Raw genomic sequence first — 141543 nt, forward strand, 5'->3', positions numbered from 1 at the left:
CGGCGCTGCCCTGGCGTGGGCGTGCGATGTTTCCGCCCGAGCGTTATCAAAAATAAAACTGTATATAGACTTTTGTGGGTGTATGTACCGAAACACTTTGCTGCTGCTTTCCTTTTTTTTGGCCAGGCCAACAACTGACTGCTGCGTGGGTGTACGATGGGTGCTGGGGGATGCCACTGCCACCAATGCCACTCTGGTGGTGTGTGGCAAATTACAATATCCAAGTGGCAGGCAGGGAACGAGCGGCGAGGGACGAGGGTGTGGATGTGGCAGACACACTTTATGCAGACACCCACGCTGCAGCATACGCTCCACGTTCCATATTTGATTTACAAATTACTTGGGTCAACATAATTAACGGACCTGCCACGCACTCACACTCGCACTCACACTCGCTCACACACACGCACACACAGAAAATGCTGCAAAATTAAAAAAAAAAAGGTACAGATATTCGTACTCGTTCGAAACGGAAGTGCCCACGGAGCCACTGCTTCGAGAGATGGAGTTTCACATCCAACATTCAAGACTCAAAATTTTATTGAATCAATTGGCTGCAATTGGAGATTTTTGTTTTTGTATCAATTACAAGCGCGTCGGGTCGGTTCGGCCGGGAAAGCTCTTCTTTTTTGCTCTGAGAACTCTTCTCTCCGGCTCCCTCCGACTCACCCAATTGTCGCAATTAATTTGCCTTCAGCTTGACCCTGGAGGTCAAACACTGAGTCGCATTAACCTTCGTTAGCCCCCGTCCGAACGTCCGCCATTGAAGAAGGATGGAATGGAATGGAATGGGACGGCCGATGACAACGCGCAGTCGAGGTGGAGCGAATAAATGCTTAAAGCAGACAACATTTCTGGGCTTGAATGCTTTCTATATAGTGCAACAAAAATTCCATCTTTCAAGATGAAAGACCAAACCGAGGACTACAACATCAGTTCTGTTCCGAAAGCAAAGTGAGAGATCCGAATAGAGTGCATAAAGTACCATCATGATCATGCTTTTTAATAATTCAAGATAAATATCTTTCAAAAAACTCTTCCTCTCTTCCAAATAGAGTTGCTGTGGATAGTCGTATCTCCAGAAGTTGCATTGTCCCAAGCTAGTCCTTTATTATTGTTTAATTCTCAAGTCAATCCAATCAAATCTTCCTAAATGTTCCATACTATAGTTAAAACCAAATATTTCATTGCAGAAATAGCGACTAAAGGGTACGTCTCAATTCTCCTGCAAAAAAGGCTCTTTAAAATTCCATCTAAGCCCTAACTCATTCCACATTGAGCAAAGCCCTTCCCTTATCCCACACACCTTTCGGCTGGGACCTTATTTTAATCTCTTATTCGCCAAGCTCCCCTCGAATGACGTCAAAAGGATTTTGATTTTGGGCGTAGGTGTACCTTTTACGTATTTTATTTTATTTTCTCCTTCAAGAATACAACGTGGAGCCGGCCTACTGCTGCTGTTTCTGCTTCTGCTGCTTCTGCTGCTGGCAAAAGATGCGTCAGAGGGCAAAGGCAGCCAGAAGCAGCCCCGGTTAGGGGTAAGGTGGCATCCATTACCAACGTCATTTGGTTTTCAATTCGCTGAATAGTCAGTCATTTGGTCAGGTCCCGTACCTCCAGTTTCCAGTTTGTTTCATATCAATCGCAGGTCTCATGCGCGTGGGCGTCAAAGCTGAATGATTGTTTCGCATCTGCTGCTGCTCCCCACTCCCCACTCCCCGTCCCCCACTTCCACCTCAGCATATCTCTGCTGCTGCCTGGAACAACGTCATCCAAGTGGTCTCTGGAGAGGGAATATTTCATCGTTTCTTTTGGGATTTCGCCTGGTCAAACGTCAAACGCATGTCGATCGTCAAGACTCGTGGCGCCCACAAACATCCGCTGGCGCGTGAATCACTTCACAGAAAATCTGTTTGGGGGCTGGACACCAAAAGAATTAGTGGGAAGTGTGTGTGTGTACGCGACAATTCTGTCTCTGATCCGCAAAACGGAAACACGAATACACGATAATCGAAAGGGGCTCCGCTCCCCGTCCTAATCCCTTTCGAGTTGTTTTAGGTCAGTAAAGCGAGTCGTGTGGGAAAATGATAGGCGGTTCCAACTCAGAGATGGAATGAGGTCCATGATATACATACATATGTACATACATAAGTACATATGTATATCATATATAAATACTAATGTTCATGGTAAAATCCATTGTAAAATGAGTTCTTAGGGTTATTCATAAGGGAACTCAAAGTCATACGTTTCCCTTGAAATGCATAGATCATGGGATCGGATCGGATCGGCTCGATTGATGACCCAATTTTACCCAGAACTTGCGTCACTCTTGGGAGATCATCAATATAGGAAGTGAATGACTATACGAGTATTGCACTGAGTGCAATATACTACATATAGGAAGTATTCATCAATGACGATAATCAAAATAAATGCCGTCGTCACCTGAGACATCATGGCGAAATGGCACTCAATTCATTTTTTCGATTAAGGCTCTCAAAGATTGTACAGAGATAATGCGGCAAGTGATTCATTGACCAATGGTCCCAATAGCCCCCAGTTGGGTATTCCCTTTTCAACACAACAAATTATACTTTGACAAGTGCGCGGCACTTGGACTTTGAACTTGTGGGGCGAAGGGGGCTCGCTCCAAGGACTGACCTTGGCTTCTACCTGCGGGTGAAGGTATCAGGCAGAGGAAAAGCCAAGGCCGGGCGGGGCCCTGGGACATGCGAGGAGTTAAACCTAGACGCCACCTACAAGCTACATACAGTCGCCCCCCTAATCTCAAGGCGACCCACGCGTTACGTCCTGGGTGTCATGCACCTACCACTGCCCCATCCTTCAAATCGAAAACCCCATCGAAAATAAGCAACCCTCTGCCCCGCCCAAGTGCGTGGGTGCTGCTGTTTCTCTCCATCTCGCTCTTCCACGCTGCTTCTGTGGCACGGACTTGGGCAACGATTTTTGGATGAGAATTTCATTCATGAAAATTCTCCTCGAAAGTCGCACTTTCGTTGGCGCTGTGTGTGGGGCCGTTGTGTACATAAAGAGCACGTTGGCGTTTACCTAACGGTATATACATACATACATACATATGTACATATAATGCTGCCATTTCTGCCAGCGCAGGCGCTGAAACTTTTGTAGTGGAGAAATTTTTTCACGCGCGCTGTCCACCGCGGGGTATCCTTGAAACGGTCCTTCTATATGGATGCCCTCTGTTTTCGTGGGTGTGTGTGTGTGTGTGGGTGCTGGGTTTTGTGTGCAAATATCAGGGTCATGGTTATAAAATTAAACATTTCGTAGAGTCTCCAAAATAACGGGAGCGCTCCAGCCAAGCCTCGGTGGAGACGGGGGAGCTTTGGAGCTGAGCAAAATACTTCATTGATGATTCGCCGCTGGCTTCCCTAATTCCTTATCTCGACTGTACAATCGCAACTCTCTCAGCGGCCGCCCGCCCCTCCACCCACACCCACATGTACTCTGCCTGCCCTGCTCCATTAACTTTTGCATTCAAGTAAAGTATTTGCTTCGGCTCGGCTCTCACGCTCCAACTCGAGAGCGGGAGACAGAGAGAGTTATAGAGAGAGAGAGAACGGAAAGTCGGGCTAGTTTTGCTGGCGAAATTCAATGAATCAACATGGGGGCACACACGAACAGGAACACGCATACCAATGCACGAAAATATCAATGAACTTTACACAAAACTTTTGTGAGCGTGTTCGGGAGCGAGCGGCGTGTGAATAGACAAAACAAGAGAGTGAGAGAGGAGCATAGTGTAGTGGAAGAGGTTGGTGTGGGAGCCAGAAAGCGAGTGTAGAGAATGCCACTGGAGGGCAGGTGAGAAATTTGCAACGGAACCTGATTAGGAGCACGAAAGAGGGGAGGAATGCAATCTCATTGATTAATTTTAAAAGTAGCAATAATTGTAATCAATGTCAAAATATTTAAAAGATTTTCAATTACAGTTACAGCGAATTTCCTAGCGGGCTGCCAGTGCACGGGCTTTGTTCACCTTCTTGTAAAGTTGGAGAGAAAACCTATGCCTGCTCGCTCCCACTCACTATCTCTCCACGTATTCCCACTCATCGCGACTGTGTGTGTGTGGGTGCTTCTGCGGTTGCCTGTTCTATTGCTGTGTGTGCTTGTGTGTGTAAGTGAGAGAGAAGAGAATCGAGTGAACAAAAGGGTATTACCACAACGAGGTGGCGACGTGACGTTTTCCAGCAACACAAATCTCTCATGTTGCTAGACTCTCTTTGTGCTTATACCCCATGTGTTTACAGTTTTTCAGCAACATATGTAATGCCCTTGGAAAGAAGATATTATAGAAGTTACGATATATTTGTCAACTCGTGCCCCATAATATATACGTATGCATAAGAGATATATATATATTTAGAATAGTTTCTACGATTTATTATATTTACTATACATACTATACTACAGAACAGATCGATCAGAAAAAAATTTTAATTTTAAATCCATTGTCATTCATTGGGAGGCAGATTGAAAAACAAAATTTTACCTGAGTCAAAGTCCTCGATGCTGGCATTCAGCTTAATTAAATTTAGTATTATTTCCAATTTTGCTAAGGTTATTTTAATAATATATAATATTAATAGAAGGGTACCACTAATTTCAGAAGATAGGGTATATAAACTCCTATAACATACTTTGCAACGGAACGCAAAAATGAGTCTGGGCTGAGCTATGGAAAGGTACGGCCCACAGGCAAAAACAGCGCAGCAACATTTAAAAAACCAACGCACATCACCTCACCGTGTTTGATCAAGAATATGCTGTGGCTGTTTGCAAGCAATGTTTGGAATGGGGTGGCTGCACGTTGCGTGCGTTGAATTTTCTGGGCCGTTGGGCCTGTTGTCCATACCTTGTTTTTTCCTCAGCAACACACGTTTGTTGCCGAGCAACATTTTTAGCTACATTTGAAGGCGGGCGGATTTGAAAGAACGGCCTTGCCGCCCCAAAGTATCTCACAAATGTATCTCTCACATGTATCTCGGCCTCGCGGAAGGAAACAACAGACAACGGAAAGAAAAATAGTGTCGAGTGTTGTTTCTGAACTCAGAAAAGTCCGTTGATATATCCCACAAAAATATCCATTGATATATTGGCAAACGAAATATATTATCAAACAAAAAAATATATACATATACCAATTGAACATACCTACAGCGCGCTTTGATATCGCTCCACCGCTGTCGTCGTCAGGTTGTTGGGGCTCCACCACGCACACGTTTAGAATCGGTGTATCGGAACGGGCCGTTCGTTCGGTCTCCACACACTCATACAGCTGCAGCGATACATACATACACACGGTTGTGATTTGGCGCGGACCTGTATGCGTGATGAATGTGAAGCCTACAACAAAATAAAAGAAATCAGAGTAAAAGAAAACAGAATACAAAACACACAGAAAACGGTGAATGTAAAACATTGAATATTCCATTTTTGTTAAGTTCTTAAATGAAACAAAACTAAAGTCTCTTTTGGATTTCCCGTATTTTTTTTCGTGTGTGTGAGTGTGTTTGTGTGCGGGAGCAAACCAGAAAGGGGAACAGCAACAAAAGCAAAGCAGCAGCAGAAGAAGAAAGAACCAGAAAGAAAGAAAAAAATGTGCGGCAGTTCGAAGAAGAAGCCAAAGCAGATGATGTAAACTTTGTTGTAACCAAAACTTGGACAGAGAGCGGGACAGCGAAAGAGAGAGAGAGAGAGAGAGAGAGTGAGAAACGAACTCTAGAAAAGAACACTCAGACGGATTTTTCTTCCCCCCACCTACTACTACTGCACCTACTCCTCCATCGACTTCAATTTTTTTTTGTGAGAGTGCAAGTGTGTGAGAAAGAGAGCTTTCTACAATGCCAGAAACGGAGCACGAAAGCTGCAGCAAAGAGTGGCTCCAGGTCCAGCTGCGCTCTCTGGACGCCAAGGAGCTGATCCTGCTCGACTGCCGCGGCTCCCACGAGTACAGCGAATCGCATATCCGTGGCGCCGTCAATCTGTGCATTCCCAGCATTGTGCTGCGGCGCCTTGCCACCGGCAAGATCGATCTGGCCTCCACCATCAAGTCGCCGGATCTGAAGGATCGCATTCAGACGGGCTACAAGCTCTGCCTCTTCATTCTCTACAACGGCGAGGGCGTGGCCGGACAGCAGGATGTGGCCGGAGCCGGAATGGGGGCCAACGATTCGATTATCAATATCTTGCACCGCCGCCTCAAGCAGGACGGATGTCGCGTGGTCGCACTGCAAGGTGAGTTCCCCCAAAGCCACACCCGCACCCTCCACCGCCCTGCGCCCCCATTAATCATCCACAGACATTCCATTCCTAGAAGTATTATTTATTTATGTTTCCCCCCCGGCACTGCCTATTCCCATAAATAAACATTTTCGTGGATTCCTCTTATTTTTTCCCCCTGTTTTTTTTTGTGTTTTTTTTTGCGGAAAAGAACGTCCGATCCGATCCGATCGGATCGGATCTTATATGCCGGAAGGGGGGAAAGGAGAAATTCTATAAATTGCTGAAAGATGTAATTCGCACTGCTCTCCGTTGATAAGCGGTCTGACTGCCTGCCACATATAGACATACATAGACACAGATTAGAACCCGCATATATGTACGTGCATACATACTTATGTATGTGGAATATGCAGCACACCCAGATCACGACTTTCTATACTGCCCCGTCGGCGTCTGGGGATTTAAATAGATTTCACCTTCTTGAACTTGTTTTCGGTGTGTGACACCGCGACTCGTTTTGATTGATGGAACCATTATATAAGAACACAAATTTATGAATATGTATAGACGATGAGGAAATGCCACTGATGATATGATGATATGTATTTATGGAAACATCATATCATACATATTTGTGGGTATTCTGCAATGCAATGCACAAAGTAGACTCCCTGAAACTTATTTTTTATGCACCGATACAGGAATCTCTACAAGAAGTTTTCCTTATCGGAAATCCGCAATCCATATTCAAATTCGCAATAATTTTATTCCAGCGAGCGGAGAACCGATTTATGCAGAAATGTATTTATAAATATATTTTTGCTGCTGCTGCTTCTGCAGCTGCTTCTCCTTCTTTAGGTTCCATATCAATTAAATTATATTTAAATTAAGGGGGAGATTAGGGAAGTCGTAAATAAAAACAAAACAAAACAAAGCAAAGCAAAGCAAAGAGCTTTTCCCACTATTGTTGACTAGGTTTCTGTCTGTGTCTGTTTGTGTCTATGTGTCTGTGGGTCTGTGTATTGTTCCCATAGATCTCCTCTGCGTTCTGTCATTCATTCATTCAGAAAAATGTCACTGGGCTCTGGAGACTCCGACTCTCATGGTTCAAAGCCATACATATACAGACAAAGAATCAGATACATACAGTACATACATATGCATGTACATATATTCCATATATATTATGTACATCATTATCTGACTTGACTGACTGACTGACTGTGTGGCTTCATTTTTATTTTTATCACTTCAATTTCCGTTCTCCCACAAGCAAACCCCCCAATTGGGTGTGTGTGTATGTGTGTGTGTTTTGTACCCCCTGGGGCTCTAACCCCCATACACAAAAGCTGCTCAGATCCGGCGTACACACGTTCGCTGCTCCGTCTGCTCTGTCTGCTCTTTTCTGCTCCATTCAGAGCGTCGTGTCGTCTCTGCCAATATCGCAAATTGACAATAGAGCATCCCATACCCAACCCCTTCCCCATTCCCCTGCCTTTTTGTTTGTCGATTTCATTTGATGGAAACAGAACTGGAACTGGAAAGGCCAACAAATTAGCATAACATAAATCCACATACTACTAGACGTCTATCGTGTCTATGACGTCAAGAACACACAAAAATGGTACAGGACTGTACAGAAATCTACCTGTGGCACACACACACACACGCACACGCACGCACAAACATACACACACAGGTAATTAGGAAAATTGTGTCCCGGAAAACGATTGTTTTACGACTGGGCAATACCATGGAAACACCCGAGATGATCCGAAACAAAAACCGATCCGATCCGATCCGATCCTCTTGACATTTGCCCAAAAAGAAAACGAACAAAGGAACAAAGGAAGAAATGAGGAGGGGACAGTGGGAGAGCGTGAAAATCCTGTGTCACCTTTTAAAGGATTTTGCCTTCGTTGAAGTGTTCCTTAATGATCGTCGAAATGGTAAATGAATTTTCTCTGCTCTTCAGTCTGCTGAATGGACGGATCTGTCCTGTCGGTTATCTATCTATCTACACATTTATGGATGTACATGCATGCATATATTCCAGCCTTTATGAAATTTTCCACAAATGCAATAAAAGCAATTTCACAATTTGCCAAAAACGAAACGAATATGGTTTCCCGTATGTGTATGTACATAAAATGTTTGCTGCGGTTTTATCTTATCGTTGGGTGGGTCCGGTGGGTCTCTGAAGAGGGGACCGGGACCCAGAATGTGTTTTATGGCATGCAAATGCATAAAAAATAGCTGGGCGGGTGGGATACGAGGAGGAAGCATTGTGGCGACACAGATACAGATACAGATATGTATGTACGTGGCAGAGTATTTCGGTTACATCTATCTATAAGTATTGGATATGGTTCGACTTTGGAATGAACGTTTGTGCCAGGAAGTGGCAGAAGAATACTATAGATAAGAATGGTTGCCAGGCCCGTTGAACCCATTGAATAGGATACTCCATTAATCACATGAACCATTTTTAAAGTATAGACTAGAGCGTATACATACCCTCCGAAGCCTTGTAATCATCTTTTTCATCTGCTAATGCTCCACTCTCTTTCTGTTTCTCCCTTTCTCCCTCTCTTTCTCTCGCTTACATCCTATTTTCTTTGTTCTGTTCAAGTTTGAAATACATATATCCCCCTGTAAGAGGCTTAGGGTGGACTAAAGTTTCGCGAAAAACTGTGGTCCAGTCCTTGTTGTACCCATCAACTTTTTGCCGCAAGAAACCGCCCCATGTACCCCCAGCCACCCCCTTGTGGCAAGGGAACTATATGCCGCTAATTAACCTTGAAATTCAATCAAGTCCAGGCAATTATGGGGCTCTTTGTGGCCTGTCCCGTCCCTGGGATGCTGCTGTTACGACCAGATTCCGGTTCCAGGACCAGGACGATGAAAACATTATCAAGTCCGTGGGGCGGGGGGGAGCGAGGGGGGGAAAATGCATAATGCATGTCGCTCGGATTGGCTCCAGTTTCCAGCTGATGTAGAATTCACTTTAATTAAATGCCACTTTGTATGCATTTCTCGGAATTAAAACAATTAAGATGGGGCCAACTAGGGCAACCATCCAGCCATGCATATAGGAAAGGCAGATATACATATATATTACATACTATATATATATACATATATATACTTATATGTGGTTCTAAAAAGCATTATGTATTCCATAAACTAAGCATTTCCGTTGACAGAATTTAATTCAATTAGATTTAGCAGAGTTTCAAACCATTTCATTCCATTCCACTGATCGGGCGCTCTCTTTTTTTGGAGAGTGGAGAGGGAGTCAATGAACGATGCAGTTTCGAGAGAGTGGTGTCTGTCTGCTCGTTTTTGTCTCTCTTCCTCTCTTCTCTCTCGTGTTTTTATGGCCAGAGGCGGATACAAAGCTCTCTACACTGTCCGCTGTCCGTCTCCACGTTGATCGCTGGACCGTCTTCTTGCGGCGACCCTTTTATAGAAATTGAACTCGAGCTGCTGCTGCTGCTGCTGCGCCTGCGCCATAAAAAACCACTTCAACTCGAGCTCTGGCCACCGCATTTCCACGCATTGCATTGCATTGCATTGGAGTACGGCTTTTTCCCCAACTGGCTTTTCTCTCCTCTACATATTTGTGTGTGGCAGCCACATGGGAGAGTTGTTTGCCTCATTTGCTGTTTTTAACGAATTTGTTGAACAAGTTTTGTTTTTTTCTTTGGTTTATTTTTTGGGCCTAAGCAATTTTCACAATTTTTTCCATCTGCGAGTGAAAATCGGTCGCAAACACGTGGCATCTCCATCTCCCAACATCATCATCAACCAACCAAGGCCACAGCCGAATCGACCGAATCTCTCATTACGATTTCATGATAATTCATCACAAAAGCTAGTGGGCTCCCATCCACGGCTTCCCCTCGCCGCTCACTCCGCTGCCCGATGCTGATGGCTGCTGCCTCATTGAGGGGCAACAGACTACTCTGCCAACTGGTCTGCCTTCACCGACAGAAAACAGAAAAACAACAGCAACAGAAATAACTGAGAGAAACAGTTGGCCCGATTGCCCCACCAAAACCACCTACGTGCCAAAAGTCGCTGGGCTCCAAATTTGTTCAACTGAGATTCGTTGCACAGTGGGCAGAAGCGGGTCAATAAGTGGAAATACTAAATAGAGCTTTCGTTCAAGTTTTGTTCCATTAAAGTGTTGCTCTTCTAGCTCCCACCTGTCCCACTGTGCCCACAGTTGTTGTCTTTGTCGTAGGCCCACAGAGAGGGAGAGACAGAGAGATAGTTGGACATCTCTCTCCTCCATTGGTGTTGGCGTCAGCATCTTATAAAGTAATCAGCGAGAGAGGGACAGAACGATGGGAGTAGGGGGAGCCACAGGGGAAGGAAGACGACGGTAAGAACAACAAGCAGGGCGTTGGACAACAGTTAGAGCTGCGTCGCGTCTGCGAATGCAGTGGGGAGAGGGAAGAGAGAAGCGGAGGGGTGGACTGATCGCTGCAGCCTACGGCCTACGGCCAAAATTTGTTGTTGCTGTTGCAGCAGCAGTAGATTTGGGTCAAAGTTTGTGTGGGCTTTAATTAAGCAGGCGTTGAGTAGACGCGAGTGCCCGCAACGACGGCGTCGACGACTAACTAACGGCGAGTCCCACATCTAAGCCATTTGGCATCGATTCCGATTCTGCGAATGGCAATGTGACGGTGGGGGCGGGGGGGCTCTCTGCCAATGCCTGTGCAGAGGCTGTGCAAATATTTGCAGCAATACTACTAGCAATAACAACAATGACTTCCGGTCAGATTATGTGTGGGCGAGACCCGCCTTCCACTCGCTGTCTTTTCTGCCCCTCCATCTTCCTCTCCCTCTCCCACCCGTTTGCTTTGTCGCCTGCATACCTCAGCGTCCAAAGAGCGGAAGTTTGCAGGGCGCGCATTTAACACATAAACACCAACAGAGGAATACTATCCTACTCGGGAGTCGCACACTTGATACCCTAGCAGATTGATCGCCCTTACGGCTGCTGTCATATGCGATCTTGGAGACTTATGCACACACTGTGCTAGAAAGGAGGGGTGTAGCAAGGAAATCAAAGGCGCATTGCAAATGGTAGACAGGGATAGCAACAGAGACAGAGACAGTCAGTGGCGGCGGGACGGTACCCTTCATTCACTTTGCTTCTTCTGCCGTTGCCTTTTTGCCTTGTCGGCGGGGGACGGACGGACGCGTAAATTGTTGTATTCTTGGAATTAGCAAACAGCAGCGGCAGCAACAGCAACAGAAACAACAAAGCCAATCGTTTTGTCTGCCTTTGTCGCGTCGCAAAAAGGAAGAGCAACATGAAGAACGAATGGGTGGAGGGAGCAGGAAAGAGGAACGAGGAAGGGGGGCATCAAAATGAAATGGAGCTAAAAGTTGTAGTCCGTCGGTGAATGGTGGACGGGGGGCGCAGGGGAGCGAGAACGCTGCTGCTGTGCGCTTGCATGCATAAATCTACAGTAATAGCAATAACAACACGAACACAGCAGCAGGAAGAGCAAGAGCAAACAGGCATAAGCAAAAAAAAAAAGAGATGGATAAGGAGAAGCAACAACAACAACATGAACGCATTTCATCAAAGTGCAAATTAGCAACAGATTCCAAAACGGAGAACGAGCCACGGAACAGAAGTTTACCCATAGATGATGGGCGGAGAGGGGTGAAGCGGTGAAGATGAGCGCAGCAGAATGAAAGAATGGAATGGAGGATTGTGGTTTTGCCGACTTTATGTGTGGTTCGTGTCTGTGCTTATGCAATGGAGCAGGGCAGTCCCGTACAAGGGGGAAGGGAAGGGCAGGGCAGGGCAGGGCAGGGTGTAGGGCCAATCGGAAAAGGGTACCTTGGGGATAACTTGACTTTTATATGAAGGAATTTAATTTCAACAAGCTGGCTGGCAAAGGTGCAGACAAACGTACAAATAGAGAAAGCAGCACTTCCGCACTTAAACTTTTTATGCTAGCATGCATTGCCTCTGCTATACCAGAACTCGATTTTACTATCTCCCACTAAAACAGCCAAAGAAGACCATAAGAGCATTTCCCAAAAGGTCATTGCCAAGTCGTTGCGACTCTGAGCATTCATTTCTGTTTACTCTTCGCTGGTTCTTCTGCTCTTCTCTCTCTGCCTTCGCATATCAATATGGCAAGCAGTGTGTGGTGTGCTGTGGTGTGCCATCTCCTTTTCTCGCACTCCTTGACCCCTTTCGCAAGTTAACTGCACCATTCTCTACCCCTCGCTCGCACACTCGAATGGCATTGCTTGAGCCCCTTGATAGTTGGCTCCTTCGGCTACTTCTTCTTCTTAGACGACTACTGCCTCTGGTGTTTTTTTCCTGGTCTTTCTTTGTCTTCCTCTTTGACCGGCGGCGGCGGGGGCCTGTGTCAACGAGGCAGCAGCAGAATCAGAAGCATGCTGGGGTGTCTCTTGTTAGAGAGAAGCACTATACTGTCTCTCCCCCCTCTGCCGCCGTTTCTCTTGCCGATTACTTCTTCAGGCAGTGTGCATTTTTAATGCAATTCCAACAAAAGAGATATGTACAAATATCTCGCGAGATATTGCGAGAGAGAATAACCATTTTTTTCTTTCCAAGTTCTAATATTACAATTTTTTCAATTTGAATTTCCCTTTGCGCTGAAATTGAGATACTGCCAAATATTGTTAATTTTTCAAACCTCCTCATTACGGCATGCATTCGAGATTTTCATTTCCTCATATTCAATATTTATGAAACGCTTGGACCTCTGCCTCAAGTCCATTCCTCTTTAGGGAACCTTCTGCTCCATCCGCTCTCCTCCATTCCATTCCATTCTCTTCTCTTCTCTTCTCTCGACCTCCTCTTTCCACGGTCCGTTTATGCCATTTCAAAGCCAAATGAAATTCAACGCACGTTGCTCAATGGCGTCGTCGCATATCGCGGAGTAGTAGAATGCTACCGTATAAATGTTCCTGTCGTTCCCCCTTCCTTTTATTATTGGACTGCCCAGCGGGTCGCCGATGTTGGGACGAGCAGGAGACTGTCACTGTCACTGGGAATGGGACTGGGACTGCGGATCGGGAGTTGGACCAAAGTGCGTTTTACGTATTATTATGCAAAAGTAGCTGTGCCCCAGGGTCCCCCTGCTGTGGATGTTCCAACAGAAAATCAATACAAATGTACAGTAGAATGGTTCGATGAGAAATTATCTCCTGGGAAAGGAAGAGTAATCTCCTATCTACCATAAATGGCATGTCCCCCCACTCAATAGAGCTTTCATCCTAATGTGTGTGTGTGTGTGTATCTCTCTACGTGTCCTTTCACTGTATCGCCTGCCGCTTGCACTTGTTGCATGCCCCGGGGTCTGAGGGAATAGCCGAGCTATTCCATCTGCAATTACGGGACAGCCAGTAGTAGCAACAGGAAGCTGCACATTAAACTTGACCCCATTTGCAAGCTTCGCCCCAAAACACACTCACACACACATCAAACAAAAATTCCAAGAATACAGTTACAAAGCTCGCCCACGCACAAGAACACACACACACACACACATACAAACACTCATACAGGCCCTTCAATTATCCGGGATTTGATTTCGTGTGCATTGAGCGAACTCTGTGGGCTCTGGACACACTGTATATTCCATTTGAAATACTCTCTCTACGCGGCGTTGCCGAATTTCATTTACGGCAAAATATAATTAATTAATAATGCGGCTTCCAGAGTAGCGCAGCGCAAAAAGGGATCTAGAATCGGGACTGGGGCTGAGGTTGGGCCTGGGACTGGGTCTTGGTTCCTGGGTCCTGGGTCCTGGGTTAATGCTGCCAAAGCTGCGGCTTCCTGCTATTTATAGCTCACAGCTCCCCAAGGACGGCAGACTTTTGCGCCGGGGAAGAGCGCCAGAGCGGAGAGAGGGTCATGGAGTACAGGGGGGGCGTCTTTTGGGGCGTGCCTAGAACAAAATTAGGTTTTTGCTTATTTACATTTTGATTGATTGGCATACGCAATTTGACATTTTGGCCAGAATCCAAGAGTGGATGCCAAAGGTAAGCCTTACCCCAGCACAAGCGCCAGCGCCAGCCTCCGACGCTGCCTCCTCACGCACACAGCCCTAACCCCCTCCCGCCCTGCGCAGAACCATCAGGGACGGGTGTCCCCTCATTTCGGGGACACGATGTTTGGGGGCTTACACGTTTATTTTGAGTTCAATTGAGTTGACAAAACGGTAGGTGTGGGGGGGTCGGTGGCTGGGTGCGAGGATAACTAGGTACACATGTACCGGTACTCTCGTGCCTGTGCCTCTGGGGAGTAATTGAAGATATCCTGCAAATTTGGCCTAGCTCCTGTGGAAAATTTAATTGCTGAAAAGCTCATCAAATATCAACAAAAGCTTGGGAAAACAATTTCCAAGAAGAAGGGAATGTTTTTCGAGGGGTCTGTAGGGTATAATTTGGGTGTCGAGTACACTTTTCCTGGGCTTTAAATTTGAGTCCCAAATAAGGGAAATGGAACACTTCTAAACACAGGGTGCACAACACACTGTTCTCGTTCTTTGGGCACCACCCTGTTATTCATTCAGCAAATCATCCGTCCCCCGCACTTGGCCCCCAAGAGCTGCCCACATGATGTCTCATCGGCGGCCATTAGCATGTACAACGATGTAGAACGGCATTCGGCGGCCTGGCCTCCTAACTATGTAAATATATGTATGTAGCTTATTTAACTATCCATTCAGGCCGCAGAGCACTATACTATTGAGTGAGTGCCCGCCCAACTGATTAACTGAAGAACTGATGCGCTGACTAACCTGCCTCGCCTCGCCTCGCCTCTCCTCTCCTCTCCTCTCCGGCTGTCTATCCCATTCTCCTGTTGCGCCTGGCCTGCAATGCGGAAGTGCCAACAACAATGACTACAAAATATGTAGCTAAAAGAAACACACAAAACAAAACTCGTATATCGAAGCTGTAAATACCCTTTGCAGAGTTTTTGGTTCCCGATTGAGATACGATTCCTGGCTTGGATCGTTGGTTTAGTAGAAGTTTTCAAGGCTGTACCAACTGAGCCATGGAATGATCACACTCTCTGAAAGGGTATTTAAAAGAGTCAATTATGTCGTACGTCCGTTTGGTGGCTATTTAACTTCTCCCTCTCTCTCTCTCTCTTTGGCTCTTCTTCTCCCACGCTCTCTCGCTCTCTATCTGCTAGTGGCCCCGACCTCCCCTCTCGCCTTGAATTGCAGCAAATTGAGTCGAAAAAAAGAAGGCAAATTGAATGAAAGAATGAATGAATGAAATGGAATGAAAGTGGACTTTAACTACTTGTGGGGTTCGGTCCGTCGGTCTCTCATTCTCTCATTCTCATTCCCTCATTTGTCATGCAAATTTAATGTTTTTGTTGCTGGAGCTGCTGTTGTTGCTGCACTACGTTGTCGAATAAATAGTTGCGTGCAATCTCTCTCTCGCTCTCTGCGCCGCCAACAGTGCTTTTATTCGCCATCTCTTTTGGTTATTTCTTTCTTCATTATGGCTCCTGGGTTTTCCATTCATAAAAATCCATTTTTTGGCTTGGAAGGCGGTGTGGCCTGGCGGCTTATGTAAAAGGAAAAACTCTTTCACTTTTCCACCACCACCCATACAAGCGCACACATGCTCCGTAGCTGCGGTGTATGTGTGTGGTCGCTAGAGAGGGGTGAAGGCGGGACATCAGGTGCAGCGGAAAAAGCTACATGCGCCTGTGGTTTATGTCACCGCTAAAACCGTTGTCTGCCCGTGCCTTCAGTTTTTTCGGATACTCTTCCAGAGGATATTACGGGAGATGATGAGAAGTCTTTAAAGTAGATAAATAGTGTATCCAAAGCTTCGATCTCGAAGCTCTTGTTTTTGCTTTCCACTCCGCTCCACTCGAATATTTTTGCTTGTGGGCGAGGCACACATTTATTAAGAATTTTATGTTATTTCTGTTGTTGCTGCAAATGCTCTCTGTCCCTCCCTCTGTCTCTGTGTCGAATACATTTTAAGCTGCGTTCATTTTTGGTTTTATTTTATAGCCGTGGGCGGGGAATTTCCAGAGGGGCAGGTTGTGCCGCCACTGTGGGGGCAGCAGCAGCAGCAGCAGCAGCAGCCTCCACCTTCTCTCAGTAGCAGCAGTGGCAAAAGCTGGGACTCTGAGCCGGAGGCTGGGGCATTACGTCAGGTGCCCAAAAAGGTACAGTGGGTCGCATAGCCAGAAAATGTGTTTAATATCTTGCATAAAGGGTTTTCCATACTCTACTCCTTTGACTCTCAAGTTTCTCAAAAACCTATACCTATACCATGTCTATCAATCAATTTCACAGTCGAAACTTTTTGATTGATCATCTTTGAACTTTCATCATTTCCATAGCTCTCAAGGCCCCCTCCTCCTCCTCCTCCTCCTCGTCTAGTGTATTCCCGTTTGTTTCATAAACTTTGGATGTGTAATATTTGCACAAATGTCAGTTCTTATATGCATACGCGTGACCCATACCGACCCCCTCGCCCCGGGCCAGGGGCACTGGCACGGACTCGGGCATGGACCCCCAAGGGCATTTCAAGTGCAGCTCGAAGTAAACTTGGATGTCTGACATTTAGCCAGAGAGTCTCCGCCCCCACCTACAACTCCGCCCCGCCCCGCCCCGCCCCCTTTCTATTCACATCAATCAATCATGGTGTAATCAATCAACTTCCGTTCGCGGGAGTAGTTAAAATGTCAACTTTGTGTGGGTTTTATACCGAAACGAACGACCCAAAAGTTGATTAAGAAATTAGTTGATGGAAAATTGCATTGACATTGCAGAGGAAAAGGAAAAGTACAAGTAAAAGAAAAGTTCTACAGGCGAAAGTTGCGACGGGCATTAATATTCCCCCCTCCCCCACCAAGTGCTTTTGATTGCACTTTTGTTTATGCCTTGGGACGGGGAAAATGGGGGAAAAATGTGTGCTCCAAAAATAAGCAAAAGAAGAGGCATAAAAAGTAGTTGTTTTTTTTTTTTTTTTTTTCGTGTGGGATGGGGGGGTGAAGATGAGAAATGTAAACAAAATTGGGGCCATGTTGTTGTCGGTGGGTGGGGGGTAGGCGGTTTTGGTATATGCATATGGCTAATGGATATGGGGCCACAGAATATTTCTCTGTGTATTGTACGTATTTTTATGACTCTTTTTCTCCCCCCCTTTCGAGTTCCATCTTTGAGACCCGGGAATTGTGTCTGTACGGACGGACAACGCCGGCGACGACGACGACTACTGACTCATTGACAAATATCATTGAACTGCAGGCGGACGTTGTCGTCGTCGCTGTCGTTCCCGGTATGGTCTGGTTTTTCATTCATGAGCCAGCGGCAGCAGAGGCCCCATTCCGGACACCCCATTTGCTCCCTTCCACACATACGTGTATTTGTATATGTATTTATAGTATCTGTATCTGTCATTGTGTAATGCACGGCCGGAATGCATTTGCCAGAGACCCACAAGAGTCTACACATTTTCTCCCCTGCCCTGCCCTGCCACACCATGCGTATGCGTAATATTGATTTCCTCAACTTTCCTCCCTCCCTCCCCATCCTGTCTCATTTTTGTATACTTTTCGAAATCCCTATGACAAACAACATTTCAAAACTTCAACAAAAAAGAAAAACTGAGCTGAAAAGTCCACATACACACACACATACACACACACACAAAAGGGGAAAATATTGTGTGGGGCGGAAGGGAATTTTTGAGTGCTGGATGGCGTGAGTGATTAAAAAGGAATTATTCGACTTGGGGCAGAGATTCGAAAAATGTGATAAAATGTAAAATGAATGTGGCCGGGAAAATAATCCAAAAAGAACAGAGATTACGAAAATCATATGAAATATTTGGGAGTTTTTATACATATATATTTATATGGAAAATGAATGGACAAGCCATTGAAAATTCCTGAAAAGAATATGTAATACAAAGAATTTCCGTTCCTTTTTGGAGAAAAACAGAAGATTATACTCGTAGATGGGAAACCAGTTAAAAACTATGACAAATTATGTACTGGTGTCCTGGCACTGCAGAATAAGCTTGAGGAAAAATACCAGAAAATACTAGAAAAGTAACAGAACAGAAATACATATATGAAGAAAACACGGTAGACAAATGCCAGGAAAAAGTTTTCTGAAAGAAATGAATGCTTGTGTTCATTCAAGGATAATAAGGATATGATATTATAGCCTGTCTAAAGCAGGCTTCGGGCTTCAGGCTTCAGACTTCGTCAGTTTCCACATCGAAGAACAGAACATCCGTCCGCTCTCTCCCTGGAGAACTTTGGAATCTGTTTAAACAAATCTATAAATATAGAAATGTTAATGTGGAAATGTGAAAATGTGGAAATGTGTTCAATGGTTGATTGCTTTGTGTCATGTGTTTAGCTTCATGCATGTGTGCCGTTGCTGTTGGGGCTTCCGGTTTCTGTTTCGGTTTCTGTTTCTGTTTCTGTTGTGTTTTTTCCATGGAATCCATCAATGGGGGCCCACACGGACGTATGTACGTGTCGGTGGGTGTGTCGGGGGGCTGCGACGGGTGGGTTCTGTTTTTCGAGGTTTTGGATTCCCTGCATCTGGCGTGCGCGTGGGCGTGTCGTGTATTCCCCTTAAGGAATCTGCGTCATCTAAGCCACAAAAAACAAAACAAAAACAAAAAACAAACGCCCTCAGAATGGGGTAAACCATATAAGGGTTCTCTTTATACCCCCACCACCTCTCTTAACGCATCTTTGAACCACTTGGCTAACTGTTTTTATGCGGCAAAATAGAGAGAAGGTTGGGAGCAACAAAAACAAAAAAGAAAGAAGCAACGCGCACGCCTACGTCATATCCGTTGGTTTTGGTCAGCTAAAGGGGGGGGCATATGTATGTATGTATAATAGGGGTATGGGGGGAGGGGGCCTGAAGTGTGGTACCTGTGAATGAATAGAGCTTTCTGTGTGGGTGTGGGTGTGTGTGTGTATCTGTATCTGTATCTGCGTGTATACCCAGCGAGAAGTGAGCCAAAAGTTATTTAACTCACGTTTTGCCTTTGCTCTTTTTGCTGTTGTTGTTTTTGATAAACGAAGCGAAAAGAGCGTGGGGGGGCGGGAAGGTTGGGGGGGAGTTGCAGATAAGAGTCCCCGTGAAGTGAAAAGTAAAAACAACAAAAAGAGTATCTATACTATATAATTAAAAACAAACAAATAAATGAGTGCCCGTAGCGGCAGCAGCAGCAGAAGCAGAAAAACAATGAATGAGCCGTGGCTCAAATCGTTCAACGATGAAACTGCGGTGGAAAAAACGTATCGTTACTCTACAGCGTTTTGTTTTCTTTTTCATTGTGTGTATAACCTTTGGATACCCTTTCCGGGGAAGACAGAAGGCGAAACCAAGGAATTGCTGATCAATTTATATACATACAGATGTACAGGACATCTGTATGGTACATTTCCTCGAGGAATAGGCAATTCTGGCAATTTTATAACATTTTCCGGTATTTTGTATAGTATTTTACAGTATTTTCTAATATTTTTGGGTAAAATGTGAAATTTCAATTGGGAAATTGTATTTTTCTGGTTTGTTCTGGCCATTCTACAGTTCTTTTATGTTATAATTGTTTTATTTTCTGGTATATATCCAGTATTTAAGTGGAATTTTCACCTAGAAATATTAGTTGGGAAATGGTATTTTTCAGGTATTTTTCTAGTATTTACCTGGCAAGTTTTGCCCTAGAAAAAATTGTGTCCATGTTGGATCACCATAGAAAGACCATCCTGAAAGAGAAAAACAGTTTTATAGGAAAAAAATACATAAAATATAAAAAAATCCATCAAGAATCGAAGAACTTTTCAAATATATTTTCTCCGTTGTCTTTGAAGTGTATCCCCGGCTTCGACCATTTCGAAAGAGCTCTCACTGGTTTATTTTTTTTTCTATAAATATTGTATGTAGGTAATAATTATCAACAATAGCTAAAACAAATTGGTGACATTGTGGGCGAGGCTGGGAGAGATGAGCTGAGACTTTTGTGGGTGGCTGAGTATCTACAATACTGTTTGTGTGTGCTCCGCTCAGGTGTGTGTGTGTGTGTGTTGGGTGGAGATGCCGAAATCCGGTTTTCAGAAACAAATATGAAATATGTACAAATCTGTATTCCAAAAGCCCCTTTTCGGTTTACGCTTTGTTGAGCTTTTTTCAAGTTTACAAGTTTTGTGTTGTTTTTGTTGTTTTCAAACGTTTTGAAGGTCGTTTTGCACTGTGTGTTTCTGTGGTTTTGTTTCGCTCTTTTTGCCCATTTGTGTGTGTGATGTGAACTCATCAATGAAACAATCCCAAACACACAAAAGCCACTCACAAGTGTCACACAAAAAAAAAACACACACACACACTGATATATAGTATCTCTGTTTATATATAAGCCATATGAGGGCATAAACGTGGAGTCGTGGAGGAGGAGGAGTGGCGGGAGAAGATGGGGGAAACAATTGCCATATGGGTATCTATATGATATGATATGATATGATAGGATGATTGTTTGGGTTTTACAGTGGGGAAAGTTTCCTATAGAGCGGTAGAGCGGCAGAGGTAGTGATCTAATGGGCGGGGGTTACGGTTACGGTTGCGGGATAGGGATAGAGATGGATCCCACCTATGTCTGTGGAAGAAGAAACTTTTGGTAGAGAATTTGGATACTTTTTGTGCGGGATCTTTCATGGATCTCAGTACTAAAAGCATTACCATAGAAACCTAAATGTGCCCTAGAAACCCATCGATTTAAAGGAAATCTGTTTAATATTCCACTTTATTTTATTGATTTTTCCGTCAAAGATTCCAGACAAGAGGAAAACGGTCAATCAAGGATATTAATTAACTTTTCTAATAGCGATATCAGAAGGTTTCATTGCCAAGGTCGACTTCCTCCCCCCCACACACACACACACACGCACACCCACATACCACAGACAGGCACACACAGACATCCATCCACAATATGATGGAACCTTTCAGCCATTCAGGGGAACTGCAGCACAGAGGAGTTGTTTGAGCAGGAAATTGCTTTCAAATGCAGTTTGTGCCTGTCAGAGGGCCGAGTGGATTGATATTCCCATGGCCATGGCAGCAGTCCACCCTCGCCGCCCGGCCCACGCCCCCGCCCCCGCCCCCGCCACCGCTTATCCTCCTATCACGTTCCTTTAATGCCTCGTATGCCGTGCCGTATCTTGAGCTATTTTTAAAAGTCTCGCAGTTGCAGTTGCAAGTTTCCAGTGCGTATACCACCCGTTGCACGGCCTGCGCCAAGATAACTGATGAAAAACTGTTGGTATTTCCATTTCCATTTCCCTTGTGTCTTGTGCCTTGTGCCTGGTGCACGACTTCCTCATCAATTTGCGATTTCGCATTTAATATGCAGCAAGTAGAAAATTGTGGACTTCCGGTTTCTATTATACTGCTGCCTGCTGCGCGGATGACGATTCCCAGACCAAACACACAAAAGGCGGCAGGCGGCAGGCAGCACTACACTTCCGTTCGATATGGCCATAGTCGTCGCACTTCCGTTTCCAATTGCAGAAAGAGATAGAGAGAGGGGGAAAAAGAGACACGAATGCTCTCCTCCTCCCCTTTCTTGTGGCTGGTTTTCTTTTTATGAATGGACGATTCGCTTGCAAGAATTTCACGCATACTTGAGCGAGGGGCGGACCAGTGGGGGTGGGGAGTGGGGAGTGGGGGTTAATAGCTGCAACATGTGGTGGAGAAGGTGTTGTCTTACCAAAGATCCAAAACCGCGCCACACTTGGCCAAGCATAACGAACGTCGGGCATTCCAGAGGATGGCCTCTCATATGACAAAACAACATAACGACAAACCCAAAAGAGGAATGCCCTGCCCCCAGGGGGAGCGAGGCACATTCTAAAGTTTCTCAACCATTTCTCAATCGCTCTTTCTCTTTCTGTTTCAGATGGCTTTTCCAGTTTTCGCTTAGCATTTCCGGAATGGTGCGAGGATGACAGCCAGGCGCAGAACAAAGAGATGGAATCTAGTCGCAATGTCCAGACCGATCAGTTAATGGGCCTCAGGTAGGTCCCGAACTCATCTAGAATTCGCAGAAGTCGCGGACTAACCACCCATTCAATCCATTCAATTCCGTTTAGATCCCTGCGCATTTCCACACCGCATTCCGATTCCGCCTGCAGCAGTTCGGCCGAGTCCTCGGACTGTGAGAGCACCACCCATCATCATCATCACCATCATCATCATCATCATAGCTATAATGAGGCGCCCGTGGAGATAATACCAGGCCTTCTGTTCCTGGGCAATGTCACCCACAGCGGCGACTCGAAGGCATTGCAAAAGTACAACATTAAGGTGAGTGAGTCCCACAGGATGGTCAGGCAGCCAGCCCTCTTCAAACGATCCTCTCTCTTTCAGTATGTGTTGAACGTGACACCGGATTTGCCAAACGAGTTTGAAAAATCGGGCATCATCAAGTATCTGCAAATACCGATTACCGATCACTATTCACAGGACTTGGCCATGCATTTCCCAGATGCCATACAGTTTATAGGTAAGCCGATCCATCCCAACCGATCTAGAGCTATCTGGAGCTAATCTTCTGTTCCATCTCCATAGAGGAAGCGCGCTCTGCGAACTCGGCGGTGCTGGTCCACTGCCTGGCTGGCGTTTCGCGCTCGGTGACCGTGACGCTCGCCTATTTGATGCACACGCGCGGCCTCAGCCTCAACGACGCCTTCATGATGGTGCGCGACAGGAAGCCGGATGTCTCGCCCAATTTCCATTTCATGCAGCAGCTGCAGTCCTTTGAAAGTCAGCTGCGACTCAGTCCTGGCGATGGCCAGCCCATGGACGAGGGCAACTGTGGCGGCATGATGGGTGGCATGGGGGGACCCCCGGTCGGCTTGGGCCTGGCTCCCGTTGGCAGCTCTGTCTCGAATTCGGTATTGATGGCCAATCCCAGTGTGGTTGCCTCCCGTTGCGGCGGTCGCGGCTCCAAGTTCTCGTGCAACTGCATTGCTGCCGACTGCAAGTGCATGCAGACCGGCGGCTTTATGGCTGCCCATTTGGCCAAGGCCACTGGTGTATCGCCGGACTCGGGCATTGAGTTTGATCGCTGGACACCATCCTCGGACACGGGTCTCAAATGAGACCAGCTGCTGGGTGGGAAGAGTTTTGTGCTGCCGCCAAGTCAGGAGATCCTATTAGGAGGAGCAGGAGCAGGAGCAGGAGCCGTTGCAGCCACATCGCCACCGCCATGCTGCATCTACCTGTCGGCCAGCGACAACATGTCGCCGGCCAGCACCACCAGCTCATCCACATCGACCACAACCACCGCGGAGGCGGTGTCTGTGGTGGAGGTGGTGCAGCGGGACGATCAGATGCAGCTGGAAATGATGGCCGACGAGGAGCAGCTACAGGAGGAACAAGATGCTGCACAAGATGCTGCTCCTAATGGGAATGCGTTCTAGGATGCGTTCTTGACGAAAAGAAAATAGACAAAGCGTTTTCCTACACACACACACACACACACCTACAAACACATACATATGAGCAGCCTATATAAATGGGGGTAAACTCCTTCAAATGCCACTTGGATACGAAATAAAAACAAAGAATATCTCCCCGTCTTTGACGACATTGAAGCATCCAAGTGAAAGAATACCCATAAAAAATAACTAGAATTAATATTAATAATATACGTATATATTAATAATAAATTTAATATTTGGTACATTTCTAAGGTCTAAATGCAGAAAAATAATGTCTTGCAACAAACAAACAAAATCCAATGTTATCCACACAACACACACACAAACACAGACACACAGAAAGAGTAAAAAATATATAAAATATATTTATATATGTATACTATACACCCCACCCCCACCCCATTGTACATGTTTGTATTTAACTCCTAAGCCAAGTCAAAAGAATAATAATAATAATAATAATATTATATGGGAGCGAAAACCACAAAAAAAAAACACACACAAAAAACAAAAAAAGAAAGCAAAAAGCTAATGGAAAAAACTAAATGTAATATTGAATGGTATTTTTTTTTTTTTTTTTTTGGTTTATTTTGTTGCTGTGGACGCGTAGTTTTATTTGTAATTTTTAAATGTAAAATGTACTAAAAAAAAGAAAAGAAAACTCGAACGTCGTTTATATGTATATGTAAATGTGAAACTGTTATACACAATGGAACCCCCCCTTCCCATCACTAATATACATATATAAGTAATACATATAGATATATCTATCATATGTGTATGTAACTATTGAATGCCAAGTCATATTTAAGTTGAAAGTAAACTAAAAATCCCGAATATCGAAGAAGAATTTTTAAAATTGAAGCAAACAAAAACAAAAATATAAATACAAAAACCAACTAAAACGAAGAAAAAGAAAATAAAATACAAACAACAAATTTGCACAACACAAAAAGATATAAAAGAAAAGGAAAAAAACATAAACCTCCACAAAAGGAGAAAACCCCCTACCCCATAAATTGCCAAGGGTCTGAAGGGGATGGTTGCACAGGCTGCTGCAGAACAGAGAAAAGGTAAATCCCATATTCTAGATCGTAAGACAAAGAAGCAAATGATATTCTAAACAAACAAACAAAAAATAAAAATAAAGAAATGTTATTGTTGGAAAACAGCGAATAGGAAGGATAAGGAATGGTTTGTTAAATATATATTTAGGATATATATAGATATAGTGGTAGGTCGGCTGTTTTTCCCCACAGACAGGCAATGTTGGTACAAAATTTTATCAGGTGACGTTTAACAACAAAAAAAAAAACACAAAATAAATGGAAACTAAACAAAAAAAATAATCCAGACATTTTTCGAAAAAAGGCTGTGCGCAATATATAAAAAAAAACAAACAAAAGCAAATAAAATATATGACGAATATAGATGGAAAAAAACCAGAGATAAAAGAGCAGGATTCGATAGACGAAAACATGGCCAAAAAAATAGAGTTGGTTAGAGAGTTTTAGCTGAAGTTTGACTGATTTGAAGAGGGTTGCAGATTGGAGATGGTAAGTGATGGAATAGATGGGAATATTTGAAATTGAAAGCTCAGGAAATTAGTCCAAATGCCGGCGAATGGGTTGTTACGAAATGATATAAATATATTTATACATAGGAATGATTTGAATACTAAAGTTTATAAGAAAGAGAAACATTGCATTGCATTGCATTATTGAATCTCGCACAAGTCGAGTCCGAGAAGATACCAGATCTCTCATACCCACAAAACACACATTCCAGTTTCCACTTGGAAATATTTATATCGCAAAACAGTCTGACGTTCAGGGGAACCCCCCCTGGTCCAAGTACAGGAATGAAACGAGAAAACGTTGCGATTTTGTTGAGGCAGCTAAAATACGGATCGAAGTTCCTGTTGGAGGAGGAGAAGGATGATGCCGAGCTAGCATATAAGCCCCCCAAACTTTTTTCAGCGGAAAACCCTACGATTTTGAATGAGCTTTCCCACACACACACACACACACACAGATACACACACACACACAAACACTTAAAAACAAACATAACGCCGTGCGAAAAAACGATGGCGGTAATAATGAAAATATAATAAGCAGCATTGAACAAGATTTAAATGCCAATTGCGACATTGAATGCCTCAGTCAGTATAGAAAATAGACAAAAAACCAAAGCCAACAAAATATTCACTTTTGAACGGCATTGAAAAGCGCTTGTTTCAAGCGAGCCAGTCCCCAAGAGCACACGATTGAGAGCCCCGAACGTTTTTGCCACTTAATAATCCCTAAATAAGAATAAATAAAAAAAAATACATACATATATATTAAATGTTTGCTGATTCGTGTGACAAATTTCATAAAATAAAACGAAATATTATAACTTTTTACAAATTGGAAATTTGGTAAAATTTGTGCTGCCAGGCAGCTGTTTGGGCGTGTGTTTGTTCGGAATTTTTTTGGTGTTTTTGTTGTTGTTGTTATGATAAACAGTTTAACATACATATTGAAACATCTCTGAGTGTTGAAGAATTTTCCATCAAATACTTAGAACCGAAATAATAGGAATTTTTAAGCGAGAGAGAGAGTGCCAACAAAATAAAAAATGAAATGAAAACAAAACCTAGATTAAATGAGTATATTTAACGATAAAACGAAATTGTACCTTGAGAATGTCCAAGAAATACTAAAAAGTAAAGTAAACGAAACGAAACGGAAGCCTAAACGATAAATAAAGTCGTACAATAAGAGAAAGAGAGAGAGAGAGAGAGAGAGTCAGTCAGTCCTCCCCCAAAAAGGAAAGATATTCTATATTCTATAGATACCTACAAACATTAGTTGTGTTTTGCACATTTTTGTAAACTTTACAACACGATACAAAAACAAAACCGAAAACAACAAACCGATACGATTGCAATAAATGAAATCGCGAAAAGTTATATATTACGATATATATATACTATATATACATATTTACAGGATACATAATTAATAAACCCGTTTTTAAAACCCGTACAAAAAGTATCACTAGTTTCATTAGTGATCTATATTTTCGTTAGATAACATTTATTTCAACACTTTTTCGCTTAATCGAACAAAACACGTGAGTATATTAGTTTTAAAAAATACATAAGTCAGTGGAAAAGCTGCCTCTGCTTCGGATAGGTTATTGAGAAAAGCCAGAGATACCAGCAAATTGTTTTGCCAATTAAAGATTCTAGTTTTTTAAAGGAATAAAGGAAATACTCCCAATTCTATAATATTCGAATTAATTTGATTTGAGCTGGCTTTCTCCATTAGTTAATACCGTGCGCCGTTCTGAGAATTCTGAGACCCTTTTGTGTCAGGAACCATCTACCATGGGAGGTGACAGATGTATCGCTCAGCTCTTCTGGTTAGTTGGGCCTGAGAATTCTCGGGATAGTACGGGTACAACTTTACAATTCTATAGGCTATGAACTAGTTAGCAGCACAGTTTTGCAAATACGGATCATTGATCTAAAATAACCCACACCCCAGATACACAGAAAGTAATACCATTTAAGTACGAATTGACTGATAGATACATTTGCTATGTAGTTGAGATACTTTTTCAGCTTAAATACTACTCTTTCAGCTATTGAGACGAGACACAAGGAACAATTTGCAATATATTGCGCGATCTGAAACAATAAATGCTACACAAGAAACCACAACGACTACACAATGGACTAATTATTGTCATCCCCGTTGAAATGTCCTTTGTCATGTCATGTCCCTACAGACCCTTGTTGAAGTAGACACGCTTGGGTACATTTCCCTCGGTTCTCTTCTTCATATCCTCATAGAGTTCCGGCTCGAAGGTGCGCATGGTAGAGGTGTCCAACGAGCATTGCTGTGGGAAGAAAGCACAGGCGGAGGGCACCATGAAGCAGAGGCTGAAAGGAAGGAAAAAAGGGAGTGAAAAGATAGCAGACATATTGCTTATAGGTGATCGTGATCCCCTTACAAGCATCCAACCATCAGGGTTTGGAAAGGGGCATTTATCCATTTGATGCGGCTGTAGGCGGGCAGCTTTTCCAATCGCTCCATGATCAAAGGCAGTACCAGCATCCCGGGCGCTGCCATGGCTATCCGTGATATGACCACCTCGCTAATACCCTTGATGGCAGCCAGACGACTCTGGCCCACAATCTCACCCTCCGAGTTCTTCACCTCCACGCCTCTGAGTATCTCGTTCTGTCGCATTAGCGGAATGTTGACACAGTTTGCGGCTGCCACAGCAGCGAATGGTACAAATCGCTGGAACAGAGGAGTCGCCTTCTTCGACCAGTAGTTCTTGCATCCAATGGCAGCAATCAAGGCTGAGGTTGTAGCCGACACATAGGCCACGCCAAGCTGCGTAACGCTGGTGGGGGAATTGGCATTGCGATTTGTATAGTTGACGACCGCGTTGAAGGACTGATTGATAAACTGCCAGAGCACCACCGCGGGCACAGTCCGATAGAAGGCCAGCATTCCGCCAGTGATCAACATGCCGCCAGGAACCTAAACAATGATAGACAAATACTACATAATCGACAGCGTGAGAGGAGGACTCCGCTAAGCTATTACACATTCGTTTCTCCTTCTTTCCCCTTTCTTTTTTTATGTTTTTTGGCAACTCATTCACGACGTCAGTGGTTTTGCTATTTTTGGGGCCGGACACATCACGAGACTTGCCTGAAAACTCATGCGACCACAAAAGTTCTGCAGCTCCCCTGTGTCGGGATGGAAGGCCGAGCTATACAACTTCATGTTGTAATGGACATCCTCCAGCGCTTTCCCTGGCCCCAGGGACTGCGCCTGGCCCGGCTCCCGGCGATACTTCTCAATCATTTCCTTGGCCTCCAGCAGCCGTTCACTGGGCTGGACCACTGTCCGGGGATCTGTCATCCAGGCATAGTACTTGAAGCGGCCAGCGAAGGTCGTCAGGTCGTACAGCGGCTTGTCCACATCGATAAGGGCTATCACCATATGTGTTAGATGTTTACTATACCATATACATATGTAATTCTTAACTTACTTAATTCCTGAGACATTTTCAAGAGGTTCGACTTTTTGCAAGTGGCTTACGTAAGCCGGCGGTTTTTTCTCCCACTTCTTGCTTCTTGCTTGTTGCTGTTTTACGATTGCGCTTTACCTGAGCACTGGCTCTGTGTACTCAGGGTTGGGGCTGTTGCTATCAACTGAATGAATCAAATCCGCCTGCCCAGGTGCGTGCTCCGTGCAAGCTGCCAGCTGTTCTTTTCGCTTTTCTGCTGTCTAATGCGGTTCAAAGTTTTTTGGCATCCATCCAAAAATGCAAATTTTTTTTGCTTGTCTGCTTGTTACCGGTGCGACAATACAACCATTGGGCAGAGCAACAAATTTAACCCAATTTAGCACTGATTTATTACTCAATTGCTTTTCAAGAGCAGCGAAACAAATTTAAACAACAAAGACCATTTTCAAATTGTTTACAATAGTGTTGTTGGGTTGTTCATGAACGAGCTTTTCTCTGTAGTGAACGAACTGAAAAAGTTCATCGGAACCGCTCCTTTCTGTTCGTTATTTTATGTTCCCTAGTTCGATTCTGTTTGCTATTTTTCCAGCTAACAAATCTAATAAATAAATCTAGATGTAATAATAATCGCGTAACATAGAATCTAGCGGACAAAAATGCACTGAGAACTAAAACGGCCATGCACCAAAAATAAGAACATACTAACAGAACGAGCTAGTTCATTGAATGAACGAAAGAAGGCAAGCCACCCTTAGATTTGCCATTCACTGCCAGCAGGCTTAATCCATATGTGTAGTTACCATGTAAACAAATTTGCAGTTTTGTTGACTTATTTGTTTAAGCCTTATCTAGAAACACTCTAAAAACTCAATCAATTCATCAATCGGAATAAATTTTGTGTTCAGGGCTGGGGGTCCTAGGTAGCTGGCTTTACTCAACCGAACATCAAAATCGAGGAATATGATTTCCAATCATGGGCAGAGAACACTTAACCCATATCGACCGGTGGGTATTATTATACACTCCGCGAGAATTATGAATCTTGAAGAATTTTAGCGCAGATCAGGGGAAAGATATCATGGTCTTTTGCTTCAGTAAAGGCAAAGGATAGAATAGACCCTTAAGAGTAATTATTGTTAATATTATTAGTACTATTTTCCGCGGTTAAACTCGAGTTGTTATCCTGTTTAAATAAAGGGGGCTTAAGTGGGCTAATCACGTATTTTTGTTGGTATAGCACACTGGTTGTGGCCCTTTCACTTTCGCGTGTTGTTTTGGTGCAATTTTTTTTTGTTTAAATAGAGCATTGGGTGGTATTGTGCAATGCTGCAATGATGTTGATGACAAACGGCAGCAGCAACAGATAATAATAGACGCCCCACAGCGCCAGGAGAGAGGGAGGAGGAGCCAGCTGTGTGTGTGTGTGCGTTTGTGCAAAACCGGAAAAGCATCAACTGCTTCCAAGTGAAGGACAAGCACACGTACGCGGATGCGAATGCGAATGTGGAGGCGTATGCGTATGTGGACATTGCCCTAAGGCCACACGCACACAAAAAATGCGTTTGCTGCAGCTGTTGATGGCCCTGTCGCTGCTCTGCGGCGCCATCTCCTGTGCCAACATCCTGGCCGTGCTGCCCAGTGTCTGGAAGTCGCACTATCTTTTTGGCCGACGACTGCTGCAGGAGCTGGTGGCCAGTCCGCGGAATCATTCGATCACTCTGATCAGTCCGCATGCCTTGGAGGCGGGTGGAGTGGATGCAGAACTGCCAAACATCAGGGAAATACGCATTGAGGGGCTCAAGGAGAACTGGGTGGGTATGGGCATGAGCTTTGAGCCGGAACAGATGCGGTCGCAGAGTGTGATGGAACGTTTCACGCGGCTCATTTATGCGGGCACTACCAATGTGGATTTGTTGCTGTCGGATCAGCAGGTGCGGAAGCTGCTAACCAGCGGCGAGCAGTTTGATCTATTGATTGTTGATTTGTTTCTAAGCGATGCCCTCTTGGGGTGAGTAATAGCTGAACCAGAAGCAGCAGAACCCCTTGATTGATGATCCTTTGCATCCTTTATGACAGCCTGGCCTACTACTATGGCATACCCACCGTTGCAATCAGTCCCACCGGTGCCAATTCCTGGCTAAACAACATGTTCGGCAATCCCCAATCGTCGTCCCTGGATCCAAGCAACTTTCTACCCTTCACAGAGCGCATGAATACCCAACAGCGGATCGTCAATAGCCTCATGAGCACTTTCGAGCGTCTAACCTACAAGTAAGTGTCATGCTATCCTATCCACACTGAGAGCCTGCAGTAATCCTCGCTCTTCTCCTAGCTTCTTTCATTTGATCTCCCAGCAGACGGTCTACTCGAAACACTTTGAGATGCTGGTGCAGGAACTGCCGCTGTATCGGGATCTAACGAAGAATCTCAGTTTGGCTCTGATAAACTCTCATCCGGGCCTAAACTATCCGCGTGCCTATTTGCCCAATATGGTGGAGGTGGGTGGCCTCCACTTGACGGCTCGCACGGACCTACGCCCATTGCCGAACGTAAGCCAGGGATATTTACCATCAATTCATTTTGCTAATCTCTTAATTTCTCAATTCCAGCATCTCCTGTCGTTTATGGAGTCTGCTGCGGGGGGTTGCATCTACATGAGTCTCGGTGCCGATGTCCAGACAGCGCAGTTGCCCAGCGAAAAGTTGGCCATATTCATGGATGTTTTCGGTCACCTCAAGGAGTTCCATTTCGTGCTAAAGTGGGAAAACGAGGATTTTGTATCGAGTCTGGAGCTGCCGGAGAATGTGATGATTGCCAATTGGTGGCCCCAGCAGGCGATATTGTCGCACACGCTGGTCAAGCTGTTCATCAGCAGCTGCGGCCAGTTGAGCGTATGGGAATCCGTTATGGGCGAGACGCCCATTCTGGCCATACCCATACTGGCCGAACAGGAGGTGATGGCCAAGCGTCTGCAGCTGAATGGAGTCTCGCTGACGGTCAACTACGATGCCATAGCCTATGATGCCCTGCTGCACGGCATCCGGCAACTAACACTGAACACCAGCTATTCGGAAAGTTTAGTCAAACTAAGGAAACGTCTTGGTGGTCCCTCGCCATCCTCTCTGGCCGTTGGCCAAATTGAGCTCATTCTGGACTCGGGTGGCGCGGATTTCCTCAAGTCCCATGCAAATACTCTTAATTACTGGCGTCTGGAGGGCCTGGATGTGCTCGTGATCATTACAATCGGCTTTGTTGGTATTCTGACTATTCCGTTTTTGGTTATTTCTTGCATCCTACGCAAGTCGTACTACAGCGAAGCGTGCCAGGATCAGCAGCCGCCCTATCGTTCCACCCTGAAAGTAGTGGGCAGGGTTCATAGCTATGGCGAACCAGGAGGCACTCCAGCAGAGCCCCTGAGACGCACTCGCTCGGCCCAGTCCCTTTCGGCACGCTCCAGCTCGTCCAGCTTCAGCTCCAACACGACACCGCCAACAACAGCATCGACCACACCGTTGGATATGACACCACCACCGCCAGCGGTGGTGCAACTCCTGGGGCATGTACCATCGCCGTTGCAGCTGTATGTTAATCAACAGCAGCAACAGCAGCAGATATACTCAAACTCCGATTTGAGCAATCGACAACAAGCATCACAAGATGACAACACAGAACGAAGGTTTTCATAGTCAGAACAGAAACTAAAACTATATCTTATAAAATGCATACATATTAACTCTACCGTTTAGGGACTAGGCTTAGGCGTGATTTGTTGTTAATGTCCGTGGAGCTTTGGTTTATTTTTTTCGGCCAAGTTGTACTGTTTATGTAAATAGTTTTTAAAACCCCAAGAGATATTCGAGTATATTTAATTTGATGTCTGTTGATGATATTACCTATTACCTAGTACCCCCCTTTGTCACAATACCTCCCCCCCTTAAAAACTTCGATTTAGAAGACTGAGCAATATATGTATGTGCATACATGTATGTATGTAAAAACCATTTGATGACAAACCGAAAAGCTTGAAAGTGTATAAACAATTGCAGTTTAACTGCAGACAATTCAGCCCAAGATGTATACTATATATTGAGCAAGATATGTCCTAAATGTCTCTAAACAGAATTTCTCAGAGCTTAAATGGGTCCTTTTTTTGATGGCAAATTTATGGTTGCAGAAGTTTTTTAGAACGTTTACTAATTGTAGATTTTTTATTTGTATTTTTCATTGTTTTAGTATACTTTAAAATACGATACGATTCGCTATTAAGAAGCGCATATAAATATTGTTGAATAAAACATGAGTTAATCGCAGCTTGAGACAAACGTTTTTTTCTTAGTCAAGGATTTTCTGGGGACTATTATGTTTTTTAAAATAATTTTTCTTTGAAATCAGAAACAACTCTTATTTCTAATTTTTATTTTAATAAACATTAACCAGGATAATAATTTATTAATATATACAAATTCAAACGAAAAATCGAGGGTTTCATTTGAGAATTGCATGATGCGGATCGGATCTATTACTTTTTCCAATGCATTAGAAAACATTGCCGGAATTAAAAACTAAAAGCATCAACAGCCGAATCCTTATAGCCGGGCCTTCAGGTTTATATTCCGAGAGAATGCGGAGAGATCGTCACTTTTTCGAACAGCGATACCAAAGAGAAAGAGATGGAGAGATAGAAAGAGAGAGAATGCGGCAGTCATCGGCTTCAATACCAGTAGCGGCGCATAAGGAACATAATACAAAATATATAAATATTTTCGATTTTCAAAATAACAATATACCAAATAAAAATATAAGCTATTCAAGAATTTATTACAAAAATAATTTGCTGACTTTTTTCGACTTTAATTTTTATTATTAATTATTAATCTTATTGGTGATCTCTGTTTATAAATCTCAGGCCAAAGATGATACCTATTAAAAATTAAATTAAATTAAATTTAAATTAATTAAAACAATAACTTAATTTCGAATTATTTAAAACTCTACTGAAGTTAAAGCTTATAAAATTAAAATTATCAGATATCCATCGATATATGTATCTCTAAAGATATTCCTAAAATGCTATGGAATTTATTTATTTATGCTATTTGTGAAAGGCCATCGTATGCTACGACACCTCCCTATCTTTTTAGTACGAATTTTTTGGGGTATGAGTGCCATAAAATTAATATATTTAATGCACATCTTTATTTAAACAGTTCTTCAGCTCTGAACAAATACAAATAATATATTTAATGGTATGCTAATCTAGACAGAGAGAGAGAGCCATAGAGAGTGTCTGCGAGAGGGCATGAGAGTTAGAAATGAAGAGAGAGAGAGAGAGAAAGAACAGTTAACGTTAATTATGGTTTCAAATGGATGCAGGGGCAAGGGGCGTGTCTAATTAGTTGACTGCGCGCTGCGGCTAATGTCGGCCCCGCTTTTGATGTGCATGGCGGCGTGTGCACTTCATTTAAGCCGAGTGCGGCTCAAGTGTCTCTGAGGATGTGCCGCGGATGCAGGCTTCACGAAGGTAGGGTGGCAGGGTGGCAGGAAGCGAAAGGCTGCCATGCCAGCTCCAGCTTCAGCTCCAGTCAGGGGCTCAGTGGCACCTGTTTGCATTCAACAGTCCAGGCACGTAGACAAAGAGAATAGCGGAAAGGAATGGAATGGAAAGCAAGGGAAAGCGGAGCCAAGAGAGGGTGGAAAAGGGGGGATGTGTGTGGCAAGTGGGTGACTTGTGGGTGGCAGAATTTCACTTTGACTTCTCCTGGCTGCCGCTTGCCTGTTAATAAAAGTGTAATTATGCACATATGCCGAGCGATGGCTCAAGGGTTCGAGAGCTCGAAGGAGAGATACAAAGGGCCCAGGGGTGGACTGGGCATTGGATGGATGCACTACGCTTTTGGTTTCGTTTCTTTTTTATGCGCATATTTTTGGTTAGACATTGGAAATGTGATATCTAGCCGTAGGCCACAATTGACATGCCACATGACGCGCGGTGGCATTCCATTCCCAGAGCAGGGGCCCATACCAGACCGCAATCTCAGCTTCTGCCTCTCTCAATTGTGGTGCGTGTGATTTGATTAGGGCCTGCTTTTGGCCACAGCTGAGATTTAAGAGACACAGAGAGAATTCAATGAGACTCGTCGGGTTAATTAAATGTGGAATATATCATGTTTTCTTAGGAGGAAAAACATTCAAAGGAAGGACAGAAATTCCATCAGACAAATCTTCCCTTAAATACCTTACAGAAGAGTCCAACCCGCCTATCCTTAGTTATCCTTACTAAATCCAAGCCCTGAAATGTGTTTACATTATAAAAATTTTACAGATTCCAAAATTGATACCAAAAGATACTCACCGAGAGTGAAAATCATTAACAGAAGGTGTTTTGATTTAAATATGAGTTTATTTCATATTTGAATAATAAACAAAATTAATATTTCAATTAAATATTTGTTAAATATATATTTTTTGTAAATTAAACATAGTATATATTGATTTTTTTATATTTTATATTTGGATTAAATATTCTTAAATATATTAAATAAATATTAAATTCTATTCTGTTAAATTCTGTTTGTATACAAAAAAGCAAATATTTTTCTTTGAATATGGGTGTCTTTTCCCGTTTTCCAAGTTTCCCTTAGGACATTCTTATGGTTTCTTTTTTGGTAACACATCTGTATCAGATCTGCATACCACAAAAGATATCTAACCCATTCTCAGTCCGTTTCATTGTCAATCTTATCAAGCGGAAAGTCCGAATCGGCCGCGTCGCCCATCAAAGCCACACTTGTCCCAGGGCGGCCCCGGAGGCTGTGGGGTTTCCGAGTTAGCTGGGAATGGGACTGGCAGAATGGCAATCAGAATGGGAATCAGAATAGGAATGGAGCAAGCGGCGACAGATGAACAGAGTTGCTAACCAGCAGAGGAGAGGCCATAGGATGACAGGCCTCGTCGCGAATGTCAACCGCAAGAAGAGCATCGCATCGCAGCGCAGGGCAGAGCAGAGCAGAGCAGCGGAGTCAAGTGAAGTCCTCTCGCATTGACAGGCGGCCCAACCACAGGCCACAGGCAGGGAACAACAGGAGGGAAGAGGAAGAGGCTCCGCAGTGGAGTGGATGGAAAGAATTAGTGACATTCCAAGGGTCTCACGTTACAGATACTATGGGAACGGAACAGAAAGAGTTCGAATTGGTTTTTGGGCCGGCTATTGGTATGGGGATTGCGGCATTGGGGGATTGGGGGATTGGGACCTTCTCCTCCATTAGCACTGCTGTCAGACCAAAGCCCCAGGGGGATGGAAGCCAATGGGGGCGGCACCACTGCATCAAAGAGCCCTCATTGATCAGGAGCAGCAGCCAGCAGCAGCCAGTGCCAGTTGTCATCATCGTTGTCGCTGCCTGTCCAGAGGGCGGCTCTTGCAACTCCTTTGAAGTTCGGGCAACAAAATTAATTGCATGCTACACACAAATCCCCCCAACAACCATCTGGCAAGGGGCTAAAAACTAAAAACTCTAAATCAACAATCATCATAACTGCATATAGCTCCATATTGTAAGGGGGAGTCGGAGTCGGTAGTCGGTAGTCGGGTGTCGGCAGTCCAGCTCCCTCCAGGAGAGCAGGGGGGGGAAATACTATGGCTGTCAACATGCTGCCAGTCCTCGCCCTGGCCCTCGTCCCTCGTCCCATTTCCCATTTTGCCTTCAACACTTTTGCTGCTGCTGGAACACTTGACTTCTGCCCGGACAAATCCCACGCAGACACTGCTGTGTACATATGTGCTGTTGCATGCCACGCCCCTGCGTGTGCCCCCTCCCCCCACCCTATATGGCTTTGGAGTTTCCGGCTTTTGTGTGCGCATTTTGAACTCTGTTTCAATTTAATTACTTTCGAGTTACGCAACAGGACAAAGTTTTCCCAGGATATACGTAAATGGAGCAGTAGCCCGTAGCCCCTAGCCCGTAGCCCGTTGCCCTTATCATGGCAATGATTTAGATGTCCCTTAGATGCGCCTTCTCCTACTTGCCCCTTTCCCTTCCCCTGATGGAAAGTCTCTCTTCTTGAGTTCTGAGATTCATAATTTACAAATTTAATTAAATTAAATTAAATGTAATGAAAATCACCCACAAAAAGGGACATCTCTCTCACATGTAAGCAAAGGACCTGGGACTCCTTCTCCTGGCGGAAGGCTCTCCACTTTTCACTGCAGGAATTTACATTTATCGATTGCTGAGCCTTCCTTCCACCAGAGGCTTTTTCCAGATTTCCATTAATGTTTTTCCATTTTTTTCTTTTTGTTGGTGACACACAAAAAATAACAACAAAATTTGCATAAACGTCAACAGCAGCAGCAGCAGTGGCAACGGTGGCAGCGGTAGCGGCAACAGAAAAAGTAACCAAAATGGTGGCAGCTGTTGCAGCATGGAAAAACAAGAGCAGAATATGTACATAAGTGTGCGGGGGATGGGCAAGTGGGGGGCATATCCAGGCCAAGACTCACAGAAGAGTCTTCTGCTGTCCGTTTTATGAGGCGAATCAAAGTCTCATTATTGACTGGCATAACGATAAGGCTAAGGATAAGGATAAGGATGTTATGACAAAACCTTGGCAAGGGAACCGATGATTCCTTGGCAGAATAAAGCTCTTAATGGTGGATCTTTACGATGACCCATCGATCTGTCGAGCGGTTCGAGCGGAAGCCCTTATTTTGGAATTTCTTTCATTATTATTAATTATAATGAATGAATAATAAAGATCGATTCAATTGAGAGATCCAATCGTTTTGGGTACCCCTATTTTGGACCCTTCGTAGCTCGTATAGCATAAAAGGGGCTCTCATCTAAATTGAAAGAGACAAGGAGCCCAAGTCCACCAGCATGCAAAAAGTCTCGCCTTTCCTAGTAATTTCTGCCCCATTTGAGGGTACCCAAAAGGTCCAATGTCCATTCTCAAGTTCTACTCAAAGGTTATTTTCTTTTTTTTGGGTCTAAAAACTTTGTTGTGGCTGTTGTTGCACAGTTATGAATGGTTATGTTGGTTGCAACTTTAAAATGCATTCGAGAACACGGCTGTGCTGGGGAGGAGCCAGTGGAAACCAGGCAGGAAATGTATCCCACATAAGGACCAGAGCAGAGCAGAGCGGAGCGGCAGGCAGGCAAGCATTTCCTGTGGCAGGCATGTCCCGTGCCTATGTGTGAGTGTGCTTTTTGCAACGGTCTCCCCCGTCGGTTACCTCTCTTCCTCTCCCCCTCTCTCGCTCTCGCTAGATGCAGATAAGAGGCATACACGCTTGTCAAGATTTGCTTTGATGTCTTTTTCATGTATCCCGACTTTGGGTGCGGCCCTGCCCCACCCTACCTCCCGCCTGCCCCACGCTTCATGTCCATCTGTTTGGGTCTCTGTATTCTGTGTGTGTGTGTGTGTGCGTGTGTGTGTGGGTTGACAACAATTAAAAAGTGACGGGCAAAACAAATCGCTGTGTGCCGCAGAGACACAGGAAGAAAGATTGTTCAGGGATGGTTCAACTTACGTTTAAGTAGCAGCAAATACAAAAAGCAAAAAACAAAGCAAAAAAAAATCTCTTTTCAGTGAGCATTTCAATTGCCTTTTGTTTATAAGAGGGATTTGCCCCCATACCCCTACCCCCTGCCACCCCCCTGAATTTTGCTTTGAAGTGAAGCACATTTTCTGCCTCTGCCCTGCCTCTGCCTCCCAGTTGTATGTATTTTTGGTAGCGTACAAATTTTATTAGCAAAAAAAGGGTTGGGTTGGGTAGGGTGCTGGGTGTTGGGAAAGCGCTTTGAAGTTCAAGTGTAGGCGGTCTCATTGATATATTTATTTCTATATAATTTCGTGTGGTTTTTTTTTCTTTTTTTTTTTGCTGTCGGACATGAAACGATCGCGCGGGGCATCGGGGCGTCACAAATTGAAATATCGCATCAATTTTTGCCATGCCGCCGCCGCCGCCGTCGCCGTCGCGCTTTGTAATAAAAGTAAATAATAATTTAATAAAAAAAACCGCAAAAACACAGCAAAGCGAGTGAGCAAAATCAACCATTAAATGCGGGGACGGCAAAGAACAAAGCGATGGCAACGGACCAACAAAAGGCCGACAACAGCTGGGCCCAAACCGAAAGAGACTGATGGCAGGGGGAGGCGGCTGAGGAGGAGGTGGCAGCGCCCTCTATGTGTCAGTCACCATCCCACCGCTGCGCATGCGCCTGAACGATGTGTGTGGCTGTCTCTGTCTCTGTACCGATGGCGATGCCGATGCCGATGCCGAGATGTGCCGCCTTCGATGCCAACTCGCTGCCAACCGCTTCAAATTGATTTGAACGAGCGCAAAAGCTTTTGGACAAGTTGATAAGACCCTACCCTACCCGCACCGGACTGGACCGGCACGGACCGGCAACGTATTCCTTTGTAGTTATTGCAGACTTTTTTTTTTATCTCTCTTTTTTCGCACGGGTGGCGGTGGCTTTCGACTTGGTTGAACTGTCCGCAAGCCGGAGCCCGCGAGACTGGGTTGAAATGTCGGCGCAACATCAAAAGGTGTGTGTGCGCCTTGGTGGAGGCCTGCCGGCCATGCTCAAATGAGCATGCACATGCACATGCACATCCACATGCACATGCAAGGGGTAGGAGGATCGGGTCAGGCCGGGTGTCTGTCTGTCCGTCTGTTTGTCTGGCTAATCAAGCATCAACTTCATCATCATCATCATTGTCGTTGTCGTCTTCATGCTTGCACTGCGAATGCAGTGTGAACAGCCGGGGATCGGGGGGGGCTTTCAGAGGTGGCCTGGGATGGCAGTGGAGTCGAAGGACACGCAGCACCAGGCCTGAACATACATTCAGGACTCCAGTACAGGAAAAATATGAGAAATCTGTATAGGAGACATCATAAATGTGATGGGAGAAAATAACTTACAAGAAGGAAGGGCGAGACGAGTACCAAGGAGAACTCCTAGCTGCTGGCAAGCCCTTAAACTTTACATTCCATCCAATCATCAGTCATCATCATCCACTCCTCACTTCCCCGTTCCTTGCAGAGTGAGCCTGAGTGAGTCGTCCTCCTGCCCAAACGGGAGAGGGGGCGGACCACGGGTCGTATGAGTTATTACAATCAAATGGGCACACGTGTGGCCGCCCGCCCAATGGCCAGTAAATCACAATTTTTGGCATGCCGTGTAAACAATGTTATAAATCAGAGAACCGCAAGGCACCCACAAGCCAGCAGCGACCATATGGCAGAAGCAGGCAAGATGCAAGATGCAGGAGACGCCTCCGCAGACAGGAACGGAGAGAGAGGGGGAGAACAAAAACGCGGGGCGCCAGGATGCAAGTGACGCATACAGTTAACGCAATGCAGGAGCATGGTTTTGCTGGTGCTAAAGACACTTCAGTCAGTCAGTCAGTCAGTCAGTCAGTGCGTGGGCGGAACAGAGAGTCTCTAAGATTTACAGCGTTCCTCAAATAATTGCATTCTGAGACGCAGAACGCACGAAGCACCCACGAAACGAAGCGCAGGGGTGATTGAACTAATGACAATTTAAATACTAACATTTTTTTGGTACACGACTTTTTCAGGGTTGCTCCAGACTCGCTCTATATTTCGTGTTTGATTGAACCAAGCTAATACTTTAAGCTCTCCAAAAAAATCAAAAGACTTATTCTCCAAAAGCATATTTTCCTTTTTTTAAGACAATAAATGCGCTTTGTGTGGTTGGAATATGGGCTTTATCAAAAAAAGTATGGCTTTGTTAAAAAAAAAGAAAAAAAAATTCAGAAATAAAAAGCAGAGATCTTAAAAAACGCCAGAATTGTACATCAGAACAGAGACTATTTCATCAGAGATTGGAGTGTGATACTCTACAATGAAGAGTGTTATGGTTTTGGGAATTTTGTTCCCAATAAAAAGCCTTGGTAGTACCCTTGGACCATCCGCTGTTGCCCTGGACTATATGATACTCGTATTTCCCTTAGGAATTCCCCCTTGAACGCCACCTCTGTTGTTCTCTGCCACTTCAGATTCTGGCATCAATAAAAGAGTGTACCAAAATAATAAATAACCAATGTCTGTCTTTGTCTTCTTCGCTTCGTTCCGCTCCTCTTCGTCTTCCAATTCGTCTGCCAAAGATTGACCAACAAATCAATTTACATATATAAGAAATTAAAATTTTATCCCAAATTGTGTGTGCTTGAAAATAATAAAATGACGAAAGATGTGCCACAAAGAAAAACTTTGGGCACACAGAAAATTGATTTTCTGTTAGGGACGGGACCCCAGACAGATGGATGGATGGATGCATGGATAGATCTATGGATGGGTCTTCGTTGGGGAAATGGAGCTGGGGTTCGTCTCTCTCTCTCTCTCTCTCTCTCTCTCGCTCTCGCTCTGCGATAGAGGGCCCCCGAGTATGCAGAGTGTCCGCTGAGTGATGTGCGCATGGATAATGAAGCAATGACGGCGGCATGAATGACTGAATGAGGCGGCAACCTCTGAGCCCCGAAGAGTTCTCTCTCCCTCAAAGGGGCAGCCGCCGACTTGCACGACTCCGCGCGCCAGACTTGAGCCCAACTTGCGGCTTGAGAGCGTTTAATTAAAAGGCAAAAAAACAGAGAGAGAGGGAAAAACAAAATGTAAAGAAGAAAAAAAGGCGGCAACTGAGGCGTCGGCCAACAGTTGATCATTATCAGATACGGCAGCGTAGATAATGCCCGATACAGGCCAAGGGGGGCGGAGGGAGTGAGATGTTGTTGCTGGGCAGCACTTTAAAAAATGATTTTTATGTTGCGTTTTTTTTATTTTCTTTAGCGGCCCCCTGAGAGAGGCCCCCACAAGCTCACGCCTCGATGCCAGCTGTCTGTAATTTACGATTGAGGCGAAAAATAAATGGAAAACTTTATTTTGGAAAAACTAAATGAAAATGCATAAATTATTACTTCTTGCCGGCGGCTAGAGCATGATTTCCACTTGAGTTTTTGTGGAAATTCAAGATTTTTATGTGTTGTAAGTTTTGATTATTTTTAAACGAATATTTTTAAAAATATTTCGATTGGCTTTTGGGGTTTGCAAACTAATGCTAAAGGCATGCAGAATGTCTGATAAATTTCGTTTTTGTACTCGCAGAACTCATGGCACTGGGGCGTTGATATCGCTAGTGAACATTTAGGCTCAGGAAACAATTGACTTGCACCAGATCTGTCTTGGACAAGGCATCAGATAGAAGAAGAGAAGAGATTCCCCCTGACTAAACACCAATTTACATTAGAAGGAGAGCACAAGTTCTGAGATCTAAGTAAAACGTAATAGCATGCTCTTGAGTTTAAGACAAAACAATAGGCAAAGAGTACAGAAAATGGGTAATGAACACAGTCTCTCTTACCTTTTGGCCCATAATCTTGGGCCGTTATACATATGCTCCTTGCTGAGAGTGCCTCACCTTACAAACGTGACACTTGGAAAGAGAGCGCCGACGCTAAGCGCTTTTGCACAATATTTTCTACTAGCACTAAAACATAACATTTTTAGACATTTTCCACTAAACTGCACTTCGTTAGACACCAGGGAGACACTTTTCCAACATTTTCCCGTTTTTTACGGCTTGGAGCTGACTTGGAAATGCACGCTTGGACGGGGTGAACAAAATTAAAGCGTGAGAGCGAAACAGATATGCATGCGTAGGTGCATGATGAAATTATACAAGCTGGTCCGCTTCCGCAACGCACTCTCTGCTCGGGTCTTAATTTGCTCATACAAACAGCAAACTTCGTTCTTCTGTCTCCCATCAAACATGGCATCAAAGCGCTCTCAGTAGTGCTGAGCATAAAATATGACCCGAAAGAGAGCCACCTTGTGTAGGTGGATACGTGGCTCGCTCATTCCATGCTCTCTCCTTCATGCTCTATCCTTCTTTGCTCACTGGAAATTAACATTACTGCAAAAGGAGTGTAGAGTGAATGTTAGGGCATATTGGAAGTTGGAATCGTTTCCTCTCGGCTTCTTCTTTCCATTCCATTGGAGTAGAAGAGAGGGAAGACAAGTTGCAGTAACAAGTGCCAAATGAGAGAGAAATTAGGGCGCGGATCAGAAGGAGAGCTTGGAAGGCGACTGAAGAGATCGACCCACTAATCCACCTGCGCATACAAATCTGCATCGCACTCGTCTGCGTTCAATCTTGTAGGTGCAGTAGATTAGCAGTGCCAACTCTGTTCTATGTAGTGTTTAATTTGGGAAACTTTTGGGAAATTTTCTCGGAAACTACATTTCCAACATTCCGACAGATCCCCGATATGATCTCCCAGACATTTCAGATATTTCTAGACACTGAAGAGGGCTGATCTCTGCCAAACTCCACCCACTTGCTGGCATCCCCCTCAGAGTCATTTCGTTTTTATAGCTCTCATTTAATCTATCGCTTGCCATCATGTTTTTGGCATCATTAATCTGGTCATTAAGTCCCACAGCAACCATAATCCCAATCCCCCACACAACAGACACACATTTGTATTTGTTTGAGGGCCTAATCGTTTGATGGACATCGATGGATAGGATGGTGGACTCTTGTAAATGTAAAATCGTAAAAATTCCGTCGAAACAAGCGGGCAAAAAGCGCCGGAAAAAAGCCCAAAAGCTCATAAAAAAAATGCTGATTGGAATGGCTTCATTGCGTAGACAAAAATTGTTGGTGGGTCCGAGATGTTTGAATGGATTTTTAATGATTTCGGGCTAATAAGCAACAATTGGTTGCACCTGCCCCTCATTCGACTCCACACAGTCCGCTCCCCGCTCCCCACTCCCCACTCCACACTCAATGTACAGTTACAATTTCCGCTCACATTTCTCCGTTCAGCACCAATTCCATATGCATTTATTTTGGTTCTTTTTTTTTTGGTGTTGTGGGCCCGCGTTTATCAAAATTAATTGGAAATTTTCGTCGTTGTTTTAACGACTTCTGGGTAAAAGTCATTTGAAAGCTGGAGAACGAACGATGATGAGTGAGAGAAGACATCAAACGGGCAGTTGCTGCTGCTGTTGCTGCACATGTTACCAAGAGCCCAAAAAACACACACACTGAAGATCTCTTGTGGGAGCCTCATTTGGCTCTTCCATTTCCATTTCCATGGGCCTGGACCTGGGCCCTGGCCCGCCTGTCAGTTTTATGGCCTTACAATATAGTATAATTTCCTGTCAGTCGCAGTCGCAGTCGGAGTCACAGTCCCACAACCGACGGACAGCGCCAAAAACTACAATTCATAATTGCTTTGGAAATTTGTTTATAAACGCGTTGTCCAGAGCCAACCATCGACGGCGAACGGCGAACGGGGGTCGGGAGACAACTTCATTTGAATTTTATGACAAAACATATACTCGTAATAAAGTATAAATATTTATGACCAGCACTTACAACAAAGTTAATTTATTTAATAGTTTGACGATGTACCCGAACGACCGACCGACCGACCCTATCTACACATATACATACATAGAAGATTTTTATTTTCCTTTGATTTCATTTGATTTTACGACTTTCAAAAGAAATAATTATGAAACTTTTCCTCGAGCTTGATCACGGAATATACTTTTATATTTTTTAATGAGATCTAGCCCTGTTTGGGAAATGTATCTGCCTATCTAATTTATGTTTGTCTCATATTTTTTGCTGAAAATATGTTCATATGTGGGGCAGCAGCAGCAGCTCATCAAAGTTGAATGCTGTTGAATGTTTTAATAGCTTGGCAGTTCTTGGAATTATGCTTTACATAAATAAAGTGTAAAAAAGTATATATACATATGTACATACATATGTACATACATAAACGAGTATTTTCCTATTAATCGTGTTCGAGAGAAAAGCAATTATGTTTATCTCCTGCAGCAAAAGCAGCCTCCCTAACCTAATAAGTAAGCCCATGCACACACACACATACAGCTCATACATACATTTATACCTATAAAGCATATACATATAGCATAGCCCTTCAAAAACTCATCAGAATTGGCCATACAAATATGGGCTACACAGGGGTTGGGACGGACATAAAGAGAAAGGGGGTCTGGGAGACTGAGAGAATGACAGAGAGGCCGTTTCCAATACAGCTTCCTTGTCAATTACAGTGACAGTTGCCATGGTCGCCACTCAGTCATCGTCCGGGGCAAATGTCAGAACCCTATTGCCATCCATCCACATATGGCCCTGGCCCCTACCGAAGACCAAAGCCAGACCAGATCCCAGCCGTGTCCAGTCTCTGACGAGGCCATCCACCTCCACCTCCAGCCGACCCGACCCGACCCGAACCGACCCGCCTGATACACCCACTCGGCTTTTGGGTAATTACATTTGCAGTCAAAGTGGAAATGCTGACACAGGCCTGGCCTGTACATCAACTTTTGTCAAACGCAGTGCAAAATATTGTGCGAAATTAAACAGAATATGCCCGAGAGCGGCACAGGGAGACGGCATACGGGATACGGGATACGAGCATAAAAGAGTAGCAGCAGGAGAAGGAGCAGGGTAAAACATAAATCAATATCTGGGCAGGGCGGACAGATCCCTGACATCAATCAGGGGCCCCGCATCTGATAGAGAGAACATCATGAAATTAAGACGATGGATCAATGGATGACGACGAAGGTCGAAACAAAGACAGAGGCAGGAAAGGCCCAGGCCCAAGCCCATCCAGAAGAATGGAAGAACGAAACGAAACGAAACGTAACCCTTCTGTTAGAAAGAGGTTCTCCATCTCCATCTCCCTCTCCCTCTCCCCACTCCCCCCTCTCTATGCGATCGCGTGTTCTTCTTCAATTACAGCGCCATTATACCCCGAAAGCCGAAAACGTTTTACGGTGCGAAAGCCTGTGGACCCCCCGAGGGCACGGCTTGGCTCGGCTCGGGACCGGGGAAGATCTGTGCCGCCCCGCGGGCACCCCCCCGCTGCCACCGCCGCCGCCACCGACTCCACTTGCTTTTGATCGGAGAAGAAAGAAAAAGCTTTGTATTTTTTTTGGTTGGGTTTTTTTTTCAGCGTAATTCAGGATTCTCCTTGCTCTGTTATTATCGTCGGGTCTTGAGCTTGGGTTTGGGGTTACTTCTTGGTTTTTTTTTTTAAGTTTTTTTTTTTGGTTTCTTGTGGGTAATTGCCCTGATGTTTGGTCTCAGCAGGCGGTGGTGCGGTGCTGCTCTGGGGAGGGGCCCACAAGCAACGCCGATGTTGCCGCTCAAATTTAAAAACAATCAAAATTGCTCGATGCGGCGGCTATGCATAGGAGCCAAATTAAAACCGGGTATTATCCATATACTATGTATGTCTGTATGTATGTGTATAATCACAAGCCGAACCGCAGCAAAGGCGAGAAGAAAAGAAAGCTCCGCTTTTTGGGGCGTGGAAATTGTTGCACTTGAAGATGTTGCTCCTACGAGCACTCTGCATGAGATTAGAAAGGTGTTTGTGGAAGATTTAAGGTCTATCGGATCTATCTTAGCGACTCGAATCCCATTTATTTTTCAACATTCTTAAGAAAAAACGAAAAGACACATATTCCTGCGAAAAATGGTATAGTAACAAAAAACATACCGATATTTCAATTAAATATTCGATTTTAAAATACATTCTAAGAAAAATTAAAAAGGAATCGCTTTTATTTAATTTTGAATTAGGGTCCATATTTAATATATTCAATTTGTAGGAAATACGTACATACATATACATATATAAAATATGAAATACATACATATATTAAATATTTTCATATTAATAGCAAAATGCAAGTAAAAAGACTTTCTGTTTCTTTTCGTTTTATTTTTGAAGTTTTCATTCCCAGATCGAATTTTAAATATTAAAATTTCAGTGTTGTCGCCGCTGGGTATAGCTTGAAATATTTGTTAAAAACACATTTAATCATATTCTTTTCAGTAAATCTCCATTGAATATCGACAAATTTGAGCAGTCCCCGTGGAAAAGTGCCATCAAAAACCACTGCTACTGCCGGAAAGAGCACGGAAATGCTCAAATTAAACGCTCTTAAATAAACAAAACCATATCATATCAAAACAACACTCAATCCTCCATTCGAAAACCACTCACCACTCACGTACTTGGAGCAGCCAAAGAGAGAGAGCCATGGCATGCCTCTCAGAAAGGTATGGACCGTCCGCTCTTCGCGGTACTCAAACACTCGATATAGGTCCGCACGAAGAGAGAGCACAGAGCAGAGAGCGTGTCATGGCCATGGTATAAGCAGCAGTAGGGTGGAACGTTTGGTGCCTCAACCACTTTGTGAGTCGATTCGAGTCGAGTCGCCTCCCCGTGTAGCGCCGCGTTCGGTTTGTACCGTTTAGTTTGTTTTCGTCGGCCATTAGCGAGAGTCGTGTGTCGTTCCGAGAGATACATCCGAAGCAGAGATATTCTCGTCGTTCTAGAAGATACGCCGCCACAACCACGGACCGAAATGAATTTTTTTCCGTGATATACGTATAAATTAAATCAAATATAAACGTATCGTATCTGTGTTGAATACGCGACAAGTGAGAGAAAATTCAAATGAAAAGCTAAACAGCCCGAAAAACCGCCCCCGCAACAATCACACCCCCCGAATAAGTCGCCCACCCCCACACCCCCACAGCCCAAAAACGTCCCCCCTCCCACACCACCAAAACACATCGTTCGCGTCTCTTGAAATTCATTTGGAAATAAATCGTGTTTTTAGCATTTTTTTTTTTTGGTTGTTGTATTTTTGCTGTTTAATCGCTAGCCGCCAGCCAAGTTATTTACATCGACCGTCGGGCAACAACAACAACAACAAAAACAACAGCAACGACAACAGTTACAGCAACAAGAACAACAACCACAACAAGTCGAGTCTGGCGAAAAATGTTTTACAATTAAAATTACGCGCGCAGCAGGCAAAAGTATCTGGCAGATACGCAAACACACACATACGCACCCATACACTGAAAGCAGGGCGCAATATGCGCAAATTAAACTAAAATGCAGCATATCAGAGCTGTAAAAACTTTTACGACTCCCCCTCCTGCCACAGCCACTGCCATTGCCATTGCCACTGCCGCTGCCCCTGCCACTCCACAGAGAGAGAGTGTCCTGGTCCTGGTCCTGCCACCCGCACAGTCGAAAATAATACCAGATACAAATTAAGGTCGCTCAGCGGCAGCGCATAAAACAGGAACAACAATCCCAGGACAACGACAACACAGGACAACGGTGAAGAAGTTTCTACCTGAGGAGAGTATATTAGAGGCAGGACTACTACGGGATCCGGGATCCTTACACAAAAGGATATCCAGCAGGGGAGCAGCGCGCACACACACAAAGGCCGTAAAACATTTTGGGCTGCTGCAGGTCGGTCCTCCTGGCATTCTCCTGGCATCCTCCTCTGGTCGTAAATTTTCAACCCAACCAAGCAACACCAACCCCCACCCCGTCCCAACACACGCCAGAAAGAGCCGAAAATATTCAAGAAGTAACTGCATCTACGGCTAACCAGCAAAAGGAAAACACACATATACATATATATAAATATATATATATATATATAAATATTCGAGCATTCGAGATGGCGGGCAACATTGTCAAATGGTGGAAGCATAAAATACTCGGCGGCTACAAACAATTCTCAGGTAAGCGAGAAAGCCAAAGCGCTCTCCTCAACTTGTTTAGTGAATTTCCAGAGAGACAGAGAGACAGCAAGACAGAGAGATAGTTGCCAACAGATATGAAAAGATGGATGGTAATGCTCTTGGGGAGTGCTAAAGTTGCGACAGGCGAGAGTTCGGGGGAAACAATTTGTTGAAAATACGAAAATAAATTGAATTTAAATGTTACCTGGAAGTCGACATTTATGTGATTTTGGGGCTACTTCGAGAGTAGATATACTCGTGCACATTTAAATCATTGGTCAGCTGTAATTTTTAATAGGATTTGGTTGGGTTCCCAGGTTAATCCTCTACTTATTCCACTTTTCTTATAATTTGCTATCTAAATCCTTCAATGTTAAATATTCAATGCAAAAAGCCTCCTCCATTCATTCTCTTGGATGTGGCTGGCTGGTTGTGTTATCAGAGACCCATTCCCCCCATTAACATGCAACAATCTGGCATTGAAGATCTGAAATATGGCCCTTCTGCCCTGCTACACATACACTCACACACAGCACAGCACAGCCATCCCAGATACCCAGATACCCATCCACCCATCTATCTTCTATTCAGAATTCATTCAGTCAAGGGCTTCTCCCACATCCTTTTCCAATAATTACGCAGAAACAACAATAACAACGGATCGGCTGGAAGAAGAATGAAAATGAAATGTAGGCAATCCCCCAGCGGACTGCATTTTTATCTTGAAGATACAGATACCCGGGGTCGGGTACACAGCCGGAGAATGTTTCGCTTGTGGTCGTTCGTTCGGCGGAGAGGGAGAGGGAGAGCGAGAGCGAGCGGGAGAGGGAGCAGGATGGGACGATACACACAAAAATAGAACGAAATGGAAAATCGGGGCATATAACAGAGGAATAACAACTACAAAACATCAAAAGAAAAACGACGCATGGAAAATAGACAGTTTTTTTTCTTCTCTTTTGGAAAACAGATCGAAGTGTTTGTAGAGATACACAGAAAGAAGGGATCGGATCGGATCGGATCGATTCGAATCGGATGGGATGGGATCGCCGGTGCAGTCGTGATCAATAGAACGTTTGGCTCCTGCTATAGAGACCTTCCTTCCTTCTCCTTAGTCATGGGTAGCATACTCGTATCATACGCGTAAATAAACAAGGGACAGCGTACCGCAGAACGAACCCCTGCGCACTGCCGATAGCCCCCGAGAACCCCCGAGAGCTCCCGAGAACTGCCGAGAATCGGAATTGGAAATGCGGACGACCTTTCTGCCAAACGGTCGAGACGCGACGTTGATGTCCGAATCGATGAAGGAACATCAATCAATCAATGTTTTGTTTTTTGTTTTTCTTCTCCCATTCTGTTGTTTTCTGTCCACAAATTCATTGGAAATACGAGTGTATGCCGTCTCCGTACTCCCTTTTTTTCCGAGAGGGAGAGAGAGAGAGAGAGAGAGGGGGGGATCTCTACTGGCAATTGGTCTGCGCCAATTAAATGCCAGGCCAACACTTTGAACCCTTCCTGATGAGTCGAGTCGAGACGAGACGAGAGTCTCCTTTTGCTGTTGGCCGCCAGGACGGGGGCCCCCATACACTAATTGCTTGCAGATGCACCGGGGGATTCAAAGGAAACCTCCAAAGGCACACCGAAGCATGCAACTTCAAAGAAAGCAGCCAGCAGCAGGCACAGCCACAGCCACAAAAATTCGATGAGCCAGAGAGGCAGGAGTTAAAGGAAGAGCCCAAGAGAGGGAGAGCGAGAGAGAGAGAGAGAGAAAAATGAAAATAAAGCGAATTGAAATGCCGACGCCGTTTAAAAACAACGTACGAACATTTCTTACCTGTTGCAGGCAAAGGCAAAGGTAAAGGTAAAGCCATAGGTAAACGTAAACGTAAACGCAGAGAGAGGTAAAGGTAAAGGTAAAGGCAGCTGCTACGAGGCCAAGACCGACGGACGGACCGATGGACGGACCGATGGACAGACCGACTCTCATACACAAAAACCTTTTAAAACCCTCACGTTGATAAAACAACAACAACAAGAGGCTGAGCCGCCGCCGCCGCCGCCGCAAGCAAAAATAATAATAACTGAGCCGAGGCGGCAGGCGGCAGAGTCGGCAGAGTCGTTGCAAGCTGCTGCTCCGACTCGATTCCCCATCCCCCATCTCCAGCTCCACCATCCCATTCCATCCATAGCCACATCCACATCCACATCCCAACCAGTTCCGCGGCCCGGCCAACTATGCCAAACATCTCCACGGCGGCGGCGGCGGTGGCGGCCATACACAAAAGCGGTTTTTAGAGACGGAACGACGATCGACAGATGGACAGATGGACGGACGATCCAGCGAGCCAGCGATCCAGCGAGCCAGCGAGTGTATGTACGTTGTTTTGTATCTTTGAGATACACACCGCGCGCGGCTTTGCCGCAGCTCGCGTTGAGTGCCCTGCTGCTGCCGCTGCCTTCGGATCGGATCGGATGCTGTGAATGCGGCGGTGCGGCCTCAGCCAAACTGCGCTTTGCGCTCTGTTCAAAAGATGCGCTTTTCGCTTTGAGGCGCGGCACCAGAGGCCGTCCCCACAGTGGGACAAAAGACACACGACAAGAGAGTCTTGGTGTGTGTGCATGTGTGTGTTTAAATGGGGATTATCAGAGATACTTATACTCCAAATACGAGAGCTGGAAATAGAGAGGGATTTCAAGGGAATTTACGTAGAGTCTTAGGAACTCAAAGAAGTGCTTTTTGAATCGGAAATACACCCTTATTTGCATAAAATATTCAGTTTTTAATGACAAATATTAAAATTAGTTTAAAAAAAATGTTGAATTAAACATAAATGTATTTAAAAGTCTTTTTGTTACGGCCCATATTTAATAAAAAATTAAAAACATTAAAAAAACAAAAAATTATGTTAACTAAAAAAAAATTGTAATTTTTGTAATGAATGAAGTTTATTTATTTGAAATAAGAACAAATATTAAAATCAATTAATATCATATTAAAATTAAAATTTGAAAGCACTTTGTTTTCAAAATTTCCACTCTCTACAAATTGTGTTTAAATTACAAAAATAAAATAGCGATTATAAGCTTGGAAAAGCGCACTCGAAAATGAAGCATCCTCCTCCTCCTCCGCCCCTCCCCCCAATCGAACTTGTGCCCACTGTGCCGCCTCGAATGCGGGTTTCACAACTTTTGCCTTGGCTTTTCTTCGCGTTGCTGTTTCTGTTGGTGTTGTTGCTGTTGTGGTGTTGTGCTGTTGCCTTCTGCTGTTATTATAATGGTTGTTGTTGGTATTATTATGGTTGTTGTGAATTACGGTAGAAGGCAACAGGCGAATCGCGTTGGCTGTGCTCTGACAGGCCGCCGCCATACACTCGCGACTTGAACTCGGTTTGGCGGGAGCAGGGGCTCTGGGCGGTGGGGAGAGGAGAGGAGAGGGACCTCCTCAAGCTGCAACTTCCAACTTTGACTCTGGACGATTTTTGTTGTTGGTTGCTGCTGATCCACCGCAAAAGAGTGGACATGCATCCGTAGAGTGGGGCCAATAGCCTGGTATAAGCAATTTTCGTAATATTAGCCAGGAAGTTGCCGTTCGAGCGTTCAAGCGTTCAAGCGTTCGAGCGTTCGCCTTTTCGTTGACATGCCAGCGACCCTATATGGTGTTCGGCTCTTGGCTCTGTTTTGGTTCGAATCGGAACGGGCTTCGACAGCAGGACTGGTTTTCGGAGGCCGAAACAATGCTCCTCCTGCCTTGGCCGCCTGCCGCCTGCCGCCTTGTGCCAAAAGATAAAAAGCTGTTAGCTCGTAGCTTCTGCATTTCTGCAGCTCCAGCAGCAGCATCCAGCTGGGAGGCAGGGTCGTCAGGGCGAAGAGGGGGCTTCAAGATATATGTAATGACTTTTGAGGTTTTTGTTTTGGTCCGTCGGCGGCAGTGGCAGCGGCAGCGGCAGCGGCTTATGTTTTGGTGCCGTGTTTTGTGTTGATTTAGCAATTGGCTTTTGAGGCTCTGGCCTTCCTGGCCAGCAAGCCTTCTTCTTGGAATTCTCGTACTCCTTTCTTTTCTTTGAAAGACCCATAACTTCTAGCCTATATGTAAATTGTAAGCCCAAACAACAACAGAGCAGAGTAGAGTAGAGGAAGCACAGAGGAAATACAGAGGAAATTTCTGGGGAAACGATACACAAAGCAAAGCAAAACAAAACAAAACAAAACAAAACACACACCAGCGAATACTTGTGGCAGTGCTTTTTGGGTTTCCAATAAATGTGATGGAAGAACCGTGTTTTGGATCCCCCCAGTTGGTGCTTCTTCTTTGCAAAATGTATGGGGGGCTGCGGGCTACGGGCTACGGGTGTAAGAGTGTATGTCGGCGGTACCTCTGACGTCTGATTGATAAGGCGAACTCCACTTTCCGTCTTATCTTAATAATATTTAATGCACGGCAGGGCGGGGCAGGGCGGGGCAGGGCGGTGAACGGTGGAACGGTGGATCGGTGAACACTCGTAGCCAAGTAGAGTGTCCGACTACTCGGGTCGTAGGAATACTCGTAGTTTGTGTATAGTGAAAATGAAATTGAAAATAATACAAAACGCTTTGTCGGTCATTAGCTTTGAGTGGACGCCGCCACTGGCACCGCCACAGTGACAGCCACAGCCACAGCGACACATCGGCCTTTGCCTCTTCGATCCCCCCCACCCCCCACCCCCCTCTTCGTTCCGCTTCTCATTTGGTATTTTCGTATTTATTTTTTTTTTTGTATTTTGGGGATCGCCGCGTCATATGTGCGCTTGGGATCGGGTCGGGTTTTCGGTTTGGTTTGGTTTTTATTATGTCAAAGCGTAAAAGCCGCCAAACATGTGGGCCCCACGAGTGGGTGTGTGTGCGCGAGTATCTGTGTTTTGCTTTGAGTGAAAATTAGTCTGGGAAACGGCCCCCCACTAAACAGAAATCAAGGGGTTTTCCTGGCAGGAGAGAGGATATTATTAAACATATTTAACATTAAAGAGAACCCTTATAAATAGTAAATTCTAGTAGAAAATATAGGTACATCCGTTCTGTCTTCATATTCAAGGATTGATTCATATAAAAGGACTAACAATACCCTCATTCTAGTGATTAAATACCACTCGAATTGTGCCTGCTGGGAGCACTGTCAGCCACTATATTATATAGAAATGTTCGAAATTTTGTGGAGTGGCATTTGCCAGAGGATATTCCGAGTATGTTGTGGGCAGGGGGGGGCGCGGCGTATGGTTGGGATGGCCATGCTGTTGGTGGAGATAAAACAAAAGGCGGCTAACAAACAGAAACCAGAGCAAACCGAGAGCCCCAACACTGACAACAAAAGCGTACTATCAATGGGTGTCTGTATCTGTGTGTGTGTGTGTGTGTTGGCATTCGGGTGTCGTGTCTGTCGTCTGCACACAGACACTTTCCGCTTTTGAAGTGGCTTTTAATTGATAAAAAGCAGAAAAAAAGGCGAAAAGAGAATAAACCGTAAACCGTAAACCGTACGGGCATTACACATACGCCATGGTGGCCGTGGCAGGAAAATTGAGAGCTGATACCAGCAGCGGCAGCACCAGAGCACCAGAGCAACGACATTGATATTAATTCCCACGCTGTTGATGCCAGAGTGCTCTCTCTCTCTATCTCTCGCTGGAATTTATTTTCGGGGCTCTCCCCATCCACCACGTAGTTAAATGATAAAAACGTGTTGCACCCCCCGCCCCCCCCCCCCCCCACTCCCTACCCAAATCAGAATGGGTGCGGAATGCAGGAGGGGGCCTGGGAGGGAGAGCTAAGTGCTTCTGGGAGCGAAAATAGATAATGGATGGCTCTCGACGGGATGCTACAGATTGCCAATGGCACTGGATATCCACTTCCACTACGAGTGGAACATTTTGAAGGTTTCTTTGTTTTTAAGCGGGGTCCAAAATTGCGTAGAAAATTCACTCGAAAGAAATAATTCCACCAGAAATTGCAACACATTTCTCACACGACGAAAAACCATTTCCAGACAGAAGTACAAAATTAAACTGTAAATTTTTGCCGGCATTTGGCAATTTATAGAAAATTTTCCAATTGTGATTATTGATTATTCATTTCCTTCCATCGAGCGAGCGTCGGCTTTCCACTTCAGGCTTTCAGCCGCACCTACAATTTCGATTTCGATTTGCTGGATTGCCTAACCAAGTCTGTGCCTCTCTCTCTACCTCTACCTCTACCTCTCCCTGTTGTCCCTTCTTCTTCGCCATTTCCTCACGGATTGAGGTTAATGTTGAGGTTGGGAGTCGTCTGTGGAGTTGCTCTTACACCGCCTCCTACTCCGACTCCGACTCCGACTCCGACATCATCATCATCATTGAAATGGTAAATTGGACTGCAGAATTTTGGTATTGGAATTGCTGGGATTGTACTCGCATACTCGTATTGTTGTTGTTGTGCCATTTTGCCATTCCCTCTGTTTAGTTTTTTTTGTGTTGGGTATTGTGTGGCATGGTGGGAGGTGGGGGGTTAGGGGGAGGGTGGGGGCAATCATAACGGGTCGCTTGTTAACATGCTACATTAAATTTTTATCAAGAGCCATGGCAACAGCCATCAGCCTCCATTCCTCCGCTGCTGCCTCTGCCCAGCATAAATATCATAAATATCTAAAATAATGATGTTGTTTGTTGCTCTCCCTCTCCCTCTCTGTCTCTGTCGCTGTCTCGATATTACTATGATTATTGGGGAACTGGGGCTGCAATGTAGCATGATTAACACAATCCCTGTGTGGCACTGTGCGGCCCTGTGTGGCACTGTGTGGCAGGGAGAAGAGAAACAATCAACCCAAATAGAACCTAAAAGCATTGAGCCGAAACCCTCACATACTCGTACATTACAAATAATCATCATCATCAACAATGGACCCCCCCCCCCCCCCCCCCCAGTCAGAGATACTTTTGTATCTTGTGGGTGTGGTCAAAAAAACAACAACAAAAAGCTGGCAGGGCACTGCCAGAGGAAAGAGGGAAAACTTTCATTAAATGAAGAGCCACTGATCGCTCTCTCTCGCTCTCTCTCCAATGGATTATTGGATCATTGGATCGTACATATATCATAGAATATTACTGCACTGCAAAAGCCACAAGAAAGTACGAGCATCCTATGGATAGCTCGTTAGCAGAAGTTCAGGACGAAGTAAATGTTCGGAAATAATGAAATATTACTATGATTTATATAATATTTATTGCACAAAAGCCAAACCATAACAACAACAATAAACATAATGACAAACAAACGGCACACTGGAACACGTACACATGCGGATACACGGATACACGGATACACGGATACACATGTTAATGTATTTATGAAGTTGAAGTTTGCTGTGTGCAGCGGCACGCCACTGACGAAAAGTTTTAATCGCTTCGAGGGGGGGAAGGGGTCGTAGATCCATTTTGGTGGTGCCTGGAGGGGGGGAGGGCGGTGACTTTATCATACATTCAACTTGGGGCTATGGCTATCGGCCGAACAACGTCATAAATTTGTAGCGCCAATTAATCACTTTGCCACAGAGAGTGCCTGCCATCCAACCCGGAGGGGTAGAGGGTGGAAAGGGGCGAGGGGAGGTGGTGCCACGGGAAAAAGTTTTCCGTTTGACTGCATTGCAGTGCAGTCTATTGAATAATTGATGATGCATCTTGCAGATACATTTAAAGCGAGGGGCAAACAAAAAAACAACAACAGACAAAAACAAAACGAATGCACACAAAACGTATATAAATATTGCACATACATAAATACACATGTACATATGTATATATACATATATGCATGAATGTGTGTGTGTATGATGTGATATGCCAACAACAAGCTGTCAATTTCAATTCATTAAAGTAGTGTGGGAAAAAAAACAGCAACAAGTTGAGATACAGCCACGTACAGGAACAGGCACACGCACACGCACAGATACAAAAGTATCTGGGGTAATGAGCAGCAAGAGGGAGAATTATTTTTACAGATATATTTTTTTTTTTTTTAAAAAAGGATTGCGTGCCTGTGAATTAATGAGGAAACGCCAGGAAACGAGCCACTGCCTCTCTCTGAAATGATAAAAAACCAAAACCGAGAGGGTTCTCTTATCAAACAGAAGCCCAGCAATTTTTATGGCTTTGACAAATGCCGAGAGCGGGACAGACGGATCCATCTGGTGCGAGTATCTGGTGGGGTACATCTGGTACATCTTTTTCCCAAGAATTTTAAGTGTTATTTATGTTTGTACAGTTAATTTGCATCCCATTGATGTCGGGACCGGACCCGAAAAAGAAGAAAGGAACACTACGCTGAAAGGGTTGCAGGAGAAAAAGGTTCAAAAGATATTTTATGCGTACATAATTAATACTTGAGCAACGCCATGCCACGCCATGCCACTGCTCTGCTCTGTTCTGAGATGTGCGGGCGGTGGCTGGTGCGTTGTGCGGGGTGCGGGGTGCGGTGTTAAGCGGCTTTGAGCCTAAACGGAAATGTGGCACGAAAAATTCCTCGAATACCAAACCCAAGACCCTCCGCTGCTCACCGCTCACCGCTCAGCACTCCTCTCTCTCTCTTTGGTCATTGTTTCCCCTAAGCTGGCATTAAATTTTCATGGTTTAAACAGCGGCACGAAATAGGCTTAGGTTTCGATGGCCGAGATGCTGCGATGCTGTTGTTGCTGTTGCTGTTGCTGTTTTCATCATCATCGGAGCTGTGTTTTTCACTTGAATTTCTGTCGGCGGCCATATAATTAAGGTGCAAACGGCAAAAATATGAGTGCAACGCAACACTTTGTGGCCCCAGTTCGGGGTCCGAAAGGAGAAAGAGAACCAGCAATTTGCCATGGCCCAGACTCTCGACTCAGCCGACTCGAACCGACTCGGGACCTCGCTATCGGACCTCAAGACTCGGAGCGACCTCAAAGCTCCTCCGATGATGCTGCCATGATGCTCATTAAAAAGCCACGTATACGTATACGTACACGTTTTATGTGTACGGGTTGTGTGTGTGTGTGTGTGTATATAAAACCTGACCAACAAATTGAAGTTGGTAGGTTAAAGGGGGGAGGGCCATACCCATGCCGTGCCCCAAAAGTGCTACAGTTAATGGGCAGCAAAAAGAGTCCTGGGTCCTCGACTTCCTCGACTCTGTGTCGTGTCTGTGTTAATTTGATATGCTGCAGGCTGTCCAAGAAGAAGGGACCTCAAAGGTACAGGAGGGTGGAAGGGTGGGCGGGGATGGCGGGGAGGAGTACAGGGACTGGGAGCCATCTGTCATGGCCTCGGTGCGGAGTTATGGCTAGGCGATGGCGCTGTTCTCATTATTTTTTGTGGCTTATTTGATGAATGGTGTGCGTTTGGAATGGCAGCGGGTGAAAGTGGAAATTTCGAAATTAAAAGAACGCTATAAATAATATTAGAGATGGTTCTCTGCTAAGCCCACCTCGTAATTAGATACGAGTGCGAGTATCTGCTCTGCAAACATTTAATGCAATTTATTTTATTTAATTAGTTTTTGGCCGAAAGTTTCTTTTTCATTTGTTCTTTTTTCTTTTTGTTGGGCAGGGTATTATGTGTCTGTCTGTACGTTGGCCACAAAATTGCTACTGGCTCCTTCCAACTGGCCCCCCCCCCCCACCAGATTGTCGCCAGACAAAATAGTCGTAATATTCCACGAATAATATTTGCTGGGAAGCTTTGGCGCTGCTTTTGGCTGTGGCAGTGCCTGTGGTGGTGGCTGTGGCAGTGGCTGTGGCTTTTGGCCATAATTCACTTCACAGGCGACTGGCAACAACATGGTTTTGACGTTTATGAATTGATCATTATGCAAAATTATGATTTGTAGCGTTCAAATTACAAATTTGTTACATATTCTTTTCGGCTCCGCCCTGCTTCGGGTGATACCGCCTGCTCCGCTGGGGGTTCCTCCGAAAAATGTTGTGCCACAAATCATTTTCCATCAGTACGAGTATGTTTTTGGATCGGCTGTGCTCTCTGCTGACTTTTTTTCGCCAAACGATAAACAAGACATTCGATAGAGTAGGAGGCGGAGGACGAGGGGCAGGGGGAGATCTTGCGGGGACTGGATGGGGTGGGATGTACGTATATTTACGCATAATTTGCATGGCCCCCATTTCAAGAATACAACAAAAATAGGCTACCAGAGGATGCCAAAAATATGCACACAGTCGTGGATCGGTTGTGTCGGGGAGGGAGGGGTTCGGGCAGGGCCCTCGTGGATTAGGGGAAATGCAATTTGTATGCTATAAAAAGATGAACTGGGAGCAGTCTTGACTTGTAATGAATGAAAACAGCTGAAACTGTCTCTGAAATGGGGGAAAAGATTTCTATCAAAAAGAAACCCAAATTGAATGAACTCTGAAGTATCTCAGAAATGCGATTTACTCGTAAGATATTCGATATATCTATATACCAATAGTTTGCTTATAAACTCATCTGCTCTCTCAAGAATCGGAATTCTAGGTATTTTTCTACCAACTTCCTTGTCCGTTCGGAACCCCTTTTATCAGAGATCTAGCGTATTTATCCTAAAAATACTTCAGCTCTTAGTCATTTCATGGCATTTCATTCAAACTTCCAGGCAAAACATTTGCCTAATTATCATCTTGAGAGATACAGATACAAATACAGCGACAGAGATACAGGCACAGAACTGCCTGCCTGCCTGCCTCCACAGGGCCAAAGCCGAACCGAACCGAGTTCCTGGAAAACCTGACACATTGTTAGCATCTATAAAAACGTCAAGCGGAGGGCAGGCAGCCAGAAGGAGATCCGTAGGACACATGGCAGACGTTCGTTCAATCTCTTCGGGATTTGGTTTGGGATTTCATGGTAACACAGAACAGCATGACACATCCCATCCCATTCCATCCCATCCACAAGAGAACTACGATTACGGATGGCAACAGCTACAACAGCAGCGGGACAGCAGGACAGCGGGACAGAGCTAATGATGAGAGCGTCATCGTCATCGTCGTTGTCGTCGTCGTCGTCGTGTGTGTCTTGAGATCCGTTTGCCAGGAGGGTCTGGGGTCTCTGTTCCTGAGATTGTCGCCCTACTCCAACCCCAGCAATTGATTTTAATTTCCGTGTATGCGTGTGTTCCCCTGGCTGCCCCTGCATCTGAGTATCTGTGTGTGTGTGTGTGTGGCGGTAGTTAAAACTTCCGGTGCATCCAACCGCATCCACAGCTGCTCCAAAATGCGGCGCCTACGATTTGGATTCTCTTCTCTTTTGATGCTGGTCGTGGTTTGGCCTTCCTCTCGAACTGCTTCTGGCCGCCATTAGCTCTGGTTCTATGGACTTCCGTTCCCAACACATTCACACACACACACACACACACACACATACACAATGACCCAACACCGTAGAGGGCAGGTGTTGCCGTTATGCCGGCATTTTGTGGTCTCAATGCGGTTGCAGGCTGCATTCTGCTTGCTGCAGGAATCGAATGAAATACTTCCCTTCCCTACACTCGAAAGGTGTGGTCCGTCTGGGGAGACAGCGTTTGATTAAAGCGAACTACATTTCAATTCGAACCGAAGGCTGCCTCTCTCTCTCTCTTTGAAAAGGTCTTATTAAGCTGATTCCCCAGATACCAGATAAGTGCTTATGGAATGGAGGAGACTCTGGGGCTGTCATTAGAAAGATGATGTGGCGTGGCGTGGCGTGGCATGGTGTGCTGTGGTGTGGTGTGTGGCAAGGGGAAAGGTAGTTCTCCGAAGTGATTGTCTTTTGTCTGAAAGAGCTCGTTTGTGATGGTTTGATTGATGGGGCAGGATGGAAATGGAACTGGAAACTGAAGCTGTAGTTGGGGTTGGGGTCTGGGGCTTGGAGAGTGATTAGTAGGAGAGATCAGGGGAAGTCTTTGAAACACAAAAGATGATTGTGAGGCAGAGCATAAGGAATATATTGGTTGTCAGGCAATCAAAGAAAAGGCAGTGGCTTCAATGATGGATTTCTTGGATTTTCTCAGCTTGAACCCAAAAATGAAGCACAGACTGATTTGAATAGAGCCAAAAAAAAAAGCAAACAAATGGGGGGGGGGGGGGGGGGCCATGGAAAACTACCATAAATGGATCTGTGGACTGTGCTTCCTCTCTGGCTCGGGCTCGGGCTCTGGCTCCGCTCTGCCCTATTCAACTGTCATTCAGCCAGCACTTGCCTGCTGTCATTTGTAAAATTTATGGCTTGCTGTCAATGAAATGCCACCCAAAGCGTCCCATTGCCATTGTTGACACCACACCACACACACACACACACACACAGATACAGAGATACAGCGAAGGAGCAAAAGACAGTGTCGCATAGTTGCACATATTTAGCAGCCATTTTCAATTTCATTTGTGGCACAATTTAAAATGCAAAACACATGGAACCGAACCCAACAACACAACAGAAGAACTGAACAACTGAAGAGCTCTCCGAGCGAGGACCAGGGACCGACCAGCGACAACGACAATGACAGTGACAGTCCTCCCCTGGGTATGGGATGATATGGGATGAATGGATGTCTCTCTGGGACTTTGACAAATGCCGCTGCCGTTTAGACATAGGTGCTAATGGAGGAGCCGCTGGTGGTCATCTGCTGCTCCTCCGCCGGAGGTACGCGGGCGTCGGAGTAGGGGGGTGGGGGCTGCGAGAGCTGCTCCGCGCTTATTGAAATTGATGAGCGGCCAAGTACGTGGCAGCTTAGCTGAAAATCTACCCTGACGAGACCCTGGGTCTGGCACTGGCACTGGCTCTGCCTCTGGCTCTGGCTCTCGCTTTGTGGGTCTGGGTCTGGGTCTGGGCCTATAAGCGCAACTGAGTCTCTGACTTTGACATTGATTGATTGCTCTGGCAGTGTAATTTATATGATTGTATTACGGGGAGTACGACGAGAGAGCCACCCCTCCTCCCACTACCCCTCAACTTTGTTATTAATAGTTGCCGCCTGCCCCTGCCCCTGCCCCTGGCCCTGGCCCTGCCCGTGCCCCGGCCTCTGCCCCCTTGGCTGTGTTATTTCAACAACATTTGCTGTTGAAAATAATTTTCGTTTATAAAATATATGTGCCATGGCCCCAGCAATTCATTTTTAATGGTTCGCCGTGCAGTTTAGCGCACGGATCCCCCCCAGATCCAGTCCCTAATCCACACGGGGCACGAAGCCAGAACGAGAGGAAGAGAGAGTTTGAAAAATTGATGGGGGAATTGTTTTTCGTCGGCTGATAAGCCAACGTATAAATACTCTTTGGAGTCCGAGCCATACATCCTGCCACAGCACTCAATAGTCCTTGCAGTCCTTCCGGTGGCATACCCTTTCAGGTGCAGCCTTGGTGCGCAAATATTTCCCAATAGAATTTCAACGAGCTGCTAGTATTTTTGCATAGAATTTGATACCCAAAATATGTTGCAGCCGCAACAGGAATGACTTTGTGTGTGGATGAGTGTGGCAGCTCCAACGATAACCAGACACGTACACATGCCACAGGCGAATGCAGGCAGCAGGCAGCAGGCAGCAGCTATCTTTGCCACACCACCCCGCAACCCCCCAACCCCCCTGGCACACCATCAAGCCATTTTGTTTTGGTTTTTTCGGAGAAAATTTTGCTGCATTTTATTTATGGCTGACGTTTAGCAAAGGGAAAACGGGAAAATGGGAAAACCCGAAGCAGTGGAATGGAAAGGTGCCAAAGGGGAATTTCAAGATGATTTTTTCAATTTTTGCAGGCTGCCCAGAAAAAAGTGGCGCTCAAAATGTTTGTACTTGTTGTTGTTATTTTTTGTTTCCTTCTTTTGGTCGCTGCTGCCACTGCTGCCTCTGCTGCAACTGCTGCCACTGCCACTGCTGCTGCACTAACTTCATTAGGCATGGACGTGAGACGTGAGAGTCTTGAACTTCTGAAGGCAGTTGTTGCTATCGCATCGTGTGGCCCCCGGCGAAAGTTTAATGTCTTTTCCGGCTAATTGAGTGGCCCGGCGCACTTGCAGACCAGACGGATGGACGGGGGCACATAAAAAGGCTCTTTGCCAAGTCATGCATCTAATTATGAGCAGGCAAAAAACACACACACACACACACACACAGAAAAAAAGAAGAAAATTAACTTTGAAACTACCAGTACGAGGGGACGGTCCGGGATCCGTTCGGTTCGGTAGGTGGTACATATGGTATGGTCTATGGTCTATGGTCTATGGTATGGCTGCTTAAAGGCAATTAACTGTTACTTACGTTGGCATTTTCCAACCTATTAAAAACCCAACGCAAGTAAGCAGACCAGAAAACCCATTAAAGCGAATGTGTTTTTTCAGTTAGCTCTTCCCTGAACTGCCTTTCTGATTGTTTGCTGAATGTCCAAGGATGGTAGCCAGGGGAGGGTCTTCCAGTACCAGTTTTACTGTGTCCTTATAGAGAATTGTTGCATCACTGAATCGATGGGAAATATTGATTTAGATTCGAAATGGTTGCTTGTTTTCCTTGAAACATATACATATATTGGAACATATAGGATTTTCAATCTTTTTGTTAGGTTATCCAAGTATTTCAAACATTATTCCCCTCACAGAACACTTAGAGAATAATGGTATAAGAATGTGTTTAAATCTAAAAGAATGTATGCGAAATATAACCGAAAAAAGAAGGGATAACGTGGGTGCTCGGGTGAGCATGTCGCAAAATACATATTTTCATAATTTTCGCTTGATTTAAACGAGAAACATTCTCTAATTCTATCATTAGTTTTAATTAATAATAGCCCAACACACATTTCAACGAATGTCAGTGGGGCCATCTATCATAATTCTTCTGCTAATGACATTCATATCAAATATCGTAGAAAAACCAAATAGAATTCATCGATCATCCAACTGACACTATTCTATGGCCTATTGGCATTTTTCCTTCACTCTGGGGATTGGATTCTATTAGCCGGAGAACACACGCTCTTAATTAACCTAATCCGAGGGTCAGAGAGAGAGAGAGAGGGAGAGAGCCCCAGTCACGTGGAATTCAAGTCAAGCTGTTAACTTAAGCTGGGCCCCAGCCTCGGCCTCAGCCTCAGCTGATGTTTGTTGGTCTTAAGCTGGTTCATTGAATTAAGCCAGTGGCAGTGGCCCCCACCTGTAAATACCCGTACTGCTAAAGCAAAGGAATAGTAGGATGTTGCCATGGGAGTGCTCTGTGGAGGGGGCGGACGGACCATCGCCATCTGGTGCTGCACAGAGCGGCAATAAAATTATACACCAATGTCTCTATTGGACTATCATCTGCTGTGCTCTTTTATATCTCCTTCGTCGGTGCCTTTTTCTTTTTTTAGTGCGGATGGACGGACAGACCATTCCCAATGCGGTTTTTTATATGGGGATCTCTCCGGCTCCGTCTCCGTCTGCGTCTCCGGCTCCTCGCTTCTGTCTCTATCTGTAACTATTTCCAAGCTGTTGCCAGCAATTAAACTTTGTGTCTGTGCGGGTTCTCTTCTCTTTCCCTTCTGTTGGGTCGTTCGAGTGAGTAGAGTATTTCTTTAAATTGCTAATGCCATAAAATGAAATTAAAGCTGCTCGGAGAGCAAGAGAGAAAGAGGTACACAAGTGCCAGAACTAAGAGATTGTTTTTTTTTGTACTGTAGGGGTAGGGGTGGAGGGGGAGGGCGAGGGCGGAGCGCAGCGCAGCCAACACTCGGAACAGTTCGAGTTCGAGGCCAATCCATGGCTCTGATATTTCCGTGCACTTAAACACTTAACGCCATTGTTTATACACTTGAGTGCACTCCGCCTCGTCGCCTTTTTGATGTGGTGTGAAAAGTCGTCGTCAATGGCAAAGGCACACACACACACACACACACCACAGAAGAACGCAGAGAGAAAAAAATCTTGAAAGACATTTTCCTGGCCGCTCTCTTCGGCTTCTGTTCTCTTTGGTTTTTTTTTTTTTTGTTATAATCCCGAAAACATATCCGTAGAGCACTCGGCAATGCTCATAAGTGTTCAGCTAAATGGAAAAACATTTCTTTTAAGCGTTGACAAAACAATAAAATAAAAGAGACGCTTATGCTCTGGAGGGTCTTTTGATGCCACATTTCTCCGTATCCCCTATTCCTATCCCACAGAAACACACACGTTTCGATCCAATTCCCGTCTGCTCCCAGCCATAATGAAGGTATTTGTGATTGTCTCTAAAGTAGTAGGAAGTATTTCCCTTTTGGGTGTGAAAATTGCCAGCAAAGATTTCCGTTAAGACAGGACGACAATCCAATGTGGCTGGCAGGGAGGCAGCGTCTTGGCCAATTTAAGGGGAAGCAATTTTGAGCTCAAACACAGAAGCGTAGCGGTGCGGAGGGCGATGGGGGCAAGGGAGGATTAGGATATGTGTATCCTGCGTAATCTGTATAGGAATAGGAGACACAGACAGACCGGAAGACCGGAAGGCCGGGAGGAAGCGGAAGGATGCTCAGGTGACAAAGATGTCAGTGTGGAAAAACGAAGGAGAAAAATGTCAGAGGAAACGCCATGTTGGTGTGGAATTCACTTACGAAAGTTGCTGTCAAAGGAAATTCCATAGAACCCAAAAGCGAAAAAAAAAATGAACGGTCTATTGGTGGCTTTTGCTGGAATATTGTTGAAAAAATGTCTCATTTATAAATAGAAACCTTAGCTTTTGTAGCCTGTACATCGTTTCATAGCACATACCCCATCCCCACCCACCATTTGGCCCACAAAACTGGGTCAATTCGCTGCCATTTGTGTGGAAAAACCGCCATTGCCTAGGCATTTACATCTGTGTTTAGTCCCTGCCTCAACGCCCGACTCCTGTGGCAGGAGTCGAGCCCCAAAACTGAAATGCCAATGAAGCCCAATTATGCCGTGTCCGTGTCCATGTCCCCCTGCTCCTCCCCAGAACCAGAACCGAAAGGTAACTGCCAAATGCTAACAATGCAAAGCCCTACCAAACGATGCCACACCCCTAAATATATATATATATATATATATACATATACATATGTAGATATATTTTAGCTTATTCTGCCTTTTTTCTGCTGTTGTTGTTATCTTTTACCATGGCAGCAGCATCACTCCCTGCTCGCATTTTGCTCTGGGCAACAGCTGTCAACCAGGTTACGTGTGTGAAAGTCAGTATGGAGATAGCTCCTCCTGCCTCCTGCCTCCTGCCTCCTGGTAGAGGCATAAATTTATCCCACTCCCTCGCTATCCCACCGTCAGACAGAAATTGGCGAAAAACACCAAAAACCGAAATGACAACTGAACGGAAGGGAAGGGAGCGATGAGATGGGGTAGATGTGTCTGGGGCTCTCTCGGATAGTACCCTAATTCGATTTCAAAGCACACAGAATTAAGGCAACTCCGGAGGAGGCCTTTTGTTCTACTGCGAGGCAGGAAAAAAGCTATTGAAAAATCATATGGCAGGAAAGCAGGCAAGCTGGCAAGAGATAGAGATAGAGATAGATAGATATGGTGGATGGGAATAGAAAAGAAAAGAAAGAAAAGACAAAAGACAAACACAGCAGAAATGGAGACTCATCCGCACAGGCCATAGCCATAGCCACATCCACATTGATACGTGCCTGGCATTTGCCAGTTTGGATTAATTTCATTTATCCCCCCTGGAAAGAAAAGAAAGCCCAGAGACACACACACACACACACACACACACACACAGAGAGAGAGACACACTCTCCCTGTCCATGTAGCGGCCTATCTATCAGTATGCTGTGTATTCTCGGATCGGATCGGATCGGGGATAATGGCAGCATTAATTTGAATTGCATAATTTGTTGTGTGCAGAAAGCAGAGAAATAAGAAATTAAGTCAATGGCCCAAACAAAATATAAATATCGATTAGGAGACAGCGAAAGAAGCGGAGACCGAGACGGAGACGGAGACGGAGACGTCGACGATAGCTGCAAATGACAGGGAAAATAACTCTCGAGTCGGAGTCGGTGGCAACCCATTTAATTGAGAAAATTTAACACGTACGCCACACATTTGTATTCATTCTGGGTCTTTCAGGGTCTGCCACTGCCACTGCCACTGCCACTGCTCCCTCTCTCTGTGGGAAATTGGATTAAAGGCGTTAAAGACACTGCGTTCCGTTGTCAACGCCATCTCGTTTGTTGGCTCCTCCGCGCAACTGTAAATTACATTTGATATTAGCAGCGGGATGGGGTCTCCCCGACTTGTGGCAAAAGAAAGCAAAACGAAGTTTGTTAGTATGCCATAATCGTATGGCGAAGAGGGGTTTATTTATAGCATTAGCGCATATTAGGCCTAATGGCCATAACATACGACCAGGACGAGGACCACGGACGGGTGGCCTTAAATTGTTATAAACGGGTCTGCCGCAGAATATGATCAGGAGTTATGCAAGTGGCAGAGCAGGGATCCATCTGACAGCCCAGAAACGCGATTGGAATAACGAAAGCAGGTCCCAAAAACCAAGGATGACAAACAGATAAATGCCACTTGAAAGATAAAAAGAAAGATAAAAGATAAGGTCGCATGCGGAAGCGGAAGCACACATGCACACAATACGAAACCAAAAAAAACAACAAGCAATAACATGAAAGAGAAAAGAGAAGAAGAGAAAGATCCGAGCAATTTCCTTTAGTTAGTTTTCATATCATAAAAGGAAAACTATTGGATGAATCGAACCGTAGGATTTCCATCAATACTATGGCCTATGGCCACTCCTGCTGGAGCAGGGGCAGGGGAGGGGGCAGACCTAATCTAGCACCATCCTTTCCTTCTCTGCCCTTTCCATATCTCAATGCTTCACATGTCAACTCCAGCACGTTCTAGTTGATTAAATAAACTGATTGATGGCATGCCTGATTGATGCCTTCAACGAATTGTCAGCCCTGTCTAACTCCCCCAACAGCCCCAACCCCCGTTTATTCTTCTGCTTCTTTCTATATATGTAACATCCTTGACTAATGCAACCCTTTTTTGTTCTCTTTTTCTGCCGTTTCCTTGCAGGTGTGTACCGAGCGCTGGAACGCTGACTCCTTGAAGTTCTTCTCAGCCGAAATAAACCCCCCGGCCCCCAGCGGCAACCCTTAGAGGACGTTTTTTTCCCCCTTTTGGATTGTTGGATTTTTGGTTTGGTTTGCTTTTGGTTTTGGTTTAGTTCCTGCTCTTCGGGGGTGTGTTTTCGTTACACTTTTCACGCTTTAACAAACTCCAAGCCAGGGTAGGGGAGGAATCTCAGTTCAGTTCGTAGTTTTCGGGGGATAGAATATCTTAAGCATTATAATCGCATTAGAGCGATAAATGACCAAAATCGATAGGCAGTCTGCATTTTTGGCTATTTAGTTTCTTCAGCAAATCTCCGAGGGTGACTTTTGACAGTCGCCAGAGTCACGTATGGCACGGCTTTAAAGCAACCCTTAGACCCCACTCTGCTCTCTCCGTGTCGCCGTCTACTGAAATAAAACCGGCTTAAACGCCCCCAAATTATAAGAGCCCGAAAGCAGCCCGACAGCCCAGACAGAGCCAGGAAATATGACAAGAGGCGAGGGATTGCTATCGCATGGATTGCAGGCAACGGCGATGGCGGCGGCGGCGGCGGCGGCAGGCCATTTGCTGCAACGGAAGCCACCCCCAAAGAAAAATAAGAAGAAGGGAAGGGAAGGGAAGGGAAAACCAAGGGCACACTGAGAAATATATGAAAGAGCACTCCATTCTGGAAGGAGTTTCCACGCAGTTCCGGCTCCTCCAAGCAGTTCTTTGCGATTCCTCGGTTTATTGTCTGCAATGCATCAAATAATGAAACGGGTTTCCCCGGAAATGCGCCACAATTAAGCCAGGGATTTGCCACCAGCATGCAGCACCCCCTCCCCCAATGGGATATGGGATGTGGGAGATGTGGCAGGAATGCCTGTCCCGCCGAGGCATTTGGAAAACTTTTTCCTTCACACTCACTCAAGTTGCGATTTCCTTTTTCCATTTTCCATTTTCTATTTTGCTCACACAACAACATTTTTTGCCTCTATTTTATTTGTGTGCCACACACAAAGTGCAAACAAAATTTATTTTCCATTTAGTTTTTATAAAGCGCAAACAACATACAAACACAGGGAATGAACCGAAAGGAAAAGAAAGGAAAAAGCCAAGAAAAGAAGAGAAAAGCAAAGGACAAGAGCAACATTCGAAGAACAGAAAACATAGTGGGGAAGGGGGCCAGTGGGGAAGGGGAAGGGGAAGTGGGAAAGCAGCTAAGGGCAAAGCCAAACAAAGTTCAATCAAGTTAACTTTGTTGCCAAAGCGAAAAGGAAATGTGCGCGGAAGGAAGGGCATTGGCTGGGGCAGGGTTGGGGGCGGGGAAAAGTTCAAAGCAACTCTGGACTTTTGACTAAAAGTCGTGGCCGATTTGACCAGGACGAAGCTTCGGGGACCTCCGTCCAAAACCTGGCCACAGAGCGTAGCTTAAGTGTATTTAATAAAGTTTTTTTCTCTTCTCCTTTTTTCCTTTTTCCTTCCCGATGGTTTATCACTGAGATCTGGGCAGCTCTTAGCTCTCTCGCTCTCCTCCTCCCCGTTTTCCTCCCTTCAAGTTTAAAGGACACTTTAAGTTTGAAGGGACCAGGGATGATTGGCTCTGGTCAGCATGGGGGATGGGGAATGGTGGATGGTGGATAAGTATGTGGTTTAGTGAGTGCAAATTTCAGAAGACACTTTTTGTCACGTATTTTGATTTTTATGGAATTGGGCCAAGGGAGGGGACACCATTTAGTTTTGGATGGGGAAAACTATCTATAAAGACGGGGAAACTTTCAAGAAACACGAAACAAATGTGGAATATAAGGCAACCGACTCCTCTCCACCCCGAAAAGCCCACTCTCTAAAAGGCCTTTCATTCAGCAACTTTTCCAACCGGAAGTAAGTGAAACTTGAAGTATTTGAAATATTTGAAAACTGCAACAGCTGCCTTGGGTTTGGGTTTGAAGCAAAAGTATCTTTTTCGAGCCGAAAGTCTTGGGAAAACAATCTGCAATCAGCTCTAGAGCTCTACGTGCCTCAAGTTTTCCCACTCTTTCCTCTTCTTTTTTCCACTTTTCATAATGACCCAAGGCACGCCCTGGAATTGGGTCAAGTTGTGTGCCAATAAGGGCTCCATCGCTGAACATGGAGTTGGACATAGAGTTGGACACGGACACGGACACGGACACGGACACGGACATAGACATGGACATGGACATGGACATGGGCCTAGGAAATGATGATTATTTGCATAGAACTTTGGCGCGATTTAGCGGTTTGTGTACGAGGGCAATTAAATGGGCCCAAGACGAGAGCCGGGGAGGAGGGGAAGCCCGTTCTGGGCACAAGGGGAAGGGGAAAGAATGGGAATGGGGAATGGGAATAAGAAAATCAATTACAAAACTCCACTTCAAAATGGAAAAGAGCTAAATGACTTCCGCTCAAGATGTTGTTGTTGTTGTTGTTGTCGTTTCTCGGTTTCTCGGTTTCTCTTAATTGCTTGCCCGCAGAGCCAGAAGCACAGAGACCGAGCCAGAGCTCGAGCCAGTGCCAGTGCCAGAGCCAGAGCCAGATTGCTGCTGCGGACGGAGAAGCCTAAAACGGAAATCATGTTATGGCCAAGCGCTCTGGGGACAGCCAACAACAAGAACAGAAGAGAACAGTCGTAACTCATAAATATAATGACAAATCAGAAAAAAATTCAAGAGGCAGCTGGACAGCAATCAAAAAGGCTGATGAAGAGCCTCTCCGCTGCCTCTGCCACTCTCCTGCCCTCTTGGCCGAGTGCTGAGTCAGAAAAATAATGGAAAACAATTTAGACTGTGTGTTTCCCGTAGAGGGGCGGGGGCGGGGGCGGGGGCAGGGGCAGGGGCAAAGGCAGGGACTGGGACTGGGGATGCGGCTAGAAAGGACCAACCAGACTCCCATGACCATGGGAGAGATGAAAGAAAAGCCAGCAATAACAATTGAATTTTCAAATGCTGCTTATTGTTTTTCCAGCCTCAAAAGCAAAAGCAAAAGCAAAAGACGATGAAGAAATTGGCCCGTACCGAAGCGAAGCGAACCAAAGTGAAGCCCTTGCCTTGTTAAAATGCAATCAAATTGTGGCCGAAAGAGTATGCTGCACGAGTGCTGCACGAGTTGCACAGAGCTCAACCACAAATATTTGCTGGCCAGGCCAAAAGCCAGTTTAATTTTGGCCCCAGGCGATGGGGAGGGTCAGTTTGTGGTACTCCATTTTTTGCTCTATAAAAGAACAACACACACACACACAACAAGAGATGGCATGGCCAGATCGAAGCATAGATACTCTTACTCGGTAGATGCCAGTTCCAGGCACAGTCTTTTCTGCTCTTTCCCCTATTCAGACAGAGAGACAGAGAGAGAGAGTATGGCAGGAGAACAAACCTCAACTTTTTGGCATTCACTCGAGTGCAACGTGGCATGAAGCACCGGCCTCTGTCTCTGCCTTCAACTTTTTGGGGGCTGCTACTGGTTTTTTTTTTTGCCACAGCAAAAGAAAAACTTGCAACGAACTTGCAAACAGTAGCCCCTTGTCAGAGCCCACATATGATTCCAATTCTCTCTCTGTCTTTCTCTCCGGCCCCTCATCGTACACCGTTCTCCTGTCTCTGTCTCCTGTCTCTGTCCCGAATCTCAGTCATGTGGCATATGTGTGACTGCCTGCCTGCCTTCCAAGTTTTTGCAGTACGTAAATCGGCGAGGCTTTTTGTTCCTTTCCCCTCTCGGTTTTATTTTTTTATTTTTTTTCTTTCTTAAATATGCTACGTGCAGCGACAACCGACAAACTCGACTGCAGAACGTGCTGCGTGCTCGGGTATTTGTTGTTTGAAATGAGAAGAAAACAACAACAACAACAAAAACGAGACTACGAGAACAAAAAAAGTTGCCAAGAATTTGCCGCCGACAACGATGTCGGTTGACTTTGTCATATGAAAAGTAAACAAGCGACAGGCAAAAGGCAACAAAAGTAGAGGCCCACACGGACCCACAGACCCACAGGCCAAAGTAGAGTCAAAGTAAAGCCAAAGTAAAGCCAAGAGCCAGGCACAGCCAGAGCCAGAGGCGCCCGCGGTCTCTAATGAGAGCAGGGTTAGAGTGGGATAAAGTTTTCGGGATGGGTAGTAGGATCCCTAAGACCATACAAATATAATAGTATAGATCTTGTAGATACAGGCCAAGTGGAACAACAGCATATTTGATGGATAAATGATCCTCGAATCTGGGAACTACTGGAGAATGTCCTACAACTCTTTCGATGCCCCTTCCTGGGGCCTGCCAAAACATTCTCAATTCCCCCCGTTTACTGCCTTGTGGCACCGTCTCTGGGTCCTCTCTTTTCTTCAACTTTGCCACATAGTTGGCGACACTCAGCGAAACTTGACATTAACTGTGGCGCTCCCCGCACACGTCTGAACTTCTCAAGCCACCAGTGGATCCCACTTAAGCCCTTGGCTCCCTCAGACCCCCCTCCACCCCCTCTCCAGGCTCGGGATTGTGTGTTTGTGTGTGTAATGTGGAGGCACAGACGAAAAATAGTTAATTATAGTGGCAAGTGGCTTACAAAAGAAATGGCGACAATTCTTCGGAGCGAGTGCGAGCGGCAATAAAACTATTTTACGAGTCAAAGTTTCAGCCCCCGAAAAAAACAAAATGAAAACTTGATTTCATAAAAGTTTTTGGCTTCTCCCGAAAGAATATTAATAATAGATGTGGGTGGTGGTGTGTGTGCGGGGAGGGGGGGTAGGGATTTCTGGGGGTGAGATGCAATCAGCTTATGCAAATCCTTGTTGATTTTAAAATAATGAAATGGCAATGTCCATTGCATGAATAATCCACGAACACGAAGGCACAAAACACGAGCACAGAGTGCGGGATTTTCCATTCGGTACGCCATGGCGTATACGCAACTTTCCGTATACGTTTATTGTTGTCTTGGCCTGCGTAATGTAATTGCAATCGGAACAGCACACAGAAAACAAAGAAAAGAAAGACAAAAGGCATAACCAGGGGAAAATGCGCATATTTTCATTAAATATTTAGCCAAATGCGAAAACCCCTCGCTTTTGGGAACAGCCATGTGGAGTGGAGTGGGGCCAGTGGGTGGCCTGTCCAATATCCATTCCCGACTTTATGTGAGGAAACTTAATTTGCCGCCGTTTGCACAAAAATTGTTGGCATTTTCTCTGTGGGTGTGTGTTTGTGTATCTGTGTGTTTGTGTTTGAGGTAATTGTGCAAACAGAAATTCTGGCAAATGAGAGAGACCGCCCGCCCGGCCGCCCACTGGATGGCCCTGGAATATATATTGTGGCGGTAGCCAAAAATCAAAAGCGCAAAAAAACACATTGAAAAAATATGAAGAAAAACAATTAATTGTTGTGAAAACTATTTTGAAAAATGTGGAGAGACATTTGTAATGAAGTTGAAAATGAATCAAAACCAAAAGAGCAACGAAAAGTGGTAGAAAAAGAGAGACACAGAGAGAGAGAAAGAGGGCGCGTGGGTGTTTGAGAGAAAAAGAGAATCGGTAAGAGAGATCTACAGAGATTTAACCGATTATCTAGGCCGTGTTCATTTCGAGATGCATTCTCAGCCAAGAGCCAACGAAATTACTGGCCGTCTGCGTGGGCAATCAGGTCGCAATGGCTCTCTTCTCTTACCCGAAAATGTATTTACAATTTCTGTGACGCATTTTGTGTGTGCCCGTGCTGGGATGCTCTCAAAGTCAAAGCCGCACAAAACAAGAACGAAAACAAAAACAAAAACAAAGGCAAAAACAAATTATAAATCTTCAAAAGCATTCTTAAAACACAGAGAGTGGGGGGCTAGGGGAATTTTGTTGTTTTTAGCAAATAAGTACGGGGAGGGGAGGGTGGACGGACGCGCTAACTTAAGAAGCGAAGGGAGGCTAAAGATCTAGTGGATGGATGGATAGATGGATGGATGGAGAACGGAGTGATACCAATGGGGGTTGAGAGGGGCAGGCGGTCATAGCCAAGTAGTTGGCAGATAAAAGCCGCTATAAAAACTGTCAAATAAACATCAAAGCGGATGCGCAACGCTTGACATGCTAAAATATACTTTATAGTCATGCGTGGCACAGTGTGAGAATGTATCTGTATCTCTGAGATGTATCTGTGCGCCATGTCTATCCATATGCGTGTGTGTGTGTGTCTGCTGGCTAGGGCATGTTAATGGCTTGTCGGGGGCCAATGGAGGTGCCACCAACAGCAGCAGGCTGCAGGCGGCAGGCGGCAGGGGAGTCATCGGAGGAGGAGTGTATGTGGAGTGCTCGTTCGCCAATGCTAAAGTAATAGCACATGGCATAACATAACATAAAAACATTGATGGCTGCAAATGATAGAGAGCTGGCTCTGGCCAGAGACAGCCGCAAAGGGGGGTTAGCCGGCGATGATTGATGTTCCCATTGAAATACCATATATAATGGAATATAATAATGTATCGAGCAGAGGAGATGATCAACGTCCAAGGGAATGGGTGCGGGGCAGGGGATGGGTAGGAAATAAATTGAAATTGCAAATGATTAAAGATGAAAACAGATCTATTTATGTGCGAGATCTATTGAGAGTTGCTTGAAAGCCAAGAATTCCTTTGAAATGGAGAGCACCATTTCATGTCCTTTCGTATTTTCCCTCATTACTCGATTATGGATAAATTTACATTTCCCGCTTTCCTTAGGGCATACAAATTTTCCCCAACTCCACCTGCCACACAGCCCTTACAGTGTCCCCATGTCAACATCATTTTCAATTTTCACACCAGAATTACAGATCAGATACTCCTCTCTCCTCTCTCCTCGTACGAGTATGAGGGGCACTCCCCTACCCTACCACGCCACTGCCCGCGGGCCCTATGCGGGCTACGCATCCATGGTTTCCGTTCCGTTCCGTTCCCTTCCCCGTTCTGTTCTGGCCATTGGCACATTAGAAAACGTGACAAAAATTTCATATTGATGTCTTCTTTTCCCCAATCCCCTATATCCCCCGTATATCACGCCTATACCCATTTTGGCTTGTATTTTTTTTGATGATGCTGCTAAAGGCAATACATAAAAATTTTCACACACAGCCACGAAAACAGCAACAGCAACAGCAACAACAACAGCAATGACAACAATGTTGGAGCAAGAGAGTTCTCTGGGATGGGGAATGGAGATGGGATGCTGGGAGGATGGGGAATGGGGAATGGTGAATGGGGAATGGGGGGTACTCGCACTCGACATCGTACGAGGACAAAGTGTGAATTAGGCGCAAAAGTTGAAAGAAAGAAGGCATAATACAGCGAGTACATACATGTGTGCATATGTATATGTTTTTTTCTTATTATAATACCAATACATTGAAGGCCTTTTCTCTCTCTCTCTCGGAAGGGAATATAATAACAGAATATGGGTACAATGTGTAATAATTTTCAAGTATTTATTTTCGAGCTGCTTTTCGAGTGCATATGTCACCAGACAGACAGACAGACAGACAGTTTCCGAGTTTCCTTTCGCTTTTTAATGGTGGCTCTGGGTCGTACCCCCAAGCACGCCTCAAGTTCATAATTTGTACAATTTTATTGTCTCTCTCTCTGTCTCTCTTCTCTTTTATGTGTTTTTTTTTTTTACTGAAATATTTATACAAATTTTGTATCTTTTATCTCTCGTTGGCGGCCGCTTTTGGCATTGCAGGTGGCCATAAAAGATTGTAATAATAAAAAAACACGCACATAAAACTTGAGATGTGTCGCCGTCTCACTTTTCTCACTCATGGCGGCCAACCCCCATCTGTCTCTGTCTAACACCTTGGGTATAGCGCAATTTTTTTACATGACCATAAAAAGGGCCAACAATCCCCCACACCCTCCCTCTAGCCCAACAATAAAAACAGCACAATAATTTGCGTAAATTCCTAGGCATACATACATATGTACTGTGTGAAACGCGATATTCGGGAGTCCTGAGTGACAGCTTTGGGGCCTCTGGCATTCGAATTTGAAGAATTTTCCTTGTGAAGGCAGGCTTAAAGAACTAAGAACTTGGCAGGAAACAGGAGTTTTTATATTTAATTAACTAAGAATGAAACCGTAAAATCGATGATGGAAATATACTGAAATGGGTAGAAAAGAATGGGCACATGACACCCCATGAAACCACCCTCGCAGCATCGCAGCATCGCAGCATCACAGTCTCCCAGTGGGGGAGGAAGAGGAGGAGAAGTACCCTACTACTGAGTATGCCCCCGCGTATCTTATCATCTGTCTGTCTGCGCCATTCCATGTTCAGATACAAAGTACATGCATATTTACACAATTCGTTGCAGCTTCTACGCTTTAGCAATCGAAATTACAAAACCAACAATCAACAACCAGCAACGGCAGCGGCAGCAGCAGAATGACAGAGCGTGAAAACTAGAGCATTGTTTGATTGACATTTGATTGACAAACAACAGATACTTTGACTCCGTACAACAGCAACAACAATGCTATGGGAACCCCAGATATAGCGACATTTGCCAGGGCCCAACAAACAACAAACGATTGATAAAATTCCACACACAGCGAGCAAAAAAATTGGCGCCAGCAAAAAGTACAACAACTGATTTGCTTAAAGGGGGGAAATTAACGCCTTTTAGTTAATGACTAACAGGGGGGTAGCAGGAGAGAAGGGAGAGGCACACACACACTGTCGAATAACAACATTAAGAGCAGCCCTCGTTCATTATGACGCTCCATTCATTATTGGTGTTTTTTTTTTCTTTCTGTTTGTTGTTGCTGTTGTTGCTGCTGCTGGCCAGTTTAAGAGCCGCTGTTTGTAATTAATTTCCGTTTGTGTGTGGAGTGGAGCCGCAGCAAACTTTGGTGCAGCAAAATCGCAGCAGGAGACAAACAGAGACAGAGACAGAGAAACACACAGTGGCACAGAAGCGAGTGAGAGAGGTATACTTTAGCATTAAAGCCAAGTTAACAGATCTGCTATGCATACACACACACACACACACGCACACACACGTGAATTAAAAACCATAGACCTGTATATCGTTGGTTGGTTTATGCTCTCGGAATGGGACTTTCTATCCAACACTCAACCAAAAGAAACCGAGTATTATTTTTCAGTTCAGTTCAGTTCAAAATCATTTACCAACCTGATATGTAATTTAGCATGCCCATCTCTGGCTTATATAGCGATACAATATCCCAACAGAAAACCCGTTTTCCGAACACGTTGCGGTAGAGATGAAGGCCTCCAACACGCGCGCTGCGGCTGCGGCTGCGGCTGAGGCTGGGGCTGGGGCTGGGGCCTGGCGGCTGGCGGCTCCACGAAGCGGCCTGAAGAGTTAGGGATTTTTGTTGGATACATACATACATACATCTGTACATACGTATGTATATGTATCGGACAAAAGGCACGCTCGATCTGTTGGATCTGTCTGACGTCGTTGTCGGCATTTGTTTCACTTGATTTGTGACATTAAAGAAAAGTTATAAAAATGCCGACACACAAGCAACCGGCCCAGAGGAGCTGGCTGGCTTGTTCGTTCGCTCGTTCAAGTTTTGTTGCTGTTGCTGCTGCTGCGGCTGTTGGCTGAAAGAAAAAAAAAAAAAAAAAACTGCAATCGATTGTCGACAACCACTGCCAATAGTTGGCATACTTTGTGCCTGCCCTGCCATAGAGAGCCTGTCCCCTGTCCCTGCCACCGCCGTTGCTACCGCCAATCGATGATGACGCTCGCCCTGAACTTCAGACGGCTGATAAGCCAAAGGAGGGGGGCGGGCGGGGGCAAGGGGGAGCACGGGGCCATCGTGTAACTGTTTGGGTAGGCGCATCGATTATCGGCGTTTAATTAAACGTTACCAGACCCCAGTCGCCAGCCGCCAGCCGCCAGCCACCAGCCGCCAGCCCCCAGTCTGGGACTCAGCGCCTCTTTCCCCCTCGAAATAATTGCTACTGGTATTTAGCAAGCATTCCCATTCCCACTCCCCATTCCCCACGCCCCACTCCCCACTCCCCTTCCACCTGATAAGATTTTCTGCTACGTCGCGTTGCGGCAACAACAACAGAGTGAAAATAAAAGTGGGTAACAAAAATTGAGGCAGATTTCTTGGGGCTGATAGTGAAATATATTTTTGTTTTTGTTTTTGTTTTTTTTTTTTTTGTGGGACTCGTTTGATTTTTGCCGGCCCCATTGCCCAACCAAACCATCGATAAGTGCCATGCGATGCCATGCCAAATTGTGGTTGTAAATTGTCAAGTGTCGGACAAAAAATTGCTATAAAAAACAAAACAAAAACACACTAATTGGAAAGCACTTGATCCTTCAGCGGGTGATCGGCAAGTGATCAGCAAGTGATCAGGCGGCAGGGTTTATGTCCAAGATGCCAAGCCAAGTGCAAGACAAGCGAAGGAGTCTCGTAGCTAACTCTGATCTGGGTCTCTTTTGGACTCATTTGCAAAGTTGCTTAACTTCTGGCATTCGTTAGATTCCCTCCCTCCGTGGGAGCCCTTTAGCCCCAAGCATTTCTCTCACAACTTTTTCACGTATGGTCTAGTATTTGGTTTGTTTCTTTTTGGCATGTGTATGGGTGTGTGTGTGTGTTGATCTTTATCATAGAGGGCCGAGCATTTCTTTTGTGTGTTTGGCTCCGTATGCGACTTCTCATTAATTGTTTGTTGCTTTTGTTATTGCCGGTCGGTCGTCATTCGCGTCAAAAACACTTAACTTCATTAACACTTACATGCCAGATACGAGATACGAGATATCTTTGGCCAGCAACAGCAACAGAAACAGCAAAAGCAACAACTTTTTTCGTTTTTTTTCAGTTTTCGGTTTTCGGTGTGCCTGTGTGTGTCTTTGGCCCACACAGAGACGCAATTATGAAGTTTTATCTTTGGTTTATATCTTTTCTGGCTTGGCCATGGGTCTTGGCACATCATCAGTCTAATAAATAGTGGTTGCCACGCGGCCACGCGGCCACTCTGCCACTCTGCCACTTGGCCACTCTCCGTGCCATAGTTGGTCGTGGAGTTGTGGCTCTTGTCACTTCTTGGATGCAACTTTTGGTACTCTTTTGTGCGATTATCGCGTGTGCTTTCGTGGGTACACCTTTTTCTAATTAAAGGTCCACCAGTTGATGGGCCTCTGATCTCGGGTTCCCAGATTCTCTGCTATGTCTCTCTTTCTCCCCCTCTCTCTCTGTTCTTGGCCGCTTTGTTTTGCGTTTAATTATCGCCTTTGTGTTTCTTTCAGCATTCTTTTTTTTGTGTGTGTGTGTTTCTTTTTTTTTTTTGAGCAAATACCGCGCACGGCCTTTGCCGACGATCGTGGCGCCAAGATAAACCAAAAGAACATGTTTTTTGCTCTCAAGTGGCCGACCCGACACACACAATGGGAATCAACTTGTTTTTGTTGTTGTTGTTGAGTCATCAGGAAAGCATTTTGGCGTCTGATATGAAAAATGCCGCCTTGCAAATTAACTTTGGCCTAAGCCACTCCAAAACAGATACAGAGATACATACATACATACATACACGATATATAGGCACAAATTGAAAGGAGAATGGCCAGAGTGGCAGCCGGACAGCCTCAGAGAGCCCTGGGGGCATGCACGACTCGCCGATGACCTACAAAAAATGCCTTTTCAATTGTTACTCATAAAAGGGGGTCGCCGTGGCGCAAAAACAATCTCGAGGTGTGATTGATAAAACATCTAAATGGATCAAAAAAGTACATAAATACTATAGGTACAAAACCTAATGAAACTCGCAGCAAATCAAGTCCAAAAAGACGAGAGAAAATAAGGAAAAAGTCCAGTATCCAACAGGGCCCCTCACATACAAGATACTAGATACTAGATACTGCTGGTGCCCCCAAGCCTACGGCGGCAAAATGAATTGAATTTGTACATTTGCGTAATGTGTGCGTAGGGCAGGGCAGGGCAGGGTAGGGCACGACAGGGCACGGCACGGCAGAGAAAATGGAAATGAAAATGAAAATGATTAGCCCCATCAAGACGTTCGGACCACGGCCTCACTTCCAATCCCTATGACTATGACGACCGCAATAGACACGGCCAGCATTGCCCAACAACGAGACAAGATGAGATGAGATGAGATGAGGCCGAAGCCAAAGCCGAGGCCAAGAGCTCCAAGGGCTTCTAGGCGCACACGGCTCACGGTTCACCTGGGGGGAGGTGGGGTCACAAAGGCCATGTCGAAATGTGTGACCGCAGCAGCAGCAGCAGCAGCAGCAGCTTCATGAATTTTCTATGATAAATGGAACGTCACGGCTGGCGGCTTATCTATCAAAAGAAAAGCACAACAGCAACAGCAACAGCCCAAATTGAATACGGCCTACGTGGCGTATGAGTAATGTTCGGTCCCTCAACACCGAACGAACGTGTGGTAGTGGTTTTCGTTGATCTTGGCTTTTGGTCTCAATTAAAGTCCGCTTCAGAGATGTAGAATGTGGGACGTGTGCTGTAGGCCCTTGATTAACATATCTTTGTGGTTTATGGGGAGGGGTGTTGTATCTATGTATCTATGTATCTACGTATCTATGTGTAATTATCAAGTCCCTGCCTGATGCTGTAGATAACACAAGTTTTCTATGAAAGATTTGCATAATTAATTAATGAACTTTTTGTGTGGCACTGGCAATGCGACTGGGTTTTGTGGTGCAAATCAAAAATGCGCATAAATTGTACAAAAAACCAACAACAAAATGTTATAAATTGTCCCGTAATAAAACACACACAAAATTTAACACAAAAATGTTACGAAAAATATAGAAAGCAGGTGGCATTTGTGACGTTTCTGGGGATATTCTCTGTGGAAAAGCACTCTCAAGGCAGACGAGGTAACCTACAATTCTATATTGTCAAGTGTTAACTGGGTCAACATACGGCATGCCGCATCCCCCCCGCCACAGCCACTGCCACTCCCACTGCCGCAACTTTGTGTGCTATCGTAATGCCGCAGTGCAAACAATTACAGGGACTTGGCCCAGGACTCGACAACCAGCTCATTTCCCAGGCACTTTGGCTAATTGTCTTCAATTGTCGCCACCTCAGCAGCAACGGCAGCGGCAACTCTTTTGGCGCAATCCTGCCGGGGATAACAACAAAAACAACAGAAAGAAATGAAAGAATGAAGGGAAAATTACACAAAATGGAAACTTGGGACTGCTTTGCTTGCATAATGTTCATGCAATTAAAAGCCATGTCCTGCTGGGCGGGGCCTGCCCGGCAAGGACGCAGCTCTCAAATGAGAAATGAAAAGCGAAATGCGAAATATGCGAAAACCACAAATTTAGGTCAGCTGCGAAAAGTGGAGAATGAGGGGAGAGGAGAGTAGAGTAGAGGAGAGGAGGGGCAAAGGCGAGAAGTGGAAATTTTCTTTAGTTATTTTTGCTTTTTTTGTTTTTGTTTTTAAGCACGCTAATTAATTAAAATGAAGCAGCAGCAGATACAATGGCCGCGAATAGTGGGTGGTGCGTGGTGGGTGGTGGGTTGTGGTGTGGGGTTTTGTGGGTGGCCAAGGAAGAAGAGAAGTAAATTAAATGCGAATGGTGCTACTGGGGCTAGTGAGGTTGGGCCTGTGGCTGGGATTTCTGTGTGTCAAGTGGAGGGTTTGGACCTTCGGGTCTTTGAAGTTTATCAAGTTATTATTTTCACGGATAAAAAGTGGATATTGTATGTACACATGTTTGTGGATAAAGAAAGCACTCCGTCGTTCAGCTATTCTCCTATTTCTCCCACCTTGCTGTGGTCTACGCGTCGTATGAGTAATGAATGGATCCAAAACCGAGACCAAAGGCCTTGGTAGCGTGGTAGACTGCTCATCTGTTGGCCAACAGCTGCCACAGCAGCCACAGCAGCCAGATAGTACTGTAGCCATTTCAATTAAAAATTGAAAGAAAACCAAAAAACACAACAGAAAAGAAAAGAAAACTTTGACTGCCGCCACTGCCGCCGCCGCCGCCGACGACGACGACGACGTCATTAATTAGGAATGCTCTCCGAACAGTCGCCTTTCAAGTGTCTAGAGGGGGGTGCCAGACTGCAGCGGTAGCGGCAGGGGTGGGGGTGGGGCATTGGCCGCCTGGTCGCCATCGCTTTGTGTTGGCGTTGGGGCATAAACTTTTGTGTGCGACCCGTTGTTGCTGTTGTAATGCGCTTTGTGCAAATTGCAAATAAATTGCAAAAGCCGCCAACGAAAGGCAGCCAACGTCAAAGGCGCCAAAAGCCGCCAACAGGGGAATGGGGAAATGGGCAAAATGGAAATGGGGTCTGGGCTTTTCTGTGGGGGATTAGACAGCGCCAAAGAAGAGAAGTAGCAGCAGCCGCTGGGGGGAGGGGTGTAGGGGTGGCAGCGCTGTTTTGATGCCGACAATTTCATGCCACTTTGCATTTTAATTAAAAGTATCCTTTCCCCCTCTTCTCCCTGGTGTCTTTGCAGTCCAGGAATGCACCACAGACTCCGAGGAGCTGATGTATCACCAGGTGCGTGCCTCCTCCTCGTGCAGCGCCCCGCCCGACCTGCTGCTGGTCAGCGAACGTGACAATAATATACAACTGCGATCGCCGGTGGTTAATATAATCACCACGCCACCGGGCAATGCCTCCGGTACGGCAAGCAACAAACAGCAGCAGCTGCAGCAGCAGCAGCAGCAGGGGCACCAGCATCATCATCAGGCCATGCCCATGCCCCATACCCATGCCAGCAGGCACCACCACCACCAGCAGCAGCAGCAGCTGCCGCAGGACATGAGCAGTAGTGGTAGCCACACGAAGCATTTACGCATCAGCAGCAGCTCCGGGGGCAAGCACGGCAAATATGCAAATATGCAACAACAACAACAGACGGCGGCTGCGGCGACAGGCGTCGATGAGGATGTGGTCGATGCGGCAGCGGCAGCCGCAGCCGCTCCACATGGAGCCCATCAGCAGATGCATTCGCGTCACTTGCATCACCACAAGGAGGAGCGCATCCGATTGGAGGTGAGTCCATCAGTCAATCAGTCCATCACTCCATCATACCCATAACTTGATAAGCTTATTAGATTATCAATTGCCAAGCATAACCGCCCCACCCCAACCCCAACCCCAACCAAATCCAATAAACATTTATTTTTATAGTCCATTCTGATTCCGAATCTGATTCTGATTCTGATTTCCAATTCTCCCATTCAATTATGGCGGAATTTATGGATTTGTATTATTCCCATCGTGTTTCATAACCCAAATATTTATGGAGCACTCACTTGCACTCCTTCCTCATACACTGAAAGCAGATAAGGGTATTCCTGGCTTTGGCATAGAGCAAGCACAGGCTAGAGGGCTAGAGGGCGTGGCCGTGACACTTCCAGTCGTATGTCAAACTGCACGGCCACACTGAGAGAGAGAAGGAGGCGAAACAATGCCAATGTAAGCAGTAAGAGGGCAGTGAGAGAGAATATTTAAGATGAATGTTGTTATAAGGTGACGTCGTCTGTCGCTGTAGTGAGGACCATCCAGAGAGAGAAGCGCTCGAAGGAGTTGGCTAACGTTTGCATGCATTCAGACAGACGGATGGTCCTCGAAAGAGAGCAGATGTGGTGACGACATCTAAGTGTATTCCGATAGATGGATAGAGGAGATTATTGGTGGCTGCTGCTGCTCCGCTCTTGGGAAAGGGTATTCATTTACCTGCTTGTGGCCCCAATCGCAGGGGCCTCCTGCTTATAAATATGTGATGATGATAAATTAAATGATGTTTGTTCTTCCATTTGTTAGCCAGGTGTTGTGGGGTGCTGTGTTGTTGTTGTTGTTGTTTTGGTCAAGTTTAATCCACTCGCATGCTGTTATTACTGCCCCCTCCTCCTGCTTCTGTGTTGGCCATAACTCATGGCCCACTGGGCCACAACGCACATCGGCCATAAACTCAACATTTCAATGTGCTTTTAATTAAAATTTCAATGGCTGCTGCTGCTTCACTCTCCATTTGCTGTTCCACCCCACAAAGACTCGTCTCAGAGGGGAGGGGAGGGGAGGGGAGGCGGGAAAAAGTATTTCATTAACACAAGGGCGCCGGCAATTTTCAATTACCACCCACTGAGGATGGAGCATTCTCTTCCTCTGCTGCTGCTGTTATGGAGAGTCTTCTACTGTTCTTCTTCTCTTCTCTTGTTATTCGGTGTTCAGTGCCTGTTCTGTTCGCCAAAAAAATATCAAAACATTAAAATTCAATAAAAACCATTAAAAGCAAAGCAACAAACACGAAAAGCACTCAGAGGCAATTAAAAATCTACAAACCGAGAGGAGAGCAGCAGAAGCAGCAGCAGCCAAAAAGAAAATTATATTTATTTATACGAGAGGGAGAGGGAGAGAGGAGCAGCAGGAGAGTGGCAACTGTTTTGGATGCTGTGTGCTTTGGGCAGCACTTTATCAATGGTAATGGGCCATCCCCGCCCCCCAACCCAGCACCCCTTTAGAATCTCTGCTGCCACTGCCACTGCCACTGCCACTCTGCTTCTTTAGTGGCAAGCAAATTAAATATTTAGTCAAATTATGGCCACAATTTTCGACTGGTTTCAGTGGTCTCCTCTCTCTCCTCTCTCTGTCCTAATTGTTGTTTTGTTTTTATGTGTGGCACCACAACATGTTGCACCTTCAATCGGAATAGTTAGATGTATGCTTGTAAATGTTGCAAGGTTTATTAGCAATTTTTGTTTGTGGCAGCTACTGCATCAGAAATTGTTGGCCAAAAGTTGATTGCAGTTGTGGTGCGGGAAATTGTTAGCACTACGATGCCACGAAGTGGTCTCTGGTGTTGTTAGATAGAATGTAGAGAATTTCCATTTCTCCCCCTGTCACCCCCATCACTCTATTCATTTCCAATCTATCTCGTACTCATAAAAAAATCTATCCATTCAGGAATTCACCTGCGACGTATCCGTGGAGGGTGGCAAGTCCTCGCAGCCGCTGCAGTTCTCGTTCACGTTCTACGATCTGGACGGGCATCATGGCAAGATAACAAAGGACGACATTGTGGGGATTGTGTATACCATATACGAGTCGATTGGCAAGTCCGTGGTGGTGCCCCACTGTGGCAGCAAGACAATCAATGTGCGCCTCACCGTCAGTCCCGAGGGCAAATCGAAATCCGCACAGCAGCCGGCGATGGCGATGGGCGTTGTCCCCGCTTCTGTGCCCCTTCCAGCGGCAGCACTCGGCAACAACAACAATAGCAACAGCAACAGCAACAACAACAAACTGAAGAAGTTGCCCACGGGCCTGGCAGCCATGTCGAAACAAATGAACGTCGGCAGCGGCGGCGGTGGAGCGCTAACGACATCCGCCGGCACACGCCGCCAGCATCGGTATCGACCGCGCAAACTGATTAAGTCCGACGACGAGGACGATGACAGCAACAGCGAAAAGGAGAAGGAGAAGGAGAAAGAGAGAGAGAGAGAGAGGGAGAGGGAGTCGCATGCAGCAGACCAGCAGCCAAGTGGGAGCGGCAGCAAGGGTGCTGGCAGCAAGAGCCACCATCATCACCATCATCACGGCAGATACCAGAAGAACCAGAGCGGCGCCAAATTGGAGCACCAGCAGCAGCAGCAGCAGCAGCTGTGCTGTGCCGACACGCCGGACAATACCTACGAGAATATGTTGAATCTCAAACAGGATACACAGGCAGCGGGCAACGAGGCCACGATTCCCGACTGTCCTTCATCGCACCGCCAGCTGCACCATCAGCGGCAGCAGGACATCTACATGAAGCAGGCCACACAGCGCGTGAAGATGTTGCGGAGGGCGCGCAAACAAAAGGTAGGCACAAGGTAAAACAGACAAACAAATCATGGCAAAAACAAAAAAACTCCCAAATCCAATCCAATCAAATCCGAAAATCGAATTGTGGCTACGAAACGACTCAAACCATTCATGGCCACAACGACCGACCCGACCCCACCCGACCCTTACCCCCACCCTCCATTGTAAGACCCAAAACCCAAAAGTCGCATTTTGTTTTTGTTTTTGTTGCTTTGCTTTGTTCTGCATTCATTTTGATTGTTTTAATTATTATTTAATTGAATTATGTTTTATTTGTATATTTATTTTTTGGTTAAACCATCACCAACCACCACCAACAATTGAACCACAAAAAACAGTACCAGGATCACTGCTTGGAGACGCGCCAGCGCAGCCTCTCGGTGGGCAATGATTCGGGCAATTGGCAGAACCGCCATTTGCAACAGTCGCTGCAGCAGCAGCCACAGGCGGCACACAAGAGTGCCTCGGTGTCGCCACCGCCCCTGGCGGGGGAGCTAATGCTGGACGGAGTGCAGCTGCGCCAGCCACGGCCCGCCCATCAATCCCACCATCAGCAGCTGCAGCAGCAGCAGCAGCGGAAGTCGGCCGAGTGCTGGAAATCGGCTCTAAATCGAAACGATTTGATAAGCATCATCAGGGAGAGCATGGAGAAGAATCGCCTGTGTTTTCAGCTGAATGGGTAAGCAGCAGCAGCATCCCCAATCGCCAATCGCCAATCAGCAATCACCAATCCCCAACACACAATCACCCAATCAACCATAAATCATTTGCTCTTTGCATTTTCCTTTTGTTCTGCAAACTTTTTGGCGACCCATTCCCCCCCCCTCCCCACTCGGATCCCTAATTGAATCACTAACCATCCATAACCATTCCTGACAAATAGCCCATGCAATCAGCCAACCAGCTACTAATTGAAGTCAAATTGTTTTTGCCACACACACAGAAAACCCCAAGCCAATGTGAGTCCCATACGGCAACCGGCAGCACAACAACAACAACAACAACAACAGCAACGCCAACGCTCCAGTACGGGATCGAAAATTCCAACACTAATTGCCAACCACAGTCCTGCCGCCCCCCAGTCTCAGCTCAGCTGCAGCCCCCCACCCTGCACCCTGTCTCTGTCCCTGTCCAGCAGCAACCATCCGGCGGCAGCCACCTGCAGCATTCCGGTGCCAGCACAGGCACAAGCACAGGGACAGGCACAGGCACAGGCACAGGTGCCAGCGCCTCCGGCGGTCATCGAGGTGGGGGGAGGTCATCATCAACACGACCATCCCCAACCGCACATACCCATCTACCATCAGCAGCTGGCCATTAATCCGGCCGTACTGGCCGCCCAGCACAGTCACAACAGTGCCCACAACAAGCTAAATCTCTGTGGCTACGATTCGTTCCTGCATGCCACAATCTGTGGCGGCGGATCGGCCGCCCACTCGCCACCGCCGACGCCGAGCAATGTGGCCACAGTGCAGCCCATACCCAAGAAGAGTCACAATCAGAAGAGCCTGCTGCAAGGCTACCAGCGACTGGAGCAGCAACAGCAGCAGCGGTCCAGCAAGGACTACAAGAACTACGGCAATCTCATCTATGCCAAGCTCAGCGAACAGCTGCAGCAGAAGGAGCGGGAGCAGCGTCGGCATCGCCACAAGCAGCAGCAGCAGCAGCAGCATCACCATCAGCAGCAGCAGCAGCAACAGCAGCAACAGAACCAACAGCAGCAGCAGCAGCAGCCACTGAAACCGAAGGAGGAATCTCTAGCAGAGCAGCGTCCTCCCACTTCGAGCTCCAGTTCCGCAGGCTCCAAAATCTTTGGCGATGCCTTGGAGTGCGCGCACCTCTTGGCCAGCGAGGAGGAGGATCTGCCGGCCAGCCCACCGCTGACTCACAGCACACCCAGCAAGGTGGTCAGCACCGATACCCTCATCGATCTGAACGACGATGTGGGTGAGGCCGTGGCCGAGGCCGTCACCGAGAGTGGTGGAAAGCAGCAACAGCAGCAGGCCCTGGAGGCCGATGAGGGGCAAGAGCAAGAGGTGGAGCTGGACACCAGTGCCTCCAGCTCGATGATCCATCGCTATGTGCACGAGCACATCCACCATCACTACCATCACTTCAAGGAGCAGCAGGATGTCTGAATGAAACCACAGAAAGGATGACTACCACTAGAACGAATGAAACTATAAACTATGTATTTTTGAATGTTGCTTATGTTTTCAGTCTAATCTAATGATTAATGTAGCGCCAATTGTAATTTAAAGTTAGCATTTATCATCCATCTACGAAACCAACAAAATACCACCCCAACAAAATATGTATTCGAATCAGCAAACGATATTACAAGAGGATCTGGAAACGAGGGGGATCCTTCCACTCCTCCCAGTCTTCGTTTGGTAACCACTTACGACTCCTTGCCCCAAATGGGGTTTATGGGGTGTACACATACACAAATACATGCATATATCGTATCGTATATAGCCTTCTTGTAGCTTATGCAAAAAAAAAAGAAACCAAAATTAACGCGCCTTTTGCCTTGGCAACACATTCGTATGCTTTTTTTTGCTATGCTAACCGACCTAGCAGCATGCTGCCGCAACACATATCACGTATCAGAGAGCTGGCAGCATGTTGCCCCAAGCATTTTGCGTTGCTGAAAAAACTAAAACAAAAACCGAAGGAAAATGTGTGGAAAATGACTCTATTGCTTAGTGAAAATTATTAAATGAAATTGTTGTCTATAATATGAAATTTTATGCAGCGCTTCTTAGGTGTATAGAAAGAGACAGGCAGAGAGAGAGAGAAGGAGATGGAGATGTATCTAAGTATCTCCTTATGAGAGTTTTAAGTTATCTTCTACCGATCGATCGTGTATATTTATGTTTTTTTTTAAAGCCAACTTAATTTTAAACCCTATTATTAGTTTCTAACACTAACCGCCAACAAGACAAGCAACAATGCAACTTAACAACAACAAAAAAAACAAACAATTTTAGTTCAATTTATAGTTTTTTTGTATACCACGTATTTTATGAGAGAACTTTTTTTTTTTAAATCAATCAATCAAATAATCAATTTAAATCCAATCAAATCAAATGAAATGAAACGAAACGAAACAAGCACAAAAACAAAATGCATTTAACTCTTATTTAAATAAAAAAGACTGATTTCCAATTAAACATTAAACATAATGAGAAATACTAAATAAATTATTGAATTGCTAAAATGGAATTAATTGATTTCGAGAATTGTTTTTTTTTGAATAATTATTATAGAAGGGGGACAATTATGGGATCACCATTTTTTATAAATTTAGAAAAGTTTCAGGTGGACTTTTGGATGAAACTCTTTCGGCAAATGAATGTTTATGCTGTTGGCCGACTTCGGTTCTCATTATATTTACAAATATCTTTTAGAGAGATATTAAAATATGAGCTTGAAAAACCACACCAGGCCAAAATTATTCTCATAGATTTGAAAGGAAGGCGTCAGACAAACTCTGACTGCTACGACTGCCGTTGGACTGACTGCAAGACAAAAGCTAGCTGATTGCAGAGAATTGCAGAAAAATATCAACTTTTAGCCAAGGCATTAATAATGTTGCCGTACAAATTGGACATTGTCTTGGCTCTGAAACAACGACACAGCACAACACAGAGATATAAGATCTAAATTTAAATCGTCGTGCGCCATGTGACAAGAGATCGGAGATCGGAGAGAGCCAGAGAGGAGTTCTCTCGAGCGTCCCATTGGATTGGATTTATTTTTTGGCAGCAGAGCCACAAAACAATACAAGTTCTCGCAGACAGAGATCGCAGATCGCGAGTAGAGTCCGAAAACAGAACACTAGAGATGTAGAAATGTTGGATTTTCAGTGAATTTTCAAACGTTGCGCATTACGCAAACACACGGCGATCCAGGAAAAGATACAGTGAGAGGACAGTGGAAGATTAGTCCGAAGATCAGTGGAAGATTACCATCGTATCAGATCATAAATGTCCTCATCGCTGACATCCTGTGCCCTGTGCCAGGCGAAAGCCTCGCAGCTGTGTGCCGCCTGCCGGAGCGTGGTCTACTGTAGCCGGGAGCACCAGAAGGAGCACTGGAAGCAGGGTCATAAGCGCGAGTGCAAGTGCTATGAGGTGGCAACCAACGAGACGCTGGGCCGGCATCTGCGCGCCACCAGGGACGTCAAGATTGGGGAGGAGATCCTGAGGGAGGCACCCCTCTTGCTGGGTCCCAAGGTGGCCTCGGCGCCCATCTGCCTGGGCTGCCATCGGAATCTGCTAGCCCCGCAGAAGCAGCGAGGCAACTATTACAAATGCAGCTCCTGCAGCTGGCCGCTGTGCGGGAGGGAGTGCGAGGAGTCGTCCCACCATCGAGCAGAGTGCCAGCTCATGTCCGGCAGCAACTTTCAGTCGAAGATCAACTACACGCCCGGCGAGGACGAGCGCAAGGAGTCCGCCTACTGCGTGATTATGCTGCTGCGTTGCATGCAGCTGAAGGCCAGCGATCCCGAGGGTTTTGCCCGCCTCTCCGCCCTGGAGGATCACCTCGAGGAGCGCCTGGCAACACCCCTGTACCAAGTTCTGCGGGCCAATCTCATAACGTTCATCAAAACCATTTTGGGTATGCGCGATTGGTCGGAGGTGGATATCCTGCGCATTGCCGCCATCCTGGACACCAACACCTTCGAGCTGCGACAGCCCCGAGAACGGCGAAAGGTGAGAGCTCTCTTTCCCGGTGCGGCCATGATCTCACACGATTGTGCGCCCAACATGCGGCATCGCTTCGACGACGACATGAACATTATATTCCTGGCCAAGCGGCCCATTGCCAAGGGCGAGATCCTGACCATTTCGTACACCCAACCCCTGAGGAGCACCATCCAGCGACGGTTACACCTGCGGCAAGCCAAGTGTTTCGATTGCGCCTGTGACAGGTGTCAGGATCCCACAGAGCTAGGTACCTTTGCCGGGGCACAGACATGCGTTAAGTGCAAGGCGGGAAAGGTCAGTAGCAGCATGGATCGAGGGGGTATGTTCTTATAGGACGTTTTTCCCGCAGATCATCTCCGTGAATCCGCTCCAGAATACGGCCAACTGGAAGTGCCAGCTATGCAACTTGAAGCGATCCGCTAAGGAAGTGCTGCTCTCGGACGCCAAGCTCCAGCAAGAGATTGAGGCGCTGGACAAGACGACACCCGTGGATTTCGAGGATTTCATCTACCGCCATCGAGTGGAGCTCCATGAGACCAACACCCATGTCCTTCAGGCGAAATATGCCCTCACTCAGCTGTATGGAAATGCTCCAGGATTCACCATGGATGGTAAGCAGATCGGCGGTTGACGGGGATTTCCGTATACGGTAGTAACCCAAGTGTCGTGTCCTCACAGAACTCAGCGAAGAGTCGCTCAGTCGAAAAGTGGACCTCTGCGAGGAGCTCCTGAAATTGGCCAACATTTTCGATGGCGGCTGGAGCATCTTTCGGGGCAATTTGCTGATCGACCTGGAGGAGGCCCTCGTGGCACAGGCCTTGCGCGTGGAGGAGGACCCTGTGGAGTGCGCAGAAAAACTCAAACAGGCATCGGAGCTGCTGGTGGAGATCGGAAACATTATGAAACATGAACCCGAAATGCAACAGCTGCTGGCTGAGCGTCAAGAAATCCTAAATAGAGCCCTAGAGCGATTTGAAGAGGTCAAAGAATGCGAATAGCCTTAAAGAAAAATGTTCGAAATAAACTTTTTACAATTGATTCGAAATAAGAAACGTTTTATTATTGAAATGTTTCAATTTTAAAATATGCGCCTGGTTTTATATCTACGAGTAACTTATTGTTAGCTATCGGCATGTTTATACCGATATTTTAGTGCGATAAATATTATAGAAGCTTGCATCTCTTTTCTTTTCATGTTTTTTCCATCTAGCAGGTTGACCATTTACGGTATTCACGTCGAAATTTGCCTATTTTGTAGAACATTGATTCATCAATCGGATAAATTTATGTGGGCAGAGCTGAGAGATCTATCTAGCTAGTAATATTCGATGGAAAATCAAAATCGGGGAATAAGGTTTCCAATCCTTGACGGACACCAATTAACCCATTACAAGCCAAGCGGGTATATTAATTTTCCACCGAAAATATTGAATAATTTAATAATTTTAGCTAAGTTCAGGAGAGAGATCGTTTTTTTTTTTACGTTCAGAGGAAATATGTCATGAATCTACAAGAAGAATGTACAATCGTTAATATTTTTCGCCATTTACCTTAAGTAGTTGAACTGTTTAAATAGAGGGGGCTTCAGAGGAATATCGGAATATCGGTTCCACATGTTTTTTCACGTGTTTTTTGTTTTGAATATTTTTTGCTCAAATTTCGTTTGAATTGGACTATAATGGAGAGTGTAATTAAAGAAACGCCTTCTGAAGTGCCGCCAAATGATGCCCCACTAAAGGAGGCAGCGGTAGAGCAATCTGCCTCCAACGACGTGCCCGACCAGGAAAAGGCCGGCGAGGAGTACGCCTATTTGGAGCGGAATGAGTTTACGTCAGAAATATACAAAATAGAAGTGAAGAATATGGGGTACTTTGGCATTGGGGTAAACAAGAGACATCCGTATGTTCCTCTTTTCAAGACACTAAACCACTTCCCGTTTTAGGAGTTCAAAAAGCTACTGAAGAATACATTGAAGCTGGACATGACGAAAATCAAGTCCCCCACCAGAAAGGAGTTTGCATTTGTGTGCTTTCGCACCCAGGAGGACCAGCAGAGAGCCTTGGAGACACTGAACGGCTACAAGTGGAAGGGAAGGGTATTGAAGGCGCTGGCAGCAAAGGCATCCGCCGATCCACTGCAGAAAAAGCGAGCGGCAGAAGGTGCCACCGATAGCAAGCCGAAACGTCAACGCACAGCCGTAGAGGCCACCTGTCCACTAGCGGGTATCACCTACGATGAGCAACTAAAGCAGAAATCGGAGGAAATGTCCACGCTACTGAAGAAATACACCCAAGAACTGAGGAAGATCAATCCCCAGGCGAAGCCACATTTGGATAGCTTTAAATTCAATGAAGTTCTGCCCTCGCCCACGGTCAATGGCTATAGGAACAAGAACGAGTTTACGGTGGGCAAGAACTCGGCAGGCGAAGTCGTGGTGGGGTTCCGCTTGGGCAGCTACAGCGATGGCTCTGTTGAGGTGGCGGAGGTTCAGGATCTGCCGCACCTGCCCGACCAAGCCAAATGGGCAGCCCAGAGTTTTCAAAAACTTGTGAGGCAATCGAAATTCCAGCCCTTCAATCCAGATGGCAATGTGGGACACTTCCGGCAGCTGATGGTGCGCTGTTCCAGCGCCACGGGCGAGCTGATGCTGGTGGCGGGCATCTACTCCTCCAATCTGAGTGAAGACGAACAGCAGGAACTAAAGCAGGAGCTAAAGTCCTTCTATGAGCACGCGAGTGAACAGGATGATGCCACCTTCAAGTGCACTTCCTTGTACTATCAGGATGTCAAGCATCGCGAGGCTGGCCAGATGGTTAACCCCGTCGACCATATCCTGGGCACCACACACATCACAGACACCATTCAGGGACTCCAGTTTCGCATCAGTCCCCTGGCCTTCTTCCAAATCAACACGGAAGGAGCCAATGTGCTCTATCAGCAGGCCATTGATCTGGTGGCTCCTACGAAGAACACAACCATGCTGGACATTTGTTGTGGCACTGGGACCATTGCCCTGGCCTTTGCTAAGCATTGCAAGCGGGTCCTGGGCGTGGAAATCGTACCAGATGCCATCAAGGATGCGCAATTCAATGCCGAAGCGAACGGAATCAAGAACTGCAAGTTCTTCACGGGCAACGCTGACGACTTCATCAAGAGCATGGTGCGGGAGGCGATGTATGAGCAGGAGCCAGGAAAGCCAGTCGATTTGATAGCCGTGGTGGATCCTCCCAGAGCGGGACTGCGTAAGCTCCATCAGAAATCAATCTTTGGGTATAATAACCAATTTATTCTTCCATTCCTCTGTAGATAATCGTTCGATTGCTGCCATTCGTTCGGCGAGTGCCATCAATCGTCTGGTGTATGTCTCCTGCAATCCACACAGCGCCAAGCGGAACTTCATCGAGCTGGCCAGACCGGAGTCCAAACACTACAAGGGCGAACCCTTCTATCCGAAATCCGCTGTGGCCGTAGACATGTTCCCGCACACGACACACACGGAGCTGGTCATTCTGTTTGAGCGTGAGGCCAAGACAAAGACTGATGAAAATGCACCGCCAGCAGCAGCAGCAGAAGCAACAGACGCTGTAGAGGCAACCACAGAATCACTAAAGACTGAAGCCAAAACTAATGCAAACATTGAGACAAACACGGCCGACGCCGCCGTCGATACGGAGACGGGAACTCTGCCAATAGCGTGATGTGGGTGCTGTGTTGTGTGTTGTGTTTGAATGACGGTACAGTTGGCTGTAAATGTAAGTTCTTATAGACTGGCGTACCGGACTCTAATAATCTCTTAATCTTTTAGGTCACTCTCGCGATTCTCTCGCCAGTGTTCACGAACGAAACACTCAGCCAGCCAGCCACACGATGCCTCATTCTCGCTTATCTTTGCACCGGGATGTTGTCATCCATCCATCCATCCATCATTGTCTCTTTGTGCTGCTGCCTTGCGGCTGCTGTTGCTGCTTCTACTTTTATTGTTTTAAATTGATTTAATTGTATTTACGCTGTTCGGACGTCTGGTACGACGGGGAAGCGGCCAAATCGACACCGAGCGACTTCCTATTTAGTAGTACTCTCTAAGTTGGAGCAACGGTTTTCAAATCGACATCATCAACATCATCAGTACAAGTTTCGACGCTCGTGTGATAAGAATTGCAATCGCTGCAATCTTCCTACTGGCATTGTAAACGTGTAGCAATCAAGCTTCAAGTGCTTCAAGTGCAACGACCTTTCCCAGGGGCAGCCAATTGCCATTCGGAAAACACTCCAAGGATCCAAGGATCCACTGATCAAATGTCTGATCACCAGGTATGAGATGTTCTCTACGTTTATAGCTTAGATTTCCATCATATTTTGGAATATGAAAGTGTCGTTTTAGCAAATATGGGTGGGTTTTGTAATAAATTCAAATTGTGTAATCAATTCTACAATATATAAGTTATACATGATTACAAGTGCATTTCTCAGGAATAAGATACGTGCTTGTTCAGGTCATCGTTGAACAGCAGTTTGGTTGCACAATGAAAACTGTGTGCCTTCTGGTGTGCTCCTTCTGCTTATCTAAACCAAATATTTGTTCATTTTGCTTTGCCAGTTACAAGGTCCAAGAATCATTCGAGAGAGCTGTAAACAAGCCGGCAGTCGCAGCTGTAGCCATAAAAACAAAATATATGTTTATTGTATAAAACAACACGAAAATATTATTGTTTTGGTGAACAACACCAGAGGCAACGTGACCGATATCATGTTGGATAACAACATACATACATACATAAATACATATGCACATAGGAAAACAACACACAGATCGGATGGGTCGGATAGCATCGGATCGGATCAGATCGTATCAGGAGTGAGATTCATTTGAATATTAGACGCGAATGGCTTCCCAGAAGGGGCGCGGCACACACATACATAAGTGTGTGTATGTACATATATCTAATGTGGGTGTGCGTAAGAGACAAACGAGAATAAAGCTTTCGTGAGCGGCCGCCGTACCGTTAAATATTTAAACGTGCAAACGCAAGCAAGCAGAAATTGTACTTTGGACCCGATGAGGCGGTTTGTTTGCCTCTATAGCAAAATGATTATAGACTAAAATATAAAGAAATAACACCTTAATTATTATAAATCATATCGAAATGTATACATATGTATGTATATGAACACATAATGCGACAGAGAGAGCGCACAAAGGAATCTGAGAAAAGGGAGAACTGAGGCGCCGAGAACAAGGGCACTTTAGTTTTATTTATAATATCCGGCAGCCAGAGACGACTACATGGACGTACATAGGCTGTACGGCGCCTAGCAACATGAAATGAAATTATTAGATTAGGATCGACAGATACGTAGTATTTTGAAGACCTTGACCGGGAAAGCTTTACTTTCGAAGCAATTTCCACTTTGCGCACGGAAAAAGCTTCCCTCCCCCGTATCATATCTTCAAAATAATGCTCGGAGTGTATAGTTCTTGTCTTATCAGCAGAGTGGGATGTAAACAAACCCGAACTGAAGGAAAACAACAATATCGACATACAACCGACGCAAACCGGTTTGTGGGAGAGCGATGCCATGCCACGCTGCCCAAAGCGGGAGAGAGCTTTTGTCCGGATGCCCATTCAGCATCAGTAAACACTACACAGACGACTACGACGAGGGCCCGGCAGGCACCGACAGCCAGCCGACGCCCCTCAAAGCACAGAGCAATTCACGTGCAGGTCTGACGGCTGCACACGACCAACACGTTTTGGCCTTTGGAGCAAATAAGCCTCCCTCCTCGTGGCATGGATCCACCCTCCCCTCACCCTGGTTCTGCTGCTCCCGCAGTCCGGTCCGGTCCCCACTATATTTCTCGTGTCGTCATCCCATCTGTGCTCGAGAGCGAGCCGTGAGCCGGGAGCTTTTGCGTTTTTGGGTAGATAGCGTGTTTTCTGCTGTACGACGCAAACTAAATCAAAATCCTATGGGTAGGAGTTTTATAGTTAGCTACCCTAATCGATAGGGGTATACGGGTTTACCTACTAACTTCAAGTAGCTCGGTGGGTTTTCCAGTTAAAGTTGGGGTTAGAGTTATTGTATTTTATCACAGACCATATACAGTCGAACTTCTCTATTACGAATTTCCATACAACGAAGTTTTCTATTTAACGAATGAATTCTATACCACGAATTTTCCGTGTTACGAATTTGACTTGATTTATGGAATTATTTGAAAAGTATTTTTTGTAACATATTTTGGTTTAGAATTGTGTTTTATGGCTTTAGTCCGGACGTTTTTTATTTTATCTACAGACGGTCGTACTTAAGGTTAATAAGGGATACGAACGAAACGCTACTGATAGTTCTAGAGTACTCCAGCATTCCAAGTCGATTGTTGGATAATTAAAATAAGTTGCGTATCCCAAATACATATGTATGTATAGTATTTTTCTATTCGCTATTTCTTCTATTCGCTCTTTTCGACTCTTGTGCTAAATAATTAGCAATCTCTCTTCTTCATCAATCTTATTATGATTCTGCCTCTGATTCTAGACGAACGTTTCAGGGCATTGCTAATTCGATTAATCTTCATGGGATCTTTTTTATTGTTTCATTATCGTGTGTTGTGTTGTTTTTCTGTTTTTCTGAGGCCAACAACATTTTCGAAAAAGCCCCGAGCAAGCCGCAACTGTACCTAAATCGCCAACGTCGCTGTTTCTTTCTGTCTCTGTTGTCTGGCTTTGCCTCTGCCTCTGCCTCTCGCACACACAAAGAAAACGGAACGGAACGGGCAAAGAGGCAAACGCGAAAGGCAAAAGCTCTCCAACACATTTTCGATAAAAAGAAATCGTTTAAATTGCGCGCACACCAAAAGAGCCTGAAACAGTTGCGACTGCAACGTCGGAGCAGTGACGACGGACCGTCCTCAGCGTCCCAACCAACCTTTAAACCAAAACCAAAACCAAACCAAACCAAACAAAACAAAAAACATAAATAATAGCAACAAAGGAGCAACCATAAAAGAGCCCCAACTTAAAACTAAACCAAGTACAAAATGCTTGCCTAGCTAAAAAACAAAAAACAAAAGGGAAACCAATTGCGCATATAGTGCGCGTATAGTGCAAAATATAATAATTTAATCAACTGTGATATAAGTTTTTTTTCGTTGGTTCTCCAGACCAGACCAAAGCAACCTCTTACCTGAAACAAAATTCAAACACAAAAACAAACCCAAACCCCAGTAAGATGTCCGTTCCCATGATATTGACCCCGATGGAACACCAAAGCTCGGACGAGCACATGCAAAATGTAATTAACAAAAACCTATACCCTAAAAACCAGAAATCATTTGTACTTTTGGGATACATGCATACATATATGGTTGGAGTGGAGCGATTGTTGTGGCTGGGTATGTGTGTGTGTGGGTGTGTGTATGGTTTTATAGTCTCTAGTATAAAATGCAAGTGTTTGAGCTTTGACTTTTTGGGGGGTCTGTGAAGGTCGCTGCTGTTGTCATCAGACATTTGCAGGTCTTTAGTATATGAAAATCAATATATTGAGGGGGCAGAGGGAGAGAGCGAGAGTGTAGGGTTAACGCACTAAATTGGTCTTGGAGATAATGGGCAACAAGGGAAATACTAAGAGTGTGTTTATTTACATTCTGTATAGAATTCTGTCCGGCATAGTATAATGATATGGCAGTGTCTGTTTTGTTATGATGTCATTTCAGGGGAAACGGAAATTGTATCGTGGAGTAGCACTCATATAACTCCAACCTCCAATTTCAATTGTTTCCAAGTAAAAACAATCGACCCACCCCATAGACAGCAGCGTTTCTGTTTATTTAATTTGAAAGCTCTTCAGAGCCATGCCACATGCTGCAATAAGGTTTCACGTGATTCAATTTAGCTTGGAGTTGTGTGCTTGTGAGAGGTTTCAGAGAGGGAGAGACTGAGACCGACCCCAAGTGCCTCAAGTGCCTCCTGCCTTTGCGATGGATGCGATTAGATTCAATTTCCAGCTTATAGATGCAATAAAACGTTCTGCTGATATATGATCCTATAGCTGGGGCCTGATAAGAAATCAGGCTGTAATTGTAGCCCCCTGCCAAACAGATGGCCAGCAGAGCTTTTTTGCTAAAAATAAGATAAGACTAAGTATAAGTAAGAAGGAGTAAAGTTCCCTCCCAAGAAGCGGCAGAGAAGCTTTCCGACTCTAAAATTTCCCATAACAAAGAACATATGTGCGAAAACGCTTGAGAGAGTAGAGAGCGCGTGCGTTAAAGCTACGGTAATTATTGTTCAACACGTGAATGTCAGCCGGCGCAGCGAGCGAGCGTCAGAAAATCGACAAAAAAGCTCGAAATCCCACACGGAAATTAGCATAAAGTTGAGAAATCAGAAATTTAAACAAAACAAAACGATTGCGTTGAAAATTAAAACAACCATTGGAGAGCTTTTGGATATTTGTTGGCCGTTTCTGAGGCGGCACGGCCCACCGATTGATTTACAAGGCTATGCTAATTGTGCCAAGAACGAGAAGAAACGCGCGCGAAACGCTCAAGAAACGCGCCCGCGCTTTGACGCAAAGCAGCCAAAAATACATAAAGGCGGAAAAACTACAATATAGAAAGAACTAAGAAAACTATATACCATACTATACCACTACTATATACATATACCGATTTCACCGATTTGGGGTCTCATTAGCTCACGCGACTCTTTAGCCCAGTCTCTTCTAGTTATCTTTTGAAATGTTGCCAAGGCGGTGGAGGCAGCAGAACCGATCTGTACATTCTGCCCGATAGGTGGGTGGCGTTGTGGCGGCCTCTTTAGTGTATTCTGTAGGGGCTGCTCTCGACACGTGTCTGTGGAAATAATATATGGGTTGCTCAGCCCACTTACATAAACTTTGGCTATGGCGACTGCACTATTTATCGCCCATTTGTCATAGACCCCACGGCAAGTGTCGGCTAATCCTAGGCAGAAGTTGCATCACCACCAATCAACTGCCATGGCAGCAGCAGCACCCCCACCACCACCACCACCACCATCAGCAACAAAAAGTGCTTTTGATTCCTTGCGGATCTCACGCGGTTCGCTCAAAGGTAAAACGCTTACATCGAGCGAAGCGTTTCTAAACGCGTGCTTTTATTTGCATTTTTCGCCACCAACAAAATTTGATTGAACAACAGTGTGTGCAAATATGTGTGGAACTGTGAATAATTGGAAGAGAAACATTCTAAAATATACCTATTCATAGCTCCGAAAAGTCCCCGTCGTTTATCAGAAAAACATTGATGACTTTGACATTGATTGTCGCTGCAATATAAAATCAATTTTAGCAGGAAATAAATCACTGCCCAATAGACGTCGGAGGGGTTATCTTCTTGTCATCTAACTGTTTGATATATGCTTACGTATAGTAGATCCATTACGCAAAACACATTGTACTCGTACGTAGATTAGACTCGGGCTTGGGAATATTTTAATGTATTCAAAAATAGCGCTGAATGATCAGCACACCACAGCTGCTTAAATAGAATAGATTTTCTTTTTAATGGGTTTTTGATTAGATTAATCTGTGAGCCAGTCTGATTTTGAATCGAGAGCCTCAGTGCAAAACACGTGATCTCGTTGGAGCACGGCACGGAGGCGACTAAAAACGCGTGCTTATCGCGCGAACCTGTTTTCGTTTCTAAATACTTCAGCCAGAGGGGGGGAATGGGGGCGAGATTTAAATCGAACGGCGACACTCGGCGTTCCGCTTAGTGAAACTTTATCAGGGCGCGAAACGAAATCCGCAAGGGGTCAACGTTTAATCTCGGCTCCGAGACAGTGTGGGTTGGGTTTATTAAACGAGACCGCTGGCAGCGGTGCCCTCAGTCGTAGTCTAGTCTCCATTGCTGAGCGATGGCCCTGTGGCACACCACCGTACTAATCCTGGCCTATGCCTCCATCTCCTTGCAGTGCGCCGCATACGTGGAGGCCGCCACCGTGCCACCGGGCGCCCTCATCAAGTATGGAACGGCCAATGAGCTGGAGCCGTCGGCCACCGGCGCAGTCACCGGTGCAGGTGCAGGTGCCGGTGCCGGGGCCTCCTGCAAGCCGACGCTGAGGGAGTTCAACGTGAGACTGGAGACTCCCCTGGCGCCGGAGGAGCGCCTGGGACTGACTGGCGACGTGAAGGCCCTGGGCGAGTGGCAGCTCTCGCGCTGCGTGCCCCTGGACTCTCTCGACGAGCTCAACTGGCAGGCCACGGTGCCGCTGCAGTCGTGTCGTCAGCTGGAATACCGCTACTTTGTCTACGTGGAGGATCTGTCCGGCTACAAGCAGATCCGCCGCTGGGAGACGCACTTCAAGCCGCGCTCCCTGGGTCCCTGCTCAGAGATTCAGTGCAGCCAGATCGACGTGTTCGGCATAACCGCGAACAATGTGGATCTGAAGCCGCAGGTCCATCGCGGCTGGCTCAATCACGAGGTGATTGTCCAGCTCAAGTTCAACAGCGAGAAGATGTTCCAAGTGCACGACATCGAAACCTTCGATCCCCAGCATGTCCAGCTGAAGATCGTGCCCGTGGAGATGACCGCTGGCCTCCAGGTGGAGTACACCAAGCAGGAGTACGGCAAGAGTCAGCTGGAGAATCAACCCACATTCGGAGTGCCCTATACCAAGGGCGACATTATCATCTTCCACATAACTGTGCCGCTGGAGAAGATGCTGCAGCAGCACTTCCGTCTGGACTGCTACACCATGTCCAACGAGCTCCTGGGCAGCGCCAATCTTGTCAGCTCGGAGCTGACGGGCAGCGAGGGACTCCTCCATCTGCGCATCAAGTCGGCCAGCGATGCCGAGGAGACCTTGGCCCGACTCCGTTTGCCCTATGTCATTGTCCAGCCGTACCGGTACTCGCCGCTGGACTTCAAGACCACCTATGCCCACTATTGGCCCAAGAGCTGGCCCAATTTGGACGTGGGACATCGCGGCAACGGCAAGAGCTACATTGCCGATGCCCCGGCGGAGAGGGAGAACACGATTGCCTCCTTCCTGAGTGCCCACGAGCACCATGCGGACATGATTGAGCTGGATATCCACCTCACGGCCGACGGAGTGCCAGTGATTTATCACGACTTTGGCCTGCGCACCGCCCCGCCTGGCAAGCAGATCAGCAAGCCGGACCAACTGGAATACGTCCTGATCAAGGACATCAACTATGAGCTGCTCAAGCGCCTGCGCATCTTCTCTGTGATCAATGGGCGGGTGGTGGAGTATCCCTCGCACAATGCCGAGTCCCGACCCGCACATCGCATCTTTCCGCGCCTCGTGGAGGTGCTCGACGAGCTGCCCAAATCCCTGGGCATCGATGTGGAAATCAAGTGGCCGCAGCGTCGCCAAGGCGGTGGCAGCGAGGCCGAGCAGACGATCGACAAGAACTTCTTTGCTGACCGTGTGCTGCACCAGGTGATCCAGCATGGCTGCGGGCGTCCCATCATTTTCTCCAGCTTCGACGCCGACATGTGCACCATGTTGCGCTTCAAGCAGAACGTCTTTCCTGTGATGTACCTCACCCAGGGCCAGACGAAGAAATGGCAGCCGTTCCTTGACCTACGAACGAGGACCTTCGAGGCGGCCGTCAACAATGCCCAGGCCTTCGAGCTGGCCGGCACCGCACCCCATGCCGAAGACTTCCTCGGCGAGAACGCCGCCCAGATGCTGCAGCGGGCCAAGGACCTGGGCCAGATCGCCGTCGTCTGGGGCGACGACTGCAACTCGCGGGAGCGTGTCAAGTATTTCACACAGATTGGGGCCACGGCCACGTGCTACGATCGCAGCGATCTCTACATGCCCGACGGCAAGCAGGAAGCGTTCTTCAAGTCTCCGGCCCTGATGGCCGAGTTCGCGGCCCAGTGCCGGGTCTAGGCGGGGTGAAGGGGCGGGTAGATCTTAGAGCCTAAGTTAATCGTTAATCTTGTAAAGAAACCTATTTTTGTATATTTATTTGGAAACGTAACGTAAGAAAGAGAAATGTGAGAAGGGGCATCACCGAAGGGGAAGAAGCGCAGCTTCAAAATGTTGTTTATTAAATTATAGTTTCCAACGTTGTCCAAACGGAAACCGAAAAATGTGAAGCCATCATATGGCCATAATTAGAAAGAAAAAAGAAACCCCCATTCCCCCAGAGCATGGGAGGAATTCCCCTCAAAATTAAGTAGCAACATAAAAGACAATGAGAGAAGAAAGCGATGCAAAAAGTTGAGAAAAGAAAACAAGATGAGAATGAGAATTGCAAATACACATATATTTATGTACACCTAATACCTGCTATAAATCGTTAAATACCTCAATGCAAAATGTGCAAAAAACAAAAAACAAAAAAAAAACCAGAGCTAATTGCAAATAATTTTGAAAACTTTTATGCAAAAATACTACATAGAAAATTTGCTATTTGCTTTCACATATTTAATAATTATTGGGGATTTTTTATACCATTTTGTAGTGTTAGTTTTTGTCTATGTTTAAGCAAAGAGTCTTTTTGTTTTTGTTCTATTTGAATGGCCTAAATGCAATGAAATTTACAAGCAATTTCCATTTGAAAGTACACACTAAAAAGAACAAAAAAATATTGTTATTAATATTTAAAGATATATTTAATGTCAATACAAAACAGACAAATGCCACGCGTGATTGGCAGAACAAAGAGACAAATATTGAATATTCCGCTCATCCGAAAGTGCTGATTGAAGACATTCGTTTAAAAATAAACACACGCAAACGCAACGCAACACAACACTCAATGGAATGACGTGTTTTACTATATGATGATCTGATCTCTAAACAGAAACAAAGAAACAGAAGAAAGAAATTGTAAAATTCGATCCGCTTACATTTGATGGGGCAGCATATCGTGACGAATGTAAAAGCACCATGAAAATGCTGAGCCCCGAAACACGGCCCATAAACGGTACCCACAAGGCAAAGAGAGGGCCATAAAAAAGGCTGGGCGGCCGGGGCAGTCGTGTAAAAGCCATGCCTAAAGCCAGTTCAGTTTATGGCCAATTAGAGCGCAAACTCATTTGCATGAGGCTTAGGACGAGCCAGTGGGAATTCCAGTGCCAGTGCCTATGCCTCCGCATGGGTCTGTTGCTGTTGCTGCTGTCACCAATCGGTAGGGCCTGTGCCAGCGGGGCGTGGAAATGTCTATACAAAGAATTTCCAGTTGACACAGAGAAGGTGAGAAAGTGATATTGGATGATCTTGAAAATTGATAAGCAATCTAGCGTTGGATCGCTAATAACTGAAACCTGATATGTGGGGAATTTAAGATCAAGGGCGGCTGGTGGATTTATGGGACCAATCCAGGGGGAGAGACCCGATGCTACCTCGACGGCCGTAAGCGATAGACAACTTCAACTTCGAATGATTTGATGTCTATGTTTGATTAATGTGTGCTTTATATGTTTCCAGTGAATCTCTATTGGACACGCATCACCATGACGGACTACGATAATTATGCCGTGGAACTTCACTGCTCCCTGCCCTGGTTCAAGCATCTGATGGCCATCTACACCAGGACCCAGGAACCCACACAGGAGACCCTCAACGCAGTCGCTGGCTACCTTCAGACGGTACGTCTGTCATTGGCCAACTTTACGCTGGTGGCGAAGCCGGAAAACTGTGTGAACCAGAGCCACGGTCCCTGGCAGCGCTGGTATCTGGCCAGGTATCTTCATTTGGAATACCATCCGCATTATCTCAAGCCTCTGATCGACGATGAAAATATCTGAAGCAGTCAGTAGTGGTCTCTCTCTCTCTCTCGCGTGGCCCAAACTTTCTTTAGCCAGAAATTTACATATATGCCAAATTTGGTCGAAAAATATGCGAATAACTTAAAACAATGAGAGAATTGTTCAGCCCAAGTCGAATTTCAGATACCCTCGCAGTACCAGAGCCGCGGGGTGCCATCAAAATAAATGATATGATCTTCTCTGAGTGAAAGGTTTTCACTGCCCATTAAAATCAACTTTATGGACATATATCTCCATCATGCTTTAATTAACCCACCTGCTATTTGCTCGGGCTATCATTAGGCCCCGAAGTCCGCCTTCCGACTCAATTAGTGGGCTCGCTGGCCGGCGCTGACTTATTAATCCACGATGAGGGCATCCACAGAGATCTTCGATTCGAAATATCAATACCAAAATCCAAAATTCAATTTCGATGACAACAAAACTATGCTGAGCTTTAAGAGATTCTTTCATTCGTTTGTTTGTCATCGTTGGGTCAAGTTGCCTCCGCATCCGCATCGTCCGTGTCTGCGTCAGCGTCCGCGTCCGCGTCCGAGTTCGTGTTTCGTTTTTTTCTTTCTTTAAGTTTTGGCGCTTTACCTCTTTTTTTTTATCCGAAAGAGAAAACTTGTTTCTTTGGCGAGATGATGATGGTGTGCCTGCTGCCCCCAAAATCTGTGTGGAATGAGGAAAAATGTATCGATTTTGTGTGTTGTTGAATGTGTTAAAATCAATTAGCATACTGCTGTTTCTGTTTATGCCGCTGCTGCTGTTGCTGCTGCTGCCCCTGCCATTGTCTTATGCCACCACCAGTCGAACGGAACTGAATGAAACGCTTGTCTTTGCCGCCGAGAAGCTGCAGGCCTTCAAGATCTTCGACGATGAGCAGCAGCCAGCCGGGCAGGTCTCGGGTCGCAGCTTCATCTGTGTGCCCCTCTTTCGGGTCTTCAGTCTGGAGCTGAGGCACAACATTCGCCTGGCTGCCGACGAGTATATTGCCGTTAGCGGGGATCATGCCGCCCTCGGGTATTGGCAGCTGGAGAAGGCAGTTCCGCTGAAGGCGCAGGACAGGGCCAGGACCAAGTGGTATCTCCGGCTGTGGGTCTGTGCCAGCCAACGGTTCTACTATCGGTATCTGATCTACGCGAAGAATGGCCAGGGCAGGCGGATTCTGCGAAGCTGGGAAGGCCAGAAGGTGGCCAGAATGATGCAGACCTACGAGATCTATCGATCCCCCGGCCTGGACATCTTCGGCGAAGCCTATCCCCGATCGGTGGGTGGTGGCTTCCACCTGGAGCGCGGCTGGCTGCAGCACGAGTACGTCATCGAGCTGAAGTTCGTGTGGCAAGATCACATGGTCATCTCTGGGGTCGGCAGCAAGGCCAAGCTCCGACTGGCGCTGACGCCCCTCAACGTGATCGATGATTCCCGGATTGAGGTCGCCAAATATGCCTACAATCACTCCTCGTTCCGTCCACTGTCCGCGCTGGGAGTGAAGTACAGCCAGGGCTCCATTGTGATCTTCCGCATCAGCCAGCCCCTGGACATCTACAACGCCTTTCGCCTTTCCATCTATCAGACGGGGAGCAAGCAGTCCCTGGGCGAGGTCTACATCTTTCCCGAGCAAATCCGGGGAAGTCGCGGCACGCTGCAGCTCCCGATCTTCGCCAGTCTCCAGACCATAGCCATTGGACAGCTGAGCCTGCCCTATCTGGTGGTGCTGCCCATGCCCAAGGTGGAGGCCTGCAACTTGAGGGAGAGCTTCCATCACTACTGGCCCGACAACTGGCCCACCATGGATGTGGGCTATCGGGGACTGGGGGCCAGCTACTATCAGGCCTCCACCACCCTCACGGAGAACACGATAGAAAGCTTCCTGGCCGTGATGAAGGCCAAGGGCGACATGGTTCAGCTCGACGTGCAGCTAACCAAGGACTATGTCCCTGTCGTTTGGCATGGCTTCGGGTTCTACACGTCCGGCAAGGATCAGCAGATCAGGGATCGCTTCGATCTGCGCTACGTGCTGATCAGGGAGCTAACCTACGCGGAGCTCAAGGCCAGTCGCGTGTTCATCCTGAAGCGCTGGAGCCTGCAGGAATACACCCACCTCAACCTGAGGGACTCCAGCCAGAGCCAAAGAATCTTCCCCAAGCTCTCGGAGGTGTACGAGGCCCTGCCCAAGTCACTGGGCCTGCTGGTGGAGATCAAGTGGCCGCAACTGATGGCTTCGGGTCTCCTGGAGTCGACCCAGAGCCTCAACAAGAATGTCTATGTGGATAGAATCCTGCAGACGACGGTCCGCTATGGCTGCGGCCGTCCCCTGATCTTTGCCAGCTTCGATGCGGACATCTGCACTATGATCCGGCTCAAGCAGCAGGTCTTCCCCGCGATCCTGATGAGCATTGGGCGGTCCAACATATGGGATCCATACATGGATCTCAGGGCCCAGAGCTTCCAGCAGGCCGTCAATTTTGCCCATTCGGCGGATATCCTGGGCACAGCCCTGCACGTGGAGAACTTTGCCCAGAAACATCAATTGCTGAGCGTTGCTCTTGACCTGAAACAGGTGATCTTCCTCTGGGGCAATGACCTGGGCCAGGACGAGCATCTGCTGGAGCAGTTTCGGGTCCTAGACGCGACTGGCGTTATCTACGATCATATGGATCGCGTGGGTCCGGCCAGCTGGAAACGTTCCTCCTTTTTCCGGGCGCCTCAGCTGCTGGAGCTGTTTGGGGCCCAGTGCGTGGCCAGTGGCAATTCATCGACCATTCCGGGCGCAAAGCCGCCCAAGCCTACGATATGGCCAAAACTGAGATAGAAATCTCTGAAATGCCAACTGGCAAGCTTTTTTTTTTATTTTTTTAAATTATTCTGTATTATTATTATTATAACGTTTCGATTTCGATTTAGTTTAAATTAATTTGTATTTTAATTTATTTTGTTGTTTGAACTAAAAATGATTCAAATTCAGAGATTAGGTAGGAATTTAATAATCGATCTCAATAATAAGAAATGTTACTAAATGCATATACGAGTATATTGTAAGTATTTTGTGGTACTCGTGTGTATATTGATTTATTTATACAATTTGTATGGGATTGTTTGGCTTTGTTTGGTTTTGTTTGGTTTTGTTTTGTGAAACGCACATCAGGTAGTCGTACTCCTCCCATCCGCATATTTAGACACTTATGGCACATACAAAATGGTTATACTAAGAAAAAAAAGAGCAAGTGGGATACTCTCTACTGAGTGGAGCAGTTGCCATCGTTGTAGATGACCATATAGTCATCGGTCACACAGGCACTTCCCAGGGGCATGGACTGGCAGATGCCCTCCACATGCTTGGTGATCTCCACGTAGCAGGAGCGATGGCCGTGGGAGGAGAGCTTGTGGAAGCCGCTCGTCGGATGCTTGATGACGGTCGGATGCTTGTGGCCGCCCAGCCGGTGCTTGGGCGATGGGGGCGCTGCCACCGGGGCTGTATCTTCGGCAAACTCCAACCAGGGAGGAGGCAGCGAGTGCTGCTGCTGCTGTTGCTGCTGCGACTGTCGCTGGTCCACAGTGACCTCTTGGTCCACCTCCATGGGCAGTTCCACGCCCTCTACATCGTCGTCGAGCGGAAAGGGGAAGGATGTCTTCGATTTGCCGATGATTCCCCCCTGCTCATTATCGGCCACAGAGGCGGCGCTCAGGAGCTGCGGCGTCAGCACCAAGGCGTTGGCAATCAGCAGAGTTGTGGTACAGTAGAGCAGCAGATGGAGTTGGGCCATCCTTTAGTAGTTCCTAGAGCAAAGTTGCTGCAAAGTCGTGTGCCTCCTTGTGAACTGTTGCACTGGCAGTGCATGAATGTGGCTAGCCAGGCTATCGATGCGGGTTTTTATAGCCGGCCGGCCAGCCAGCCCGGAGATTTTCCCCAAACAGTCAATGACCCAACAATGGGACCCGACAATGGGACCTGCAGGCTGCAGCAGCGGCAGCAGCGGGCAAGAAAGCGGCGCCAGAGGAGTCAAACAATTGGAATTGAAAAGAAGCCACTCAAGAACTGAAATCATCATCCAATCCTATCCCAATCCCCACTCCCACTCCCACTTCCACCAGGCTTCCACCAGCCAGAGACGACACAAAAGGTCGTAATTAATTATAGTTGAGTATACGCCACGTAAGCCTCAATGACAAGGACTCCCTGCGGTGCTTCCTCCTTCCTAACCGCCTACTGGGAATGGATGTTCAGAAAATTGGAAATCTATTCCGAATTCCAATTGCGATTACGATTCCGATTCCGTTCATTCTCTTCCTCGATGCGATTCGATTCGATTTGGTTTCTATTTGTGCGCCTTACGCCTTGCGTCTTGCCTTCCTTTTGTATTTCCGGCAATTATTTTCGACGATGTGACAATATTGTCTGTGACGGTCTGTGGAGGAGTCCTGGTGCCAGGCTTGGGCATTGGGTGTGGAGTGTGGAGTGTGGTGTGTGCGGGGGAGGAGGGCTTTTCTCTAACGACTTCATAAGCATCTGGATTCAATTGAATTTAAATGCAGTTGTTGCCTTTGGCCCGCACCAGCACTCAAGGAGGAGCAACCAAAGCGACGACAACAATTTAGCGGAAGTGAGGCTGACGCCATTTTTAAAATGGCGCATACGTGTGCGACGTGTTTATGGGAGACTTTTTTTGTTTTTTTTTTTTGATAACTGACAGACATGACAGACAGCCGCACAAGTCTAGGCCATGGCCAATAACAAGCTCTGCCAAGATGGAAATTGCCCGTGAACGATTCTCAGCTGCAGGCCGTGCCACGTGACTTGCCAAGTGATTTCCTGTGACTTTCCCCGAGTCTGAGCCTGCTCTTTAAAGCCCTTAATGTCGGTTGAAACTTTAAAGTGTATTTAAATTAATCATGAATCATTTATCAATTATTTGTCGGTGGGGAAGTTGTTAATTGTTCGATTAAACGCTTCGAAATGTTAAACAGAAATCATCCTGGCAGTAGTGATTGTGATTCCTCCCTCTGTTCCACCCTGCTACAGTCACAGTGCCAGTACCGTACAGCTCTGATCATCTCTGATGGCAACATGAAGCCGCCTGGGGACTGCTTATACAGCACGCAGGATGAATAGCTAAGGATTTGGCACGCACCCCCCAGGACTGGTAGACAATGCCACCCAGCCAGATATTCGCTGAATCATTAAATTGCTGCCTGGCATTATCCACAGGCTCCAGACAACAGGAGCAGCAGCAGGAGCAGCAACAAAAAAGAAGGAGGCAAAAATGGCACGTGAAATTAATTTAAATGCTGTGATTGCCGGATTGCTGGATGAATGACATTTGTTGTCGACACAACACGACACCCCTGGACGACTCCCTAGCTTGTTAGCAATTCAATTTGGCCATAATAGATGGCTCTGACAAGGCACTTCGAGTGCCTGAGTGAGAGCTGCCTTCCTACTGCCTGAATCCACTCTCCCAGTACCTAATGCCCTCTAGGCTGTCGTCTTGTTAAGGAGCTTAACCCTGCTGGCTGCGGTTCACCTCAATTTCCAGCTGAAGGCGAGCTAATTAAACGCCTTTGCCACTGTCACTGCTAGTGCTGCTGCTGCTGCCGCTGCCACTGCCACTGCCTTTGCCCAACTAATTAGAGCAGCTGTCACAGATCCCCAGCCAGAACTAGGGCCCAAGAAGCAGGCCAAGGCTTTACAAATAATTCAATTAAATTGCTCACGAACAGAGTAGACAGAAATGAAGAACGACAGCAATAGGAATAGCAATAGCAACAATAGAGATTGCAGCAGCAGCAGCAGCAGCAGCAGCAGCAGCAACAGGGAGCGGGAGAGGGAAGACGCGGGGGAAAAACCACAGACAAAGCAGGCCACAGAAACCGAGGCATTTCCACAGGAAATCCCCGTGTCAGAGTCGAGACGGATAATGCAAATACTCTTGCTTTTTGGAAAAACAACCGCAAAAGCCAAAATGCCAAGTAGAAATTGACAAAGACTTTGGTTTTTGGCGGCTACAGAGAAGAGGATGAGACAGGCAGGTTCTACTGATAGTCGGTGGTGTGTCAAAGGCCGCTGGATATTTCTCCCCGTCAATTGCTACACACCGTATCCTCCGTTTCTCCTCAAGCTGAATATCTCCCACGTAATGGAGAATCGCAATGAAAATTGAATTGAAATCGGGTAAAATACTTTTAAATTGAATTAAACACAAATTTAATTTGAATCGAATGGAATTGGCAATGGAAATGGTTGAAGGCGGAAAAAAATATCACCAATGGGCAATGGGGAATGAGGATTGGGGAATGGGAATCGCATATGAAATCCCTATTCAAAAATGTCAAAAGGAAATCGAAGAGGAAATTGAATTCGTTTCAGCATTTTATTGCATATTCAGCGATGAGCGAAACGATGCATGCAACTTGATTATGTTTCGAGAGGTAAACCCAAGGAGAACACTCCTATGAATCATCAAATTTGGGGTCATTAAATAAATATAGAGATCTAAAGCCAAGAAATAGTACCATACCAAATAGAATTACATAAAAATGGTAGAAAGCTTCAACACTTGGCTGGATACATGTATCTTTAGGGGTCGCCATTGCATCGACACGATTTAAAATTCCTATCAATTTGCAATCCATACACATTGTGGTTTTCTTTCTAAGCTGAAGGATGGTGGGATCTGTAACATGTAGAATGTAGACAGCACTTTAGAAACCGCATTTCTTTTACTTTATTGAAAACAAGTCTTTTGTATTTGTTGATTGGAGTGGCCTGAGAGTATGTGTCGTCCTGTGTTGCAGGGAAGAAGAGAGTTTCGCAGAGTGTAAAGAGGAGCAGATCGAGAGATGGAACAAAGAAGAAACATCGTGCTACTCTGAGATACGTATAGTGGGCGACTAAAGTCTACATACGACCTCTATTAGTGGTATCACAGGCTTGTGAGATTTAATTGTAATTTAGGCAGAAATAAACCAAAAACTGGTAAAATTCAAGAGCATTATTATGAAAGAAAGAGAGAGAAGCCCTCATATATTAAAACAAAACAATTAAAAATAAAAAAATTTTGTTAAATAATAAAAATTAAAATAATGTATAAAACATACTTAGTATTAATAATATAATACAAAATATTAATAATATTAGATCAAAGTTTGAGTGAAACTGAGTTCTAATAAAAATTAAAAAAAAAATAATAATAAGAAGAAACATATTTAATATAAATAAATAAATACATTTGCATACATAGACATATCTAAATATTTAATTAAATTTTGAAATATATTTTGATTTAATTATAAAATAAATTTAGATCAAATATTTGTATATAGTAAAAAAGTTAATTTTTTCTTAACGTTTTCTACTTTGAGAACTAATCTATGGTTAAAAATATATATGTAAATATATAACCTCAAAATTTCTTCTAATAAAAGACTCCATTAAAACCATGTATGTACATGGGTACATATGTATGTACATATACTTATGTGTACGTACTAAGTATTTATGTACATAAAAATACTTACGAGTACCCTTAACTTGAATAATATCCATATTCCTGTAACCAAAACTAATTAAGCGTGCGTTAATGGCTCAGTCCCCAGACATTAGGCCATCAAGTTTATGGCCGAGACCAGACTAGACCCTTAACCAACTCCGGCCGCCTCTTGACGGCTTTTGTTATGCGGCTACAAAGTGCCAGACGACGTGTGACAAAATCGGCAGAAGTGCGAGGCCAGCAACCATTTGTTCGCCCCTGAATGAGTGCCTCCAGAATCGGGATATCTTGGAGCTGGGGACTGGGGTCTTGTGACTCTTTCCTGCTGGCGTCTGCTGGCTCAATTTAATCCTTGGCTGCGCCGAAAATGATGGAGCACGAACAACTTTTTGGCGCCGGCAACGTTTTAATTTGCATTAAAACGCGACGCGACTAGAGTTGCCAAAAACTCGCGTTCGAGCAACTATTAAACTAAACTTACATCTACCCCTTGGGCTATAAGTTTTTCGCTCTCCAGTTTCGTGAGCTTGCATACAAATGGGGCCCATCAGGAGCCACCCAATGCGCACCAACGCGCACCATCCGCACCACTCGCATGGCACCTTAAGGCCTTAATAATGCCAACCATTTTGGCCACAAATCAAAGCGAGTCCGGGGCGCCGAAGGGTCCAACAAGTTGTCGGCTTAGCATGTGGGACCATTTTCTCTCTTGCCCAGCGGGAATCATAAATTTCGTGATAGGCGGGGGGGCTCATACCTCAAGGCTCGAGGCTGATCAGAGATGAAATGATTTATGCATGTTAATATCTGATCAGTCGATGGCAAAAGTTCGATAAAGGAAAGCCCAGAAGCAGCATACTTTCGGCTTTAATATTGGCCAATTCGGAGACTTTTGGCCATTCGACGATGGATTTCCCGAGCACATACACACACACACAAGCCTTTGGCAGAGAGAAGTAAAAGCTTTTCACTGTGCGCGTTCCGCGACCAGTCGAGCCAGAGGCAAAGAGCAGCTGCCACATGCCACATGCCATACTCCACACACACATGGTGCACAGCAGCGCAGCAGCACAGCAGCGTATCAGCACAGCAGCAGACATGCCAGCAGGGCTCTCCCGGATTCCGTGGCCGTGTTCAATGTGGATTGCAGAGGGCCACAAGACTATTTAAAAATTAATACAACTGAAATCCACCATTTTCACGCCAGCTAAGGCAGCTGCAGACAGGGCGGCCCATCCTTCGAGTGAGATAACTGGAGGAAGGGCAAAGAAAAACTGGTGCGGGGCGGGGCGGGGTTGAAGGCAATTGCATTGCCATGAGCTTCTTCGGAGTCTGGGTCTGGTTGTGGCCCACATCGGTTCTTTGGCGTTTTATTTTTGGCTGTCGTTTGCAGTTCGTTTTGCCGCCTCCCGGATCAAAGGCGCACCACAAACCGAACAAAAATAAAAGAATTGGAAGCCCAACTTTTTAATACTTTTAGCCAAAAGCGAACAGAACAGGGTACTGTTCAACGATGAGCGTCCATAAACTTGGCCTTACCGCAGACCGATGATGATGATGACGATGATGAGGCAGAAGGGCTGAATGGAATTTATATGCAGGAAACGCGGAAGCGACCGCGAGTCATGGGCTACCAGTTTTGCATAATGCGAACAAAACCCAACACCAAAGGCAACTTTGGTGTGGAGTATATCCTGTATATGTATGTATTCCGTTTAGTTGCCATCAAAGACCATCAACTGGCGTGCACTTTTAGTTGTTAAACACGAAATTGAGTTGTAGCCATGAAACGCCACCCGCCATAAAACGGTTTTGCCCGCCCAGCGATGGGCAGTTGGCAGGTGGGTGGGTGGCCAATTGGCCCCGGTCCCGGCCCAAAGCATCAAGTTAAGTGAGTGACCAGCCCAGACAAAGCCAACAGCTTGAAGCAGATGGACTGCTTCGTACCCCTTTCTGGCCAATGGTCGAATGGTCGAACGCTTAAAAAGAGATGAAACACTCTGGTATTGGCCTTGACTTTAAGGTGCGCTTTCAAATTCATTTTGATGGTCTTGGCATTTGGCCTTGGCTGAACAAGCAAAAATTGTTTGAGAATTGTTTGCTCGGCCCCGGCCTAAACAAGCAGCCAGCCAGCCAGCCAGCCAGTCGCTTCTTGTATGGAAAAGTCATGAAATTGGCTGTTGCCTTTTTAAATAGTCGTTTCGTTGGTCGGACTAAGTAAAGAGACCATTTGGGGCACCATGCAGCCAGGGCATTGAGCGATGGGTACTGCGCTTTTATAGACTGGAATTTAAAGTCGAAATAAAAGAGAAATTTTAAGAAACAGAAGAAATTTATATTCCATCTATGTACATATGTATATGCAACAAATATTTCAATTCAAATTGTATATGTTAGGAAATGTTTAGTTTTAAAAATCAATTAAGATTAAAGTAAATTTGCGTTTTAAGTAAATAAATATATTTCCAGTAATCGACAGTAATTTGTTTAATTTTGACATGCATAAAAGTTAATTGCTTTAAAGATCAATTTAATGTTTTATTTGATGGAGAATTTACCAATTATTTGCCATGGCTTCCACATTTGCATAAGGCATTGGGATTGGGATTGGGATTGGGTTTGGGCTGAAAAATGAAATCCGTTCAACAGTCAACAGCTGACACATTTGCCGCCAATTAATTAAGCTCATTTATTTGCATTTCATCGTTTGGCTTGGCATGAATTAAAGTTAATTTCCACATACACTTTTATGTGATTTACAATGGGCTTAATATTACAGGATGTTGTGGCACGACACCCACACGCGTTGCCAAAACAACAATTGAAATGCGCCACTGGCGACAAAATGTATTCATAAATATTTTGTTGTTGTTGCTGTTGTTCTTGTTGGGCCACGCACCGGTATTGTATTCTTTTTGTATTTTTCTGTCTTTTTTTCCACTGCGTATTGCAATCAATTTGTGCAGCACGTGACTTCTGCTCGGGGCAGGCCATAGATATTGGCAATCTCACTTCAAGCCTCTTAAGCCTGATGCAGAGATTTATTTTTTAATGATTTCTACACTTCCACCTCCAGCCCCTGCCCCTGCCACTGCCCCTGCCTCTGCTCTGATGCTGCCTGCTGCCAGCTTCTGCTGTTGTTCATTTCCTCGAAGTTTATACTCGGTTTATTTTTTATTTTTTAATTTGTGTGCTGGTCAAAAGTTTTTCAATTTAAAATGTTCTCAAACATTTTACCGACTTGCCGGCTTGGTCCCTGATATTTAATATACAAAACGTTTGCCTTGCCACACACACACCTGCTTCTCCGAGTGCCCGGATGCCATGCGGGTGTGGGTGCGGGTGCAGGTGCAGGTGCGGTTCTGGAAAAAAAAGCCGACGGTCGGTATTCAATAATTAAGTTGACGCCAGGCACAAAACTTTATTCCCTTCGTCTTCGGCGAGGGGTGGAACTTTGTAAATTTGTGGGTTTTAATAATTTGAAAGTTGATAGCCGCCGCCGCTGGCTTTTTTGCATTTAACTCTCGTGCCGTGCCGTGCCTTGCCGTGGCGTGCCGTGGCCCGGGATCTCGTGTTTTTGCTCTTTGGCCAACACTTGCACCTTTTTTTTTTTCTTTGTGTGCCACCTGAACTTTGCTCCTCACAGTTCTCACAGTTGCTGCTGTTTGTTTCGCTGCGGTTCGACATGGCTACGATTTTTACCCTCCCCTCCCCCACTTGTGCCCCATGGAACAGGGGGCTGTGCTGTGCTCTCCCGTTTTGATAGATGGATCAACAATGGCTTTTTATTCGCCTGCATCCCTCGCCACCGCCCCACCAACGCTTTTTGCTCTTCGGCAGCTGGCGATGCTAGTTTGTGGCGCCTCAAGGTGCATGCATGCATGCATTCATCCTAGCCTGTGTGTGTGTAGTTGTTAAGTGCTGTTTTGCTGGCATTGGCATTACATTTCTTTGGTTTGAAGAAGTTTGGCTCTCGTGCTTTTTATTCGCTAAAATGTGGCTTACAGAAAATTGTTTCTGGTTTCTGGTTTGGTGCCCCCTAAATACTTACTTCAAAAAGTTAACTTTAAATCCTAGTCTAAGGAAAGGTTAAATCTTCAATTTTCTCTTCTCCCAAATGCCAGACTTCGGCGGTGGGGGGAAGTGGTGAAAGTCGAATGGGAATTCCCCTGATGAGCTTGCATTTAATCATTCATGGCATTCAATATTTAATTTGCCCTACTTTTGCTCCCTCTGCTCTTTCGAGTGTTTGGCCACCTAATGATAACGACATTTATGTCCGCACACTTGTCGGAATTTGTCCTTGGCATGACCGTGTCTGCTGCTGCTGCTGCTTCTCCGCCATGCCACATTGCCAATATACGCGATATATATCTATATCTATATACATATATGGGGCATATATATACAAGGTTTTTTCTCCATGTGTTCGTAGTATATCTTAATATTTATTTTTTCTACATTTTACACGCACACACACACACACACACGCGCGTCACAAGAGCACAAGAGAACCCCCTAACCTCAACCCCAACCCCATCACATGGCCGGAGCTGGAGCTCCCTATTGAAACAATTGAAACGTGACACGCATCGGCAATGGCTGGGCTGGGCTGGGCTGGGCTGGTCTGGGCTGGTCTAGTGGCGTATGAGTGATTTTCAGCTGATAGCTTATGGCCAATGTTTCAACTTTGCACCGTGCACTTAATTTTTTATTAAACACAGTAATCTCTGATGTCGGTGGAGGCATGAACAACAAAAAAAAAAAACGCACCAAAAAAGCATAACTGAAACTGAAAGAACGAACAGACCGAGCGACGGACCGACATTCAAAGAACTTGATTGACGAGGGTGATTTAATAAATGAAACGGACTGCAGAGACAGAAACGGAAACGAAAAAGTAATACCATAATGATATACATACGTATATGTTCACCCCTCTTGCTCTCTCACTGTTTTTCCCTTTGGAATTTCCCCCAAGGGAGACGTCGCAAATCTATGCAAGGAGCTCCGCAGAGCAGAGAACGTTGATGGGCGACCGTCAACAGGACTGCCAACGAAAACAATCAACGGTTTGGTTGTGGCCAAAACGCAACCGTACTCCTGTGCCCCCCCGCACCATCCATAAAGAGTCAGTGGACAGAGCAATCATATGGCAAGCAGAGCAAAATTCTAGCAAAAAACAGACAAAAAAAGAAAAAAAAAAAAAAAAAAACAAAAATAGGGGAAAACAAATTGCCACCCAGAAGCAATGCACAATGAAAATACCCGTAAAAGTCGAAACAAATGCAAACAAGGGAACCAGTGCTAGAGGAGGGTTGGGTGGAGGGGCAACGAGGGGAGGGAGAACTTGGGCAGAGAATTGTAGAGAATCAGTGTGTAACAGAGGGCAAAGCGACTCGCTTTCAAATTAAATTTGACTCTTTTTTTTGTTGTTTTTCGCTCTTTTGTTTAACACTTTTTGATTTGGGTATTTTTTTGGTAGCACTGCAGAGGGCGAGAGAGAGAGTAACGGGTTAATGTAATCAAATAGAAGAGATTTATGGCCATAAAATGTTATACAAAACATGTATAGTATCCTCCTGTGATGTGGGTCATTTATTTAAATTCCACTCCTCGGATGGGGTGTGATTAGGCAACCCACCCCGTAAGACGTTTCGGTTCATTCGAGATTGAACTTAAGCCTTTCAGATATCCAAGGATATGTAGCTTTCTTTCATATACACATACATGAGGGTACAATATTTACAGCTCTCAATTACCTGCTGTCTGCCGCCTGCCTGCTGCACCTGAAACCAATTAAAATTTGATAGGCCTTTTGGCCAATTGGCGGCGCAAGGCTTCTTCTAACGCTTTTTTGTTTTTTTTTGTTTGGCCATATAAAATTTTAATTGAACCAGAACCCGAGACTTGATTAATTGACAAATAAAGTATACTGCCAGGCCATGCGCAACGTTTTAATGGCCAAAACAGCTACAGCCACAGCCACGGCAGCCACAGGTGCGGTGCGGTGCGGTGCGTCTCTCTCGTTCTTTATGGGTCCTTTCTCAAATTAGCAGCTCATTGAGGAAGGCAGGCTAAGAGCATTAGAAACACTTTCGCTTTCATGTTGCTTCATGGCCGACTAGAGGGCCCATAAATAAGGGACCGACCCGAAAGGGTTGCTCTTTTTGGAGCAGGTGTATAAATTTTCTGGATCTGGATCGGGATCCCATCGTTAACAAAACAGCTGTCCATATCCTTGAATGTCTGGCAAAATCTCATTGCGAACTGTGAACATTCTCCCACCCCCCGTTCTGCCATTCTCCACGATTTGTTGGCGAAATGCTGTGCAAATATCGAATGCTGAATCCTGCGAGTCTTGTGAATCCAGTGTGTGTGCGCCAGAGCCACGGATTCAATGAATTTATTCATTAGTTTGCTTTGATATGCACTTCAGTGACCCTCTCGGACCTCGGAGCGATTCGCCATTCGCCATCCGCCATTTGCCACACTAGTCGCTACACACTACGCTACACTGGGCAAACACAAAGTTGAATGCTACTCGAACGTGTATTTGCCACCAACTCGGCTCGACTCGACTCGGCTCAGTTCAGTTCAGCTCAGCGCAGCTCAGTTGGGCATGTGCGTTCGTTCTGCATCCTCTATCCATGTGTGTCCATGCCCCGGAGGCAGCAGTAGCAGTGCCAGTGCCAGTGCCACACATGAATTGGAAACTTAAAGGCTTAGACAGGGAGAGGGGGAGGAAGAGTGAGAGCGAGAGAGAGGTGTGGCACACATCTCTGACAACCTACTACATCCTTCGGCTAATGCGATTTATTTTTATGGCCAATTTGCTTGATTAGGTTTTCGATTTTCATGCGCCCATTGCACTCGCTTTACCTTCATGCCCCCTCCTCCACCCTTTCCGACTGCCCTCTGGTCTCTCTGTTTTCCTCTCTCCCTCTCCCTCTCTCTCGCTCTTGGGCTTGGGGTTGGGGGTTCATTAAAGTTGAGAAAACAAAGTTTATTGTAAAAAAGAGAGAGAGCCGGAAAGGCACTGCCAGGGGAACCAGGGGGAAGTGCAGCAAAGGGCGCAACTTTTTTTTGGTTGCAGTTAATAAAAAACCAAATGGAATATTAATTACTATTTGCCAGGCCAGGAGCAGGACCAGGGCCTGAGCCAGCAATCGGGATTACAAGTGTGCGGCAGCTGGAACTAAATTAAATTGAGGGCAGAGCCGGCTAGGGGGCGGGCAGCAGCAGGGAGCCAAAGAGACTCTCGAGTCTCTCTAGGGGGGTTCTCCATCGGCCAACCATTTAATGCTTCCTCAGATTTCGGTGCCATTTACGAATGGTAAATGCTCCTGTAAGCACCCATAAGCATCCAAATCAATGATGAGCCAAATCCCATTGATTTCCATATTCCATTTGATAATTTACATCGGCTTTTGCTTTGGCTTTGGCTTTGGCTTTGCGTGCAGTGCACTTAAACTGATGTAATACAGGCACATACATGTGCACATACCTACATACCTACATACATAATGTAGGATGATGCTACAACTTCCGATCCAGTCCACTCCGCTCCCCTCCAGCGCATGCGGAAATACCGCATGGCATTATGACATTTATGTGCTATAAAAATATGCTTCATGCTTTTATGGCTCATCCAATGCGGTCCCCCCTCCGACAATCTGCTTCCAGTTCAGCCAACAAAGCAGCTTCCGTAACGATGTCCTCATGTGTCTGTGGCATCATCGGTGCTCATCATCTGTGCATGTGCATATAAAAAAGTTCTGCCCCCCACCCTATGCCCTACACCCTACGTTTCCATCCTCTGGCACCTTTCAAAGGTGGCCAAAAAAAAAACAGAAGAACTGGTGGATGTATGCATTTTTTTCCCATTACATTTTTATGATTATTTCCACGCAAAAAAAAAACAACAGGAAAAAGAGTTGCAAGTGGGTCTGGGGCACACATTACGCATACGCCTCGGGGGCCCTGAGCAAAGCAGCTGCGGCGAAGCGAGAGAGAGACTGCAGCTGACTTTCCTTAATTAATAATTAAAGAATAGATTTTATACATTGTATATAATATGCTGTTGAGAAACGAGACCTGCAGAATGGAGTAGAGAGAGAGCCAGCGAGAGCGGATAAGTGTAGTGAAAAGTGTAATCACGATAAAGGCATCGGAAACGTGACTAAATCCGTTTTGCCAATAAGACACGAAGCCAGCAGGCAGGCGTATCCGCATCCGCATCCGTTATCCTTGAAGCAGTGCCATTGGCCGGCCAAAGATGAAGATATAAAGACGCAAAGCTCAGTAGTCCACGCGCCACATCTTCCTTCCGTGGCATTGAACTGTGAAATGACTTCATTAGTGAAAATATTGTATGTCGCACGGTCTCCTTCAACCTCCCCTCCCCCCCTCCCTCATCCCTCCCTCCCCCTGGTCATGATTTATTGCTTATGCCCGAGTTACAGCCACACACCCACAGACACACATACGAGGGGGGGAGAGTATCTTATGTGTGGAATTTTATGTAAATTTAACAGGGCCATAAGCAAGGCAAAAAAAGAAAAGGCAAAAAGTTGCCCATATAAAACATAAAGCGCAAATTAATTGAGGCAAAGTCGAGGAGCAGTAGCAGCATCCTTCCCCTGTCTCCTGTGCCCTGTCCCTTATATATGTTTTTTCCTTATGTGAGGGATGGAAATAAAGATTTTCCTTCGTTCTTTTGGGGGGTTGCCAAAGAGGGCCACACATAGTATCAAGTTATGAAACACCAGAATCAGAATCAGAATCACAGCTTGATGGCTGTGATTGTGCGTACCCAATGATATTTGGCGTACATGTCTCTGAATACCAGCGAAAGGACTTCTTTAAAGGGGAATTTTTTGGTTTGAATTTAAAACCGTTTTTAAATCGAAAAATCTTGAATGTATCTCACTTGACAACCACTCAGAGGCTTTTCATAATCTGCGCTGCTCTTTGAATGCTGCTGCGTGAAGGCTCTGACAGGGGCCCATGCCCCCATGCCTCCATGCCTCATTGGTATGGGAAAAGGCACCTGTGCCTGTGCCAGTGCCAGTGTTGGCATTGCGAACGGAAATCACTTGAAACAGCTGCTGCAGTAGTCGCAGCAGCACCTGGGAGACGTGGCCAAACAATGGCCCCGCAGTCCTTGCTGCAACAGAAAGTAGAAGAAAGGAAGCAGTTCGTTTAACGAGCGCCCCAACTCAAAGGCACTGTAAGGTGCGTGCAAAGGCTTATCCTCCCCACAGCGTCATCTACTTAGAGACGTTGACGGTAACTGGGTGGGGTGGAGGGGCGGCTTGGATTCTTTTGCAATCCATCCATGCCGTCGTTTTCGCCTCCGTTTTAATTGATTCGCCTGCAGCAACTGCATAATTATGTACGTGTACGTATACGTATGCCCGTATGTTTTCCGAGAAAGAAGAAAAATCCCAGAACGAAGAGCGGAGACATCTGACAGACGACAGATAGACGACAGTGCGCTGACAGTTGGCCCCAATCCCAGCCGGCATGGCGTATGCGTGATTTGAATGGGTTTGGGCTCGGCTTTGAGTTTGGGCTTGAGGACATGCGTGTGTGTCAGTGTGTGGGCGCGTGTGTGCCGTACAATGTCCTTGGCAATGCCTAGACATAATTTCATTAAAAGCTTATATTCCTCCATAGAGAGCTTTGCTGACGGGTTCTATTAACATGTCGTCTATGAAAATCTGAATTTTATGGCAATTGAGAGCCCCAGATATGAAATGACAGAAGTCTTCACGAGACAAAAAATGCCTTTACCGAATGTTCATTTGAAATATAATTAAAATTGTCAAGGAAATACTCGAATAGTTGAGTGAGAGGGCAGGCGAGAGGGCAGGCGAGAGGGCAGGCGAGAGGGCAGTCGAGAGGGCAGTCGAGAGGGTAGTCGAGAGGGCAGTCGAGAGGGCAAGCGAGAGTGCAAGTGCCTTAAATTCCTAACTTTGTTGGCCACTTGGGGCAAATCTCTTTAATTGGAATAACAATTGCTGGCAACAGCAGAAACTTAAGTCCTTCCGCTCTCTAGACGCACACCCTGAAAGTTGCATCTGCAGAAAGTGGCATCCCAGCTTCCCAAATTCCCAGCTTCTCTGCAACTTTAATATTATTGAAGTCATATTTCTGTGTGGCCTCAAATTGGAGGTAACCTTTGTGCTGAGTGGCCCCAGCAGCATTCCGTGCATTAACTGGACCATGGCTTCAGAGCCATGCAAATCCCTGGCCTCTAAAGCTCTCTGCTGCATGTGAGTGCGGTCTGTGGGCGCCTCCGTTGACAATGCCAGCCAATTGTAGCTGCCAGAGGAGGCTGCAGAGGAACACTGACCACAGTGCAAATTGTGCAATGCAGTTTATTCCATGAGAGACGACGCTTAGCGAGATGCTGGTTACTGGTTACTGGATGCTGGCTGCTGGATGCTGAATACTGAATGCGGGCTAAAGCAGACGGTGAGCTCTGTACTCTTTGCTCTCTGTAAAGACTGCTGTGGTTCTATTTGTATGATGATGTGCCACCCATTCGACCATTCGCCGTTCCACTTACGATGCACGGGGAGCACTGCAGTTCGGTTCATTTCTGCAGCCATTGTGCCAGGACAAACAAATGGCATTGCAAACATTTTCCCATGACGTACATTCCACATTTTCCAACGCTCTCATCCGCCGGCACCTCCGCCTCCTCCACCTCTGGTATTACCATGGCAGCAGATTAGATTTTGTGGTTTGGAAAATGTTTAGCAACAAAGTCAGACAAATGAATGGAAATGGGTATGGGAGTGGGAGTGGAGTGGAGTCTTAAAGATGATAAATGTATCTAAGAGCTATCTGCAAATGTGTAAACTGTATCAATTGAGATTTATTAACTATTTTAAAAGTTTTCGACCGTGAATTACGAGGCTTTTGTGCAGATATTTATTGTGTTACGGCAGGGAATCGAATTCAGTGCACTGAAATATTTCTAGTGTTAGAACAGGCGAAATATACAACAAACTAACGAAAATGTGCGTGTGAGCATGTCGCATTTCAACGAGTTTAAATCTTTCGGTTTTAAGCTTTCAGTCTCAAATGTAAATGTGAAAAATCTTGTGGCACTGGGAAAGAAGCTTAAATAAATAAATCAAATCGGTAGTAAATACTATTTTGCGATCTAAAAAAAAAAAAACATGCACTTTACCATAAAAACTTTGATCAAAACCTATTATTCTCCATTGAACAATTCCGAGAAAAAAGACAGTTTCTTTACCACTGTTTCATTTCCTGTCCAGCTGGCGGCCCTCCACTCTGATTGCTTCGGATCCTGTGGCACTAAGAACACGTGAACACACACAGCACAGCACAGCACATACATATATAATCCATTATAAAACTGTTTACATAAGGTTTCTTTAAATTGGTTTATTGTTGTGGAGTCCAACTGGACCCCCATGCAGAAGAGAGAGAGAGAGACAGATGTTGTACGGGAAACCATTGCTAAGCCCTCAAAGCACCAAACTACACAGCCGCATGAAGGGGACCCTGGGATAGTCAGGAGCCAGGAGCGAGTGGCCTGCACCCAGTAGCCGTCCCCCAATGTCCACAGCATGTGTGGTGTGCTGTGGTCTCTAAGCGCCTGCCATTAATAATGCAATTGTCGGGATTGCTGATAAATTGCTGTGGTTTGACAATTTGCACAGCAAAAACCGCAGTAGAAAAACTGTAAAAAAAAACAGAAAAGCCCTGGGAAAAGTGCAAGAAAATAGAAAAATTGAGAGCAAAAAAAAATACATTTATTTACATGTATTCGGTTTACTCCCGTAAATATCCTTTGACAACAGGCAGTATTTGTGTATTTTGTGTTGGCGATAATTAAATCAAGTTTTAAAACGTTTCGCCAGCGACTTCTGTAAACAAAAGCAAACAAGTAATTGCCATCCAGGGCGTATGCGCAATATTACACATACGCAAGTACATATTTCAATTAAATTCCATCTGCGATAAGGCGGATGGGGGGGGCCGCCTAGCAATTAGCAAAAAGTCAATGTACCAAATTAAATATTCATAATGGTTGGAGTGCGACTATTTGGTATTTCGTGCGAGTATTTGCCTGCCATGCCATGAGAATGTCACGCACGAGTAGAGTCTATGTACTATATCGCTGATAGCTGGAGAGGGGGCGGGAAAAAGGGATTGTATTAATTGAATTTACCATCGTTAAATCATGAATGAGGATTATTTGTTCCCCGAATAAACATAAAGCAATGCGAAAAATAAATAGAAATGATAGAACACAAATTCATTTGCTGCAGAGTAATTTCAGCGACTGCCACAGTTCTTGGAAATTTCATATTTGTTGAAATTCAATGCTCTCTAGTTGTGTGTTTGAGTGTGTGTGTGTGTTTGTTTCCAATTCCAAGTACTTGGGCACTCAATGGAAAAGTCAAGAAATTTATTTACTAATTTTGATGGATTTTCCAAATTAAGGGGTTCTTGGAATTCAACATTGAAAAGCAGGTGAATGGTAAAATATATCCCTTGAAATGTGAAAAGTGAAACTCCCGCGTTTTGTACTTTCTTCGGAAATTATGAATTTCCGAACTGCAGAGAACACTGTAATCCGTGGCTTGGGACATCCTATTATGCCCTACCCACCGGCCCCAGCTAACCTTTCGCTTATTAGCTGGTAGAGGGGCGTCGGCGTCACATTCAGTCCAATCTTATTATGCTTTCCATTCCAGCAGTGAGGAGAAAGAGTGTGGCAGGAGGAAGCAAGACAAGCCCAAGGTAATGCCACTGATTGTGATTACTGTGTCGTCACGTTGCCAGTGTCTGTGTGTCAACTATGCTATGCGATGCGATGCGATGCTAGCTCTGCTATGGAACAGCCAACGCTCCCCAAAGTATGCTAAACATTTAAGAAATTGAAATTTATAAAACGACAGCCAGGACAGCAGCAACGTAGCTCCAGCCAAATGTAATGCCAGACAGAGCCAGAGATTTCCTCAAGTCAATGGCTTCAATTTGCTTTTACGAGGCACTGAGACAGTGGGATGGAAGGATGGAAGGGGGTGGAATAAACTATTTCTGGGATGTGCCAGGGAATGTTGTTTCTGCGGAATGCCAGTAATCTCTGGCCGTCGTTGTTGTGTGTTCTGTGTCGTGTTGCTGCTGTAGCTGCAGCATCATTTGCAAAATGTAATTGCAGCAATTCTCGTAAATTTGTGTTTCTGAATTGTTCGTCGCATTAAAGTTAATTTCACTTGTCCTTTGTTTTGCACTCTCTCTCTCGCTTCGGCCACTATTTCAGCATTAGAAAGGACGAAACTTTTCCCTCGGCCTGCCTCAAATCAAAACACATTTGTCACCGCGACGCGACGGCCTGTTGCACATCAGCCAGCCAGTGGAGTCGGTCGGCATCGAGAGCTTTTCGCTCTGGAAGCTCTTTTTTTAGGCCACCATCGAGAGAGAGATAGAGAGAGAGAGAGAGAGCCACGAATTTCGACCAGTTTTCGTTGGCTTGGGATTCTTTGGGACTTGTCCATTATGCTAAGTGCGCCCTGGCACGCTTTGATGCTGCCAATTTCTATGAGGGGATCGGGATCCCTGCCAGCCTCTACCGATGCCTCTAGCCTTTGCCTCTTGCCTTTGCCTTTGCCTTTGAATTGTTTTTGTTAAGCACAAGCACACATTAGGCTGCAGAGATGGTTATTAGGCCAGAGTAGTTGGCCCACAGCACACAGGTAGTTAAGCGTTTGGGCCAAGAGATAAAAATAACAGCTGCAAAGGTGGCAAAAAAGAGAAAGATTGCAGTTTCGTTGTTGTACTCGTGATGGAATTAGTAGAGGGGCAAGTCCTCCTCGCTCAAAGAGTACCAGCAGGATGCAGGCTGTCTGAGATGCTAATTGGATTCGCTTTAATTGGATTAACCTGGCAGATGAGCAGCAGGACCAGCAACAGGACGGGCAGGACGAACAGTACGGAGTAATCAGGCCAAATTCTAAGGCAACTTTTCGACAGCTCAAAGCTGGCAAAAAACAAAAAAAAAACAGGTAAAAAAAGGTGGCAACCATGTGGGAAATTAAGCAGAAAAGTCGACTAAGCCTTTGAATGGAAAATCGTCAGAGGGCTGTTCATAAAATATGCATTCCCTGTCAAGGATAATTAGAGTAGGAATTTGCGGTGAAATACATGTCGGAAAGTGGATATATTTAAATGATTATTATCATTTAATTCCTTAAATGCCTTCAAGGTTTCCAAGCACAAAAGCAAACAGGATTCTCCACGCAAGAGTGGAGTGGAAATCCGGCCACTTTGTTGCCAAAACTATTCTTACCACTAAACACCAGAACAAACCAGAACAAACCGCAATTTGTTTTGGTTTCTAAAAGTCTAAGAATAGCAGCAGCAGCAGCAGCGGCATCTTCCTGCCGGGTCTGGATCTGTGATGAAATGCAAAAGTTTTTTCGAGAAGCAACCAAAAATCACGAACGTAAATCAGTTAACTTGTAAACAACATAGATAGACACGTACACACACATACATACACCCACACCCACACACCTGTCTGTCTGTAAGTCCTGGCAGCGCTATCCTGTAAAATAACTTTGGCACATGTCCCTCCTGTCACCTCATTTGCAAAATTGAAAGTCAAAAGTTGTGCGACAAAGTTGTGCAGGGCTGCAGGATGCCTCTACGGAGAGGAGGGGGGTGGGTGGGATCTGTGTTCATGCCGTGCCCTAGGTGGCAGCAACAGCATGTTCTCTGTCTCGTGTGTCGCGTGTGTCGCGTGTGTCGCGTGTCTCCTTGTTTGATGTAAAATAAATTGACATTTAGTTGTCGATGTAAAGGCAGAGAGATATTCCCTCTTTCCAGCCCTGCCCGGCCCTTCAGCAATCTACTGCCTGCAAGTGTCAGAACGTGTTAATAGATTCCCAACGTTGTCAACTTTCGTCGAGATATATATTTAGTTGCATATTTAAATTTTCGGTACCATATAGCCCAGGATCACAGGTATGTCGACACATTTCCTTGGCACATCCCACAATGGCAGCACCTTGACACACACACACACACACAGGCACAATCTACATACAGTGTGCTCCTTCGAGTACTACTGAATGTTGACACATTTTGGGTTTTTGGCTGGCTCCACTCCGACCATCGTACATGTCCCCTGGCGGCTTTGGCTTTTGCGTTGGCTCCTGCTGCTGCTGCTCCTACTCCTGTGATTGCATATCTAAGAAACAACATCCACAACTCTCGTATGTGTGTGTGTGTGTGTGTGTGTGGGGGCTGTGCTTTCATTTAGCTGGAAAAGAGTCTAGTGGGACGTTAGTTAGTTATCGTTAGAGAGATGGGGCGAGAGAGAGAGAGGTAGAGAGACTCACCTTTCAATATGCATTCCATTTGCATTTCTAATTTCGTTTCCAGCCCCTGGTGCCCTGAAGCCACAAATTGTACCTTAAACTGGGGCCTGGCATGGCATGCCTTAAAGTTTTTCATTTAATTAGTCCGATGGTCAATCAGGTTCAACATTTGATTAACAGTTGACAATTTTAGGAGCTCAACACTATACCCTACCCCCGCCTTCGCCTTTCGCGGAACCAAAAAATAAGAAACAAATGATTGCACTTGATTTGTATTCATGTCTTCATTTATATGGAAATTATTAGTGCCATTTGTAGCCAGAGCCACCCCTCGAGCCAAACGAAGAGAAGAACAAAACAAAATAATAAAGAAATAAAGACACAAGAAATTGTGAAATTCTCATAAAATGGCATTTAGGCATTTTGGTGGGTGGTGGGGGGAAGAGAAGAAGAGAAATGAACCATGGCAACCATAATGTCGCATGCTCCATGTCTCTGGCTCCATGTCCCATGTTCCATGTCTCATGTCGCATGTGACCTTGGACCAAGTTGCCTGCTGGCATCCGTCCTCCTTTTGGGCCTCTCTTGGCTGTCCTTTTTGTATTGTTTTTGTATTCTCTCGGGAAGCAGCCAGCGACCATAATGTTTGCATAATTTACTTGCGTTTTGCGTTTAAAGGTTTTCAAATTACTTTTTAATTTGCTTTTTCTTGGTCTTGAGTTACGCGCGCGGACAAAACGGCGATGAATGGCAACAACAACAACAAACCAACAACAAGTCGAATAAATATGCAAATTTTTTCATCCGCCCCCACACTTTCTCTTTCTTTGTCTCTCTTTTGAAGAGTTCTTCATTGGAAAATGGTTAAGGAAATAAAAAAGGGAAAATCATCGGCCATATGGGAGCAGAGCAGACCTTTTGCTGCTGCCATTTCTTTTGGTTATTATTTTTGGTTTTGAGTAGCTCTGGGAATCAATTTCTTAGGGGTTTTTCTCTTCGGAACGAAATGAGGTTGGATTTCACTGGAAGTTAAAGAAAACGTAAATACACTCTAATGGAATATAATTTCCCTGGAAATCTTATAGTAATGCAAGGTCAGAACATCCTTCGTGAACTGGGCGCAGGGCAGGGGTGGGGACGGGGCAGGGGCAGGGGCAGAACACTTTCATCGATTGCCATTTTCAGTGCCGTAACAAAAGACATATTTTCGCAGCAAAAGAATGGCGTTGCATGGCAGCAAAAGGTCTTTCACTGCGATTAATATTGCAGAGAGAAAGAGAGAGGGAGAGACGGAGGGAGAGAGAGAGAAAGAGTATTAATTATGCATGTAAACGGCAAGCGGCAGGGATGTGAATGGGGGGGGGGGGGGGGGGGGGGGTTGCCAGTTTCTGTTACGCGCCAGATAAAAATGGTTGCATGAATGGCGAAAGCCAAAGGAAGCCAAGCATCAAAAGCCAGCGAAACTTTTGCTTGCAACTGCAACATCGTCTACTTGCACCCAACGCGGACTTTTTGTCACTAAGGTGGCACCTCGCTATCTTTCTATCCTTCAGTAGCACCTCTCTGGTATTCCTTTAATGCTGTTGCTGTTGCTGCTGCTGCTGTTGTTTCCTGTTCCTGCCCCCAACAATGATAAGCCTCAGAGAAGCTGTTCTCACTCGTGACTCGGCGACTCGTCGACACTCGACAGGGGCTCATTTGTAATTCCACTCGACCCAGGACATTGATGGCAGCAGAGTGGCAGCAATGCACTTGGCATTTGGATTGTGCATCCTGGCAAGGCCTCCTTATTGGTAAGCACGTCCCAGGCGGCCTCCCGACGCCTGCCTGCTTACCCCTAATGGCTCTGTGACCCAGCTCTAGCTCTGGTTCTGGTTCTGTCCTGGCTCTGTTTCAATATTGATGCATGCTAGCACGCCGCACCGACAAGCACCTCTTGACACCGGGCTCCTGACACCCCGAGCCCGAGCCCAGGCCCAGGCCCAGGCCCTGGCCCTGCTCCTGGCTTTCACCTTGCGGTCTTGTGTCAATTTGGTACAATTACTTTGGCTCTGCCGCCGTTTGGCATAAATTAATTGCACTACTGGGTACAGTGCACACACACACACACACACACACACACACGCACACGTACACGCGCAGGCAGTGCAAGTGATATATGCCACACATACAGTTAAGGCCTCATTGCCACGTAATTAAAATTGTGCCAGCAGTAAATCAAACTGATGACGTGAATGCCATGCAGGGGACGGGGTGAGGGGTGACACTAATGGCCGAAATTCAAGATTGATTTATGCCCCAAAGAGCCAGAGTCTTTGTCTAAACAAAATCCAGTGAAACTATGGACATTTTCCTGGTAACAAGATTGAGGCGAAGAAAAAATTCAATTGCCTACTTATTGGGGCGCATCTGCCACTTGATGACGCCGCCGCAACCCATTTTTGTATGCCACATGTCAAATGAATAACCAAACAGCTTAACAAATAGATAAATAAATAAACAAACAAGCATTGAAAGAAAGGGAAGCGAAAGGAAGGAAAGGAAAGGGAAAACCTCTGTGCAAATAGAGCGAGTTTTCACGCAGCTGAAAAGCTGAAAAGCAAATAAAAACTGAAAGCCTCAAAGCTGAAAAATCAAAAAGTGAAAAGTTGTAAACAAAATGCGTTGTATTAACGCCTCATCCCACACACACACACACACACACACACACACACACACACACACACACACACACACACACACACACACACACACACACATACACAGCCACACTCCATATCGATAGGGAGGATAGTAGAGCTGAAGCAAGCCCCCCCCCTCACTGCCTCACCACCCCAATATTTATGTGCAATCAGCCCGACACGTAGTATGTGGATGGATACGTGCGTGCTTGGATACGCCCCACCCGCCCTGTTCCGTTCTGCCCGACATTGACACCCAGAAAAAAAAAATAAAGAAAGAAACGGCCAAAAGCAAATGCCACTAAAACCGAGAAACCCAAAAAACAACTACGAGGGCGAGAAGGGGGAACGAGAACGCACTGACCTTTAAGGGCTAAGATGATGGGCGGTGGAGTGGGCGGATGCGGACGTTAAAGGCGAATGCTGGTGTGTGTGTGTGTACCATTCCATATTCGCCATATGTGTTTGTGTTTGTATTTCGGGCAAACACACATTACACTGACCAACAGGAGTGGGGAAGGACCTTTTGAATGCTGAGAATATTAGTAATAATAGTAGCAATAATAATAATTATGGTAGTAATAATAATAGGGATAAAAATCCTAATAATAATATAATAAAAATTCTAATAATAATAATAATAATAATAATAATAATAATAATAATAATAATAATAATAATAATAATAATAATAATAATAGTAATAATGTGAAATTAAACGATCTATGTTTACTCACCAATCCCAACAATTTCCATAGACTTAAGACATATAATATACTCATGCCCCGCCCTCTCTCCACAAAGATCCTCAATATTCCACAACACCGAGCCCATGCAATACGTCTCCCACCCTACCAACAAAAACGCCAAAATAATCCTCGACTGTCTAGATTAAACTAAAATCCTTCACTACATATAATAGTGATTATATTATATTATACTATTTATGTACATACATATTTAGTACAATAGATAATAATACTCTAGTGAGCTTAAGGCCACAGTAGCTAAAGCCGCATACTTTGTTAATACCTAGTTTTAACTATTTATTAGCTTATATAAAATTATAGCGGTAATAATAATAATAGTAGTAATAATAATCTGTCTTGTTTTTCTGTGATTCAAATTTAAATTTCCTTCCTTTCCGCATTCTGTACTTCAGTGTCGTACTTGGCGCCTTTTTGTTTAGGCCGTGCAAACTTTTCTTTGTGCATTGTTGCTGTTATTTTTTGTTGTTGTTGCTTTCGCTGTTGTGACGGGTACTTCACATACATATCCCCAAAAAGTTGTTTGCTAATGTGCTCGCTCCACGAGTATTCATGGCTATGACAGCTGGCTCTTTGGCTCTGCTGCCCTCCGCCTCCACCATCGTTCTCCATTGCGCTGTGCAATTAGAAAGGTTGAAGCCCCTCGGTGCCCCCCTATAAACCGTTCAGCATACGCACCGGGTGGCCGCTCTGATATTCTGTATGGCAATTACATGGCCGCAAGCTAAAGCCACCGCACCCGCCCCCGCCACCGCTCCTGTGTCCACAATTTGCAGTCAATTATGCAAAATAAGCATCACATCATCATCCCACATAAACACAACCCTAACAACAGCTCTCTCTCTCTAACTCTCTCACTCACCCTCTATCTGTGTCTCTTTCTCTGAGCCCCTTTTGAAATTGGTTTGGCCATAATGCAATTGCAAAGCTGGCTTAGACCGCGGCCATGAGGATGGGACATTAACGCAGATAATTAATCGGAGGGGGTGCTCTGCGGATTGCTACCCAACAAACTGAGCGCCGAAGAAGATTTGAAACTCATGTGGGAAAATCCACATAAATATATTTAAAGAATTTGTACGTTTTCGCCATTGAAATTGTCGATCAGGTGTCCCACCAGAAGCCCCACTGGAATGGGGAAGGGGAATGGGAATGCAAGTTGTGTCCGGTGCAAACTATGCCAACAATGGCACCCCTCGACTCCCCGCCGTGGAGCTTGGGGGCTCATGGCTCACCTTTGCATAAACAAAGAGAGGGCCCAGCTATGAATTTTACATTAGAGGCAGCAGCAGGAATGTGCGCCTGCAGGGGACAGAGAGAGAGAGGGGGAGGGATAGCGTAAGGACAGGACATTCTCCTTATGCGTGAGCGTGTGCAAACATTCCTCTATTTGAAAATTAAATGGATTTCTATTTGACCTGGCTGGCTGTCAGACAAGCAGACCCGTTCCGAGCCAGCTCCCGGGAGCCGGGAGCAGCAGCAGCAGCAGCACTCAACCACTCCTCGACTTTCGGGGCCACTATCCTCATATCCTCACATCCTCTCACCCATTGGCAAGTGTATAAAAGTGCGTTTAAGTGTAGATGATGACTGGAAGGCTCCGGGTTCTCTCATTCGGGTTTTTTCGAGTGGCCAGGCCACATGTTCCACCACTCCAAACTCCTCCCTCCCTCCCTCCTTGTACCGTTGCCCATCGTTGCCAGGACCCACGTTGGCCACGTCAGCAACAGAGCTGCCTCAGGGATTGGGTTGTTCTGTGGGTTGTGGGTTCAGGGTTGTGGGCTGTGGCACGGCTGCGAATTCTTGAGTGTTCGTAATGATTGTGGCAAGCAAAACTAAACTAAACTCGACTCTGACTCCGACTCTGGCTCTGGCTGTGACTGGCAGCCAGTTGTCAGTGTCATCATTGGGTTGGTTTCCACCGCCAGCAATGTCATCATTTTGAAGCACCGCCCAGGGAAAATAGTGTTAATGATGCTGATCTGTGGAAACCAACACGCGCCGCATCCTCGAGTGCTTTAATGACATTTCTGCTGCCAGCTCCCAGCTCCCCACTCCCAACTCCCAGCTGCCAACTCTTTCTTTGGTAGTTTTAAATATTTACGGCCATGTTGCGCACTTCAGACGGCAATTGTGTCGTTGCTTGGATACATTGGATACGTTTTGTGGTCGCCTGGATAAGCCCGAATGGTCTTCATCTGCTCTAGCTGCGCCTGGCAAATGGTCTTCCCTTGTTAAGGGTTAACGATGACAGGGACAGAGCCACCCTGGCTAACCAAATTGGCCAACAGCGGTCGGTGGTAACCAAATCTGTGTGCGAATTAAAGCCGAGGCTCTTGAAGCTGATTAAATATATCGAATAGAATGTTTTCCTTTCGTTTCGTGTCTTCTGGCCATATGTTTGTTTGGCCAACAACCTCTGGCCATGGCGCTGGCATCGATTGCCCATCCGACTCGACTCGACTCGATTCGATTCGCTACGCGTATATTGTAATAAATTGCTTTTGTGAAATTAAATTGATTAGCTTTGATCAGCTGCGCACCAGGAGAATGCCTGCGAGAAGTGTGGTCTCCGACAAAACACCTCCTCCGGGGCGACTGCTGGCGGAGCCTGGGCCATGGCTCCTCCAATCTGTTTATTCATTCCAGTGTTTGCTTTGCCCGACTGTCCGACTGGCCGTTGACTGATGGTTTATTACTCCTCCCTCGGCCCTCCTTTGGCCCTCAACTCGGCGTCGGCGTCGGCCTCGGCCTCGGCTCATTTGGCTAATAGTAAAAGTAATCACATAAGCGGAACCCCCAGGGAGGGGGCGCCCATGAATACGGTTAGAGTTGATGCATGTATGCACGAGTATGTGTGTGTGTGTGTGCCCACGAGTCCTGAAATTAAGTGAATTGGTCCCGGGATATATGACTGGTTAAGGAAAACGAATTCTAATGAGACAATTTACACGAAAATCCCATACAAAAAAGCGTAATGGTCCGATATAACCGAGAACTAGAAGACCCCGATGTTTATTCAATTATCTCCTACAAAAATCTAACAATGTTTCCTGAATTTAACACCATTTTTTTTTTGCTATTTTTACATGAAGGGTTTTACCTTCAATTGCAATTCCCCACATTCTGTGACGAAGAACTTTCTTTGCAAAGTGCCCACCTTTTTTAGCCAATCCATGCAAAACGGCTCAATAGATGAGAGAATGGAATGTCATCTGCACTGACAGCATCTCCGCGATGGCAGCTCTTTAAAGACTGGTACAAAAATGTTAACAAATACATAGCGACATCGTAAAAGTTCTGCCAAAACCTGGACTACATGTACACCTGCTGGAAAACTCCAAAGCGGCTCCAGCCTATCAGCCTCAGAGTCCGAATACTCAGCATTTTGAGGAGCAAAACTTAAGGGAGCCCCACATTGTGGGCCTGATATGAGAATTTCATAGAAGTTCTATGATAGAACAGGGTTAGCACTCCCAAGAGATTAACCCTTAATCGGAGTCGAAAAAGATTGATAAAAACGGGGAAAATAAAAGAAAATATAGATATGCAAAATATAATTTTAGAAAGTATGTAAATAAAATTCGGAAAAAAGAAAACAAAAAGGTACAAAAAGCTGTAGTCAAAAAAGAAACACTCACCTCACCTGTTTCCAAAATGTTGCAGCGTTACATCATATTTTCTGTATCCTTTTGACGCGTTTTGTTGTTGTCATTTTTAATTATCGTAGCGTTTAAAATTGGTTTTTTGTTGCATTTCTTTTGGTTTCCCAACGAAGAACCAAAGCAATTTGAATTTGAAAACGATTGATTCACATGCGGTAAAAAAAAGAACACTCAAATGGTTGGCTGCAATGCGTTGTACTCAATATTGCACTCCATATTGCCGCTTTATTGTATTTTTATTTTTTACTTGCACTTTCGCTCCCATTTTTCCCTTTTCTTTTCTCGCTTTTCTCTTCACTTGCATTTAGACGCGCGTGCAGCAACTAGAAACACGATTTAATTGACCGCTTAATGAGCTTTGAATGAGTGGTCGGGGGGAAATGAGAAAGCTGGGATAAGAGTACATGCGTATTTTACTCTAAGCTCTTCTTAGAAATTCTGCTGCTCTTATCGCTCCCCATCTCAATGATAAAAACGAGCGCGAAAATTTGTGGCGAAATCATTTCGTAGTGCGTAAAGCTGATCACAAAGAAAGAACTCACGTCACGAAACACTCTATTTAGTTGACCGCTTTGATGAGCGCTTTGAAAGAAGAGACAGGGGGAACTGCAAGCTGTGATAAGAATGCAGAAGCGTGCAGGGCGACTCAAAGCTTCGTCGAAGTACGAGAGCGAACGAGCTTATCGTACTTATTGTATGTGTAACTTCACGAAAGAGGGGTAATGAGAGTCAAAGCTGTGCTTGGAGATCGATGTTCGTTTTTCCCCGTCTCCCTCTCCTCTCACAGCAAAGAACGAAAGCGAAAGTACGTGGCCGAGCAAGAGCATAGTTGTGTAGATCACAGAGAAATAATGTAGGTCAAGGCCTCTCTCTCTCTCTCTCGTTTTCTTTCGCTCTGTTGTCTTGCTCTAAATTAACATGACTCTGTAAAGGCTGGAGAGAATGGGTTTTGTCTCTGTTGGCGTGCTGATAATTCTACATTCTGTGTGAATTCTCTTGAATCAAGTCTTTTCTTGTTTTTCCACGAAAAGTACACTCATTTCTATCAAGCGGCGACCAAAGTTCGCAGAAGCGTAATGCCCATTCCAATCATTTCCCATCTGGCTTTAGCTGAATCTTTCCAGAAATTCCCTCCGAGTGGGACACACAGAACTCGTTAGAGAATGACTGATAAGAGGGACAATGATCCCCTTAATTGTCAGTTGTTCCGTTAACACCGTTCCGTTCTACCCTCTGCTCTTTTCTTTCATGTCCGATCATGTTCAATTCGCGCATTCATTGCACATTCTCCCTTAATTCTGTGTTATCTCTAAGCAAAACAACAAAAACATTGTTTTACATTTTGTAATGTGTCCTACATTTCATCCTCTTAATTGAACACACTTTTTTTTTAGCTGTTTTTGCTTAGAACATCTTCAATTACAGTTCCCACCATTCTCCGGCAAAAAACTTTCTTGGCAAAGTGTCCACTTATTTTAGCCAATTAAATCCAAAAACTTATTAACGGCAAAGTTTCCTTTAACGTAATTGCAAACTACTTAATCATTTATCCAATCACAGTGCCCCCAGTCGCGTCCGGACAATGCGAATGGATCCCAGTGCCACCTCATTCAATTAAACCACTTCCAGCTGATGCAGTGACTTTGTTCCCCACTTTAATGGAACAGAGAGAGAGAGAGAGAGAGAGAGAGAGCGGCAGCGGAGCATCTGTGGCAGAGTGTCAGTGTCCGCATCGAGGTATCGTGTCCATCGTGTCCTCGGCTGGGGACCATTTGACAAGCGTGTCGTGTTACCAGCGCCTTATGCACGTCTCTCAGTGCTGCATTAGCCGGGGCTTTAGTCGGGCCACTCACATGCCACAGTGCCACATGTGGAGGTGGAGCTGGAGGAGGAAAAAGTTGCCACTACCACAGCCAGGCCTTGTCACTTATGCAAAATCCCCTAATGGAGGCATGCGGAGGTGTAAGAAAAACAGAATAAAAGAAGAAAGGAAAGTAGAGAAAAGGAACGGGGAGGAGAGGAGGGGAAAGGAAGCCAAGCAAGCATAGCGATGCAGCCCGGCCTGGCCGAGGGATCTGCTAGATGGCTGGATGAGTGGATGACTGGATGGTGTTGCTGTTTCGGTATCCTCTTGTTCGTTTTTCTTGCCATTACATACAAATGCTCTTTAAGCGGATTCCGCAGCGTTTTACTTGTTTGCCATTGTTAAACCGAGTGCTCAGCATAAGGCGCCCCACAGGACCCCCCCCCCCCCCCCCCCCCCCAACATTCCCCTTGCACCAGCAGGATACTTAGCCAAGCTTTTGGCTGTGTGCTCTGTGTGCTTAAAGGCAGGCGACAAAAAAGCTGATGAGTCTCAGGGGTAAGCCACTAGCACTGCCAATACCCTACAAATGAGTAAATGGAAAAGCCTGGGAAATGAAGACGGACAAGCCACTCACCTATTTTACTCTGGGAATATGCTCACTAATTCAAATTGATTTTAATATCCCCAAACCTATAGGCCATATTTTTCAAATCAGGCTATAGGGCATCTGCATAGTCCATCCCTAAAGCCTTGAAAACTTCTCATCAATGTGATAAGAAAAACAAAAGCCTCACAACTGAAAAATGCTTAGGCACATTTTTCTTTTTGGTTTTTGGCTTAAAAGAAAAATCACAAAAATCACAAAAAAAAAGTAAATCAAGAGAAAGTGGGGAGACAGAAGGGAAACCCTTCTAATTATGCCAGAACATGCGCAAATATTTTTCTTATGGCTGCTCGCCGCTACGCTACGCGGAACATTAATTAATTCAAGGCACCCCCTAGCACCACCCACAACCCATAACGGGGCCCAGGAACTCAAGAGTCTGTATGTGTGTGTGGCCCGCTGACTTGGGGCCGGAAAAAGTCAACGATGAGTTGCCAAAGTTTTTAATTAAATTATACAAAGTATATTTGCCCAATTTCATAAGAAGCAAATATTAAGAATCAGTCAGAAGAGCCAAAAACAAAAACCCTCGCCAAAAAATGGCAACGGAAAAGGCTGTCGCTGACATCTGACAATGGAAACGGAAAAAGGGTTTTAGACCAGGAATCAACACGAAACTGAAACCCTTAAGCGCGGAAATAAACCGAAGGCCCCAAGGGAAAAGGGAAACCCAAGAAAAATCGGATATTTCCTTTAAGTCCAGTAAATACAATGTATTATCTGTGTTATTCAGTTTTCTGTACTAATTTAATTGCATTACATATCTACCTACCTCAAGGCGCCTGAAAAATGCCCCAACAAATAGCGGAAAAATACGCACGATCCACCGATGTGACACCAAGTGTCAAAGCCAATGAAATCAATCAAGCAGAAGTCGCAGACGCAGAGCAGCAACAAATAAGGAAAAGAAATGCCATAAAACTTATTTACTTAGCACCAGCAAAATGTCCGAGCCCGTAGCCTGGAGCCTGTAGCAACGAGTAAGGGGCCTGGAGCCTGGAGCCCTTGGCCAGGAGTCGGGTACTTAAACAAAAGGCCTGACATAAATAAAGCAGCATAAAAAATAAGCAGAAGAACAAACGAACAAGAGCCAGCGGAAAGCAAAGTCAAGTCAACGAAAAAGTGGGGCTGTCAATAATCATAAAATGTCTGCAGAAGCCAGAAGAAAGAGAGAGAAAGATATAGGGGGAAAAGGAGTGGTGGTGGGGTTTTGGGGCTGTGGGAGAGCTATAGGAATTTGTTAAATTGCCTGTGAATGACAAATATTGTGCTATAATTTCTATTAAGAAAATTAAGCAGCGCGCACCACATTGCGTGTGCGCATTATTTAATTTCTCTAAGTGTTGTACGGCAACTCCAGCTCCAAGCAGCCATGAAATTCTAGCTGCTGCTCTTTAGCCGACAGGATTTCTGCAATCTTAAAGGGAGATTGTAAAAAATGCATAAGTACAACTTAAAGGCCTGTGAATGGCGCGTCTAATGGACAGTGACATAAGACGCAGACGGCTGACAGCCAGGACTGGAGGCTGCCATTTCTGTCCCGTCTGTGTCCCAAGTCCCTGTCCTCCAACTCCATGCTGTAGTGCCAAGTTGATGGCCCAACGTGTTTGGACATGGCCAAGAAGCGTAGACAATGGAAGACAGACAGACAGAGTGCGAGGGACGCTCGACGCAGGACGCAGTGGGCGAGGCAGCACAAAAATGGTTTTCTTTAATTTTTTATATCTGAACAATAGCCATGGTCGCCCCACCCGCCTCAAAAGCTTTATGAATTTTTTATTAAGCCAAAAAGAGAGCTGCATGAAATCCACAATGACATGTGGAACAAAAATCAGTGCTAAAAATGATTGCCTACCCGCCGGAAAAATTTATATTTTTTTTCATCGGATTGCGACAGCGCTAAGTGATAATAAATTTTAAAAAATTGTCCTTACAGGATTTTTCCCCGAGGCTAAACTGAGTGAAATTCCATAAATGGATGCTAGCTTTATTCCTGCGTCAAATTGTAATTAAATCTTCGTCCGCTCACATATGCGGCCCTCGGATACGTATCCTTGCGGCACAAAAGACAAGAGAAAATCAAAAATCCTAACTGGAGTCCCGCACTGACAGTGGCTCATCAAAATGAGCAGCGGATACTTAATCTGATTTACTTGGCTCTGGCTCTGGCGAAGGCAGAGAGCCAGCTGGATGACTGGATGGCTGGATGGAAGCCCTGGCCAAGTCCCGGGTAAACAAGCTTCTTCATAAAAAGCGACATCTCGACCAGACGGGGAAGGCGGGGCTGGGGTGCTGGGGAGCTGGGGAGCTGGGGAGGGGATAGGATGGAGCTGTTGTAGCCACAGGCTGCCCTTCTCCTACTCGTGGCTGCCACTGCTCGGCGCTCTGTGGCGTTGTGTACACCATAAAAGAGCGATAAGATAACCGTGCCCAGCGACGACCGACCGTGGCACTTGACTGTTCCTAGTCCCCCATTACCCACTCCCCTGTTTTCCTTGTCCTTCTTGCCAGACATCCTGCTAATACACTTTGTGTTTCTATGGGGCATAGCCGATCGTTTGTTGGGTTGGCTTTTCTTTCCAAGGCTAGGACTTTCAAGCATTCAATGCGTGTCAGAGGTATTTGAAAACATCCTTTGATTTATCATCTTTTTCCAGATAGAAACATGAATAAACCCATAATTAAGAGTAAATATATGATGAACTCCCCTAAGAGTATCCATCCATTCGATCTGTATGTACGCCTGTTTTTTTTCTATATTTGATTTTCATTCGCCCTGCCCCGAACCAGCCCTGGCTGCTTCCTCTGCTATTTCTGAGAGCTGCCTGCCTGCCAGCCAGCCAGCATCTTTAGTGTGATTTATTTTGGCAGAGCACAATGTACTTTCTTTTGAAATAAATCATAAATTTCAACGCACTGCTCTCTGCAGTACGCAATGTCCTCTCAATGCTCCTCCACCGAAGATTGTGGTCTTCTCTCGAAGGATTTTCCAGGCCGGGCCAAAATGTGGTCGGGTGGTGCCTGGCCTATGGCCGCGTGCGCGGTCTGCGACAGCAATTGAGTTATCCTCAAGAAAGGCTATCTAAACAGAGAGGAAAATGTATATGTATACAGATATTTCATCATATTATATTTATTGTATTTTTATGGCACTTGGTCCGTGGGTCTAAGCCCCGCCAGCATTTTGTTGTCGGTTGAAAAATGTAAAACGGATCTCTGCCGCAGGGAGAATTATGAGCTAAATGCGGCACGCATGACTGCAGGGACAAAGGGCATGGGGATGGGGATGGGATTATGAGTACAAGTGTGGTTGTGGTTGGGGTTGGGGAGTCTCTGACCAGACCAGAAGTCCTAGAACAAACACATGATTTGCGGAGATTTATTTCATTTTGTTTTCGGTCTTAAAGCATGATTAACACTTGGCTAAGAAAGATGTGGAAGCTTAGAGACAATTAAAGCTGGTGCAGGACGACATTTTCCGACTACATTTAACTACAGTTTCTTTATTGAAATTATCACAATTCGTTGCTACTGTTTTGTAACCGTTTGTAAAACTCCCTCTCTCAAATGCGAGTGATTTCCTTGTCCTTGTTGACCTCATCGATCTGCACTTGGATGGGTGTGCGGTAGGCGCTCTGCACCATCATGGAGACCAAGACCATTTCCACCAGTATCAAGATATTGATGATGGCTGAAAAAAGAAACCAAAATGAATATGTTTATCCCAAACAAAGGATCTCTCCACCCACTTTGCTTGTAGACAGTGTGATTGATAGGATATTCGCCGCCCATTTTGATGCCATCGAGCTGATCGTAGAGCACCAGATACTGCAGCTTGCACAGCATCACCACCAGCTGGAGGCAGAACATCTTCTTTCGCAGCTGATAGTCGCCGCGCAGCTTCGTTATCATTCGCACCGTGATCTGGAGGGACCACACGCCCAGGACAATCGAGCTGATGATGAAGGGTATGAAGAAGTACATCACTTGGTGGTAGAGCTGGATGTCCCGGTAGTACAGGATGTTCATCACCAGCATAATGGAGCCCTGCCAGAAGGGCATCTGCCACACCATGTAACGGGAGATGCACAGCTTGGCCTTCGTGGGCACCACCATCGGCAGGCAGAGGCACCAGCAGCAGCAGGGCGGCGTTGTCAGCTGCACCGCCTCCCCGCCCGACTCCTTCACGTAGTTCTGCTCGGAGTCCACGTAGCGGAAGAGCAGTGTGCGGAATATGGGCCCGCCCACCATGAACATCACATGCATCACCGTGTGGCAAATAAACCAGGAGTACGGCACCAGTATGGTAGCCAGTGCGGCCAGCGAGATAATCGGATACAGGCTGACCATCAGGATGGACGGCGTACGCAGTGGCTTGTTAAGGTGGCGCCTCAGACGCGACACAGTGGTCGAGTAGATGCAGATGTTGAGGATGGTCAGCAGGCTGGCTATGAAAATGGCCAGGCTAAGGAACGCAGTCATATCTGAGGGATGTGCACACAACCGTATTAGTATTAGGAACTCTTCATGGGGATTCCCCTCGAGTACTTACTGCCATAATACTCTGCCACTGTGGGGTGTGTTCGCAGACTCATGGAGCTGCCATTCTTCTCCATTGCCATCTCCATCTCCACCTCCTGTGGTGCAGGCTCCGTCTGCTCCACGAGCGTCCATTCATCGCTGGCATTCATTTTGTTGTTGTGTTTTTGTTTTATAATAAATTCACTCTCTGGTGGCAAGCTTGTGCAATACTTCCTGGGTTTCTCCTTCGACTCTGCTATGCCGCTTACACTTCACATCTTTGCCATTGTTCGCACATTTGCCAACAGTTAACAGACTTTACTTTTATTAGCACTCGTAAATGTATCTTCCAGCTGCCTCAATCTGTTAAAGTCTGGGCTGTGAATAGAGTCTGTGCTGCAAATAAATAGTACAGACAGACGGGTGGGATAAATATCATTGGCCAGGCCTGGGGGAAAGTGCGAGAAGGGTGCAACAATATTTGATTGAAGATTGAAGTGGCAAAGGCAATGCACTCCGCTGCGTTAACTATAAGGAAAATAAGGCCTAATGGATGCTAAACAAACAGTCTAGACGAAGTGTTAACAACCTCAATCACGATCCCGTGCAAATGCAAAGAAGGCCCCACATATGTGACATTTGAATGACAGACCCCCTTATCCCTTCTGGATCTAAATTGGAATACCGACTTCTGAACTTTAAGTGGCTTGAATCATTTGAGAAAATGAAAATGCAAAAAAACTATGGAATATTCTTGGCTATGGCTTCAGGTTAGCTGCCTCCCATGAG

General features: G+C 45.6%; 11 protein-coding genes across 18 annotated transcripts in view; 8 read left to right on the top strand and 3 right to left on the bottom strand.

Annotated features, from left to right (window-relative positions):
* The first annotated feature begins 5595 nt into the window (after positions 1-5595).
* On the top strand, positions 5596-24109 carry LOC6601495 (dual specificity protein phosphatase Mpk3). Its single transcript, XM_026992213.1, has 5 exons — positions 5596-6279; positions 22237-22354; positions 22430-22643; positions 22707-22842; positions 22908-24109. The coding sequence occupies exons 1-5, from the start codon at positions 5886-5888 to the stop codon at positions 23438-23440; spliced, it is 1395 nt and encodes a 464-aa protein (XP_026848014.1). The 5' UTR covers positions 5596-5885; the 3' UTR covers positions 23441-24109.
* Positions 24110-26844: 2735 nt separating this feature from the next.
* Positions 26845-29182, bottom strand: LOC6601497 (sideroflexin-2). The gene is made up of 4 exons (XM_026992208.1): positions 28844-29182; positions 28501-28784; positions 27788-28326; positions 26845-27716 (listed from the first exon to the last, which is right to left on the bottom strand). Exons 1-4 carry the CDS (start codon positions 28857-28859, stop codon positions 27557-27559), a joined length of 999 nt encoding a protein of 332 aa, XP_026848009.1. The 5' UTR covers positions 28860-29182; the 3' UTR covers positions 26845-27556.
* A 937-nt stretch (positions 29183-30119) lies between these two features.
* On the top strand, positions 30120-32995 carry LOC6601498 (UDP-glucuronosyltransferase). The gene is made up of 4 exons (XM_002026524.2): positions 30120-30830; positions 30899-31093; positions 31155-31371; positions 31432-32995. The coding sequence occupies exons 1-4, from the start codon at positions 30379-30381 to the stop codon at positions 32506-32508; spliced, it is 1941 nt and encodes a 646-aa protein (XP_002026560.1). The 5' UTR covers positions 30120-30378; the 3' UTR covers positions 32509-32995.
* Positions 32996-47646: 14651 nt separating this feature from the next.
* LOC6601499 (protein naked cuticle) lies at positions 47647-88371 on the top strand. Of its 3 annotated transcripts, XM_002026525.2 has the most exons (5): positions 47647-48453; positions 81944-82485; positions 84400-85296; positions 85638-85978; positions 86243-88371. In XM_002026525.2, the coding sequence occupies exons 1-5, from the start codon at positions 48390-48392 to the stop codon at positions 87435-87437; spliced, it is 3039 nt and encodes a 1012-aa protein (XP_002026561.1). In that variant the 5' UTR covers positions 47647-48389; the 3' UTR covers positions 87438-88371. The 3 variants fall into 3 exon arrangements, with proteins under 3 accessions (XP_002026561.1, XP_026848026.1, XP_026848027.1); XM_026992225.1 differs by lacking the exon at positions 85638-85978 and having other exon boundaries at positions 84400-85307; XM_026992226.1 differs by lacking the exon at positions 85638-85978 and having other exon boundaries at positions 86243-86694.
* Positions 88372-89128: 757 nt separating this feature from the next.
* On the top strand, positions 89129-91052 carry LOC6601500 (SET domain-containing protein SmydA-8). The gene is made up of 3 exons (XM_002026526.2): positions 89129-90308; positions 90364-90625; positions 90693-91052. Exons 1-3 carry the CDS (start codon positions 89292-89294, stop codon positions 91010-91012), a joined length of 1599 nt encoding a protein of 532 aa, XP_002026562.1. The 5' UTR covers positions 89129-89291; the 3' UTR covers positions 91013-91052.
* Positions 91053-91450: 398 nt separating this feature from the next.
* On the top strand, positions 91451-94128 carry LOC6601502 (tRNA (uracil-5-)-methyltransferase homolog A). The gene is made up of 4 exons (XM_002026528.2): positions 91451-91896; positions 91957-93256; positions 93321-93766; positions 93820-94128. The coding sequence occupies exons 1-3, from the start codon at positions 91693-91695 to the stop codon at positions 93710-93712; spliced, it is 1896 nt and encodes a 631-aa protein (XP_002026564.2). The 5' UTR covers positions 91451-91692; the 3' UTR covers positions 93713-93766; positions 93820-94128.
* A 91-nt stretch (positions 94129-94219) lies between these two features.
* LOC6601503 (glycerophosphocholine phosphodiesterase GPCPD1) lies at positions 94220-102126 on the top strand. 3 transcript variants are annotated; one of them, XM_026992231.1, is made up of 2 exons: positions 94220-94325; positions 99968-102112. In XM_026992231.1, the coding sequence occupies exons 1-2, from the start codon at positions 94311-94313 to the stop codon at positions 101915-101917; spliced, it is 1965 nt and encodes a 654-aa protein (XP_026848032.1). In that variant the 5' UTR covers positions 94220-94310; the 3' UTR covers positions 101918-102112. The 3 variants fall into 3 exon arrangements, with proteins under 3 accessions (XP_026848032.1, XP_002026565.2, XP_026848031.1); XM_002026529.2 differs by lacking the exon at positions 94220-94325 and adding an exon at positions 97185-97307 and having other exon boundaries at positions 99968-101917; XM_026992230.1 differs by lacking the exon at positions 94220-94325 and adding an exon at positions 98866-99105 and having other exon boundaries at positions 99968-102126.
* An 875-nt stretch (positions 102127-103001) lies between these two features.
* LOC6601504 lies at positions 103002-103987 on the top strand. Its single transcript, XM_002026530.2, has 3 exons — positions 103002-103228; positions 103321-103387; positions 103463-103987. Exons 1-3 carry the CDS (start codon positions 103025-103027, stop codon positions 103780-103782), a joined length of 591 nt encoding a protein of 196 aa, XP_002026566.2. The 5' UTR covers positions 103002-103024; the 3' UTR covers positions 103783-103987.
* Positions 103988-104476: 489 nt separating this feature from the next.
* Positions 104477-106613, top strand: LOC6601505 (glycerophosphocholine phosphodiesterase GPCPD1). The gene has a single exon (XM_026992214.1). It carries the CDS (start codon positions 104477-104479, stop codon positions 106598-106600), a length of 2124 nt encoding a protein of 707 aa, XP_026848015.1. The 3' UTR covers positions 106601-106613.
* Positions 106614-106748: 135 nt separating this feature from the next.
* LOC6601506 lies at positions 106749-107600 on the bottom strand. Its single transcript, XM_002026532.2, has one exon. The coding sequence runs from the start codon at positions 107550-107552 to the stop codon at positions 107025-107027; it is 528 nt and encodes a 175-aa protein (XP_002026568.1). The 5' UTR covers positions 107553-107600; the 3' UTR covers positions 106749-107024.
* A 32107-nt stretch (positions 107601-139707) lies between these two features.
* The window catches only part of LOC6601507 (organic solute transporter alpha-like protein), a 5195-nt gene continuing 3359 nt past the window's right edge, over positions 139708-141543 (bottom strand). For 3 of the 4 annotated variants that reach the window (XM_026992192.1, XM_026992195.1, XM_026992194.1), the window contains exons 2-4: positions 140786-141150; positions 139983-140717; positions 139708-139924 (exon numbers count right to left, since the gene is read on the bottom strand). In XM_026992192.1, coding sequence (XP_026847993.1) covers positions 139797-139924; positions 139983-140717; positions 140786-140924 — 1002 coding nt within the window. In that variant the 5' untranslated portion in view covers positions 140925-141150 and the 3' untranslated portion in view covers positions 139708-139796. The remainder of the gene's footprint in view (positions 139925-139982; positions 140718-140785; positions 141151-141543) is intronic. The other variant, XM_002026533.2, reaches the window with a different exon arrangement.

Source organism: Drosophila persimilis, unplaced genomic scaffold (genome assembly GCF_003286085.1).
Source record: "Drosophila persimilis strain 14011-0111.01,24,50 unplaced genomic scaffold, DperRS2 tig00000715-arrow-arrow-pilon, whole genome shotgun sequence".
Taxonomy (NCBI): domain Eukaryota; kingdom Metazoa; phylum Arthropoda; class Insecta; order Diptera; family Drosophilidae; genus Drosophila; species Drosophila persimilis.

Coding starts and splice junctions, on each gene's coding strand:
- LOC6601495 (XM_026992213.1), top strand. CDS start 5,886: ATGCCAGAAACGGAGCACGAAAGCTGCAGCAAAGAGTGGCTCCAGGTC. Junction 22,355..22,429: donor GATCAGTTAATGGGCCTCAG/GTAGGTCCCGAA, acceptor AATTCCGTTTAG/ATCCCTGCGCATTTCCACAC. Junction 22,644..22,706: donor TGCAAAAGTACAACATTAAG/GTGAGTGAGTCC, acceptor TCTCTCTTTCAG/TATGTGTTGAACGTGACACC.
- LOC6601497 (XM_026992208.1), bottom strand. Junction 28,327..28,500: donor GTGGTCGCATGAGTTTTCAG/GCAAGTCTCGTG, acceptor ATCATTGTTTAG/GTTCCTGGCGGCATGTTGAT. Junction 27,717..27,787: donor ACCCTGATGGTTGGATGCTT/GTAAGGGGATCA, acceptor CCTTCCTTTCAG/CCTCTGCTTCATGGTGCCCT.
- LOC6601498 (XM_002026524.2), top strand. CDS start 30,379: ATGCGTTTGCTGCAGCTGTTGATGGCCCTGTCGCTGCTCTGCGGCGCC. Junction 30,831..30,898: donor CTAAGCGATGCCCTCTTGGG/GTGAGTAATAGC, acceptor CCTTTATGACAG/CCTGGCCTACTACTATGGCA. Junction 31,094..31,154: donor TTCGAGCGTCTAACCTACAA/GTAAGTGTCATG, acceptor CTCTTCTCCTAG/CTTCTTTCATTTGATCTCCC.
- LOC6601499 (XM_002026525.2), top strand. CDS start 48,390: ATGGCGGGCAACATTGTCAAATGGTGGAAGCATAAAATACTCGGCGGC. Junction 48,454..81,943: donor CGGCTACAAACAATTCTCAG/GTAAGCGAGAAA, acceptor GTGTCTTTGCAG/TCCAGGAATGCACCACAGAC. Junction 85,979..86,242: donor CTGTGTTTTCAGCTGAATGG/GTAAGCAGCAGC, acceptor CCACACACACAG/AAAACCCCAAGCCAATGTGA.
- LOC6601500 (XM_002026526.2), top strand. CDS start 89,292: ATGTCCTCATCGCTGACATCCTGTGCCCTGTGCCAGGCGAAAGCCTCG. Junction 90,309..90,363: donor TTAAGTGCAAGGCGGGAAAG/GTCAGTAGCAGC, acceptor TTTTTCCCGCAG/ATCATCTCCGTGAATCCGCT. Junction 90,626..90,692: donor TCCAGGATTCACCATGGATG/GTAAGCAGATCG, acceptor GTGTCCTCACAG/AACTCAGCGAAGAGTCGCTC.
- LOC6601502 (XM_002026528.2), top strand. CDS start 91,693: ATGGAGAGTGTAATTAAAGAAACGCCTTCTGAAGTGCCGCCAAATGAT. Junction 91,897..91,956: donor TGGGGTACTTTGGCATTGGG/GTAAACAAGAGA, acceptor TTCCCGTTTTAG/GAGTTCAAAAAGCTACTGAA. Junction 93,257..93,320: donor TCCTCCCAGAGCGGGACTGC/GTAAGCTCCATC, acceptor ATTCCTCTGTAG/ATAATCGTTCGATTGCTGCC.
- LOC6601503 (XM_026992230.1), top strand. CDS start 98,881: ATGGGTTGCTCAGCCCACTTACATAAACTTTGGCTATGGCGACTGCAC. Junction 99,106..99,967: donor CTCACGCGGTTCGCTCAAAG/GTAAAACGCTTA, acceptor ATCTCCTTGCAG/TGCGCCGCATACGTGGAGGC.
- LOC6601504 (XM_002026530.2), top strand. CDS start 103,025: ATGCCTAAAGCCAGTTCAGTTTATGGCCAATTAGAGCGCAAACTCATT. Junction 103,229..103,320: donor TTCCAGTTGACACAGAGAAG/GTGAGAAAGTGA, acceptor GGGGAATTTAAG/ATCAAGGGCGGCTGGTGGAT. Junction 103,388..103,462: donor CCGATGCTACCTCGACGGCC/GTAAGCGATAGA, acceptor ATATGTTTCCAG/TGAATCTCTATTGGACACGC.
- LOC6601505 (XM_026992214.1), top strand. CDS start 104,477: ATGTATCGATTTTGTGTGTTGTTGAATGTGTTAAAATCAATTAGCATA.
- LOC6601506 (XM_002026532.2), bottom strand. CDS start 107,552: ATGGCCCAACTCCATCTGCTGCTCTACTGTACCACAACTCTGCTGATT.